This window comes from Hemiscyllium ocellatum, chromosome 5, assembly GCF_020745735.1.
Source record: "Hemiscyllium ocellatum isolate sHemOce1 chromosome 5, sHemOce1.pat.X.cur, whole genome shotgun sequence".
NCBI classification, from domain to species: Eukaryota; Metazoa; Chordata; class Chondrichthyes; order Orectolobiformes; family Hemiscylliidae; genus Hemiscyllium; species Hemiscyllium ocellatum.
In genome coordinates, this window is record NC_083405.1 from 111386844 (window position 1) to 111531022 (window position 144179).

The window sequence follows — 144179 nt, forward strand, 5'->3', positions numbered from 1 at the left end:
AAACCCATGCAGACATGGGGAGAATGTGCAAACTCAGCACAGCCACCCCAGGCTGGAATTGAACGTGGGTTCCCTGGTACTATGAAGGAATATATTAACCACTGAGTCACCATGCTGCTGAAAGGTGTTTAATTCAAGTCTAAGTGTTGATTTTTAATTTTCCATAGTTATACAAAATCTGTAAAAAAGAGTAATTATCAGAATGTTTCCTGAAGAAGGGCTTCTGACCGAAACGTCGATTCTCCTGCTCTTCGGATGCTGCCTGGCCTGCTGTGCTTTTCCAGCACCACATTTTTCCACTCTGGTACTCCAGCATCTGCAGTCCTCACTTTCTCCCTGTTTGTAGAGAGAATATGGGCTTTTAACAAACCAAAGATGTTATAGAACATATAACATAGAAAAATACAGCGCAGTACAGGCCCTTCGGCCCTCGATGTTGCGCCGACCAAAGCCTACCTAACCTACACTAGTAAAAAATGAGGTCTGCAGATGCTGGAGATCACAGCTGCAAATGTGTTGCTGGTCAAAGCACAGCAGGTTAGGCAGCATCTCAGGAATAGAGAATTCGACGTTTCGAGCATAAGCCCTTCATCAGGAATAAGAGAGAGAGAGCCAAGCAGGCTGAGATAAAAGGTAGGGAGGAGGGACTAGGGGGAGGGGCGATGGAGGTGGGATAGGTGGAAGGAGGTCAAGGTGAGGGTGATAGGCCGGAGTGGGGTGGGGGCGGAGAGGTCAGGAAGAGGATTGCAGGTTAGGAGGGCGGTGCTGAGTTGAGGGAACCGACTGAGACAAGGTGGGGGGAGGGGAAATGAGGAAGCTGGAGAAATCTGAATTCATACCTTGTGGTTGGAGGGTTCCCAGGCGGAAGATGAGGCGCTCCTCCTCCAGCCGTCGTGTAGTTGTGTTCTGCCGGTGGAGGAGTCCAAGGACCTGCATGTCCTTGGTGGAGTGGGAGGGGGAGTTAAAGTGTTGAGCCACGGGGTGATTGGGTTGGTTGGTTCGGGCGGCCCAGAGGTGTTCTCTGAAGCGTTCCGCAAGTAAGCGGCCTGTCTCACCAATATAGAGGAGGCCACATCGGGTGCAGCGGATGCAATAGATGATGTGTGTGGAGGTACAGGTGAACTTGTGGCGGATATGGAAGGATCCCTTGGGGCCTTGGAGGGAAGTGAGTGTGGAGGTGTGGGCGCAAGTTTTACATTTCCTGCGGTTGCAGGGGAAGGTGCCGGGGTGGAGGTTGGGTTGGTGGGGGGTGTGGATCTGACAAGGGAGTCACGAAGGGAGTGGTCCTTGCGGAACGCTGATAGGGGAGGGGAGGGAAATATATCCTTGGTGGTGGGGTCCGTTTGGAGGTGGCGGAAATGGCGGCGGATAATACGTTGTATGCGCAGGTTGGTGGGGTGGTAGGTGAGAACCAGTGGGGTTCTGTCTTGGTGGCGGTTGGAGGAGCGGGGCTCAAGGGCGGAGGAGCGGGAAGTGGAGGAGATGCGGTGGAGGGCATCGTCGATCACGTCTGGGGGGAATCTGCGGTCCTTGAAGAAGGAGGCCATCTGGGTTGTGCGGTGTTGGAATTGGTCCTCCTGGGAGCAGATGCGGCGGAGACGAAGGAATTGGGAATATGGGATGGCGTTTTTACAGGGGCAGGGTGGGAGGAGGTGTAGTCCAGGTAGCTGTGGGAGTCAGTCGGTTTATAATAGATGTCTGTGTTGAGTCGGTCGCCCGAGATAGAAATGGAGAGGTCTAGGAAGGGGAGGGAGGAGTCTGAGACAGTCCAGGTGAATTTCAGGTCGGGATGGAAGGTGTTGGTAAAGTTGATGAACTGTTCAACCTCCTCGTGGGAGCACGAGGCGTTCATCAACTTTACCAACCTCGTGCTCCCACGAGGAGGTTGAACAGTTCATCAACTTTACCAATTTCCTCCGCTACATCGATGACTGTATCGGCGCTGCCTCGTGCTCCCACGAGGAGGTTGAACAGTTCATCAACTTTACCAACACCTTCCATCCCGACCTGAAATTCACCTGGACTGTCTCAGACTCCTCCCTCCCCTTCCTAGACCTTTCCATTTCTATCTCGGGCGACCGACTCAACACAGACATCTATTATAAACCGACTGACTCCCACAGCTACCTGGACTACACCTCCTCCCACCCTGCCCCCTGTAAAAACGCCATCCCATATTCCCAATTCCTTCGTCTCCGCCGCATCTGCTCCCAGGAGGACCAATTCCAACACCGCACAACCCAGATGGCCTCCTTCTTCAAGGACCGCAGATTCCCCCCAGACGTGATCGACGATGCCCTCCACCGCATCTCCTCCACTTCCCGCTCCTCCGCCCTTGAGCCCCGCTCCTCCAACCGCCACCAAGACAGAACCCCACTGGTTCTCACCTACCACCCCACCAACCTGCGCATACAACGTATTATCCGCCGCCATTTCCGCCACCTCCAAACGGACCCCACCACCAAGGATATATTTCCCTCCCCTCCCCTATCAGCGTTCCGCAAGGACCACTCCCTTCGTGACTCCCTTGTCAGATCCACACCCCCCCCCCACCCAACCTCCACCCCCGGCACCTTCCCCTGCAACCGCAGGAAATGTAAAACTTGCGCCCACACCTCCACACTCACTTCCCTCCAAGGCCCCAAGGGATCCTTCCATATCCGCCACAAGTTCACCTGTACCTCCACACACATCATCTATTGCATCCGCTGCACCCGATGTGGCCTCCTCTATATTGGTGAGACAGGCCGCTTACTTGCGGAACGCTTCAGAGAACACCTCTGGGCCGCCCGAACCAACCAACCCAATCACCCCGTGGCTCAACACTTTAACTCCCCCTCCCACTCCACCAAGGACATGCAGGTCCTTGGACTCCTCCACCGGCAGAACACAACTACACGACGGCTGGAGGAGGAGCGCCTCATCTTCCGCCTGGGAACCCTCCAACCACAAGGTATGAATTCAGATTTCTCCAGCTTCCTCATTTCCCCTCCCCCCACCTTGTCTCAGTCGGTTCCCTCAACTCAGCACCGCCCTCCTAACCTGCAATCCTCTTCCTGACCTCTCCGCCCCCACCCCACTCCGGCCTATCACCCTCACCTTGACCTCCTTCCACCTATCCCACCTCCATCGCCCCTCCCCCTAGTCCCTCCTCCCTACCTTTTATCTCAGCCTGCTTGGCTCTCTCTCTCTTATTCCTGATGAAGGGCTTATGCTCGAAACGTCGAATTCTCTATTCCTGAGATGCTGCCTAACCTGCTGTGCTTTGACCAGCAACACATTTGCAGCTAACCTACACTAGCCCAATAACCTCTATATGCTTATCCAATGCCCGCTTGAATGACCATAAAGAGGGAGAGTCCACCACTGCTACTGGCAGGGCATTCCATGAACTCACAACACGCTGAGTAAAGAATCTACCCCTAACATCTGTCCAAACCTACCACCCCTTAATTTAAAGCTGTGTCCCCTATTAACAACTGACTCCATTAGCGGAAAAAGGTTCTCACTGTCAACCCTATCTAAACCCCTAATCATCTTATATTGTTATTCTATCCTGAAAGAGTTCAGAACTAAATGTTATGACACTGAAAGTTAACTTACTGTTCAATGTCCTTAAGTGCCAAGCAACAATATATCAATCAAGGAAAAAAAGTTTTAAAAAGTGTTAACTTTGTTGTACCAATCAAATAGCCAAGTGGAGAGCTGTAAGAATTATGCCCAATAAAGCTCCAACATTTTAAATTCAAATATTTGATTGTTTTGAATTCTGAAAACCTGAAGATATGAATAGGACCAAGTCTCCTGATGAAAGATGAGGAGAATTTACCTTAAACAGTCATTTGTATTGACCTGGGATAAAATATCCGAATGGATAATGGAAGGACACGTAATCGTAATTTTTTGATATATGCATGAAACCAAAAGTACACAGGGCAAGAACAGAGAAGTGAAACTATTTGGATAGGTTTCTCAAAGAGCCAGTGCAGGCATATTGATCCAAAAGGCCTTGTTCTGGTTCCACATCTAATAGTGTTAGTGACAGTGTGTCTGCAATTTAATGCTGGTCTTCTCAGTTTTATGTAAAAAATGAGGTCTGCAGATGCTGGAGATCACAGCTGAAAATGTGTTGCTGGTTAAAGCACAGCAGGTTAGGCAGCATCTCAGGAATAGGGAATTCGACGTTTCGAGCATAAGCCCTTCATCAGGAATGAGAGAGAGTAGCCAAGCAGGCTAAGATAAAAGGTAGGGAGGAGGGACTTGGGGGAGGGGCGATGGAGGTGGGATAGGTGGAAGGAGGTCAAGGTGACCTATCACCCTCACCTTGACCTCCTTCCACCTATCCCACCTCCATCGCCCCTCCCCCAAGTCCCTCCTCCCTACCTTTTACCTATCACCCTCACCTTGACCTCCTTCCACCCATCCCACCTCCATCGCCCCTCCCCCAAGTCCCTCCTCCCTACCTTTTATCTTAGCCTGCTTGGCTACTCTCTCTCATTCCTGATGAAGGGCTTATGCTCGAAACGTCGAATTCCCTATTCCTGAGATGCTGCCTAACCTGCTGTGCTTTTACCAGCAACACATTTTCAGCTTCTCAGTTTTATGCATGGAATAGATTTGGACTGGGTGAAATTTAAATTTGGATATCTGAGGGAGCAAGTCAGAAGGTGAATGGGTTAAAGGATGTGTTGTAAATCTTCTGCATCCACTTACATTGTTGATTGTAAACTAATTTTCTGAAGTATTTACATTGGAAAATTGGAGGGTGGAGTTATATCCAATAATCGCTGGATTCCACATTGCAGTTTGCAATATCATATTTTTTACATTTGAAATTTAACATTCATTTGTGTGATTTGATGCAGTTCCAAAATTAGGAAAATTGACAATCCATATTGCATTATGGCTAGGAATTTTTATGGGTAGGATTCAGTTGGCACTTCTACCAAGGGTGCTCCAGATAATGAGACTGATCACTTTGAGGCAGGGCATAGCTGACAGTGGTTTGTACATTGAGGTATTCTCTATATCATTGCTACATCAAGTGAAAGTTGGAAGTAATTTAACATTTACATAAAAATCATTTAGGTTTTGATAGGTTTATATATTCAAATTACATACTTTCTCCTCACAATTAAAGTTACACAAAGTCCTGTTTTCTCACAAACATACCAATTATGAGCAGGAGTAGTCCTTTTAAACACCATTGCTGCTCTGAACCTCGTGATTGTTCAGTTTGTAGCTGAAATTCCACATTTCTATCAACTCTCAACAATGACTCTGTCTCTTGTCAGTGAAGGATGTCTCTATGCACCTATCTATGGCTGCCTTTTTAAAAATTCTCCATCTTGCTGGGGAAGACGTTGCAAAGGCCTAAATCCTATTGGGGCCTGAACATTTTGGGTTGTGGTGAAAAGTCTGGGGGAGTCTTGTGAGAAATCAGATGATGCCTTTCTCAATGTTGCGAGAAATTTGTTGCAAATTAAAAACAGAGTTCCGGGCATTAAGGTGACTTCTCATCAGGGGCAGTGAGGTGCCTATTAACGGAGATTATTGCTTGTCCTCAGCCGAATTAACTGCAAAGCCCACTTAAATAATTGGAAATCCCACCACGACCACCCAATGTATGAGATAGACAGGATTCCCGACTTCAAAGTCTGAGTGGCAGTTCCCTGCCTGTTCCTCAGTTCTTATTCTTGGATATGTGGCCCCAGCATCTCGGGTGGGGGCACTGTCTGCCGCTGCAGAAACTACAGATCTATGGATCTTGGCTACATCATCATGGCCCAAGTCCGATTCACATGAACCTTGCTGCTGGAGGCCATCTTTCGCATTGGCGGACACCAACAATTATCATTGCAATGTGTCTGTAGGGATGTTTCAGGTGCATGTTCAAGCACTTAGCATGTGGATTAGACCAGGTGGTATCTTAGGACAACTGGCTTCCTCTCTTACTGCTCACCCACCTTTAGGCTACTCACAGCAGCCCTGCCTTGCCTTGTCTTCATTTTTTTAAGCGCTTTTTTAAAAATCAGAAGTATCAGGTTCACTGTACTTCTATCTAGCCTTGTTGGTTAGAGTAGGCACAAAGCCAGGAAGGTTGCCATGGTTGTCAGCAGTTGTCAGTCAGACAACCTTCAGTCTGGGGGTCCTTACACAGTAGTTCAAGGACAGCCTTAGATATGTGTTCAGGTACGAGCATGGTCAGTCAGTTGCTTGGGGTGGTCCAGCCCAGGATCTTGCCCTCATAAGAGCTGAGGAGCTGGATATGGGGCTGGGCTCTTTCTGTCTTGGTTCTTTCTGCTATATTGTGGGCTGTTAAGCTACTGGAATAAGATTAAGGGAGATAACAGTGGATGACTCAGGTGATAGCTCCAGTACAGGTTGGAGAAAGGAGGTGAGAAGTCTGCGAGCATGAATAGACAGGGCAGAGACCACACAAAAGTTCACAGTGTGGAGTTTTGGGAGGCGGAATGGAGTGATTGAGGGTGAGTAACGGAATAGAGAGTGCAGAAAAGCATGTGCCTTGATGGGAGTGGGAGCTGTATCAATGAGATTGGATGAGTGTGAGGTAGCAGAGAGATCATAATGGCACCTGTCCTGGTAGAGGTGAGAGGGGCATTGACCTTCATCCTACAGGGTTGGGCACTGACCTAACAGTACCTTCAGACCAGGCTGGCAGGGAGAAAAGACAGCCTTCCTCTGCATTGCTTTCTCCGCCAGGACCTCCATGTTTCTATTCATAAAGCAGGGAATAGAATTCCACTCATCTGCCATGTAAGGGACAATTGTCCCAAACTAGGCACAGCAGTTCCGGACTGTCAAAGCTTGTCCACATGCACAACAGCTTCTTAAAGTTGATGCCAGTGCCAAGGAGCCCATTCCATTCCAGAATATCCGGACAGTGATAAGCTCTTCTGGATGTGGCAAGTGAGAGAATCAGACTGTTATTGGACAAAAGGGAGCCACAGGACTGGGTCAGGTAGTTATTGCGAAAACAGAATGAAGGAACCCATTAAGTTTTTCAAAGAGAAACTTTCCTCTCAACAATGAGACTCAACAAATTTTGACACATAACAAGGTCAGAATGAGGAAAGTAAAAGTAAAAAATTAAGATTCAGTCCAAAGGCTTATGACTCTCTCGCGAGAAAGAAATGCTCCTCATCTCCATTTTAAATAAACAGTGACTCTTGGACTTTTTTTTCTCCATTTTGACGATAAATAATCCTTTCTAGAGAATCAGTATTTTAATTCACCTTTACCTAGCAATGAAATTGAATCACATACAAATAAATGGAATGATATATAAAAGTTCTGGAAGAGAAATTTCAGCAAGGACACTTACAAATATTACAACTTCTTTAATAATGTGTTACTGAATGGGAGAGCGAATGAAGACTGGGACTTCAGAATGAGATTTTGCTGCCTGATTTTTAACAATGCAAAAACTAATCTTGGTGTGCTTTATTCAGCAATAATTAGATTCCTTGCCTTTTTTATATTGCTTTAACAAGAGCAAAATGATTTTCTGTAAAACTAGATGTCCGGTCTGCAGGAACAATACAATCACTGAGTTATCATAGACATTTCTAAGCAGTTTCATATGAAAAGGACGGATTGTAGAAATATGACAAAAATAACAATGAAATTGAGATTTGCTTTTCACAAAAGTATTTTCGTGCTTAGAATCAGCAATCACTTACACTATGTAACTGACACACAACACATTCAGACACTTATAATCGCCTCTAAAAGATTTTTTCAGATAAATGATTGACCACAATGAAACTATATTAATTCATTTGGCGAACCTCAGAAAGGCACAAAACAGATCTTGTGGGCTGAACAAGACAAGATATGTCAGATAATTAGCAAACTATTCAGTGCGATGGTAATATTGTTCAGCAACAACTTGCAATGCCAATAGAATGTTAAAGTGCATAAACAGGTCGAGGAGCCATGGAGGAGAATTGCCTTATGCTCTCTAAACCTTCTGGAGAAGCTTCAGTGAGTGACTAGTTTAACCAATTTCAGCAGGGGTTACATTGATGGGTCAGCCTGCTGGAGTCTAATGATGACCATGAATCCATTATCAATTGTTGGGAAAATCTAGCTGATTCACTCACGTTCTTACAGGTAGGAATTGCTGTCCTTACTTGGTCCACACTACATGTGACTCCACAATCCACAGCAGTATGGTTGACTCTTAAATTGGCCTCTGAACAATTCGGGATGTACAATGAATGCTGGCTTAGATAGCAATGCCCTTATCCTGTGAATGAATAAAAAAAGAATTCTTGTTGTGCAAGTTTACAAGAATTAAACAGACAGTGTTGGCTTAGTGATTAACACAGCTGCCTCACAATGTCAGGGACCTGGGTTCAACTCCAGCCTCAGGCAGCTGTCTATGTGGAGTTTGGTCATTCTCCAGTGTCTGCGTGGGTTTCCTCCCACAGTCCAAAGATGTGCAGTTTAGGTGGATTTGTCTTGGGAAATGCAGGGTTACAGGGATAAGGCAGGAGTTGGGATGCTGTTTAGAGGGTCGGTATGGGTTTGTTGGGCTAAGTTGCATCTTTCTGTATTGTAGGGATTCTATGAAATAGGGTTAAGGAGAATCCAAAGGAATTCTCTAAATATATTGAGGTGCTTTGGCAGGTCAGTGGTTAGCATTGTTGTCTCACAGAGCCAGCGACCTGGGTTCAATTCTAGTCTCGGGCTACTGTCTGTGTAGAGTTTGCATATTCTCCCTGTGTCTGTGTGGGTCACTTAAAGGTGCTCTGGTTTCCTCCCACAGTATAAAGATGTGCAGATTAGTTGGGTTGGCCATGCTAAATTGCCCATAGTGTCCAGGGATATGTAGGTTGGGTGGATTAGCAGGGTTACACAGATTGGGCGGGATGTCTTCGGAGGGTCAATGTGGATCTAATGGGCCGAATGGCCTGCTTCCACACTGTAGGAAATCTGCTTTCATTGTATAAAAACTATAAGACGTTACCATGAAAGATTCTCCATCTCCACCTTCTGCCTTGTCTGATTCCAAGGCTTAACCACCATCAGTCATCTCTCTTTCTCTACTGAGAGAATAGCCGATAATAGCGATTTTATATTTTGTCCGAAAAGAATTGGTAATGCTACACTTAGAACATTAAGTTTACTTTTGCTGCAATTCAATGAATGGTAACACAGATGACATTTAATCATACCAATGTTAGGAAAACAGCATTTCACAACTTGAATATAGAACATAGAACATTACAGCGCAGTACAGGCCCTTTGGCCCTTGATGTTGCACCGACCTGTGAAACCAATCTGAAGCCCATCTAACCTACACTATTCCATGCTCATCAATATGCCTATCCAATGACCATTTAAATGCCCTTAAAGTTGGTGAGTCTACTAATGTTGCAGGCCCTACTACCCTCTGAGTAAAGTAGCTACCTCTGACATCTGTCCGATATCCATCACCCTTCAGTTTGAAGCTATGCCCCCTCGTGCTAGCCATCACTGTCCAAGGAAAAAGGCTCTCACTATCTAACCTATCTAACCCTCTGATTATCTTATATGTCTTAATTAAGTCACCTTTCAACCTCCTTCTTTCTAATGAAAACAGCCTCAAGTCCCTTAATCTTTCCTCATAAGACTTTCCCTCCATACCAGGCAATATGCTAGTAAATCTCCTCTGAACCCTTTCCAAAACTTTTACATCCTTCCTATAATGCGGTGACCAGAACTACACGCAATACTCCAAATGCGGCTGCACCAGAGTTTTGTACAGCTGCAGCATGACCCCGTGGCTCCGAAGCTTGATTCCTCTGTAAATAAAAACTAACACACTGTATGCCTTCTTTACAGCCTTATCAACCTGAGTGGCAACTTTGAGGGATTTATGTACATGGACACCAAGATCTCTCTGTCCCTCTGTACTACCAAGAATCTTACCATTTGTCCAGTACTCTATATTTCTATTATTCCTTCCGAAGTGAATCACCTCACACTTTTCTGCATTAAACTCCATTTGCCACCTCTCAGTCCAGCTCTGCAGCTTATTTATGTCCCTCTGTAACCTACAGCATCCTTTGGCATATCCACAACTGTACGTCGTCCACAAATTTACTATCCCATCCTTCTACGCCCTCATCCAGGTAGTTTATCAAAATGACAAACAACAGCGGACCCAAAACAGATCCTAGCAGTACACCACTAGTAACTGAACTCCAGGATGAACATTTCCCATCAACCACTACCCACTGTCTTCTTTCAGCTAGCCAATTTCTGATCCAAACCACGAAATCACCCTCAAACCCATGCTTCCATATTTTGTGCAGGAGCCTACCATGGGGAACCTTATCACACACTTTACTGAAATCGATATACATCAAATAAATGGCTTACCCTTATCCTCAAAGAACTCAATAAGGTTTGTGAGGCATGACCTACCCTTCACAAAACCATGTTGACTATCCCTAATCAACGTATTCCTTCCGAGATGATTATAAATCCAATCTCTTATCATCCTTTCCAACACTTTACCCACAACCGAAGAAAGACTCACTGGTCTATAATTACCAGGGTTGTCCCTACTCCCCTTCTTGAACAAGGGAACAATGTTTGCTATCGTCCAGTATTTCTGAAGACAATGATGACATAAAAATCACAGCAAAACGCTCTGCAATCTTCTCCTTGGCTTCCCAGAGAATCCTAGGATAAATCCCATCCTGCCCTGGGGATTTGCACACTTTCCAGAATTGCTAACACCTCCTCCTTGTGAACTTCAATCCCATCTAGTCTAGTAGCCTGTTTCTCAGTTTTCTCCTCAACAACATTGTGAATGTATTCCAGTGTGAATACTGACAAACTATATTCACTTAGCGCTTCCCCTATCTCCTCTGACACCACGTACAACTTCACATATGTTTCTTGATTGGCACCAATCTTATTCTAGTCGCTCTTTTATCCCTTATATACCTATAGAAAGCTTTAGGGTTTTCCTTGATCCTATCTGCCAGCAATTTCTCATGTCCCCTCCTTGCTCATCTTAGCTCTCTCTTTAGGTCTTTCCTGGCTATCTTGTAACTCTCAACCTTCCTAACTGAGCCTTCATATTTCATCCTAACATAAGCCTTCTGCTTCCTCTTGACAAGAAAATATTGCAACAATTTAAATGTTAAACTTAGCTGTGCTAAAAAGTGGAACAATGAGCCATTTAGGCATTCACAATTTCTTTATTTTGCCTATTTATTAATTCACAAGATATGGGACAGCATGGAGGTTCAGTGATTAACGCTGCTGCCTCAAAGCACCAGGGACCCTGGGTTTAATTTAGAGTGGTTGGGATCTGCTCCTCCCCTCTGACCTATCACCTCCATTCCCATCCCCATTCACCTATTGTACTCTTTGCTACCTTCTCCCCAGCTACCCCCTCCCCCCCATTTATGTCTCCACCCTGGAGCTCCCTGCCTCTATTCCTGATGAAGTGCTTTTGCCTAAAACGTCAATTTTCCTGCTCCTCAGATGCTGCCTGACCTGCTGTGCTTTTCCAGCACCACTCTAATCTAAACCCTGAGTTTAATCCCAATCTTGGGTGACTGTCTATATGGAGTTTGTATGTCCTCCCCGTGTCTGTCTGCGTTTCGTCTGTGTGCTCCAGTTTCCTCTCACAGACCAATGATGTGTAGGTTAGATGGATTGTTCATGCTAAATTGCCCGTATTTTTCAGCGATGTCCAGGGATGTGCAGGTTAGGTGGATTAGCCATGGCAAAGCCAGGAATAGAGTGGGGGGGGCTGAGTATGGGTTGGGATGCTCTTCAAAGGATTTTTGATGTCAGCAGACTTGATGGGCTGAATGACCTCTTTCTGCATTGTAGGGTGCTGTTGGAAAGATGGACATTTATTGCGCCCCCCCCCCCCCATTGCTCTTGAGCAGGTCATAATGAGAAAGTTCCTTGAAATGTTCACAGTGCTTTAAGAGAGTTTTCCAGGACATTTACCCAACAAGGATTAACAAACAACAGAGGTTGTGTGACTTTGAGGACAACATGTCGGTAACAATGTTCCAAAGTAACTGCAACCAGTGAAAGCCCAAGGAAAATGATTAGAATTCCTTTAGTTTGAGATGTTCATTGTCTGGCACTTGTATGATGTTATTGTTATTGGCCAGACAAGGTAATTGCCCAGATCTTGTTACATCCAGGCACAGACTGCTTCAGTATTTAAGGAACTGAGACTGGAACTAAATATTGTGCAACCATCAACAAACATCTCCATTTCTGGTCTTATGATGGGGGGGATGGCTCAATAAAAAAAGCAGCTGAAGACTAGGGACTGAGGCTATGGACTGCCACTAATGATCCCCTGCAGAGGTATCCTGTGGTTGATATGATCAGCCTCAAACAACCACAACCACCTCCATTTGAGCTAGGTATACTCCAGAGGCAACTTCAAGTATGATTCCTATGGATTTCAATTTCACTAGTTACATGTTTTGGGCTCAGCCTCAATGCTGAACAAACAACCTTTGCTGGACAAATGTGACAATTTTCCATTTCCTGAAAAGTCATGATCTGGCTGATTTAAACGTCCATTAGTTCCAAATGAAGGCAAGTTGTTCCAGTCAATATGGGACTGAAACTGCTCAACAACATTACCCTTAAAGCTATGGACAGTGGCAAACGTCAGTACGCCAGTCTCTGCATTTGACCGAGCTGCCAAGTAGAAGATGCAATGTCATGCTTATGTTTAACTTTCATTAGGCCATTAAAGATGTTGAAGCAAAGAATGGAAAATGTTCTTTTGCCAACCAACTTCTCCTGTTTTCTCAATCTATCTAAGGGACTCAGTCAAGTTTTTCACCCTTTGTTGTCTTAATAACAAGCTGCCATTTTTTGAGCGCTTTGAGTTAAGACTCCATCATAAAAAATCTTAGCTGAGTTACCATTTACTATTGCTGCAAATGTGTTGCTGGTCAAAGCACAGCAGGTTAGGCAGCATCTCAGGAATAGAGAATTCGACGTTTCGAGCATAAGCCCTTCATCCTGATGAAGGGCTTATGCTCGAAACGTCGAATTCTCTATTCCTGAGATGCTGCCTAACCTGCTGTGCTTTGACCAGCAACACATTTGCAGCTGTGATCTCCAGCATCTGCAGACCTCATTTTTTACTCTACCATTTACTATTGATTTACAATGCTTTCGAACAGCACATCTGGATGATGAACAGCCCCAGATCTGAAGCTATTTTGTTTCTGTTATCATGGCTTGCACCAAAAAGTGAGCACTCAAAATAATTTTAAATTTCGAAATTCAAGTTTCTTTAACTTACTCAGTTATATACTCACCAAGTCATCCATTGTCACTTTCCCAAAGGTCAACCAACATTAAAATTACCCTGTTACATGTTAACTTCCTTTTTTTGTGTCATCTAATTAATTATCATGCCAACCACCAAAACATCCAACTTAAGGTCAATGGTAAAATTCTGCTTAATCTTTCTGAAATAATGTTCAAGTCCCAAGTTCACAAACTTACTGCTCTGCAAGTTCTATCCTTTCATAATAAATCAGTGTGCTTGTTATGACACTAAACCACAGAAAATCAGCATAGGCATTGATTTGAAATTGTGCATATACAGCACCACAATTCAAGTATAAAAAAACCGATACCAGAGTTGAGGGATTCTGTACTGTAGGATATGACAGAGTAGAGTCATGAGATAGTATTTTGCAATCATGAACTCCAAGGCACCAAAGGCAGCTGCTGATCTGGGGAAGTAGTGGTGGAATGATAATGTTACTGGACTCGTAATCCAGAACCCCAGCCTAATGTTCTGGGATAGGAGTTTGAATCCCACCAGCACCAATGCTGAACGTTAAATCCAAGAAAGTCTAAAATTAAAAGCTAGCTGCCTGACGTCCATGTAACCATTGTCAAATGCTGTGAGATGAAAAAGATCTGGTTAGCTCATGTCATTTAGAGAAGGAAATCTGACACCCATACCTGGTCTGGTCTACATGTGACTCCAGATCCATAGTGATGTGTTGGACAAATAAGTCTGCTCAGTGTACTTAAGGGTGTAATAAATGCCCATATTCCAGGTATGAACTAAAACAGCTTTGAGGCCATCTTAAATCGTGGAGTTCTCTTGGCTGGCACAGCCTGGTGGACTGCTTTCTGAGGCCCAGTTGCTTTTGCAAGGTAAGTCTGTGCAAAAGTAGACATTGCTTTTTTTCTTTACAGAAATCCTGCCTTTTAATCATCTCCCTGAATGTTCAGAGTCCAGTCCCCTACCTCCTCCCTGTTTTTGGCACACAGCAAACTAACTCTTCCCCTGCCAACTCACCAACCTGCTCAACACCACTCGCATCCCGTTAATTTTCACTCTGGAGCCACAGGAAGTCTGAGCATCTCAGCAGGAAAAAATCTTTGGGAAGTGCAGCTGTCATCTAATACCATGGTAAAAAAACAGCAAGAGGTCTTGAGTGGCATTCTGAATTTTGAGAGGTTTGTTCTGCATAGTTACATTTGGAATTCCTATGCACCCTGGCAGCATTTTCATTTCCTATTACTGTCATCCCATCTTAGTATCCTGCTGCTGTTTCTCAACATTCATTCACAAGAAAGCAGGGCAGCCAATGGGTTGCAACACATGCCTCAATCACAAAGTTATTGATGTTCTGTTATTTTTCATTCTGAAATAGCAGAGAGGGTGTAGGACCCAGTCATTATAAATAAGTCTGTTCCACTACAAAACAGACAGAAAACATGGTGTTCACAGTAGCGTTAAACAGCAGATGCCTCAGATGAGGTGTCCTGGAGAGAGGAAAAAATAAAAAAAGAACTGCTCATGTTGCTGTGTATGACAATCCCATAAACATGCTGAGGGAAGTTTCTCCAGCTTTCATTTCTATTTACAAAATATTAAAAACACTTTAGCAGACACAGAATATCACAAATGGACAAGTTCGTAGAGCATCACAACACTGCACAAATCTTAAAAGTTACTCAGTTCTTATGTGAACATTGTTGCTGTTGGGTCTGGGTCAGGTACACGGCACATCCAAAATGAAGGATTTTTATATAACAGCAGCCATTTACATTACTCAAAACAACCCAAGGGCTGAATTTTCCCATTTGCAGTTAAAGTATGTGGTGCATAAGTTTCATAGTGTCTGGATCCTCTGTGCCCTCCCACTTTCTCAAATTAATCATGCAACCAAGTCATTGGACACATTTCTCAAGAAATCGCATAATGAACGAGATGAGGTGGTGAGACCTTTAATCTTATACTCCTCTGGTGCCATAATTAAAGCTAGGCTGAACATCACTTCATGCACTACAAGTCAGAGTCAGCCCTCATATTGCTGTTTCTGTCTCTCTCTCTCCTCACTTCTCTTCATTACAGTTCTCCTTTTGAATTGCAGCCTTTTACCTGTGTCTCAACATTCTCACCAATTTGTTAGCATGTGTCCTCCATTTTCTATCATTTCACCAATTTCCCGCTTTGCGTTACAAAGGCTGTTGGAAAAGAATGCTTTCTTAGGTTTTCTTTTATTGCTTCTGACATTTGTTCTGGCAGTGTACATTATTGATAAATTTATCTCCCAGAAAAAATGCGATAGCACAGCCTAATATTTTAAATGCTAGCATGGTTTGGGGAATTTCCGAATGAAACTTCTACAGTTTGGCAAACAATCTATTGAATTCCATTGTATACTCTTCCATGGTACAAGCTTCAATCTTTCTCGATGTGTCAAAATCTAACCACAATTCCTAAACAGTTGATAAATCATTGTGTTGATAAATCCTACTAATGAAAGTTAGCAATGATCCCAAATCTTCATCTGTGCTCAAATCACCAAGCATCAGCTCTGAAAAATAGCATTTATTCTTATCTTGCTTCTGTCTGAGTGATGGAGGTATTAAAGCCATACCTTGCTTCCTTGGTGGTAAAATAGCAATTTAGGTCCATTTGCTTATTTCATTCTTCATACTTGTCTGAAGATTCACCTTTAGAAAACAGGACTGGGGAATCCAATCCCAAAACTTTGAATTGATCATTCTCTGCTACCATTGGTACATGCCAAAAGATGAATATTTATAGAGAGAGCTTTATTTTAGCTAACGACACTATATAGAGCTCACACCCAATCAATGACTAGCTTGCTATATTTCTCCAAGCAATTCCGATCAATTTAATCCTTCACTAATATATCCACCATATGTTCCCTCATTCCATTAGACCTCAGGCAGCCCTTCGGATCATTTTAGACACTGATAACCTGCTCTCCTGCTCCTGCATCACCAGTAATTGCTCTGGCATCTACTTTCATCATATTTCAAACCTCTTTTTGTCTCATTGCAGGAAATCTAGCCCATTCTGGGCCTGAGCAGTCCGGCACTGCCAAGGAGTTGCCTGGATGTCATTAGGGTTGTCACTCCCTACAAGGAGAAACTCCTGGATTTGACTGGAAAAGAGCAGGACTGCTCACATAGGGACAGAGGTACACCAGTCAACAGCAACCCAGTCAGCTTCATTGTGCTGTGCTACTCTCAGAGAGTGGTGCTAACTCATTCTTAATCTGCAGAAGCTTCTACCCATCTCTTCAGTAGTGCAGGCATTAGAGGCACACAGCAAACCTCAACAAAGTGGCCAGTGCCCGGGACCCCCTCTGAGGAAGTAACTGAAGCTTCAGAGAATGCGATAGCAAGCTTTTCACCTGCACTCTCCACTTGAGATCAGCATCTGCTGAGCACATCAATGCCAATCCAGATGGAAAGGTCCCAGGACATTGGCACTTAGAGCCCTGTTGGAGACCAGATGCCTCTCATCGTCAAGATGGTAGCAGAGTAGAGCTCCTGAGCCAGGGCTCATCCACTTCACACAATTATTTTTTCTTTATTTTCTTTTTCTCTTTTCTTGTTTTCTTTCTCTGTTCCTTTATGTACCTCTTGTCCTGAGCTCAGACAGCATCGGTGAGGGATTCCAGCCTGGGCTCATGGCAATGGTTTATGAACCCAGTGCAGTTTGGATCCCGTAGAGACAAGGGATCCCAGCATAGGCTCACGGCAATTGTGTATGAACCCAGCACAGTGTGGACCCCGTAGAGATGAGGGATCCTAGCATGGGGTCATGGCAATGGTGTATGAACCCCATGCAGTGTGGACCACATAGAGGTGAGGGACTCCAGCAGAGGCTCATGGCAATGGTATATGAGTCCAGAGCAGTGTGGACCCTGTAGAGGTGATGGATTCCAGACCAGACTTGGGTGGGTCCATCAAGGACCTCATAGCTGCAGCGAGGGGGCTCAGTCAGGACTCAAGTGGGCCTATTGCAGTCAGAGGCCACAGCGGATTCCATTGAGCCCTTATGTACTTTTCCGGGTCGAGCACAGGATCTGGCATTGGAATCGTCAGCTGCTTCATCAGTGGAGGCAATGGCAGCAAGGTAGGCCCAGTGGCAAAAGATGGCGCCTGAGGATCAGCAAGTTCACCATTGGTTACGAGTTGCATTGGTGGCAGTGAAGCGATAGTAGAGGAGAATCAGCCCTGCGGTGAAAGATGGTGCCTGAAGAGTGGAGACTTCACCATTGGTTGGGTGGGATGTAAGTGGTGGCGAAGCAGTAGAGGGGGAATGGTGGTGCTGAGTGCCATTGATGCTGAGCTCAGGACTGATGATCTCTCCTTAAGCTATTTCTTTTTTTATTCCTTCTTTTTCTTAAACTACTCAAAATGGCATCAAATCATGGCGACAGTGGAAAAGCCTTTCACCATATTTGACTGTTTTAATCACTGTAAAATACACTTGACAAAGATCATCAGCCACAAATGATTGGTCATGTTTTTCCCTTGTCTGCGTGGGTTTCCCCAACAGTCCAAAGCTGTTAGGTGGATAGCCATGGGAAATTGCTCTTTCGTGTCCAGAGATGTGCAGGCTAAGTGGATAAGCCATGGGAAGTGCAGGGTTACACTCAGTGTCTCTGGATAGGTACTCAGATCTGCACTCCATCACTTTAGCCCTGAATGTTCAGCATCAATAGTAAAGCAAGAGGGGGACAAGGGACCTTGAGCTCACTCCAGGCCCCTCAACTTTTCAGAAAAACAGGGTTTTGCCAACATTAACCCACAGGGAGGAGGACCTACACAAAGGACATCCTCCTGTGACCCACAAGCAGAGGAGGGTGAGCTTGCTCCTCTGGTGTCATTTTCACTGCCAGCTGGTTAAGTCCCACCTTTGTGAAAGATGAGCAGCCTCTTTAGCCATCCCAAGGCTGCAAGATGTTGCAATGACCATACATTACTCACTTTTCCCAAGCCACAGACTCCGTGATTGAAGATAGCCTCAGATGTCAGGGATTCTTGAACTGTGACATTGAGGACTGCGGTTACAATCATATTGTGAACAACACTGAGGATAAACACAGAGGGCAGAGAATGTGCTAGAGCCTGACCTGCTCGCATCCTTCCTCACGTTACACCTTCCTTGTGAGTGACAGCACAGAATCCATGTGGGAAACTGGGAGGTTTTGCACTTTGGCACAGAGAATAGAGGAGCTGAATTTTGCTAAAATGGAGAAAGACTTCAGAAAGCCACAGTAAAGGGGGGTTTTTAACATCCTCGTCCATAAATCACAAAAACTGATCGCATCCAAGTTCAGCAGGTCATAGGAAAAGCAATGGAATGTTGACCTTTATTTCAAAGGGGATGGAATATAAAAGTCGGGAGGTTTTGCAAAAACTATGCAAAACTATAACACATCTAAATACTGTTAATAGTTTTGGGCTACTTATCTGAGAGAGAAATCTTGGCCTTAGAGACAAAGAAGATTTGTTCAATTTATTCCAGGTGAGGAGGGACTGTCTTAGATTCATGAATCATACAGTACAGAAGAGGTCTTCAACCCATGAGTCTACACTGACTCCATCGACTCTCAATTAACACTACATCTCCTACTCGGAGAGATTGAGTCGGGTGGGCCAATACTCATTGGAGTTTAGAAGAATGAATTGCTACCTTATCACAGAGTGGTAGTTTCATATTGTGAGAGAGTTAAGGGCCAGAGAACATTAATTCAGAATGAAGGATCACCCATTTAAGAATGGGATAAGGAGGAATTTCTTCTCTTAGGACACGGTGGGTCTGTAGAATCCTTTACTGAAGAGGGCTGTTGAGGCTGGGTGGTTAAAGATCATCAATGCTGTGATAGACAGAATTTACATCAGTAAGTCAATTCGGGGGTCATGGGGAAGAGGCAAAAGAAGTGGAGTTCAAGATTTTCAGACTAGCCAGGATCCGATTGGCAGAGCAGGTTTGATGGGCTGAATGGCCTGTTTTGGCTTCTACATATAATGATATTATGGTTGTGAGTCCATATATCGTTGTAGGACCATGGTAAATCTAAGTATCACTTTTTCAAGATAGTTTCCTGCCATTCATGGCTGAGAGATGGACAATGGGCATCTCACACATCCACTGTGGCTCACAGTGCATTGATATGCAGGGAAAATCTCCACAAATTACTGCCTCCTGTCCTAGAGGATACTCAATCAAGGGACATCAATAGTCCACATACACACCGAAACATTGAAAAAAGGGCTAAGTAGAGATTCCTCCAGATTCCCATCAACCTAGTGGCTATCATAAGGAACTTCACTACAAAACAAATGTCATCTGCTGATTGATGCATTAAGAGCTATCTGACTTTAAAGGGCTCTGTTCATTCAGTATGGCTGGACAGCTGGTTTGTGACTGGGGGATACCAATAACATGAGTTCAATTCCTATACTGGAGAAATTACCATGATGGTATCTCCTTTGAAAACTCACCTTTTACCTGAGATGGAACGACCCTCAAATTTGACCACTACCAGCCACCTCCCTCCAACGAAAGCAGCATTATGGTTGACTGGAACTGTGGCAAATTTAGCACCTTGAAATGTTAGTGCACTGTTAGTACACCATTTTGCCCGAAATATCGACTTTTCTGCTCCTCTGGTGCTGCCTGACCTGCTGTGCTTTTCCACCACCACTCTAATCCAGACTTTAATCTCCAGCATCTGCAGTCCTCGCTTTTGCCAATGTTAGTGCACTGTCCCGTTGTCTGCTGCTTTTCCCCCTAAGGGTCACATGGGACATGTTACACATCGATACTTTCAAGAGGGTATCTCAAAACATCTGTTTTGTTTTGTAAGTGCAGACTTGATGTGCCAAAATGACTCAATGACTCTCTAACTCTATGTCTATAATTGCATGGGTGACAAGACATGTACTCAGCAACAGGAAAGGTCAAGGTCTACAAGAATTGTGGGCAGCACGGTGCCACAGTGGTTAGCACTGCTGCCTCACAGCGCCAGAGACCCAGGTTCAATTCCTGCCTCAGGCGATTGACTGTGTGGAGATTGCACATTCTCCCCATGTCTGTGTGGGTTTCCTCGCACAGTCCAAAAATGTGCAGATTAGGTGAATTGGCCATGCTAAATTGCACGTAGTGTTAGGTGAAGGGGTAAATGTAGGGGAATTGATCTGGGTGGGTTGCACTTCGGCAGGTCAGTGTGGACTTATTGGGCTGAAGGGCCTGTTTCCACACTGTAAGTAATGTAATCTAATAACAAGGTGCACTCAAATAACAGACCTACAGGAATGACAAGGTCTAATAGAATATCAAGGTCTACTAGAATAACAGGTCTACAAGAATAATATGGTCCAATGATTCTTATACTAAGCAAGAACTGCTTGCCAAGTTAGCCACAAAAATCACACACAATGAAAAGAATTCATTGCCGAGCTCGTTCAACCTGGAAGGGCAATGTTATTAAATCGTCTCTGGTCTCTCGGGATCTGTGATGCATTGCTCTTTCATACTCAAGCATTGCTCCTGGTCACTGTCCTGACCTCATCATTTTGCTTATCTTCATATTCAGAAGATTTGTACTGAGTCTTAATTTCATCTAACTGGAAAGTGGACCCCTTTTTAAATCCTGTTGGAAAGTGGACAGCAAGCCACAGTGATGCGCAACATCCCTTCTGGGCTATTAACAAGGCTCTACCAGAGCGGTTCAGGTATCGAAATCTCATCTCCATGAGGCCTATGCTTTGTTTCAGTCAGGTCATTGTGGAAGGATGAGTGGCACTGTATCGTCTTTCTGCATCAGTCTGGGAAAATCGGATGTTTTCACTCTCATACACAGAATTTGGTGGAAAAGCTGAGCAGGTCAGATACTTTCTGTGAAGATAAATCAAAATTAGCATTTCAGGTCTAATCACCCTTCTTCAGAACTTATGGTAGCTAGGAAAATGTTAGTTTGTATGCAGAAGGTAGGGTGGGGGAAGGTGGGTAAGGAGTAAACAATAGTTAGGGATAGACGTAAAGAGAGAGAAGGACAGTTGGACAGAGAAAGGAGTAGATAACAATCTGTCTGGGAGGGTGAATAGCTGTTAATGGAGATTGTTAGTGGCAAACAATGGACTAACAACAGCCTCCATTAACAACTATTTACCCTCCCAACCAGATCATAATCGACTCCTTTTTCTGTCCAACTATCATCCAACATAGAACATAGAACAGTGCAGAACAGGCCCTTCGGCCCTCGATGTTGCGCCGACCTGTGAACTATTCTCAGCTTGTCCCCCTACACTATCCCAAAATCAATTGTGTGAAAACAAGGACTGCAGATGCTGGAAACCAGAGTCTAGATTAAAGTGGTGCTGGAAAAGCACAGCAGGTCAGGCAGCATCTGAGGAGCAGGAGAATCGACATTTCAGGCAAAAACCCTTCATCAAAATCATCCATGTGCTTATCTAAGGATTTTTTAAATCTCCCTAATGTGGCTGAGTTGACTACATTGGCAGGTAGAGCATTCATCACCCTTACCACTCTCTGTGTAAAGAGGGCTACCTATCGTTTACTCTTTACCTATCTTCTGCATATAAACCAACATTTTTCTAGCTACCATCAGTTTTGAGGAAGGATCACTGGACCTGAAACATTCACTTTGATTTCTCTGCACAGATACTGCCAGACCTATTAAGCTTTTCCAACAACTTCTGTTTTTGTTTCTGATTTATAGCCTCTGCAGTTCTTTCAGTTTTTGTTCTCAGCTTTTACTTTATCACCATACTCACCTTTGCTCTCACTACATCAGGGAGGAGAACATTCTCTCTGAGTGCTGATATCTGTGAAAGTCCTTCAGTTGGCATGAAGTCTGAAGGAAATAGTGCAATCATTTATGGCAATTGCCTTCCCGGGTAACTGGAGTTTCTGTCGAAGTAACAGGGGAGACCTTATGAAAATTCGAACCCCTGCAAATCATCAGAGGCCATTTTGTCTTTTGCAGATTGAAGCATTTCACTTCTGTGAATAATTAATTGTGAATTGATTGCTATCATAGTCCAGCGGAAATTGAAAATGCTGCATTAAATATTTAGCAGGTTTCTATGAATACGAAAAGTTTTTTTTTCCCTTATAACTTGAAGAAACATGATGGATAACTGAACCAATCACCATCACCCTTATCTTAAAAATGATGTGTTTCCTGAGGCTGCCTTCTTCTGCCTGTCCAAAGCTGGAAAGCAATCCCTCTCAAAACAGTGGAAATATTCTGTACCTTTTTAATGGCACAGGACAGTCAAATAATTATAATGGAACTTGTCCCTTTCATTTATGCACTGACCAGTGAGAGATTGTCTGCCACAGATTCAATTTGACATGCCAAGGTGTTGGAACCATGAACCTGACTTAACCAGCAGCAGCCGTATGGATACTTGAGACACTGTGGTAGTGTCTCTATCTCTAAGCCAGGAGATAGAGACACTACCTGAATCTATTGATTCAGGATCAGTTCCTGCGGATTGGAGGGTGGCTAATGTTGTCCCACTTTTAAGAAAGGAGGGAGAGAGAAAACAGAGAATTATAGGCCAGTTAGTCTGACCTCAGTAGTTGAAAAAATGCTGGACTCAATTATAAAGGATGAAATTACGACACATCTGGATAGCAGTAACAGGATAGGTCAAAGTCAGTATGGATTTATGAAGGGGAAATCATGCTTGACTAATCTTCTTGAATTTTTTGATGATGTAACTCTGAAGATGGACAACGGAGATCCGGTGATTGTAGTATACCTGGACTTTCAGGAAGCCTTTGGTAAAGTCCCACATAGGAGGTTAGTGAGCAAAATTAGGGCACATGGTATTAGGGGCAAAGTACTGACATGGATTGAAAATTGGTTGGCTGACAGGAAACAAAGAGTAGTGATAAACAGCTCCCTTTCGGAATGGCAGGCGGCGACCAGTGGTGTGCCGCAGGGATTAGTGCTGGGACCGCAGCTGTTTACGATGTACATTAATGATATAGATGAAGGCATTAAAAGTAATATTAGCAAATTTGCTGATGACACAAAGCTGGGTGGCAGGGTGAAATGTGAGGAGGATATTAGGAGAATATAGGGTGACCTGGACAGATTAGGTGAGTGGACGGATGCATGGCAGATGCAGTTTAATGTGGATAAATGTGTGGTTATCCACTTTGGTGGCAAGAACAGGAAGGCAGATTACTACCTAAATGGAGTCAAGTTAGGTAAAGGGGCAGTTCAACGAGATCTAGGTGCTCTTGTACATCAGTCAATGAAAGCAAGCTTGCAGGTACAGCAGGCAGTGAAGAAAGCTAATAGCATGCTGGCCTTCATAACAAGAGGAATTGAGTATAGAAGCAAAGAGGTCCTTCTGCTGCTGGACAGGGCCCTGGTGAGACCACACCTGGAATATTGTACGCAGTTTTAGTCTCCAAATTTGAGGAAAGACATTCTGGCTATTGAGGGAGTGCAGCATAGGTTCACGAGGTGAATTCCCAGAATGGCAGAACTATCTTACGCTGAAAAATTGGAGTGACTGGGATTGTATACGTTTGAGTTTAGAAGGCTGAGAGGGGATCTGATTGAGACGTATAAGATTATTGAAGGATTGGACACTCTGGAGGCAGGAAGCATGTTTCCGCTGATAGGTATGTCCTGAACCAGAGGACAGTTTAAAAATAAGGGAAGGCCACTTAGACCAGAGATGAGGAGAAACTTCTTCACCCAGAGAGTGGTGGGTGTATGGAATGCTCTGCCCCAGAAGGCTGTGGAGGCCAAGTGTCTGGATGCTTTCAAGAAAGAGTTGGATAGAGCTCAAAAGGATAGTGGAATCAAGGGCTATGGGGATAAGGCAGGAAAGGATACTGACTGAGGATGATCAGCCATGATCATAATGAATGGTGGTGCTGGCTCGAAGGGCAGAATGGCCTACTCCTGCACCTATTGTCTATTGCCTATTGTCTATTGTCTCGGGTTCAAGTCCCACCTAGAAGTTATAACATCTCTGAGCAGGTTGATAAGAAAATATCTCCAGCAACCTCCGTTACATTGGGGTTGATAGAGAAAGGGTTGTTTTCCCCTTTCTGAGAGTGTCTTGGACCAGAGGGAAACATCTCAGAGTAAAGGGTCACTATTTAAAACGGATCGAAGGAGGAATTTTGTCTCAGAGCACAGTGAACCTGCAGAGTTCTTTACAATGTTTAAGGCTACAATAGACAAACTTTTCATCAGCAACAGAATTAAAGATTATGAGGAGAAAGCAGGAAAGTTGAGTTGAAGGTTATCAGCTCAACGATGGTCTCATTGTATGGCAGAGGACACTAATGGACTGAATGGCCTATTTCTGGTCCTATGTCTTTTTGTCATAAAGTCATGGAGTTTGTTGATGTTGAATGACTGCAGTCCTGTTACGACATGAAATATGTGATGGAACAGTGAAACTCTTGCTTTTCATACCTTCAAGCATGCTCCATAGTGACTAGTATGAATTTGTGGATGGTTTCAAAGACTGATAAATAGTCTGACAGGCTATGTTCCTTACATTGCTGCAACCGCCATTTAAACTAGCCAATGAGGTGGTTCGTCCAGTAGGGAGGAGGATTATATTGACTCCAAGAGTATTCAATAAGGGACAGAGAGATCATCCACATCCACCAGTCACTGACGCAATCCAGAATTCAGAGTCAAGAGTTCTGATGTCCCCTCATGATGACTGTCTGGAGCAGGATTTCGGTCTGAAATCAGTTCAGTGTCACAGCAAGCTGCAGAGACCAGATAAATTGTAGGTTTATACTGCACTTATTAATCTTTGCTTGGGCAGGTTTGTGTTCATTTCTACAAAGAGGAATCGGCCATGGATTGTGCTCGTAGTCACCATTGGTTTAACTTTACAAGAATGTGCAGTACCGTGATTTTCAACCCCTCCTTCCAGCATAGGCTGGGGGTGTGTGCAGTTAAAATGCATTGCATATTTCTCTGCCAAGAAACCATTCTGACACAATGTGTCCTTTTGATTCTGGATAGGCAGCTGAGCTCTATGTCCGAATACAGTGGGGTCCTTCTTTTAACATGCAGATCAGGGTCCAATCCAGAGATGTCACCAGCCCTCAACTTAAGTTTCACTTGGGTCTGAGCAAGGAAGTTGCTTTGTAATTTCTAAGCACCTAAAGAAAATCAGAACTTCTTGGAATGATTAAAAAACACTTAATAGTACTTTCCATCCTTTCTAACTTCCTTTGTGAGTCAGAAGGATCAAGTCTGAGAGAAGGATATGTGTAGTTCATGACGGCACTACAAGAAAAGAGGGGGAGAAGATCAATTGTCACAACAGATTGCTGTCCACAGAGTCCTGTCAGGAATGGAACATATAGACATTTGATGAGGACAGGGTCAAGATTTGTTCTGATGCCCCTGGGATCCTATTGCCAGGGTTTCAAATATGAACATCACCTAGAGCCAGACTTTCACTGCCAGGGTAATGAGCATGAGTCAGGCAACTTCCCATCTCGGTGGAGTGCCTGGTCACACATTATTTTCATTCTGAGGACTAAGCTGTTCAATGGAATCAGACCGGCTACCCCAGAAGCAGATCTCCTCGTGACTGAGTGAGTGTGAAGGTGCAATGCTTGGAAGGTCCAGCTGGGACTTTGTCCTCAGTCCTCAGCCTCACACCCCTCTTCACCTTCCACCGCCTCATGTACATACAGTGGAGAAAGCCTCACTGTTCCTTTCTAATGTTATTATAGCCATGATCAAGATTCATCTTACCTTCTTTTAATGGCTTCTGTGGAAGGCATCTCCCAGCGACAAGGTGGCCTCTGGCATCCTGGCATGGCGGTCTCAGCTTACCATGGTGGTCTCCCAGTGTGGTGATCTTTTCCATGACCTTCCTCTTGTGGAGGTCTTCTTTGGCCTAACTGTCCAGGGATTCCAGCAGACCAGAGTGGCAGTCTTGTCTCAGAATGACAGTCCCACGAGATGTTTACTGAACTGTGATGAACTTTGTCTTATTTTCACTTTTGTTTTATCATTATGTATGACTTCTGTCACTAACGTAGGCCCCATGGTTAGCTGACTAATAAAACTTTTCAATGTATTTTCATGTAAAAGTACAAATGACAATAAACTTCTATAAATTTCTATTCTATTCCAATTCCAACCTGTGGGTGCTGCGAATCTCCTTGTCAACACAATGCCTACTCACGTCCTCCCAGCCATTCTCCATGGGGCCTCAAAACATGCATGCCAACTCAAAAGATGCCAGCACAAATATTCATGTTTCCAGTTGTCTCACATTTGTGTTTTACTGTGTACCCTAACCAATAAAAAAATGAGCTCAGCAAGGAATCTGTTTCGACAACTAAAGTGAATCGTTGCCTTTGCTGACTGACATCTTTTGGTGGCTGTAAGCTGTTTTCTCTCAGTTGTCTATATTAATAACTCTGCTTATTTAGGCACAATTAAGAGATGAAGTGTTTGAAGCCTGTTGTCGATATATTAATTTTCTGTCTGATTGACAAGTGCTGTGGAAATTGCAGCACCTTTTTTCAAAAAAATAGTTGTAAACCAGTGTGTGTTTTTTTTATTTTTGCAGTTCCATATTTGGAATTGTTACACTATCGCTCACTGCCAATGGACACCGTCCATATTGGGGAAAGAACATTGAGCTGCTGTGGAATATGGCAGTGGCTGCAGTCATGAACTAGTATTGAGGTAGCATGAAGGTGTTGAGAACATTGAAACATCCATTTCTAAAACCAAACCTTTGCTCATGAAACCTCAGAGGGGCTATGAATCACAAATCATGAAAAGATGGTCAAAAACCACAAAGATTCTGGGGGACTTGGAGATATTTTCCCTGCAATGAAGGCAGTCAGGCTGGGAGCACAGGCTTGACATAGGCTTAACATTCTCATTCATCCCACACTGGCAAAATTGCTGACATTGGAAATTGCAGCACGAATTCCAGAATTGGAATTTGGGATTCAAATGGCTCCAGACTTGTCTCAAATCCATGAAGGGCAGCATGGTGGCCCAGTGGTTAGGACTGCAGCCTCACAGCACAGGGTCCCAGGTTCGATTCCAGCCTCGGGCAACTGTATGTATGGAGTTTTCACATTCTTTCTGTGCCTGCGTGGGTTTCCTCCCACAGTCCAAAGATGTGCAGGTCAGGTGAATTGGCCATGCTAAATTGCATTAGTCAGAGGGAAAATGGGTCTGGGCAGGTTACTCTTCGGTGGGTCGGTGTGGACTTGTTGGGCCAAAGAGCCTGTTTCCATACTGTAGGGAATCTAATCAAGATCTGGCTCTAGTTTTCAGGAGGGACACCATTACTCAGAGGGTCCTGGTCCAAACTGCAGGAGGCAAAGAGAAGAAATATGTGTGAATTATCAACATGGAATCTTCAAATTTCCCTGCAGAGTTACATTTGATAACAGAATTGAGGGTTTATATCTTTTAGGAAAGACTTTTTTTTTCTCAAGAACAGAAAGTTGAGACGCATTTTGACAGCAGCTTTCTTTTTAATTTTGAAAGTGTAAAATGGGATAAATGCAGACAAAATGTTCTTACTTTCTGAACAATAGAAAATGGGAAGGCATCAGTACAAGATAATCGTTAATTAGCTCCAATAAGAAGATCTTCTTTCGTAAAGCAGAAGTCACTGCAGATGCTAAAAACTTGAAATAAAAGATGACAGGTACTGATGAAAGGACATCAGCATGAAATATTAACTTGGCTTCTCTCTTCACAGAAGCTGCCTTCCTCAGCTGATGGTTTGCAATGTGTTCTGTTCCTGTTTCCTCACCCAGAGTGTTAGAATTTGACATTTTCTATCACAAGTGGTTGAATCGCACAGACCTACTTAAGATAAAGCAAAATTAGAATGTGTGAGAGAAAAGGAAGGGAAGAATAAGCTGATTGAGTTTGTCTATGGGTGTAGGAGTTAAGACACGGACAATTATAAATGCTGGCATCGACCAATTTGGCTGAATGATCTGTTTCTGTGATGTGAGTTCTACGTAGACACCACAATATCTCCTTCTCATATAAGGATGATTTAATTCAATGAGTCCACTTGTCAGGAAATACTTTGCCAAACAATCAAACGTATGCAGTAGTTTCATAGAAGTAGACCAAGTCATTTTAATTGGATCTAAATTCCTGATTCATTTATTACAAGGAGTGCTTTTGAGTTTTTAATTCTTTGTTCTTGTGCCTAGTTCAAAGTAGTGCTATAATTGTCCTTTTCTTTAGCCACTTATCTTGTACTTGCATTCGTATGTGGTTTGCAAAAGTCTTTTCTGATTTCAAGAACAAGGAATGGTTGGGATCTCCATCAAACTTAATATAACTCTGGCAGATCATTGAAGTTTGTTGAAAAGCACAACCAGCAATGTAAAATCATGCGCTGTTGATGCTTTAGCTTGGCACAATTTCATCCTGTATTATGTTTCAGCTTTAAAAAGATTAACTAGGAGTCTCAAAATCGAATATTTTTCATATGTTAGTCATTCTGTTGGCTTAGGCTGATTTCAGCTCACAAAGGCAACCTTACCCTTTTCCAGATGTTGCCACTTCGTAAAGTTGGTTTTCAGAATCTGACAAAGCACCCTTTATCAGCAACAGATAGCTGATTGGATTAGAGATTGATTTCTCTCTAATAGAGACATGGCAGCTTGTTGGTGAATGGGGATTTTTTGCTACTCCTGGCATGCCCTCCTGCACTCTCCATTGAACCTGGGCTGATCTCCTCACTTGATGGTAATGGTTGGGTGGTGGATATGCTGGGATACAATTCTGCAGCTGTTCACGGCTCACAATGTCCCATGGATGCCTAGTCTTGAGTTACTAGATCTGTTTGAAGTCTATCCCATTTAATATAGTGATAGTGTCACACAGCACAATGGAGGTTAGTCTCAATGTGAAAGTGGGATTTCATCTCCACAAGGACTACATGGTGGTCGCTCTTACCAATTTCTATCATGGAAAAATGCATCTACAGCCGGAAGATTGGTAAGGAAAAGATCGAGTATGTTTTTCCATCTTATTTCCTTCACCACCTGCTGCAAACCCAGTCTAGCAACTATGCCCTTTAGGACCCGACCAGCTCAATCAGTAGTACTACTACTGAGCCACTGCTGGTGATGAACATTAAAATCCCCCATCCAGAGTACATTCTGTGCACTTACCATCCTCAGTGCTTCCTCCAAGTGTTGTTCAACATGGAGGAGGACTGACTCATCATCTGAGGAAAAAACAGTGCATGGAAAGCATCAGGAGGATTCCTTGCCCATGTTTAACCTGGAGCCATGAGACTTCATGCGGTCTGGAGAGAATGTTCAGGACTCCCAGAGTAACTCCGTCCTGACTATATACCACTGAGCCGTCACCTCTGTTGGGTCTGTGGTGTATGCGATACTGTCTGTAAGGTATGATTCCATAAGTATGACTATACCAGGCTGTGGCATGACTAGTCTGTGAGACAGTTCTGCCAATTTTGGTTCTAGGCCCCAGATGTTAAAGAGGAGGACTTTTCAGGGTCGACAGGGCTGCTTCTGTCACTGTCTTTTCTGGTGCCTGGGTCGATGCCTAGAAATCTGTCCAATTTCATTTCTTTGAGATTTTGTCGTGATTGGATACAACTGAATGGCTTGTTAGGTTGTTTCAGAGGGCAATTGAGAGTCAACCACATTGCTGTGCATTCTGGAATCACATAGAGGCCAGACCAGGTGAGGATGGCAGATTTCCTTCCCTGATGGACATTAGTGAACCAGATGGGGTTTTTCTGACAATCGACAATTAATTCATGGTCATCAGTAGATTCTTCATTCCAGTTTGTTTTCTTTTATTGAATTCGGATTCCACCATCTGCCATGGCAGGATTCGAACCTTGGTCCCCAGAACATTATTTGGGTCTCTGGATTTATAGTCTAGCAATAATATCACTTATATTAACATTTTCTTCAGTTTTAACTAGAAAATGCAATCCCTCTATAATAGATAGGTTGATTTTTTTTACAGGATATGAGGTAGGCAATTTGGGACTGACTTGAGCAGAAATCTCTTCACCTGGAGAATGGGGACCCTGTCACAGAAAGTAGTTGAGGCCAAGACATTGAATGTTTTCAAGAACATTCTTAGGGCTAAAGGGATCAAAGATGTAGGGGAGAAAGTGGGAACAAAGTATTGAGTTGGATGATCAACCTTGATCATCTTGAATGATTGAACAGACTCAAAGGGCCAAATGGCCCACTCCTGCTACTAATTTCTTGAGGGATTATTGTCAGGATTATAACTTAGGAACATTCATTTGGGATCAGGAGTAGACCATTTGCCTCTTCAAGGCCGCTTTACCATTCAATGAGAACAAGGCTAACATAACTGTGGCTCCAACTCCATATTCCTGCCTGCTTTGGCCTTATAAATGTTCAATAACCCTGCTCCCACCACTGTTCAGAAACCACACGTGCCGCAAACACATGAAAGAAAGTCAATTCCATCATAAACATGTATGTTTACAAATTTCCTACTGACAACATCGCAATGGTTCAGCAGTGAGATAGCATACCAAAAATAAATAAATAGCTTAGTGACATGGTGTAAAGACAACAATGTGTCAGCAAAATGAAGGAGCTGGTCATTGACTTCAGGAAGTGGAGTGGAGGATACATCCCTGTCTGTATCCAATGGTGGAGGTGGTCAAGAGTTCCAAGTTCCGAGGAGGAAATATCACCAACAATCTGTCCACATCGACATTATGGTCAAGAAAGCACAACAAGCCTCTACTTCCTCAGAATGCTAAGGAAATTCAGCATGTCCACAAAGACTCTTACTAAATTTTATAGATGCACCATAGAAAGTATCCTATATGGATGCATCACAGCTTGATATGGCACCTGCTCTGCCCAAGACCACACGAATTACAGAGAGTTGTGAACACAGCCCAGTCCAGTGCGAAAACCAGCCTTCCTTCCATCTACTCTTACAACAGCCTCAGGAAAGCAGTGTCCACAACAAAGACCCCTTCCAACCCGGATATACTGTCTTCATAGCATAACTCATTGATCCAGTAACTGATTACGTGAGCGTTTTATAAACTGCTTTGAAGCAATTATGTCGTTTCTTCCGTAAGGAGGCCAAAGTTGTAAATAGTGCTCTTGTGGTCTCAACAACATCTTGTACAACTGGAACAAAGCATTCCTATTTTCATTTTCCACTTCCCTCACAATAAGCAACAACATTCATTGTCCTTCTGAATTAGTTTCTGTACCTGCTATAAACTTTTTGTGATTCTGATACCTGGACACCCAGGTACTGTTACTGCCAAATTGACATGTTCACATTCATCCATGTTTTACTCCATTTGTCATGTTTTGACCCATTGACTTAACCAATTTATATCCCTTTATCCTCACTGTAGCTTACTTTCCTACCTATCTTTGCTTTTTAATAGAAAGGGAGAACTGAATGTCCTTCTTTCAGTGTCTGGGGGCATGTTCAAACCATAACTTGAGTTTGCATTTGTACCTTTTAACTTAGATTGTCATTTTAATGGTTAGAAGTTTATTAAAGCTGTGTATAGTTTTTATTCTCAGTCAATTCTTGATGGAGTTCGAGTCAGCAAGTGTGAAGTGCAGAAAGCTGTGAGCAATCATTTTGCTCATTCATAGAAAAACCTCATTTGTGAAACTACTAGATGGTAAATATAACACCGACATGATAATCATAACAGAGCAGTTCAGAGTGGGTTAACACGTAGTGAATGTTCTGAAAGAGACACGAGTGAGTCATAGCGATCTTTCATAAGTTTCACAAGCAATATGGCAAGATGTCAATTGACTGGGATTAATGCCTTTTTAACAACACAGCTTGCCTCAGCAATATTCAAAGTCCCACTTAGCAATCGCCAGGTAAACTAGACATTGTGAAAACTGTTCAAGGGACCAGAGCCCCGCTGAGAGGGTTGGGGTGGTGGTGGTTGGCACAGTGGCTAAATCTTTAGCGCTGCTGCCTCACAGCACCAGAGACCTCGGTTCAATTCCAGCCATGGGCGACTGTCTGTGTGGAGTTTGCATGTTCTCCTCGTGTCTGTGTGGGTTTCCTCCGTGTGCTCTGGTTTCCTCCCACAATTCAAAGATGTGCAGGTTAGATTAATTGGCCATGCTAAATTGCCCATCATGTTAAGGGATGTATAGGTTAGGTACATTAGTTAAGGGTAACTGTAGAGTAATCAGGTAGGAGAACGGGTCTGGGTGAGTTACTCTTGAAAGGGTTGGTGTGGACTTGTTAGGCTAAAGGGCCTGTTTCCATACTGTAGGGATTCTTCTGCAGTAGAGCAAGTGCTTGCGGATTTAGCTCGTTGCTTGCACCGAAAGACATTCACATTGGAAACCAGGCACCGACAACTTATGGCATGCCCCATGGGCCCCAGCGACATACACCCCACATCCATAGACATTGGCATCTATCAAATACTGTGTGCAATTCTGGTCTCCCTGCTATCGGAAGGATGTTGTGAAACTTGAAAGGGTTCAGAAAAGATTTACAAGGATGTCACCATGGTCGAAGGATTTGAGCTACAGGGAGAAGCTGAGTAGGCTGGGGCTGTTTTCCCTGGGCTCTGAAGGCTGAAGGATGACCTTATAGAGGTTTATAAAATTACGAGGGGCATGGATAGGATAAATAGATAAGGTCTTTTCCCTGGAGTGGGGGAATCCAGAACTAGAGGGCATAGGTTTAGGGTGAGAGGGGAAAGAAAAGGACCTAAGGGGCAATTTTAATGCAAATGGTGGCATGTAGATGGAATGAGCTGCGAGAGTAAGTGCTAGAGGCTGGTACGATTACAACATTTAAAAGGCATCTGGATGCATATCTGATCAACATGGACTATGATGCTACTAAGTACACTCAGGGCACTTCTCCAATCCACTTACTGAATGCTTCTATACTTCAATGCTGTACCTGAGACTGCATCAGCAACTACACTTGTGATGCAGCTGCAAGTACATTACATGCTCAGGGATCTGTATCCAGCTCCTGCACTGGACCAGGCTGCATCTCTGGGCTCTTCACACAGTGTAATAGTACTCACTTCCTTTGAGCCACTTGGATGCTCTCAACATCACTATCTTTCATTGCTTTGCCTTGTCTGATCCTAGTACAGTAGGGAAAGGGCAGCCCCTGACACCAGACCAGGCCCTGCTCAGGGTGGTCAGAGCCAGGATCTTCTCACCATAAGAAGTTAGGAAACAAATGACCAGCAGCACATTGCCTGTTTTAACTTTTTTGACCCTATAGTGGGCTTTTTACTCCTGGAAAGAGTGAGGTGCTGATATTATAGGGGATAGAAATGGGTGGCAAAGATGTTATTCTTGGTGCAGATGGGGAGATATCCCAAGTGAGTTAGTAGACCACGCAGAGGGCATGCAGGGTGCTGAGGTTTGGTGTGAATGAGAGCAGACAGGTAAGAATAAGAGTAATAGAGCATGATCCTTGGTGAGAGGTGGGGACAGTAGAAGAGGTAGAGTGAGTTTTAGTTAACAGAGAGGACATAATGGCACTTGTGCAGTGGAACTGAACAGCACATTGATCTTCTCACTACAATGCTGTGGAGTCCTCCAGATGGCTGAGACTGTTTAAATCTGGGTGGCGTTGACTGGAGTCATAGAGTCATAAGGATGTATAGTTTGGAAACAGATCCTTCTGTCCAACCCATCCATGCTGACCAGATATCCCAACCCAATCTAGTCCCACCTGCCAGCACCTGGTCTACATCCCTCCAAACCCTTCCTATTCATGTACTCATCATGATGCCTTTTAAATGTTGCAATTGTACCAGCCTCCACCACTTCCTCTGGCAGCTTATTCCATACACATACCACCCTCTGTATGAAAACATTGCCTCTTAGGTCTCTTTTATATCTTTCCCCTCTCATCCTAAACCTATGCCCTCTAGTTCTGGACTCCCTCAGCCCAGGAAAAAGACTTTATCTACTTACCCTCTCCAAGCCCCTCTTGATTTTAAAAACCTCTATAAGGTCACCCCTCAGCCTCCAACGGTCCAGGGAAAACAGCCCCGGCCTATTCAACCTCTCCCTACAGCTCAAATCTTCCAACCCTGGCAACATCTTTTTAAATCTTTTCTGAATTCTTTCAAGTTTCAAGTTCAATAGGAAGGAGACTAAATTGCATGTAATATTCCAAAAGTGGCTTAACCAATGTTCTGTACAGCGGCATCATGAACTCCCAACTGGTGTATTCAATACTCTGACCAATAAAGGAAAGCATACCAAACAACTTCTTCACTATCCTATCTATCTGTGATTCTACTTTCAAGGAGCTATGGACCTGCACTCCAAGGTCTCTTTGTTCAGCAATATTCCCCTGGGACCTTACCATTAAGTGTATAAGTCCTACTAAGGTTTGCTTTCCCAAAATGCAGCACTTCATATTTATCTAAATTAAACTCCATCTGCCACTCCTCAGCCCATTGGCTTATCTGAGTCATGGCTTCCATTGGTGGTCTTGAGGGAAGAGGAAATCTTGCCTGAATACCCGCATCAGTGCAGGGCAACTCTGCACTGCCAATACTTGCCCGAGTACCCAATGAACGTTTGAAGATGGTGTAGGGGTAAGAGAATTTCCAGATGTCCCAGCAGCAGTATGTTGTTGTAGCAGGAACATGTGGTAAGATGGGGCACAAATCAGAGACGTCCTTGGGACATGGTGGGTAATTAATGAGGTGAGTTGGATAAGATAAGGCAAGAGATCTCATTAAGTTTTGACGTGAGAAAACCTCCAAAAAAGTCAGATTTAAGTAAAAAATGTATGATTTAGCCAGTAGATTAGATTACTTACAGTGTGGAAACAGGCCCTTCAGCCCAACAAGTCCACACTGACGCGCAACCCGCCCATACCCCTACATTTACCTAACACTACAGACAATTTAGCATAGCCTATTCACCTGACCCGCACATCTTTGGACTGTGGGAGGAAATTGGAGAGAACGTGCAAACTCCACACAGTCAGAGGCAAGAATTGAACCCGGGTCTCTGGCGCTATGAGGCAGCAGTGCTAACCACTGTGCCACCGTGCCGCCCCAATAGCTTCACCGTGTATAGGTTTTGATACTGGATAATAGAGCAATTCTTATTGCTACCTGTTTCATGGAAGGCAGGATTTCGGTTCCCTGAGGAGATGAAAGAATTTTCAGTGAGTTAAATTGTGTTCATATTTCTTCCTATTTGTCAGGTTCCTTGCCCTGGGGGATTTGGTGAGTAAGGGGATTTGTTGCAGTGAAGAAAGCTGTTCTTGTGTTTTTGCAGAACAAGAAATAAGACTGAGAAAGGGAGTGAGAGCTAACCTGAAGAGTCATGAATACGACTTAAATTCAGGGAGGTGATTGATTTGCAAGTATTTTGCTTTTCTCTAAACTTGGGCAGTAATTTAAACCAGTACTGGGAAAATATAAGTACTATATTGCATTTATGACTTAATTTATTAAACTACTTGATCAAATTGCATATATTATTGTTGAAAGACATTTAGCAACTTAAATAAATAAGATGAAGTGGATCTAAGATATGGCAGAACAGATTGTTTGTCTGGAATGTAGGATGGGGAAGATTGTGAGCAATAAAGCTGTCCCAAATAAACACAGCAGCAGGAAATGTCTTCAGTATGACCCACTTAAAGGGAGTGCAAGGAGTTTCTGGACATTTTATCCCACTGCATGTGTAAATACACAATTTTTGGTTGGGGCAAGGAAACTTTGAACAAGACACTACTAGCCATAGTTTCTTCTCGAACCTGATGTCATTATATAATGATGTAGTTGCATTCCGTAACTAAATTAGCTCTCAGATTACTATAACAATAAGGACATGGACATTTTATAATATTAGCATTGATAGTCTGATTGGAATATCTCAATTCAATACAGGTGAAATGGAACTTAGAAATTAATCATTTTTATCAACTTCAGACTCAAATTCAAAAATGCGAATGAATACTTTCTCCAATTTTGATCGAATCAGCGACAAGCCATTTCATATCCAATCTGCTTAGGGAGCATTTCTGGATCATGATATTATTTTAAAGCTTCCCTTATGGCTTATAATAATGGAATAATGCAAAATTGTCAGGGATCTTCTGTTTTGTTAAAATCATTACTGGACTAGTGCTGTGAAATGAATTTTTGTTGGAAATGTTGCACAATTTTAAACTTAAAGGCTGTTAGATTCCTGGTAGATAATCCACTTTTGATATTACCATTTCCACCTCCGAGCAGACGGTAATATTAGGATGGCAAATCTGATTTCACTTTGACAAATATTAATTTTGCTTTAAAAATTCATTCAAAGCAAGTCATTATACTTGTCCATAAAGCTGTTGTTATTACAATGTAGAAGTACAATTGCTTGCCATGTATTAGACACATTACATGTTTCACAATCATAACCACAATGAGAATTCTTTCTCCAATGGAATTGGAAAGGATAACTGAAAATAAATTTGTCTTAATTTGATTCCAAGCAATGTGCTGATGTACTGTATGAAATCAACTGCCACGATGATCAATATAAAAATATCAATGGCAACAAAGTGGAAACACTCCAGAGATGTACTGAGTATAATTGCACTGTGCAAGCTTGACGGGCTGAATGGCCACCCTTGCTTGAATTTATATGTTTGTGTTCTAATATGATGCTGAAAACTTTGACAGCAAATTTACACAACCTGAAAAACTTGCATAGGGATCATACTACATACTAAGGGTGACATGGTGGCTCAGTGGGTAGCACTGCTGCCTCACAGTGCTGGGAACCTGGGTTCAGTTCCACCATTAGGTAACTGTCTGTATGGAGTTTGCACATTCTCTCCATATCTGCGTGAGTTTCGTCTTATCCAAAGATGTACAGGGAAATGTGGGGTTACAGGAATAGGGTGAGGGGTGTCTGGTCTGGGTGGGATACTCTTTGGACAGTTGGTGTGGATTGGATGGGCCTGGCCTGCTTCCACACTGAAGTGATTCTATGCATTGTCAACCTATGCCTGATGCGTCTGATGTAGACAGAATACAACAATAAAACGAGACTAAATAGTCTGGGATTGTTTTCCTTAGAGCAATGTAGAAAATAAGAGTTGGTATAGACTATTTGAGCCTGCTCTGCCATTCATATGATCATGGCTGACCATCCAACGCAATGTTCCTGCTTTTCCCATATTGATCCATTTAGCCATAAGTGCTATGTCCAATGCTAAGGCCACGGGTGAGGGAGGAACTTGATTATCTGATTGAGGCTTGTAGCTAAAAGGAACACTTTCCCCTTGGAAGATGGGTGAATAATCAGGGCACACAGTTTTAAGGGATGAGTAGGGAACCCAAGTTTGTTTCAGGCTGACACCATTTGAAGATGTCCTACACAATTTAGGCATAATCAAGAGGTATAATTAAGAGCTTGAGTTGGTTGTGGAAGAGCCCCTGAGTCGGTTGAGTGAATCATGACAAAACATCAACAGAGAATACATGTCAAGGTTCCACAACTCTCCAAGTGCAATCATTGTGATGGGGTTATGCTAAAGGCATCCCAATAGCCAGGAGGTGGTAGAGGAACAGATATGTAAGCAGATCATGAAAAGATATTATTGTAGAGAGTGATTTTAACTTTGCCAATATCGATGGGTGACTTAGGCACCGGGGCTTCAACCAGGAACAGAATTTGGTCGGTTTAATCAGGATACAACATTCTTGAAACAATATGTAGATAGTCCAACTAGGGAGAGAGACATATTAGACCTTATATTAGGGAATGCACCTAGCCAGGTGATTAAAGTTTCAGCAGAAGAGCATTTTGGGAAGAGTGATCATAATTCTGTAAGATTTTAAAGTCGTTGCAGATTAGATTGGATGAAAATGCTAAATTTGGGGAAAGCTAATTGCAACAGTATTAAGCAGGGACTGGAGAAATTAGATGGGGGGGCGGGGTTGGGGGGTGGATTTGTTTGAAGGTAAATCCCCATTTGACATGTGGGAATCTTTTAAGGCCGATTGACCAGACTTCAGGACCAGCATGTTTCTGTGAGGATGAAAGATAAGGATAGCAAGATTTGAGGAACTTGAATGACAAGAGATATTGCAAGTTTAGGCAAAAAGCAAAAGGGAACATATGTAAGATTTAGGAAACTGAAATCCAACAAGCTCCTGGAGAAGTATAAATGAAACACAAAAGAAGTTAACCAAGAGATTAGGAAGGCTAGAGGGATCCCTAAAATGTCCTTGTGTGGTAGGTTTAGGGAAAATCCCAAGGCATTTTGTATCTATATTAGGAGCAAGAGGGTCACTGGGGAAAGGGTACATCCACTTAAAGGAAAAGGTGGGAATTTATCACATGGCTCCAGAGAAAATGAAAACTTTGCATTTGTATTCACCAAAGAGAGGGACACAGATGATGGTAAGCTTAGGGAGGAGTATGTTGAAGTGCTAGGACATATCAGTATTCGGAAGGACGAAATCTTGGGTATCTTGAAAAACACTAAAGTAGATAGATTCCCAGGACCTGACAGGGTCTACCTGAGAATGCTGAAGGAGGAAAGGGAGGAGATTGCAGGAATCCTGACAGAGATTTTTGTATTCTCACCAGCCAAAGGCAAGATCCAGCAAACTGAACAATAGCCAATGTTGCCTCTTTGTTAAAGAAGGGGAACAGGGATAATCCAGGAAAGTAAAGGCCAATGAACCTTACATTAGCGATAGGGAAATTATCGGAGAAGAGTATTAGAGACAAGATTTACTCACTTTTGGAAAGATTGAACTTATTATGGATAGTCAACAGGGCTTTGGGTGGGGGAGGTCTTGTCTCACAAACTCGATTGAGTTTTTTGAGGAGGTGACAAAGATGATTGATGAGGATAGGGCAGTGGATATTGTTTCCGTGGACTTTACTAAAGCATTTGGCAAGATCCTTATGGTAGGCTGGTCCAGAAGATTAAGTCCTATGGAATCCATGATGAGTTGGCAAGTTGGATACATAACAGGCTTAGTCATAGAAGACAGGGGATGGTTGTAGAGCATTTTCCTGACTGGAGGTTATAGATTAGATTAGATGCCTTACAGTTTGGAAACAGACCCTTCGGCCCAACCAGTCCACACCAACCCTCTAAAGAGTAACCCACCCAGACCCATTTCCCATTGACTAATGCACCTAGCATTATAGGCAATTTAGCATGGCCAATTCACCTGACCTGCACATCTTTGGACTGTGGGAGGAAACCCACACAGATATGGGGAGAAAGTACAAACTCCACACAGACAGATGCCTGAGGCTGGAATCGAACCTGGGACCCTGGTGCAGGGAGGCACCATGCCATCCATTGGTTTGCAACCAGTAGTGTTCCACAAGGATCAGTGCTGGGACCTCTGTTTTTTGATATATATATATAAAACAACATCAATTATCCAAACGAGACGGCAGGTAGTATTTTGTTCAGATAATTGATTGTTTGGATAGCTGATCTGATCGTAAACAAAGGAAGCATACTGAACATAATTACATAAAAAAGAACATTGACAGAGTTTTTATTTCATTCAGTTGATAAAATGTGTACAAACACTGGATGGTGCTTAAAACATTCATGATATTTTACTTAATAAAATCACTTTTTGGCTAGAGTTTGACTGAAGCCTGTGAAATTTTCCGCTGATATTTTCCTCGGTTTTATCTCGGTCCCCCACAGCAGCTGGCATCTTTCTGTTCAGTGTCGTCCCGCCATCCAGACTAAACAAGGGCTGTCCCTCCCTCCTCAGCGACTGCCGAGCCCTCGGAGAGAGAAAGAGAGGTGCAAAATACAGAGGGAGCAGGAGAGAAAGGTAGGATTTTTTGTCTGACTCCAGTTTCCATACTCTTATCAATTCATTTTTAGGGAGGTAATGTTTTCCTTGTGTTTCCTCCCATCAAGTTTTCCTCCTGTTCATTTTAACTTGTACTCTCTCACTACAATTTGCTCTGTAAATGCATAAGCTCACTTTGCCACAATTGCAACACCAGGGGGTGAAGTGGAAATTGAACCATGGAGAGGGAGGAATTGAAAGTGCATTACCAGAAATACAAGCATTTTTTTTCCTCAACTTTAGGACGGGGAGATAGGGAATGTTGAAAGATTCGAGAGATACTTTTAACAGACGTAAAAATGACAATAGCAAAACTTCACTTTTCATCATTCACCATCTGGTTTAACCAGCGACCAGACCTCTGTAAAACAAGAAGCCAAATATCTTCAGAACTAGTTGAAAATAATAATGTGGGGTGAGGCGATTGAAATAATTCAGGCATCGACAAAAATAAGCTTCATCAGAAACCTGTGTGGGCGGCTGAATATTTTAGTCAGCCCACCATTGAAATGCTGATTCATTGCAACAGGACAGGACCTAGTTTACAGGCACCTAGTTAAGATAATCCGAATTGATGTTCAGATAACCAAGGTTGTTCTGTAAATAGTTTAGATGAAAATGTAGATCATTTAAACAAATGTTCCTGGAATCGTGAATAATGAGGAAGGTTATCAAAGGATGCAGCTGGATATGGACCTGTTGGAGTTGGCAGATGAAGTTAAAATTAGAATTAGAATTTGCAGGTAATGTTTAATTTGGACAAGTCTAAGGTGGTGTATTTCAGGAGATTAAATGCAAAAGTATACAAATATATACAGTAAATGGCAGGACCCTTAGGAGCATTGATATACAGGCTTGTAGTCCAAGTGCATCACTCCCTGAAAGTGGTAACACAAGTGGATAAGGTAGTAAAGATGGTGTATGGCATGTTTGCTTTCATCAGTCAGAACGTCAAGTATAAAAGTTGGCAAGTCATGTTGCAGCTGGATCAGATTTTACTGAGGCAACATTTGGAGTATTGTGTGAAGTTCTGGTCACCACATTAAAGGAAGGATATGGGTGCAAAAGAGGTTTACCAGGAGGATTGGACAGTATTAGCGATAAGGAGAGGTTGGACAAATTTGGATTGCTTTTGCTAGAGTGTCAGAGGCTGAGGGACAACCTGATAGAAATATGTAAAATTATGAGCAGCATGAATAGGGTAGATAGTTGGAACCTTTCTCCTAGGGTAGAAATGTCAAGTACTAGGGGGCATAGGTTTAAAGTGAGAGTGGGAAAGTTTAAAGGGATATGCGGGGCAGGTTTTTTATGCAGAGGGCAATGGATGCCTGGAACATACTGTCAGGGGAGGTAGCAGGTGCAAACATGATATCAACGTTTAAGAGACATGAATAGGCAGGAAGTAGACTAATACAGACCACGGCCAGGGATTAGTTCAGAATGGTATCATAGTTGGCACAGGGCATGGTGGACAGAAGGGCTGGTGGCTGTGCTGTATGTTCTATGTGCTCTGTTCTGTTTCTATGTACATTGCTGCCCTTGATTCAGGAGTTGTAGAGGAAGAGGTAGAGAACCAGAGGAAGTTAGGAGGCAAACCTTATAGTAGTCTAGTACAGGGTACAGTGCCACAAAGCATTCAATATCTCATAGTAATCATAAAAGTGAATGAATTCATCTTCAAATGCCATTGCACCATGAACCCCAGCCAGAACTCAATGAAACATCCTTCCAATTCTCACTCAGCAATATTCTCCATAAATATAGACTCTCCATAAATTAAATGCCAGTTCACTGATGTCTTTTAGGGAAGGAAGCTGCCATCCTTACCTGGTCTGTCTATACATGACTCCAAACCCATAGCAGTGTGATTAACTTCAACCTGCCCTCTGGGAATTTAAGGATGAATAATAAATACTGACCTGGCCAATGGCATCTACATGCAATGAATTAATTTTGAAAAATATTCAACATGCCATAGCTTCTGACTTCAACCTCACACACATGACATTGCTGTAAAGCCATATCTCACAGCTTGTACACATTGCCAACAATCTATCCGCGATAATCAGATCACCCTAAAAGACTACAACCATCCTCATTGAATCATTTCCTTCAGTTTCTTCCAGGATAAATTGGCACATAACCAGGGACAGTGGCAATTAATTGGCAAGGAGTAAGCCTGGCTTGCTCATGTGAAGGTGGAGATGGTAGTAGACATCATTGATGTAGATATATCTAAAACTCTGGACAGTAATGAGCATGAAACAATTGAAATTAGTAACATGCTTGATCTTAAGACTCCTTAACATCCCACCTCTACCAAACATACATGTATTTGGGAAGGCAAGGACTGATTAAGGATAGTCCACATGGCTTGTGCGAGGGAAATCATGTCTAATGAATTTAATTGAGTTTTTTGAAGAAGTAACAAAGAGGATTGATGAGAGCAGAGCAGTGGACGTGATCTATATGGACTTCAGTAAGGCATATGACAAGGTTTCCCATGGGAGACTGGTTAGCAAGGTTAGATCTCATGGAATACAGGGAGAATTAGCCACTTGGATACAGAACTAGCTCGAAGGTAGAAGACATAGGATGATGGTGGAGGGTTGTTTTTATAGACTTGTCGCCTGAGACTAGTGGAGTGCCACAAGGATTGGTACTGGGTCCACTATTTTCCATCATTTATATAAATGATTTAGGTATGAACATAGGAGGTATAGTTAGCAAGTTTGCAGACGACACCAAAATTGGAGGTGTAGTGGACAGCGAAGAAGGTTACCTCAGAGTACAATGGGATCTTGACCAGATGGCCAATGGGCTGAGGAGTGGCAAATGGAGTTTAATTTAAATAAACACGAGGTGCTGCATTTTAGAACATAGAACATAGAACATAGAAGGATACAGCGCAGTACAGGCCCTTCGGCCCTCGATGTTGCGCCGACCGAGTCCTACCTAACCTATACTAGCCCAATAACTTCCAAATGCCTATCCAATGCCCGCTTAAATGAACATAAAGAAGGAGAGTTCACCACTGATACGGGCAGGGCATTCCATGAACTCACAACCCGCTGTGTGAAGAATCTACCCCTAACATCTGTCCTATACCTACCACCCCTTAATTTAAAGCTATGTCCCCTAGTAACACCTGACTCCATTAGCGGTAAAAGGTTCTTAGTATCTACCCTATCTAAACCCCTAATCATCTTATAAATTTATTATATTTTACATTTAAACTTTGAACAAAATGATATTGCTGACATCCACCCTCACAGGAGTAAATGGTATGAACATAAACAGTTTAAAATCTTTGTAACATACAAGCAAACCAGTATAAGTTTCGCAGGAGAGAAAGTGAGGACTGCAGATACAGAAGCGTCAGAGTCGAAAAGATTGGCGCTGGAAAAGCACGGCATGTCAGGCAGCATCTGAGCAGCAGGAGAGTCAACGATTCAGACATAAGTCCCTCGAGAATGAAGGAGGGCATATGCCTGAAACATCAACTCTCCTGCTTCTCAGATGCTGTCCGACCTGCCTGTCACACTCTATTAGTCTGTGGTTAGGGATATGAAGGCTATTCAGTCTACCTTATTTCATCCAAAATTAAATGTCAACCTCTCGCCACTGCAGTAATCATATGATTGCAGAGTTTCAGTTGCTACTTCTGTACTTTCAATTCCCACACAACATTTTGGAAAAGCAAATCAGAGCATGACTAATACATTAATGGTAAGGTCCTGGGAAGTGTTGCTAAACAAAAAGACCTTGGAATGCAGGGTCATAGCTCCTTGAAAGTGAAGTCACAAGTAGATAGGATAGTGAAGAAGGTCTTTGGTATGCTTTCCATTATTGGTCAGAGCATTGAGTGTAGGAGTTGGAGGTCATTTTGCAGCTATACAGGACATTGGTTAGACCGCTTTTACAATATTGCTTGCAGTTCTGGTCTCCCTCTTAACGGAAGGATGTTGTGAAACTTGAAAGGTTTCAGAAAAGATTTACAAGGATGTGCAGTTTTGGAGGATTTCAGCTGTATGGTGAGGCTGAAGAGGTTGGGGCTGTTTTCCCTGGAGCGTCAGAGGCTTATAGAGGTTATGACCTTATAGAGGTTTATAAAATCATCAGGGGCATGGATCGGGTAAATAGACAAAGCCTTTTCCATGGGGTGAGGGATTCAAAAACTAGAGGGCATAGATTTAGGGTCAGAGGGTAAAGATATATAAGGTACCTAACTGGCAACTTTTTTACGCAGAGGGTGGTGTGTGTATGGAATGAGCTGTCAGAGGAAGTGGTGGAGGCTGGTACAACTGCAGCATTTGAAAGGCATCTGGATGGGTATATGAATAGGAAGGGTTGAGTGGGATATGGGCCAGGTGCTGGCAAATGGGACTAGGTTAGGTTAGGATATCTGGTCAGCATGAATGAGTTGGACCAAAGGGTCTGTTTTCTTGCTGTAGATCTCTATGACTCTATAACTCTATGACCACTCCTCTCACCCTTGCCCCTATTTCCACCTCTGGCCCACAATCTCATTTCATTTACAAGCTGCAGATGGTTTTAGTATGTACCTCCTGTCTTTCCCTGCCTGCTCAGCACAGACAGCCCCTTGCGCCTTGCTCGTTTCAGATATTCAAGAGCTGCCTTAACCAGACAATGGTTGGAAGAAGAAGAAGACAGAGATTAAGAGAAACCTCCTCGCACATTTTCACACACAGCAACACCAGCCAGATAGTGACACTGCATTTACTTTAGAATTGGGAACTACATGCAGAGAGTTATCAGGGCACAAGTAGCCTATAGTTAGGCCATGAATAAGAGTGGGCAGGAAATAGGGTTTACACAGGTGTCAGCTCTACAGTGGATAACCTCGCAAGAGAACTTAGATGAACACTTTGTGCAGATTACTCAAGAAGGCGGTGTGTGAGCATAATGGAATATTTGGTGAAAATCAGCTGGCCTGCTCAAAATCCTTGTGAAGCGGTGGGTTCCAGGTACAGAACCCAGTATGTATGACCCATTTCACAGAGCTTGGAACCAATCATTTACAACATAGAAATGGCGGCCAACTACATTAACACATTTGCAGACCCAGCTATCATACTCCAACGATGACTGGTGGATCAGCATCCACTACCATAAAACAGAAGCAACCCAACATCTGGCTGCTACAGTGAAGCTCAGGTTCCTATAACCCAAGTTCAGATTGAAGTCACTATCGCTTCAGAAACCAATGTGTCAAGGGGTTTATGTGGTGTTGTCCTGGGAATGGCTGTGGTAGAGGACAAATGTACGGCCCTCTCTCACAATGACAAAACTTGCCCTCCCACTCCTGCCATACCACTGGTGTGATAGCTGGTGCCAGTCAGACAAGCAGATGTCACCCACGCCAAGTGGCATCAGGCTTTCTCATCCTCGAGTTGCTCAAGGTTATCTTCCAATGATGCCTGAATTCTCCCTCGATGGATGTCAACACTGTTCCACCAGCTATCCTGTAGCCACTGGTGTGAGATCATGGAAGAACGTAGATTCATGCATCACTCATATGGTCCAGGCATGAAGGAAAACACAAGGCTGGCTACGTCTGTTTGTATGTGAGGTGGCATCCTTCATTTGTGGACTTTGTTTTGGAATATTTGTTTTATGTCAGCTATTAGTATTGCACTATGGCCAGGCAGAAGCTGTGATTGTAGCACAGAGGGAATTATGCCTTTACTCCAAGTGCAGCTGCTGAAGATTTGCAGTGAAACAATATCATCGTGATTTTGGATGATATGGAATTGGAGCCTGACTCTGCAGCATTCCAGGTGAGAGGTTCTCACTTACCATTTCTTAAAATTCATTCAATGGTTGTAGCACCATGGGCTGGCCAGCATTTATCACCCATTTCCAGTTTCCCTCAAACCACTGCAGTCCATGTGCTGTAGCTAGAGTCTTAATGCCCTTAGGGAGGGAGTTCCAGGATTTTGAGTCAGCTCCACTAAAAGAGCAGTGATATCTTTCCATGACCAACTGGTGAGTGGCTAAGAGGGGAACTTGTAGGTGATGGTATTCCCATGTGTCAGCTGCCCTTGTTTTTCTAGGTGGTGATGATCATGAGTTTAGAAGGTGCTGTCTAGGAAGCTTTGGTGAATTTCCACATTGTATTTTTAAATAGTGCATGATACTGCCACTGAGCATTAGTGCTGGTGGGATTGAATGTTTGTGGTTATGGAGCCAATCACCGAGGCTGCTTTGTCTTGTTGTTCACCAATAACAGGTGTTGTTCACTCACATGAGTGTAGATATCACTACATGTTAACAGCAGTGAACTGACCTCCAGAACAAGGAGCAATCTGAATCCAGAGATGGGGGAAACATTTTAAGGAGGCTCAGCAGTATAGGCAGAGTGAGTGACAGGTTCAATGCTCAATAAGGCACCGGACCATGGAACAGGGAAGGCTGTGCAGAAGCTGAAAAAGCACAGGAGAAGGCCGATGGCAGAGTGCGTGGTGAGCAGCAGCAAAACAATCACACACTGAGGAAAGTTATTGTTCAGGTATCATCACTCCATTCAAGAAGAAAGAGAGGCAGAAAACAGGAAGTTATCTGTCAATTAATTTGACATCCATTGTAAGACATGTGTTAGAATCAATCTCTATAGACATTGTAGCTAAGCATTTAGAAATTCTCAAGATAATCAGAAAGAGTCAGTATGGTTTTGTCAGAAGGATATCATGTTTAACCAATTTATTAGACTCCATAGTGAGAGGAACTGACCGGGGTTTTTGTGGCAGCACACGGACTTAAGGATGGTGTGTTGCCTGGTGCCAGGGTTAAAGACATCACAGACAGAGTGCAGGAAATCCTCAAGGACGAAGGTGAAGAGCCAAAGGTGGTGGTATATGTCGGCACAAATGATGTCAGGAAGAAGAGGAGGAACATACTACAGCGGGACTTTGGAGAACTCGAAAGAAGGCTGAAAAGCAGGACATACAGAGTGGTTGTCTCCGGTTTGCTTCCAGCTCCTCGGGCTGGTGAGGCCAGAAACAGGGAGATAATGGACTTGAACATGTGGCTGGAGAACTGGTGCAGGAAGCAAGGATTTAAATTCTTGGATCACTAGGGTATGTTTTGTGGTAGGCATAAATTCTACAAGAGAGACGGTTTGCAGCTTAATAGATTAGGGACCAGCATTCTGGCAGGCAGGTTTGCTACTGCAACACAACTACATTTAAACTAAGTAGCACGGGGGACGGGACAACCTGGATGTTTAAGAAGGAAATTGAAGGGAAAGTTAGAACAAGGGAAGTCAAGAAAGACAACTGTATCAATGAGGCAGAAAACTCAGAAAGGGATCATGCTGTAAGGTTGAGTGATGGGAAGGGTGAGGGCAGTAACAAATTAAAAATACTATACATGAATGCAAAAAGCATTAGAAATAAGATGGATGAGCTTGAGGCTCTTTTGCAAATTGGCAGATACGATATCGTGGGGATAACTGAGATGTGGCTTCAAGTGGACAGGGCCTGGGAAATGAATATTCAAGGCTACACGTGCTATTGTAAGGACAGACTGACGGGTAGAGGGGGTGGAGTGGCCATGTTGGTTAGGGATGATATTCAGTCCCTTGTGCGGGGGGACCTAGAATCAGGGGATGGAGAGTCAGTGGATAGAGCTGAGAAATACTAAGGGTAAAAAGACCCTCTTGGGAGTTATCTACAGGCCCCCAAACAGTAGTCTGGATGTCGGATGTAAGTTGACTCAGGAGCTGAAATTGGCCTGTCACATAGATGTCACTACAGTGGTTATGGTGGATTTCAACATGCAGGTAGACTGGGAGAATCAGGATGGGATTAGACCTCAAGAAAGAGACTTTGTGGAGTGCCTCAGAGATGGATTCTTAGAACAGCTGGTGCTGGAGGCGACCAGGGAGAAGGCAATTCTGGATCTGGTATTGTGCAACGAACCAGAATTGGTCAGGGACTTCGAAGTGAAGGAGCTATTGGGAAGTAGTGACCATAATACAATAAGTTTCAATCTGCAATTTGAGAAGGAGAGGGTACAGTCGGAAGTGACAATATTTCTGTTGAACAAACAGAACTATGGAGCTATGAGGGAGGAGCTGGCCAAAGTTCAATGGTGCAATACCTTAGCAGGGATGACCGTGGTGGAACAATGGCGGATATTTCTGTGTATAATACAGAAGATACAGGATCAGTTCATTCCAAAAAGGAAGAAAAATCCTAGGAGGAGGCATGGGTGGCCGTGGCTGATGAGGGAAGTTAAGAAACATATAAAGTTAAAAGAGAAAAAGTATAACACAGCAAAGATAAGTGGGAAAATGGAGGACTGGGAAGATTTTAAAGAACAACAGAGGATAACTAAGAAGGAAATATGCAGAGAAAAGAATGAGGTACGAAGGTAAACTGGCCAATAATATAAAGGCGGATAGTAAAAGCTTTTTTAGATATGTGAAAGGCAAAAAAATTCGGACTAAAATTGGGCCCTTGAAGACAGAAACAGGGGAATATATTACAGGGAACAAGGAAATGGCAGAAGAATTGAATTGGTACTACAGATCTGTGTTCACTGGGGAAGACACAAGCAATTTCCCTGAGGTAACAGTGGCTGAAGGACCTGAACTTAAAGGAATTTATATTTGCCACAAAGTGGTGTTGGAGAGACTGTTAAGTCTGAATGTTGATAAGTCCCCAAGGCCTGATGGTCTACATCCCAGGGTACTGAAGGAGGTGGCTCAAGAAACAATGGATGCGTTAGTGATTATTTTCCAGAGTTCGATGGATTCGTGATCAGTTCCTGCGGATTGGAGGGTGGCTAATGTTGTACCACTTTTTAAGAAAGATGGGAGAGAGAAAACAGGAAATTATAGACCAGTTAGTCTGACCTCAGTGGTGGGAAAGATGCTGGAGTCTATTATAAAGGATGAAATTACAACGCATCTGGATAATAGTAACAGGATAGGTCAGAGTCAGCATGGATTTATGAAGGGGAAATCATGCTTGACTAACCTTCTGGAATTTTTTGAGGATGTAACTCTGAAGATGGACAAGGGAGATCCGGTAGATATAGTGTACCTGGACTTTCAGAAAGCTTTTGATAAAGTCCCAAATAGGAGGTTAGTGAGCAAAATTAGGGCACATGGTATTGGGGGCAAAGTACTAACTTGGATTGAAAGTTGGTTGGCTGATAGGAAACAAAGAGTAGTGTTAAACGGCTCCATTTTGGAATGGCAGGCAGTGACCAGTGGGGTACCGCAGGGATCAGTACTGAGACTGCAGCTTTTTACAATATATGTTAATGATATAGAAGATGGTATTAGCAAAACATTAGCAAATTTGCTAATGATACTAAGCTGGGTGGCAGGGTGGAATGTGATGAGGATATTAGGAGATTACAGGGTGACCTAGACAAGTTAGGTGAGTATCCAGATGCATGGCAGATGCACTTTAATGTGGATAAATGTATGGTTATCCACTTTGGTGGCAAGAACAGGAAAGCAGATTACCTAAATGGAATCAATTTAGGTAAAGGGACAGTACAAAGAGATCCGTGTGTTCTTGCATACCAGTCAATGAAGGTAAGCATGCAGGTACAGCAGGTAGTGAAGAAGGCTAATAGCATGCTGGCCTTCATAACAAGACGGATTGAGTATAGAAGCAAAGAGGTTCTTCTGCAACTGTACAGGGCCCTGGTTAGACCACACCTGGAGTACTGTGTGCAGTTCTGGTCTCCAAATTTGAGGAAAGACATTCTGGCTATTGAGGGAGTGCAGCATAGGTTCACAAGGTCAATTCCTGGAATGGCGGGATTACCTTAGGGTGAAAGACTGGAGCGACTGGGCTTGTATACCCTTGAGTTTAGAAGACTGAGAGGGGATCTGATTGAGACTTATAAGATTATTAAAGGATTGGACACTCTGGAGGCAGGAAACATGTTTCCACTGATGGGTGAGTGCCGAACCAGAGGACACAGCTTAAAAATACGGGATAGGCCATTAAGGACAGAGATGAGGAGAAACTTCTTCACCCAGAGAGTGGTGGCTGTATGGAATGCTCTGCCCCAGATGGCAGTGGAGGCCCAGTCTCTGGATTCATTTAAGAAAGAGTTGGAGAGAGCTCTCAAGGATAGTGGAATCAAGGGTTATGGAGATAAGGAAGGAACACGATACTGATTAAGGATGATCAGCCATGATCATATTGAATGGTGATGCAGGTTTGAAGGGCAGAATGGCCTACTCCTGCCCCTATTGTCTATTGTTCGTCAAAGAAGGAAGTACAGCGCTGTGGATAAGCTGATAGATGCACTGTACTTAGATTTCAAGAAGCATTTGAAAAAATACCATATCAAATACTATAGCAGAAGATAAAAGCTCATGGTGTGGAGTGTAACATTGATATGGAAAAAGATCGGCTAGTTAGCAGAAGACAGAGACTGTGCATAGATTAGTCAGATTGGCAAGAGGTCATAAAGTGAATCCTACAGGGGTCCATACTGAAGCGTCAAATGACTGAGATGAGGAGAGCAAAAACAATGTAACTCATTTCACAGATGGTGCAAATTTAAGTAGGAGAGAAGACATGAGGAGTTTATGAATGGTTATAGATAGGTTGAATTAATGGGCGAAAAAAATCTGTTAGATGGAATATAAAGTGAAAATGTGAAGTTGTTCACTTCGGCAGGAAGCATAAAAAGCACAGTATGACTTACATGGAGAGGGACTGCATGTTTTGAGGTGCTGAGTGATCAAGGGTTTCATTGCAATCAGTTAGAATGCAGGTACAGCAAATGGTTAAGAAGGTGATTGTATGCTGTGCTTTATTAGGAGAGGGTACAAATATATAAAATTGTCCATAAATGTAAGGGTATTATGCTTCGGTCATAAAGGGAATTGGTAAGACCAAATCTTGAATAATTTGGGCAATTTTTCTCTCCTTATTAGTATTTAAATATTTTAGAGATGGTTGAAGGCATGTTTACTAGATTGATACCCGGAATGATTGGCTTATCTTATGAGGACAGATTGGATAGTGTGGGCTTGTTTCAGCTGATGTTTAGAAGAATGATGGGTGAGTTGATTGAAGTGTATAAGATCTTGAATGGCCCTGAAAAGGTGCATACAAAAAGTATGTTTCCAGTTGTGGGTAGTCCAGAACTAAGGGAGGAGAAGTATTTTCTCTGTGAGTTGAGCAACTTTGGATTCTCTGTCTCAGATGCAGTTGGGGCATGATCATTGCATATGTTTTAAGGCAGAAGTAGATAAATTCTTGCTATGGAAGGTGGTCAATGGTAGTCGGGTGGATTGGAATATTAAAACCCAAACAATTCATCCATGATCTTATTGAATAGGGACAACTCAATGGACTGAATGGGCAACTTTTGTTCACATTTCTTATGTGATTAATATAGTGATCAAAAATATTTATAGAGGTAGGAAAACATTGAGCAATCACAGAAGTCACCTTTGGCAAGTACTCACAAAAACAAGGATAAATGGATCTGGACAAGATGGGCCAATGGGCTGAGAAGTGTCAGATGGAGTTGAATTTAGACAAATATGGGATGTTGCATTTTGGGAAAGCAAATCTTAGTAGGACTAATACACTTAATGATAAGGTCCTCTGGAGTGTTACTTAACAAAGAGACCTTGAAGTGCACGTTCATAGCTCCTTGAAAGTGGAGTCGCAGGTAGATAGGGTAGAGAAGAAGGTGCTTGGTATGCTTTCCTTTATTGGTCAGAGTATTGAGTACAGGAGTTGGGAGGTCATATTGCGGCTGTACAGGACATTGGTTAGGCCACTGTTGGAATATTGCGTGCAGTTCTGGTCTCCTTCCTATCAAAAAAATGTTGTGAAACTTGAAAGGGTTCAGAAAAGATTTATAAGGATGTTGCCAGGGTTGGAGGATTTGAGCTATAGGGAGAGGTTGAATAAGCTAGGGCTGTTTTTCCTGGAGCATCGGAGGCAGAGGGGTGACCTTATAGATGTTTATAAAGTTATGAGGGGCATGGATAGGATAAATAGATAAAGTCTTTCCCCTGGGGTGGGGGAGTCCAGAACTAGAGGACATTGGTTTAGGGTGAGAGGGGAAAGATAAAAAAGAGATCTAAGGGGCAATATTTTCTCACAGAGGGTGCTACATGTATGGAATGAGCTGCCAGAGGAAGTGGTGGAGGCTAGTCCAATTGCAACATTTGGAGGGATATGGGCCGTGTGCTGGCAGGTGGGACTAGATTGGGTTGGGATATCTGGTCACCATGGACAAGTTGGACTGAAGGGTCTGTTTCTGTGCTGTACATCTCTCTGACTCCGTGACTCTATGACTCTAAATCCTAGGCCATGAAGGAATTCCACTGAATTGAACCCAACTCATCAAAGAAGATCTCAAGTAAAAGAGACAGATCAGGGTACAATTAGAGTGGCAGCGCAGAGAACTAGACATACAGCACAGAGCCTGAAAGAGTCCCAGCAGTGCAGGAGACAGAGGGACTGCATGAACACTTTCTGGGAGATAAGACAGCAAAGATTTGGCTCCCCCGGTGATATCGACACATGGGGTGAACTCTGGTGTACAGAGACTCAAGTAAATTACAGGCAACCTAGATTTAAATTGAATGCAGTGCTTTATTAGCTGTTCTCTCCATTTATCCTGCCATCTTCAATGATCTGTGCGCATAAACACTTATTTCCTTCTGCTCTTGCATTGTGTTTAGAATTGTACCCTTTAATTTATATTGTCTGTCTATTTCTTCTGACCAGAATGCATCACTTCATACTTAACTGCATTAAACCTCACCTGGCACCTACCTGCCCACAATATCAGCATATTTCTGTCCTTCTGGAGCTCTGGAACTGCCCTACTCACAGTTTGCAATGCTTTCAAGCTTCGTATCATCTGCACGTTTTGAAACTGTCTGCACACCAAGATCTAGATCATTAGTATATTATCAAAACAAGCAAGAATCCCAATACCTGTCCCTGGGGCATTCCACTGCAAACCTTCTGCAGCTTGAAAAATATCCATTGAGCATTACTCTGTTTCCTAACTTGCAAACATCCTGGGCACATAGGATTTCCTGTTGCGAGCCTTTCTCCAAGTTCCCTTCCTGCTCCTGGTGTGTTATGTCTCGTAATGTTATGTGATATACCTTCAGCATCCTCATATTATGGCAAGTGACCCAACAGTATAAAACTCTCAGTCCCCATCTTACTGAGCTCATTTCTTCTGCAGAAGACATATTCGACTGTATATCCAAATTACTTAGCTTGGACTCGGACACACAAGTGAGATTGCGATGTTCATACGTAAATACGAGGAGCTGTGATAAAAGTTCATTGAATTCTTCAGTACCATGTAACCCATGTCTCATATTTATATATTGTGAGAGGTCAATTAAGTATCATAGTTGCAGATCGTCAGATATCACCCCACTACCACCACATCACCTCCCTCTTCCAGTAGCTTGTCCTGTTTTTTGTCACCTCTGATCATTCTCATTGTCATGCTGGGAAATGGCCACTATTGCAGCCATGTCGAGGAGCAATCAGATTGTGGAGAACACTTGAACTCAGGTCACAATATTTGAACATGTGTCACAACACTCTTTGTAGACATTAACAACTTCCAATAACTCTCGAAACCACTAAACACTTCCATAATAGCAGTAACAATTAATAGAAGTTGATCAGCAACCAAAATAGTTCATGGTTTACTTTAAATTACTTTGGTGATGGTGATAAGCTCTTAAACATTTGTTGTTAAGACACAGCATTAAGTTGCAGCATTGTGCTCTAGCATGGCACCACTGGTGTAGAACCAGTGTCTCCATGTTTGTCACAATCTGCCTTCAAAGCTCAGTGCATGCGCATTCATCTCATCACGAGGGTGGCACCTGACACGGCTCACGTTGGAGGTGCGTGGGTATTCAGGAGCTAAAACTGCATGATAGTACCAAAAAAAATCAGACACTTGGAATTTGTGTCAATTTACATCTTTTTGTTCCAGATGTTGCAGCTTGAACCTTCAATTAGAACTGATAGAAACCATCAGGACTGAAGAATGTATGACAGGATGTTAAGCTGGTGTTATTACGTTTCACCCTCTTTTGCTTCAAATATTGACCAGCAATTCTTGAATCTTTTTTTATCTGCTGTCTTTTTTTCAAATTTCAAATCAGTTCTAAACCGAATATCATTCTTCACCAGCCTATTGTTTGTCACTGTTTTAAAGCCACAATACAACTGCTCTATGGAATGAAGGGAATTCTTCTAATCTCGAGTTTAGCAATAGGTTTCATTAACCGGGGTCCCTGGACAATAATGTGTTGATAAGAGGCACCCAGAGAATTCATACAGTCATTAGATATTCTCTACTCAGGGTTGTACCAGCACTTTATCTCTGTGGCTGCTGCTAATTTCAAAATAAATAATTTCTGTACTCTTTCTCTTGAATGTATCTGTTGCCCCTGGAGGAATATCAATCTTATGGCTTTTCTAAACATGACATTTCAAAGTATTGGCTTTGTTTGAGGCCAGGCATTTTGTCCCACAGTTGCCACCAAGGCTAGATTGTGTCTGACTAATTTTTTGTATGTGTGTGAAGACCACTAGCATGGTAGACAGGAGTATAGTCCATGTTAACTTCCAGAAGGTTCTGTACAATAGATAATTTGCAAATAGAAAGCAAATGGAACTTACGAGTTGGCAATTGATTCAAAGTCAGTAGTATCAGAATAGGAGTAATCAGAATGTGTAAAAATTGTCAGTATGGAATGAATAATGTTTACAAGAGATTTGTATTGGAGCTTCAGATTTTCCCACTCTTGATTAAGAACATGGATGTTGCCCAAAGTTGCTGCTTAAAGCAAGTTGAGAGGCACCAGAAATTATGGAGATGGAAGAGAACATAGAACATAGAATGTTACAGCGCAGTACAAGCCCTTTGTCCCTCGATGTTGCGCCAACCTGTGAAATTAATCTGATGCCCATTGAGCCTACACCATTTCATTATCGTCCATATGTATGTCCAATGCCTGTTTAAATGCACTTAATGTCAGTGAGTCTACTACTATTGCAGGCAGGCCGTTCCACGCCCCTACTGCTCTCTGAGTAAAGAAACTACCCCTGATATCTGTCCTCAATCTATCACCCCTCAAATTAAAGCTATGTTCCCTCGTGTTAGCCTTCACTATCCAAGGAAAAAGGCTTTCACTGTCCACCCTATCTAACCCTCTGATTATCCTAAACATCTCAATTAAGTCACCTCTCAACCTTCCTCTCTCCAATGAGAACAGCTTCAGTTCCACCAGCCTTTCCTTGTAAGACCTTATTTCCATACCAGGCAACATCTTGGTAAATCTGCTATGAACTCTTTCCGAAATGTCCACGTTCTTCCTTTAATGTGGTAACCAGAACTGCACACAATACTCCAGGTGTGGCCTTACAAGTATCTTGTACAGCTGAAACATGACCTTGTGGCTCCAAAACTCAACCTCCCTACCAATAAATGCCAACACACCATATGCCTTCTTAACAACCTATCAACCTGGGTGGCAACTTTCAGTGATTTATGCACTTGGATACTGAGATCTCGCTGTTCATCTACACTGCCAAGGACCTTACCAGTAGCCCAGTACACTGAATTCCTGTTACTTCTTCCGAAGTGAACTACCTCACACTTTTCCACATTAAACTCCATTTGCCGCTTCCCCACCAGCTCTGCATCTTATCTATGTCCCTCTGTAACCCGCAACATCCTTCTGCATGATCCACAACTCTGCCTACCTTACCATTAAACGCAAATTTACTAACCCTCCTTCCACACCCACATAAAAATGACAAACAGCAGTGACCACAAAACAGATCCTTGCGGCATACCACTGGTAACTGAGCTCCGCGACGAACATTTCCCATCAACCACTACCCTCTGTCTTCTTTCAGCTAGCCAATTTCTGATCCAAGCTGCTAAATCACCTTCAATCCCAAAACTCCTTATTTTTGCAATAGCCTACTGTGTGGAACCTTATCAATCACGTTACTGAAGTCCACATACACCAAATCAACTACCTTACTTTCATCCACAGTTTTGTCACCTTCTCAAAGAACTCAATAAGCTGTGTAAGGCACAACCTACCCTTCACAAAACCATGTTGACTATCCCTAATCAAATAATCCCTTTCCAAATGATTATAAATCCTATCTCTTATAACCTTTTCCAACACCTTACCCACAACCGAAGTAAGACTCACTGGCCTATAATTACCAGGGTTGTCCCGACTTCCCTTCTTAAACAAGGGAACAACATTTGCTGTATTCCAGTCTTCTGGCACTACTCCTGTTGACAATGATGACATAAAGATCAAAGCCAAAGGTTCTGCAATCTACTCCCTGGCTTCCCAGAGAATCCGAGGATAAATCCCATCCGGCCCCAGGGTGTCTATTTTCAGATATTCTATAATTGCTAAAACCTCCTCTTTGTCAACCGCATTCCCATCTAATCTAGTTGATTGTATCTCCATATTCTCACTAAAATTGCCCTTTTCTAATGTGAATACCAATGAAAAGTATTCATTAAGCGCTTCCCCTATGTCCTCAGATTCCACACACAACTTTCCACCGCTATCTTTGATTGACCCAAATCTTACTCTAGTCATTCTTTTATTCCTGAGATAAACATAGAAGGCCTTATGATTTTCATTGATCCTATCCACCTACTACTTCTCATGTCCCCTCCTTGTTCTTCCTAGCCCTCTCTTTAGATCTTTTATGGCTAACTTATAACTCCCAAGCCCCCTAACTGAGCCTTCACACCTCATCCACACATAAGCCTTCTTCTTTCTCTTGACAAGTGCTTCAACTTCTTTAGTAAACCACTGCTCCCTCTCTTGACAACTACCTCCCTGCTTGATAGGTATATACTTATCAAGGACCCACAGTAGCTGTTCTTTGAATGAGCTCCACATTTCAAGTGTGTCCATCCACTGCAGTTTCCTTCCCCATCCTATGCATCCTAAATCTTGTCTGATCGAATCATGATTTCCTTTCCCCCAGTTATACCTTTTTCCCTGCAGTACATACCTATCCCTGCCCATTGCTATTGTAAACATAACCAAATTATAATCACTATTGCCAAAGTGCAAATCTACCTCCAAATCTAACACCTGGCCGGGTTCATTCCCCAGTACCAAATCCAATATGGCATTGCCCCTTGTTAGCCTGTCGACATACTGTGTCAGAAAACCCTCCTGCACACATTGAACAAAAACTGACCCATCTAAACTACTTGAACTATAGTATTCCCAGTCAATATTGAGGAAATTAAAGTCCCCTACAGCAACTACCCTGTTACTCTCTCTACTATTAAGAATTATCTTTGCTATCCTTTCCTCTACATCCCTGGAACAATTCGAAGGCCTATAGAAAACTTCCAATAGGGTGACCTCTCCTTTCCTGTTTCTCACCTCAGCCCAAACTACCTCAGTTGATGAGCCTTCAAACATTCTCTCAGCTGCTGTATCACTACTCTTTTTTAGATTAGATTAGATTAGATTTACAGTGTGGAAACAGGCCCTTCAGCCCAACAAGTCCACACCGACCCGCCGAAGCGCAACCCACCCATACCCCTACATTTACCTAACACTACGGGCAATTTAGCTTGGCCAATTCACCTGACCCGCACATCTTTGGACTGTGGGAGGAAACCGGAGCACCCGGAGGAAACCCACGCAGACACGGGGAGAACGTGCAAACTCCACACAGTCAGTCGCCTGAGTTGGGAATTGAACCCGGGTCTACAGGCGCTGTGAGGCAGCAGTGCTAACCACTGTGCCACCATGCCGCCACTACTCTTGATTAACAATGCCACGTTCCACCGCCCCCCAACCCCACCCCGCCCCCACCACTTTACCATTTTCTCTGCTCTTACTGAAGCATCTCAACCCTGGAATCTGCAATAACCATACCTGTCCCTCCTCTATCCATTTTTCTGAAATGGCCACATCATCGAAATCCCAGATACCAACCCATGCTGCAAGTTCACCAATCTTATTCCGGATGCTCCTGGCATTGAAGTACACACATTTCAAACCAACATCCTGATTGCCAGTGCCCTCTCGTGACCTTGTAAACCTATCCCTGACCTCGCTACCTTCAGCCTCCTGTACACTGGAACTACAATTCAGGTTCCCATCCCCCTGCTGCATTAGTGTAAACACCCTGAAGAGCATGAGCAAATTTCGCCCCAGGATATTGATATCCCTCTGGTTCAGATGAAGACTATCCTTTTTGGAGAGGTCACATCTTCCTCAGAAAGAGGTCCAACTATTCAAGAATCCAAAACCCTCCCTCTTGCACCATCCCTGCAGCCACGTGTTCAGCTTCACTCTCTCCCTGTTCCTCATTTCACTAGCACATGGCACGGGTAACAAGCCAGAGATAATAACTCTGTTTATTCTAGTTCTAAACTTCCACCCTAGCATCCTGAATTTCTTAAATCCCCATCTCTCGTCTTACCTATGTCATTAGTGCTTATGTGGGCCACAACTTGGGGCTCCTCTCCCTCCCACTCAATAATCCCAAGAACACCATCAAAGACATCATGACCCTGGCACCTGGGAGGCAACACATCAAATATGAGTCTCACTCTCGTTCCCACAGAACCTCCTGTGTGTTCCCCTACCGAGAGAGTTTCTAATGACGAAAGCTCTTGTCCTCTTCCCTTTCCCCTCTGAGAAACAGGGACAGACTCTCAGCATAAGAAATAAGGTGGGGTGAGTTTGAGGCTCTTTTGGAAATTGGCAGGTACGATGTTGTGGGGAGAACTGAGACATGGCTTCAAGTGGACAGGGCCTGGGAAATGAATATTCAAGGCTATATGTGCTATTGAAAGGACAGACTGATGGGCAGAGGGGGTGGGGTGGCCCTGCTGGTGAGGAATGATATTCAGTCCCTTGCGAGGGGGGACATAGAATATGGAGATGTAGAGTCAGTATGGATAGAGCTGAGAAATTCTAAGGATAGAAAGACCCTAATGGGAGTTATCTACAGGCTCCAAACAGTAGTCTGGATGTAGGGTGTAAGTTGAATAACGAGTTGAAATTGGCCAGTCGCAAATATATAACTACAGTTGTCATGGGGAATTTCAACATGCAGGTAGACTGGGAGAATCAGGATGGTGCTGGACCCCAAGAAAGGGAGTTTATGGAGTGCTTCCGAGATGGATTCTTTGAACAGCTTGTACTGAAGCCTACCAGGGAGAAGGCAATTCTGGATCTGGTGTTGTGCAACAAACGGATTTGATCAGGGACCTTGAAGTAAAGGAGCCATCAGGAGGTAGTGACCATAATATGATAAGATTTAATCTGCAATTTGAGAGGGAGAAGGGAGAATCGGAAGTGTCAGTATTGTAGTTGAACAGAGGGAATTATGGAGCTATGAAGGAGGAGCTGGCCAAAGTTCAGTGGTGCAATACCCTAGCAGGGATGGCAGTGGAACAACAATGTCAAGTATTTCTGGGTATAGCGCAGAAGATGCAGGATCAGCTCATTCCAAAGAGGAAGAAAGCTCCTCAGGGGAGGCAAGGGTGGATGTGGCTGATGAAGGAAGTTAAGGACTGTATGAAGGTGAAAGAGAAGTATAACATAGCAAAGATGAATGGGAAATCGGAGGACTGGGAAGCTTTTAAAGAACAACAGAGGATAACTAAAAAAGCAAAATGTGGAGAAAAAATGAGGCATGAAGGCGAACTGACAAAAAATATAAAGGAGGATAGTAAAAGCTTTTTAGGTATGTGAAAAGAAAAAAATAGTTAAAACTAAAATTGGGCCCTTGAAGTCAAAAACGAGTGCATTTATTATGGGGAATAAGGAAATGGCAGCAGAGCTGAATAGGTACTTTGGATCTGTCTTCACTGAGGAAGACACAAGCAATCTCCCAGATGTAATAGTGGCTGAAGGACCTAGGGTAATGGATGAACTAAAGGGAATTTACATTAGGCAGGAAATAGTGTTGGATAGACTGTTAAGTCTGAAGGCTAATCTATCCCCGGGACTCCAGGGTACTTAAGGAGGTGGCCCTAGAAATCGTGGACGCATTAGTGATCATTTTCCAATGTTCTGTACATTCAGGATCAGTTCCTGTGGATTGGAGGTTGACTAATGTTGTCCCACTTTTCAAGAAGGGAGGCAGAGAGAAAACAGGGAATTATAGACTGCTTAGCCTGACGTCAGTGGTGGGAAAGATGCTGAAGTCAATTATAAAAGATGAAATTATGACTCATTTGGCTGGCAGTAACAGGATAGGTCAGAATCAGCATGGATTTACAATGGGGACATAGTGCTTGATGAATCTTCTGGAATCTTTTTGAGGATGTAACTATGAAGATGGACAAGGGAGAGCTAGTGGATGTAGCGTACCTGGACTTACAGAAAGCATTTGATAAAGTCCCATAGGAGATTAGTGAGCAAAGTTAGGGCCCATGGTATTGGGGGCAAAATACTGACTTGGATTGAAAATTGGTTGACTGACATGAAGCAAAGAATAGTGATAAATGGGTCCCTTTCAGAATGGCAGGCTGTGACCAATGGGGTACCACAAGTTTAAGTGCTGGGGCCGCAGCTGTTTACAATATACATTAATGATATAGATGAAGGCTTTAAAAGTAATATTAGCAAATTTGCTAATGACACAAAGCTGGGTGTCAGGGTGAAATGTGAGGAGGATGTTATGCGAATACAGAGTGACTTGGACAGGCTAGGTGAATGGGCGGATGCATGGTAGATGCAGTTTAATGTGGGTAAATGTGTGGTTGTCTACTTTGGTGGCAAGAACAGGAAGGCAGATTACTACCTAATGGAGTCAAGTTCGGTAAAAGGGAGATCTAGTTGTTCTTGCACATTAATCAATGAAGGTAAGCATGCAGGTACAGCAGGCAGTGAAGAAGGCTAATGGCATGCTGGCCTTCATAACAAGACGAACTGAGTATAGATGCAAAGAGGTCCTTCTGCAGCTGTAAAGGGCCCTGATGAGACTGCAACTGGAGTATTATGTGCAGTTTGGTCTCCAAATTTGAGAAAGGACATTCTGGCTATTGAGGGAGTGCGGCGTAGGTTCACGAGGTCAATTCCAGAATGGCGGGACTATCATATGTTGGAAGATTGGAGCGACTGGGCTTGTCTCCACTTGAGTTTAGAAGGATGAGAGGGAATCTGATTGAGACACTTAAGATTATTAAAGATTGGACACTCTGGAGGCAGGAAGCATGTTTCCGCTGATGGGTGAGTACAAAACCAGAGGACCCAGTTTAAAAATAAGGGGCAGTCCATTTAGAACAGAGTTGAGGAGAAACTTCTTCACCCAGAGAGTAGAGTGCTCTGCCCCAGAAGGCTGTGGAGCCAAGTCTCTGGATACTTTCATGAAAGAGATGGATAGAGCTCTTGAAGATAATAGAATCAAGGGTGATGGGGATAAGGCAGGAACAGGACACTGATTGTGGATGATCAACCATGATCATAATGAATGGTGGTGCTGGCTCGAAGGGCCGAATGGTCTACTTCTGCACATGCTGTCTATTGTCTATTGCCAGAGACCTGTGTGCCCCATTCTTACCCTGGTAAGTTGTTCCCCCTCCCACCAGCAGTATCCAAAACAGTATACTTGTTGAGGGGAGCTGCCACATGAGATCCCTGCACTGCCTGCCATTTCCCTTTCCTACCCCTGATGGTTACCCATCCATCTTCTTCACGTGGCTGTGAGGTAATTACCTCCCTGTAACTCCCCTCAATAACCCCCAGCACTTCCCGAACGATCCAAAGTTGATCCAGCTCCAGATCCAGTTGCCTAACACGGTTCTCAAAGAGCTGGAGTTGGGTGCACTTCCCACAGATGCCGTCAGCAGGGACACTAGAGGTGACCCTTACCTCCCACATTCTGCAGGAGGAACATTCAATTGCCCCAACCTCCATTCCCAGTATTCTAAATTCCCAAATAAACTGCTGAAAAAAATGAAACACGAAAGAAAACTCTTGTCACCTTACCAAACCAGGCACAGAACTTTTTTTTGGTTAGAGTAGGAGGATCGGTGGGAGACACTACCTGAGTAGTGCTTCGGGAAAAGCAACCGCCCAAATATGTAACCTCGTGACCTCTCTGACTGCTTCCAGGAACTGAACAACATCTGAGCTAAAGTTAAATAATTTATACTGTAAACTCACATCTGCCGGCAGGCTCCACAGCTCCCTGGTGACTTCGTGACCTCTCCGATTGCCTCCAGGAACTGAACAATAAGCAAACAAAAGTAAGTAATTTATAGTGTATATGAAGGATGTTAATTGACAGAAAAAGATGATGTGAGGGAGCAAAGTTCCAGCTGATGATTCAATTGGGGATGTGTGAGGTCATTAACTTCGAATCGGAGAGAAACAGGTCAAAGCTCTGATATATACCGACCTCAAACAGGATCCAGCAGACAGCTGTAAATGAACAATAGCAGAGTTTAAAAGGTGAAAAATTTAAGGATCGGTTGCATAAATGTGTTTTGTATTCCCTTGAGGTTAGACATTTGAGGTGTGAACTCATCAAAATGTTCAAAATCATGTTGGGAGTCAAGGAGGTAATTAGCTCGAGATCATAAAAAATAGGAAGAGTAGGCTATTCAGACCCTCAGGCCTGCCTCATCGTTCAACAAGATCATGGTTCATCTGCCCCGAGACCTCTATTCCTTTTATACCAGTTCAGCATATATCTCAATCACTAACACTGCAAAAATCTATCTTCTATGAAAATGTTTTTAGTGATCTCGCCTTCTACTTTCAGTCAAGATGGCAGCAGAATAGGATGCTCCACCTCTGGAGCTCCTCTGCTCCTTCTGTTTCTTTCTCTTTTGTTGCCTTGTCCACAGTGGTACTGGGCCTGATCTCTCAGTGGGTTATCGGCCTGGTCTCTCAGTAGGTTCTGGGCCTGGTCTCTTGGTGGGTCCTGGATCTGGTTTCTCGGTGGGTCCTAGGCCTGGTCTCTCAGTGAATCGTGGGCCCAGTCTCTCATTGGGTCCTGGGCCTGGTCTTTCTGTGGGTCCTGGGCCTGGCTTCTCCATGGATCCTGGGCCTGGTCTTCAGTGGATGCGGGGCCTGGTCTCTCAGTGGGTCTTGGGCCCTGTCTCTTGGTGGGTCTGGGCCTGGTCTTCAGTGGGTCCTGGGCCTGGTCTCTCGGTGTGTCCAGGACCTGGTCTCTGAGTGGGTCCTGGGCCTGGTCTCTTGGTGGGTTCTGGTCCTTGTCTCTCAGTGAGTTCTGGGCCTGGTCTTCAGTGTATCCTGGGCTTGGTCTCTCAGTAGGTCCTGGGCCTGGTCTCTCGGTGGATCCTGGGCCTGGTCTCTTGGTGGGTCCTGAGCCTGGTCTTTCAGTGGTCCTGGTCCTGGTCTTGGTCTCTTGGTGGATCCTGGGCCTGGTCTCTTGGTGGGTATGAGATAGACAACGTTGGCTGAGTCACATGAGTACCTGCCACCATGTACATGCAGGCAAGGATGCCCTGAGGCATGGTACGTTGGTGAAATCGAACAAAGGCAACAGCAATGGATGAATGGGCACCGCACAACAATCAACAGACAGTTAACAAACAGACAGCGTCTCCTCCCAGTTGGAGAACACTTCAGTGGTCCAGGACATTCGACCTCGGACCTTCGCGTGACCATCCTCCAAGGCGGACTTTGGGACCTGCAGCAGCGAAAAGTGGCCAAGTAGAGGCTGATAACTAAGTTTGGTACCCATGGGGATGGCCTCAACCAGGACCTTGGGTTCATGTCACACTATAGGTGACCCCATTGCACTATACACACACACACACACACACACAAAACCACACACAGGCATTCCTATATACACACACACAGACACTCATACACACTCCTACAGACACACACACTCCCGCACTCACACACGCACCCTCTCACAGATTTAGACCTCTTTATACTCACACACACACATATACACTACCTCTCACAGATATGGGTGGCACGGTGGCACAGTGGTTAGCACTGCTATCTCACAGCGCCAGAGACCCGGGTTCAATTCCCGACTCAGGCGACTGACTGTGCGGAGTTTGCACGTTCTCCCCGTGTCTGCGTGGGTTTCCTCCGGGTGCTCTGGTTTCCTCCCACAGTCCAAAGATGTGCGGGTCAGGTGAATTGGCCATGCTAAATTGCCCATAGTGTTAGGTAAGGGGTAAATGTAGGGGTATGGGCGGGTTGCGCTTCGGCGGATCAGTGTGGACTTGTTGGGCCGAAGGGCCTGTTTCCACACTGTAAGTAATCTAATCTAATATTCACAACCCCCCCCACCATACGCACACACACATATACACTTATACATTTGTGGGGTGAATTTGTACTTGCAGACTTACACTGTACTTTGCTCAAAAACTGCATGAATCCATGTAAGATTTGGTTCATTCATTTTATTTTAGATTAGAATCAGTCTAAACAGTATGGCACAGACAACAGCACACAGGGGTGCGAACACCTTCAACACATTAGCTGGCTGACACTGATTATTAAAGTTAACCTGAAAAAGTTTTGTGATTTACATATGAAAGAAGTGAAACTAACATGATCATTCTAACAGATGAGAGACTTAACAAACAATCAGGATATTTTTCAATGTATAATTTCAGTTACACCACCCTGTAATTTTTTGTTCTAAATTCTGTGTCTTACAATTGTATACTCCACAACCACCTGATGAAGGCACAGTACTCCAAAAGCCAGTGCTTCCAAATAAATATGTTGGACTCTAACATGGTATTGTGTGACTTTTAACTTTGTACACCCCAGTCCAACACCGGCATCTCCAAATCATAACTGTTTGTGAAGTTAATCTCTTCTTTCTTTCCTAAAATAGGATAAGATTTGTTCACATGATGGATGTCTTGATATTGAGCCTGAAAGCCGAAGGTGAGCACACCTCTGCTTTTGTCATGTTTTTGAAGGTTAAGACAACTGATCGGTTGCCATGGCAGTGGCAGCTCCCAGGAGCAGTGGCATTAGGAAGGTTGGCCACTCATCCAAAATGGTGGCCATTGCTGCCACTGCAGCTGAAAGAAGAGGACACCACAGAAGGTGGATCCAACCAAGTAAGTGAAATCTGGGTTCTCAAGGACCCCTCTGTGCGGGGCGGTGTTGTGAGAGTAGATTGTTACTGCGGATTTGGCCATTTTTTTCTGTTGTCCTTTCTGTGGGACACAGCCTGAATAGGCAGACATCTACCACCGGGTATCCAGGCAGTCTCTCTGAGTCAGGGAAGGTCCACCTTCTGCTGGGCAAGAGCATTTAACTTTTATGGCTCCGTGGACTTCTGGACATAAGGGTGATCATCTAGTCCAATGATGAGCTGGCACCAGGAAAATGATGGTGCCCAACCTGCCTTTGTTGACCCATATGTAACCAACTACCATCTCTGAATCTGTCACTTAATGAGTGGTAGAGGCCAGCCCAAGATTGTTCGTGTTCAAGAAGCGCAGAGCAAGAAGTCATAATCTTTAAATAAACCCAGACCATTTGAGAGAGGAATTAGGAAGAACTTTCTCATGCAAAGGCTTATGGACATTTGGAACTTTCCTTCCCTCAAAAAGCTGTGAATATCTGTTAATGAAAATCCCTGGACTGAGTTTGATAGTTTCTTGTTGGTTAAGAGAATGAAGGGTTTGTAATGATTGAGGCTTGCTACTTTGTTAGATCATTCATGACTGGATTCATATCATCTGAAAACCCAAACATGAAAGAAGAGTAGGTCACTCAGCCTTATCCACCTATTCCACTATTCAATAAGTTCAGGGCTGATCTGACTTAAACTCAACTCCACATTCCTGCATACCCTGACAATCTTTTATCCCCTTGGTCATCAAAAATCTATCAACCTCTGCCTTAAAGATATTTAAAGATTCTGCATCTGCTGCCTTTTGAAGAAGAGAATTCCAAAGACCCTCAATCCTCTGAGAGAATAAAACATTTCCTCATCTCTGAGCACCCTTTATTTTTAAACACTGACCACTAATTCTAGATTCTTCCTCAAGAGGAAATATTTACCCAGTTCCCACAGCATCTTACACGTTTCATTTTGCTCTCTTATCAGCTACAGAGGACACATTCAGAAGGAAATCCATTAATTCCAGGTTAGATTCCCTAGAGTGTGGAAATATGGCTTTCAACCCAACAGTAAAAAATGAGGTCTGCAGATGCTGGAGATCACAGCTGCAAATGTGTTGCTGGTCAAAGCACAGCAGGCCAGGCAGCATCTCAGGAATAGAGAATTCGACGTTTCGAGCATAAGCCCTTCATCAGGAATCTTCGACGTTTCGAGCATAAGCCCTTCATCAGGAATCCTGATGAAGGGCTTATGCTCGAAACGTCGAATTCTCTATTCCTGAGATGCTGCCTGGCCTGCTGTGCTTTGACCAGCAACACATTTGCAGCTTTCAACCCAACAGTCCACACCCACCCTCCGAAGTGTAACCTGACCCGGAACCATTTCCCTCTGACCAATGCACCGAACAGTTTGGGAAATTTAGCATCACCAATTCACCTGACCTGCACATCTTTGGACTGTGGGAGGAAACCGGAGCACCCAGAGGAAACCCACGCAGACATGGGGCGAATATGCAAACTCCACACAGTCACTCAAGCCTGGAATCAAACCTGGGTCCCTGGTGTTGTGAGGCTACAGAGCCATCCACTGAGCCATTGTGGCTCTCTGGTATTAGTCAAGTAAACTTTCTCTGAAATTCTGCCTATATATTAATATCCTTCCATTAGTACAGTTACCAGCACTGTACGCTGTAATCCAGATAGTCTCACCAATGCCCTGTATAACTATACAACTGCATAACTGTAATGATATAAGAATAACCTCCCATACCCTTGCATTCAATTCCCCTCAAAAAAAAGCAATAACATTCTATTAGCTCCCCTGATGACTTGCTGTACCTGCTTACTAAACTTCTGTGGGTCATGCTCTAGGACACCCAGATCTTTCTGCTTTGCAGAGCTTTGTAAGCTCTCAAAATATGTTTATTTTTTATTCTGATTGTCAAATGTACAATTTCACACTTTTTCACATTGTACTCCATTTGCCAGTATTTGTCCACTCACTTAACCTATCTATATCCCTTTTAGGATCCTTATCTCCTCTTAACAACCCATTTTCTCACCTATCTTGGTGTCATCAGCACATTTGGCTACCATACCTTCAGTCCCTTCATCCAAATCATTTGCATCAATTATAAAGAGTTGAGATCCCAGCACTCCCCGCTGCGACTCACCCCTCATGACAGCTTGCCATTCTGAAAATGACACGCTTAATTATTGCTTCCTGTGAGCCAGACAATCTTCTGTCCATACCAAAATGTTACCCACCCCAGTCATGAGCTTTTATTTTCATCAATAGCTTTTGATGTAGCACCTTATCAAATGTTTTTCAGACATCTAAACACAGCACAAGTTACATCTTCAAAGAACTCTAATAAATTAATTACCTATGATTTCCCTTTAATTTTACACAGAATAAAATGTCTCTTGTGTTAGTCTCAAATGGTTTCCCTTAGGCATATTTCCTCACTATTACAACCAAATTAAAGAAATGGTTTATTCACAATAAAATGAGCAATTTTAAAAACTACCGGACTAATAAAGGCATATGGATGGAGTTGAGATGCAGGTCAAACATGATTTCATCTGACCAAATAGCAGAACAATATTAAGGGGCTGAATAGCCACCTTCCTAATTGTAATCTTCTTGTGTGTGCTATCAGGCATTGATGATAGTCACATCCACAGCATCATCATCAACGTGGCCCAATGCATCATCCTTTTCATCTTGATGAATGCTCTGAATAGCAATAGAACAAGCACAAGGTCACATGGGAATCTAAACTTCACAGCTTCTAGACTGTAATTACTCATGATAATTTATTACGCACTCCATTGTAAAAAGGTATAGTGTTGCCATCTAGTTAAGCACTGAAATTATTGATGTGGATATGAAAGTGATGATGATGTAAATAAAGAGAAAGCACATGATGGTCTTATTCCCTTCTTAATTTTTCTAACACTTTGTATCACTATTTCACAATTCGTGCAATCGGCACAGTTAGATTAACTCCAAATGGACTGGATTGTTTCACAGAGGCAGTGGCTGCACTGAAAAATCAGGAATTTGTCTACCTCCACAAAGCAGGGAAATCCACAACACAATAAGGTCATCTGGCTGTAGAGTGACTAAGGTCACAGCTTCTGCCACTATTTAGGAGGATGTCCTGCCTCCAAGAGTGACCTAACTTTTGGCTGGTTGATCTCCAGGCCCAGCAGCACCACTGTGACTGGTGGCCACTGCTGGGACTGCAACCATCTCCCTAACAAGGAGTTGCATGAATGCTGGACTGCTAGGCAAACAAGATCGATCCCAGTGAAGGGAGCAGGGGAACTTCAATGGATGGGACATGATCAAGAAATTTGTAGGCCACATAAAAACTGGCAATGTGGTTGGTAGTGAGGAGAGAAGCTGCAGACTGCAGGCAGACATTAATGGACTGGTCATGTGGGCAGAAAAATGGCAAATGGAATTCAACCCAGAGAAGTGTGCAGGTAATGCATTTGGGACATCAAACAATGTTAACAAATTGACAATCAATGGGAGGTCACTGACAGAAGTGGATGTTCTGAGGGATCTTTGAGTGTGTGTCGACAGGACCCTGAGGGTAGCAGGACAGAATGATAAGCCAGTTAAAAATACATATAGAATATTTTTTCAGCCACAATATGAATATATTGAATGTAACCAACTGGGGTTTTATGCTGAAGATGCATCAATACCAATAAAGCCAAAGATAGTGTACATCTTGCAGTCGAATCACCTCATTCCAGAAAGGATATAATTGCACTAGAGATGGTGCAGAGGAAATTTATGAGGATTTTGCCAGTATTACACATCAGTTCGCCTGAAAAAAATAGTTTAGATCCTTTGGAATAGTTCTTCCCACTGAGAATAATTAACTGTCTCTGGGATGAGTGTTATTTTAGATCTTGTACAATTCAAAAGGGGCTCATTAACACCATCTTATTGCAAAAGAACCTTTAGGGATGAGTGCCCACAATATGATTGAACTTTACATTTTGTTTTGAAGATGAGGTAGTTCAAGGGTATTAAATTTGAATAAGGGAAATTATGAAGGTATGAGGCATAAATTGGCTGAGGCAAATTGGGAAATACATTAAAAGGCAAGAGAAGGACTATTACATGTTTTACAACAACTATACATTTCCATCATGGTACAAAAACTCAAAAACGTTCAGTTGACCAAGGCTGACAAAGCAAGTTTAGGATTGCATGAGATTAAAAATAAATGCTCATGAGTTGACGAGAAATAGAAATAAATCTGTTGATTGGTAAATTTTAGAATACGGTAAAGAAGAACCAAGAAACTGATAAGCAAGGGGAGAATAGAATATAAATGTAAACTAGCAAAACATGTTAAAAACAGATTGTAAAAGCTTCTGTAGGTACATAAAAAGCAAATCCTTGACTAAAACAAATGGGGATCCATTAAAATTCAAATCATGGGGAATTTATAGTGGAGAATAGAGAAATGGCAGAGAAACTAAATTATTACTTTGTGTCTGTTTCATTGAGGAAGATGCAAGAAATATCCCAGAAGTGGAGATCCAATTGTCTGGGGAGAATGAGGGATTGAATGCAATTAGAATCAGTAAGAAGGTTGGCCTGGAGAATTTACTAGGACTGCAAATTGATAAGTGCAGGATTTAATCATCTACATCTCAGAGTGTTGAAGGAGGTGACTATGGAGATAACTGATTACTTGGTGATTATCTGAGAAAATTCTGCAGATCTTGGAATGATTCCTGCAGATTGGAAGGAAGTGATTATCACCTCATTAGTTAAGAAGGGAAGAGAGAGAAAAAATAAACTTGAGACCCATTAACTTAACATCAATAGTAACATAAAATGTTAGCATCTATTCTAAAGGATGATGTAAACTGACACTTCAATGATAATGAAATATATGGGCATAGTCAGCATGCATTTGCAAATGTAAGGTTGTGTTTGAAACAACTGGAGTTTTTTGAAGAAGTCACTAACAAAATTGATGAATGAAAGCTGATAGATATTGTATGCATGGATTTTCAGAATGTTTCTGACAAAGTCCCCCACGGGAGGTTGGTTAAAAATCTATAAGCATCTGAGATAGGAAGATTGGTATTATGGACTTCAGAACTTTAATAACTGTTCATGGATTGAATGAATCAACAAAGACAAACTGTTATACTCTAAAGAATCAGCAATAACTCTGACAGGAATAATGGGTCGGGTGCTGGCAGGTGGGACTATATTGGGTTGGGATATCTGACCGGCATGGACATGTTGGACCGAATGGTCTGTTTCCATGCTGTACATCTCTATGACTCTATGACAAGACAAACGTATACAGGAATTGAAAGCAATTCATCGTGTCTGGCAAAATGGAGGATTGGAGGCAACATGAACAAAACTGTCTTGACACCTGCATGATAAACTGGGTGTTTTATTGCCACGAAGGAAAAGGATTGCCCTGCAGAAGAAGTTAAGGAGTTGATCACAGGAAAGCTCCTAACAGACAGTTAAGGTCAAATGTAACAAGGAACAACAGAAGTTACTTCTGATGTGAAGGCAAGTTGCAGACTTGCAGTAATTCGGATGAAAGAACTTAAAGAATCATCCATAATGACATGAAGGATGAAAACCTGTAAAAGAATTGAACACCAGAACTCCCACTACAGCAAAACTCTGGAGAACAACTTTGTATAAGCATTGTGTCCTGAACAAAGGCTACTATTGGTGGGATTATGGCAAAGTTCCACCTATTAATCAAGTAAGAGCCAGGTTGGGTTGTGAGGCTTAATTTGCTTACTTGACTGGTCTTTTTTGATTGGTACATGCAATAAAGTTGAAATCATTGTTTCAGCATCCGATTGTCTGTGAGATTTCTTAATAAGTAGCTGAATTAAAGGTAACTTGTGGGGATTTACCCACAACAGGAGTAATCTATTGTATGAACTAATGTTTTGCTGACAGCCAGAAGACAGAGAGTAGGAATAAATGTGTAATTCTTACATTGGCAGCTGTGACTAATGGGGTACTGCAAAGATCTGATCTTGGTTTCCAGTTGTTCACAATTTATATCAATGGTTTGGGGGTGAGAACAAAGTATAATACTTTCAAATTTGCAGATGATACAAAAAGGTAAGTGGAAATGTGTATTGCAAAGAAGGTATAACATGGTTCTAGGACAATTTGGTCAGGCTTACTGAATAGGCAGGAACATGGCATATGGAATATAATGTGGAAAATGTGAGGAGAAATAAATGTGCAGAATATTTCTTAAGTGGGAAGAGGATGGAAAGTGTAGACGAACAAAAGGACCTAAATATCCTTGTTGATAGATCACGGAAGGTTAACATGCTGATGCAGCAAGCTATTTTGAAGGTTAATGGAATGTTCGCCTTTATTGTAAAACCTTTTGAGTACAGGAGTAGAGAGAGCTTGCTTCAATTATTTGGAACTTGATTGGACCATGGCTGGTGCACTGTTGCAATTTTGGTCTCCTTACTTCACGAATGATCTTACTGCTATAGAGGGAATGCAATGTACGTTCATCAACCTTGCTCCTTAGAATGAGTGAGTTGGGGACAGGGTTTTTGGCCTGTGAAGAGAGATTGGGAAAAGCAGCTCTGCATTCTCTAGAGTTTCAAAAAATGAAAGGTCATCTCCTTGAAATTTACATTTCCCTAAAGAGATAGGCAGGGTTGATGTGGATAAGATATTTCCCTCAACTGAGAACTTCCTGTATAACCAAGAAACACAATTTAAAAAGAAGGGAGTTGCCACTTAGTTTTGAGATGAGAAGAAATTGTTTAATTCAGAGGATTGTGAAACTTTAGAATGCTTGATCATACAGTCTTTGGGTATATTTAAGATAGAGACTGTCAGATTTCTGATTACAAATGGGATATAGGGTTATGGGAATGGGGTGGATAAAAAGCATTGAATTGTTCGATCAGCCATGCTCATGTTGAATGGTGGGACAGGGTCAAAGGGCAGAATGGCTCCTTCCTACTCTCCTTCCTAGTCATTTCTAGTTTTCTGTTTTTCTGTTCTACAGCCAAAAACAATATAACATACACAAAAACAGAAGAAAGTGAGGGCTGCAGATGCTGGAGATCAGAGCTGAAAATGTGTTGCTGGAAAAGCACAGCAGGTCAGGCAGCATCCAAGGAGCAGGAGAATCGACATTTCGAGCATGAGCCCTTCTTCAGCCCATCTTAGCCTGCTTGGCACACTTTCCCCATTCCTGAAGAAGGGCTCATGCCCGAAATGTCGATTCTCCTGCTCCTTGGATGCTGCCTGACCTGCTGTGCTTTTACAAAAACAGAAGATACTGGAAAAGCTCAGCAGATCCAGCAGTATCTATAAAAAGAAATCAAAGTTAATACTTCAGATCCAGGGACCCTTCCTCATAACTCAGGTTGAATTCTCTTCACAGATGCTACCAGACCTGCTGAGCTTTTCCAGCAACTTCTGTTTTAATTTCTGATTTACAGAATCAACAGTTCTTTCAGTTTTAACAATATAACGTTGAGCTAGTGACTCAGGACAAAGGCTGGTGTCGATGAGTGAACATCACATTTTAACAATATGGGATTAATTTGAAGCCATGATCCAACACGGAAATTACATTTCCTAAGAAAGATTACAGAAAATTGTACATGTACCACACTATTCTGAGCTGGGAATCTGGAAAATAATGTAGAAACTGAAATTACTTAAAGCTGATAAATACTTTGACAAGCTTTGAAGCAATTGAATTGTAGCTAGACTTCAATCTTGGTGAACAAAAGCTGTTGATCCAGCAGAATTTAATTAATTTTTAAAGGCTTTCTGAAGTTTAAATGTGGAATATAATTGAAACAAAGAAGTAGAGAAAGTCATTGTATTTCCAGTTACAGATACCTCAAGCAGGGAATTAATCAAGTTAGCATGGAAGAAACAATTCATGAGATAAGCAGAATTGCTTCAGATCTACACGACAAATCATAAGTAGCACAAGGCAATAAACTGGGTGACCATTGGCAGACCATGTCATAAACAGGCAAAAAGCTAAATAAAATGCTGAAAGATGTGATGATACACAGACATATTATGGAGAGATCAAGATTCAATACAGGAAAACCATTTCCTGGAGAACCTACTGGCAACTTCATCAATGATCTTAATGCATTGTCTGAAACTTGTGGCTGTGAAGAGTGACAAACAGAACTAAATAGGGATTTAATTGTCATCAAATTTTTTGACTCATTTCATTCAGACTTTTAACAATCAAATGAAGATGTCACAATTGGAAAAGGTTATCTTAGTAGCTGAGATCTGGGAAACACTGCAGAAATATCTCAGGAACCAGAGGAAAAGGTTACACCAAATAGAAAATTAGAATCTACCAACTTTGTATGTAGAAAACACGTCAAACAATCATATGAAAAAGCAATGCAAAGAATGTCCAAAATGTTTGATGTTAGAAGTCGTGGATAGAAACGTGAATCAAAATAGCCACATAAATAAAAGCCATACTCAACTCTGTCAGAAGAATTTCACTTTTGCAAGAAAGAAGGACAGTCTCAAAAGCAGGTGCAACGTTAATCACATCTGCACACATACTTTATACCAAACTCCTCTTTGGCATAAATACCACCCTTTCACAGTTATTTTCTGTTCTGACAAAGACTTACTGGACTTGAAAAATTAATTGCTTTTCCCTCAACAAATGCTGCCAGACATGTTGAATTTTTCCAGCACTTCCCGATTTTGTTTCAGATTTCCAGAATCTGCAGTTCTTTATTTTTGTACCATTGGAAATAATTCACTCTAAAGATATACTTCCATTAGAATGTGCATTCTTAAATGAAGAAATATCCAGATGGGCAATAAATGTTGGCCAGCCAGTGACACCCATATCCCACAAATGAGTAAATTTTTTAAAGAGTTAGTCCTAGGAGAAATAGACAACCCATCTGATCCAGGCATGAGAGTTCATCAATGTTAATGGATATCACAATCAATCGATGCTTGATAGAGGAGCAAGGGTCTATACCATCTGGTAAAATTCCTTGATTGAAAAATATAAAGTTTCAGCCTCGTGCATTGATGTTACACTGAACCAGCAGATCAACCCCTGAGATTGAAGGAATATTAAAAATTAATTTAAAATTAAAGATCATCATTTCACACAACATGCATTTGTCATTCAGAACCAGAAGAATTCTCTTTTGGAGAGGAAGTTTGATTTCTCTTCACAGATGTTGCCAGCCCTGCTAAGATTTTCCAGCAACTTCTGTTTTTGATTCTGTGACAATTTATCCAACAATCTTAAAATTTGAGGAAGGATTCTAGCAATCCAAGGAGATATATACCATTAACCAACTTGATGTATGTTAGCAACAAGAAGACTTTTTGAAGAACACTCACTGAACCCAGGAAGAAGTACACAACAACTGAAATTAGCCGATTTTAGGGAAAGTTTAAATGAAATGTGAGGAGCAAGTTTTTTTACACAGAGGCTGGTAAATGCTCGGAATGAGCTGCCAGAGGAGTTGGTAGAAGCAGATACAATAGCAACATTTAAGAAACATCGCGACAAATAGATAAATAGGCCAGGAATAGGCAGGGAACTGAGGGATACGGACCACATAGAAGCAAAAGGTTTTTCCTGTCGAAAGACGTCATGCATTGGCACAGTCTTGGTGGGCTAAAGGGCCTGTTACTGAGCTGTACTGTTCTTTATTCTAGCTACACCAGTATTAAACAACTGCTTCACATTACCACATAGATTTCACTACCAATTTCACAAGTCTGAAAGAACTATTTGCTTATTTCTCACTTAAGAAAAATCCTTCAGCATTTGATCTGCAGAACATTCTGGAAGAACTATCACTTGAAACCATTGATTAATTTAATACAATCAATCCAGAGAATATAACTGTTCAGAGAAGAGAATTCCTGTACAGGCTTTGTACAGTCAATGCCACTGACAAAGGCAAAAACAAACTAAATGATGTCATCCATGGAAGATCTTCACCTGAATGCACCTCATTATAAAGTCAATAGTGGAAGGCTATTTCTTTCTTTAACTCAATTGTTTTCCAAGGCACACTTTGAAGAAATGTGACATCCTCCAGACAGGACAACAATTCACAAACAATGCCAACAAATTTTTTTTTTAGATTAGACTTACAGTGTGGAAACAGGCCCTTCGGCCCAACAAGTCCACACCGACCCGCCGAAGCGAAACCCACCCATACCCCTACATTACCCCTTACCTAACACTACGGGCAATTTTAGCATGGCCAATTCACCTGACCCGCACATCTTTGGACTGTGGGAGGAAACCGGAGCACCCGGAGGAAACCCACGCAGACACGGGGAGAACGTGCAAACTCCACACAGTCGGTCGCCTGAGCCGGGAATTGAACCCGGGTCTTCAGGCGCTGTGAGGCAGCAGTGCTAACCACTGTGCCACCGTGCCGCCCACTAATATATGTCACATTCAAGAAATAAAGGACCCACCAGGGGCAAAAAATGAAAAAGAGTGACATCAGAATAGATAATTTTAAAGCAAGTGATGACATACTCATTCAAGTCAAAAATAATTTTTTAAGGTAGACTTGGGGAGAAAAGGACAGTGCTAAAGTGGAATATGTTTGAGCATTTGTTGAATGGGTTAAACAAGAGAAGAAATTTTGGCGGGCGTGAAGTTGTCCAAGGCTATTGGTCTAAAGAGTTAACTCTGAAGCATAGCTCTGCCCACTGATATGCTAATGCCTGTCTCGAGGAGGAGATGGTATGTTCTAAATAGTTGATTCTAGTTTGCTGTTTGTGGTTAATCCATTCTACACTTGACAGCAATGTAACACAGAAGTACAGTGGAACATTACAGAGGCATGAGAAACATGGGTTATGATTTGTGGTAGTATTGGCAAAATACTTCAATGAGGCCTATCTCAATGGGAGGGACGTCTTTTATGCATTTTCCAGGTGGTAAAGTGAATTTCTCATGAGGCAATGCCAAGTTACCAGCTAAGGGAGGTTATAGCTTATCAAGCACCTTATTAATGCTGCAACTTGCCTCATTAGAGATGCTAGGAACTTCAAAACAAAGTCTCTAAGGTGAGATCCAGGCTTTGCAGACCTGTGTGGAGACAATGCAGTAGGTGTTATCAGGTCTTAAAGTGCAGTTTTATGCAAAGTTCAGAAGCAACATTAATCTTGAAGCTGATGACAACTGAGTTGTTTATTCTCACCAGTCACATGACATTCAATTGAATGATTTAACTTCCCAAGTTGGACAGCTATTACAGATTGTGTCAGGAAATGCAAAAACAGAACAGTCATCATTTTGTTCACGATTTTTGGATGAAATTTGAAGATTTTTGTCCTGCAGCTCCACCTATTTGATGGAAACATGAAAACATTGCCACATCCTATCTTACCAAAGTTGCTGTGTAAAGTAAATGCTGAGAATGCTTGACACGGATGTCAGAGTGGGTACCTGGTGACTTCACCATTGGCTGCAACCTTCTCTGCAATCAGCATGAAATAGCATCTCAGGACACAGTGACCGGGCACCAGCCACATGTGCCAAACGCTCACAATCATTCTGACATCTCTCTGATCCACTTACAGGTTGCCTAGGAAGCACAGAGCTGCATTGCAGGAAGTACTGGCAACTAACATTGAAAGGTTGTTGCAAGGACACATTGTGGACAGGAACAGCAGGAGTCTGAAACTCACTGTTGCAAAAGGTAATCAAAATAAAAACTGTCAACTCATTGAAAAAGTGTCTGGATATACATCTGAGATTCCTACAAGTTCCAGGGATATGGTACACGTACTGGAGAATGGGATTAGGTTTGATGGTTCATTTATTGGTAGGCATGAAAACAATGGGCAGAGTGGTCTCCTTCCTCACTGTGCATTTTCTTGACACTTCCTAAATATCTGAAGGGGAGCTTGCGAGTGGGGATAGACAAGGGGAGTGGCAGTGCATGGATCACTCTTTTGAGGGTCAGCCCAAGTAAGATGGTTCAAGTGGCCTTCTCCTATTCTGTAAGAATTCTACGATTCAATTAACAAAATTGAGAGGCGAGTGGAAGGAGAAGAATTGGTAATGGCCTCAGTAAGAGATCAGGCTGCTCCTCCTTACTTCTCTCCCACCTGAGCCCACATCCAAATTAGGAGGCTTTAACAGGTACATGGCATGGGCATACAACCGGTTAATAAAATACCAGCAGTGACAGAAAGAGATACATCCTTTACAGCGACCAGTACAACATCCATAGAAATTCCAGTTTCAGCATGTGGGTCTGGTCTGTTAAATACTGCGAGCTTGGATTTTTAAAAAAGTACAATTTTTTAAAAATTAAAATAAAGCTATAAGTATGCTATTGTCAGAGATTTAGCACTCAATCTATGTTGTAGTACTTAACTGAGGCTTTTTATTCAATGATGTGACAGTCCTCAACCTTTAGAAGTACATTCAGTTGTCTTGCAATTATTTTTGTTCAGAATAACGAGTGGGTACAATGATGGAATTTCCACTGATGTTTCTGTAATTATACAGGGTATGCTCAAGGCAGTCTTTTCACACAGAAGGCAGACTCTACCTTGTTTAAAATAATGCTTAATTGTTGTGGTTCTGTTCGCTGAGCTGGGAATTTGTGTTGCAGACGTTTCGTCCCTGTCTAGGTGACATCCTCAGTGCTTGGGAGCCTCCTGTGAAGCACTTCTGTGATCTTTCCTCCGGCATTTGTAGTGGTTCGAATCTGCCGCTTCCGGAACTGACAACTATTATAAGAAAGATGTGGATGCTTTGGAGAAGGTTCAGAGGAGGTTTACCAGGATGCTGCCTGGACTGGAGGGTTTATCTATTGAGGAGAGGTTGACTGAGCTCGGACTTTTTCATTGGAGAAAAGGAGGAGAAGAGGGGACCTAATTGAGGTATACAAGATAATGAGAGGCATAGATAGAGTCAATAGCCAGAGACTATTTCCCAGGGCAGAAATGACTAACACAAGGGGTCATAGTTTTAAGCTGGTTGGAGGAAAGTATAGAGGGGATGTCAGAGGCGGGTTCTTTACACAGAGAGTTGTGAGAGCATGGAATGCGTTGCCAGCAGCAGTTGTGGAGGCAGGGTCATTGTAGACATTTAAGAGACTCCTGGACATGCATGTGGTCACAGAAATTTGAGCGTGCATACATGAGGATCAGTGGTCAGCACAACATCGTGGGCTGAAGGGCCTGTTCTGTGCTATACTGTTCTATGTTCTACGTTCTAAGTGCCGGAGGAAAGATCACAGAAGCGCTTCACAGGAGGCTCCCAAGCACTGAGGATGTCACCTAGACAGGGGACGAAACGTCTGCAACACATTCCCAGCTCGGCGAACAGAACCACAACAACGAGCACCTGAGCTACAAATCTTCTCCCAAACTTTGAATAATGCTTAAATATTCACAAGGTGAGATGACCAGAGTCTAAAGTTTGATAATGTGCAGATTGTTCAAGAGCAACATGAAAGCTTACACTTCAAATTAAAAAAGTAAACAAACTGAGCATAGAGCTGCATTAAGCTTTATTCTTTGCTGGCTAAAAGTGCTATTTCCATCACACCTTGTGTTATCTCTGTGTTATTCTGAGTTGATTAATCTACAGTTGTTGTCACATCAGTGTTGAAACGAAACAAAGTGTAAGTTTAATTGATTTGACTATCAAGTAGGATGGGAAGGTTACTGCAATCCTCTTTGTGATTGTTATGTATCCTGGTACGAAAGAGAAAACGTCTCCCATTTGTCAGTTCAGAATCCAAGCAAAATAAATGCATTCTGAACAAATATGTTCTCTAGGTCTGTAATGACACTATAAGTGCAGTCCAAAAGACTCTTCCTGTTAGATCAGCTTGTGAAATTATAACTCCAGTCAAAATGACTTTTTATTGATATTGATCGGAATCTTTGTGAATCTTTTTTTTCCAGAATTACTATATAACAAGTAATCAGGGATTCATACCTTAGATTCAAAGTTCAAACACAAGTTCAAATGTGAGATGTTATGTGAAAATCCATCGATGCTACTCCACTGATGGGATAAGGGTAACAGAGAGCTACTGGTAGTAGTTGCAATCAGGTGGATACAGCCAGAATGGATATGCAGCTGTATGTGGCTGGAAAGAGAAAGGAGGAAAGAAAGGAAGTAGATTTCAGCCTAAATAAGATGTTGATAACTTCAATAAATATTTATGGTTATCTTTAGCATGACAAAATCCTAAAAGTGTTTTTTGAGTGCATCATTAGAGAAAATCATGTCACCCAATCCCAAAAGGACACTTTATACCATATACCAAAAGCTTTGTCACTGAGATAGGCCTTAAAATGCATCTTAAAGATGAAAAGTGAGGGATAGAAGTGGAGAAATAAGGCTTTTACTTTCTTTATTAATTCATTTGCAGGATGCAGGTGGACAATAAATGCTGAGCTGAAAATGTGTTGCTGGTAAAAGCACAGCAGGTTAGGCAGCATCCAAGGAACAGGAAATTCGACGTTTCGGGCCAGAGCCCTTCATCATTCCTGATGAAGGGCTCTGGCCCGAAACGTCAAATTTCCTGTTCCTTGAATGCTGCCTAACCTGCTGTGCTTTTACCAGCAACACATTTTCAGCTTTGATCTCCAGCATCTGCAGACCTCACTTTTTACTCGACAATAAATGCTGAGCCAGCTGCCCAAAGGGCAGTTAGGTGTCAACCGCACTGCTGTGGGTCTGGAGCCATGTGTTGGCCAGACCAGATAAGGATAGTAGTTTCCTTCCTAAAAGGACATTAGTAAACCAGATAAGTGTCTCCTAACAATTGTTTCATGGTCATCATTAGACACTTAATTCCAGACATTCATTGAATTCAAATTCTACCATCTGCTTTGGTGCGACTTGAACCCAATGTCGCCAGAACATTGCCAGGGTCTCAGGATTAGTAGTCTAGCAACAATACCACTAGGTCATCATCTCCCCTCAATAGTTTACAAGTGGCCTTAGACCACAGCAGGCACAGCAATCAGTGATGGAACAATTAAAGTGGCCTTTAAATGATCAAGAGGCCAGAATTAGATCAGCACAGCTATCTCATTGCAGGGCTGGAGATGATTGCAGAGATAAGGATGAACACAGCTATGGAGGAATTTGAGAAAGAGAACGGAATTGTTAGAATCAAGACGTTTCTTACTTGGGAGCCATTGTAGATCACAATACACAAGGGAGATGGGTGAATGGGACTTAGTGTGAATTAAGGCAAAGCAACAGTGCTTTAAAAATTCTCTTTGGAGGGAACAACATTGGAGACCATCCAGGAGAATACTGGAAAGGGAGATCAGACGGGCTAGTTTTCAAGGGTGAGAGGGACAGTACCTAAGAAAGGGAACCATTAACAATATTGACTAACATGAGAGCCAGGAGGGGACAGTGGGAGGTCAGCAGTTTAGTGGGAATTGGGTTAAGGGAACTGATTGTGATTCTCATGGGCTAAATAAGTTCAGAGAATGCATGACGGGAGATGGGAGAAACAATGGAAAAAGATAGAGTTAGGGCAGCAAAGAGCCATGGAGAGTATTTGACTATTGGGTTAATGGAAGAGAGGAACATGGCAGATGTAGATAATATGTGATCTCAAAGATAATATCAATAGAGAATAGACAATAGGTGCAGGAGTAGGCCATTCTGCGCTTCGAGCCAGCACCACCATTCATTATGATCATGGCTAATCATCCTCAATCAGCATGCTGTTCCTGCCTTATCCCCATAACCCTTGATTCCACTATCCTTTAGAGCTCTATCCAACTCTTTCCTGAAAATATCCAGAGACTTGGCCTCCACAGCTTTCTGGGGCAGAGCATTCCATACATCTACCATTCTCTGGGTGAAGAAGTTTCTCCTCAACTCTGTTCTACTCCTTGTTTTTAAACTACGTTCTCTGGTCCAGAACTCACCCATCAGCAGAAATATGCTGCCTGCCTCCAGAGTGTCCAATCCTTTAATAATCTTATACATCTCAATCTGATCCCCTCTCATCCTTCTAAACTCAAGCGTATACAAGCCCAGTCACTCCAATCTTTCAACGTAAGATAGTCCCCCCATTCCAGGAATTGACCTCGTGACCTACGCTGCACTCCCTCAATAGCAAGAATGTCTTTCCTCAAATTTGGAGACCAAAACTGCACACAATATTCCAGATGAGGTCTTACCAGGGCCCTGTACAGCTGCAGAAGGACCTCTTTGCTTCTGTACTAAATTCCTCTTGTTATGAAGGCCAGCATGCTATTAGCTTTCTTCACTGCCTGTTGTACCTGCATGCTTGCTTTCATTGACTGATGTACAAGAACACCTAGATCTCATTGTACTGCCCCTTTACCTAACTTGACTCCATTTAGGTAGCAATCTGCCTTCTTGTTCTTGCCACCAAAGTGGATAACCATACATTTATCCACTTTAAACTGCATCTGCCATGCATCTGTCCACTCACCTAGCCTGTCCAGGTCACCCTGTATGCTCCTAACATCCTCCTCACATTTCACCCTGCCACCCAGCTTTGTGTCATCGGCAAACTTGCTAACATTACTTTTAATGCCTTCATCTATATCATTAATGTACATTGTAAACAACTGCGGTCCCAGCACTGATCCCTGCGGCACACCACTGGTCACCGCCCGCCATTCCGATAGGGAGCTGTTTATCACTACTCTTTGTTTCCTGTCAGCCAAACAATTTTCAATCCACGTCAGTATTTTGCCCCTAACACCATGTGCCCTAATTTTGCTCACTAACCTCCTGTGTGGGACTTTAGATTAGATTAGATTACTTACAGTGTGGAAACAGGCCCTTCGGCCCAACAAGTCCACACCAACCCGCCGAAGCGCAACCCACCCATACCCCTACATTTACCCCTTACCTAACACTACGGGCAATTTAGCATGGCCAATTCACCTGACCCGCACATCTTTGGACTTTGGGAGGAAACCGGAGCACCCGGAGGAAACCCACGCAGACACGGGGAGAACGAAAGGTTTTCTGAAAGTCCAGGTATACTACATCCACTGGATCTCCCTTGTCCACCTTCAGAGTTACATCCTCAAAAAATTCCAGAAGATTAGTCAAGCATGATTTCCCCTTCATAAATCCATGCTGACTCTGACCTATCCTGTTACTGCTATCCAGATGTGTCGTAATTTCGCCCTTTATAATTGAGTCCAGCATTTTTCCCACCACGGAGGTCAGACTAACTGGTCTATAATTCTCTGTTTTCTCTCTTCCTCCTTTCTTAAAAAGTGGGACAACATGATTTCTAGAGCCACCTCCTTCAGTATCCTGGGATGCAGACCATCAGGTCCCAGGGACTTATCAGCCTTCAGACCTAATAGTCCCTCAATGCCATTTCCTGTCTAATAGAAATTCCCTTCAGTTCAGGTCCTTCAGCCACTATTACATCTGGGAGATTGCTTGTGTCTTCCCCAGTGAAGACAGATCTGAAAACCAATTCAACTCTTCTGCCATTTCTTTGTTCCCCGTAATAAATTCACCCGTTTCTGTCTTCAAGGGCCCAATTTTAGTCTTAACTATTTCTATTCTTTTCACATACCTAAAACAGCCTTTACTATCCTTTATATTTTTGGCCCGTTTACCTTTGTACCTTATTTTTTCTTTGCGTATTTCCTTTTTAGTTATTCTCTGTTATTTTTAAAAGCTTCCCAGTCCTCCGATTTCCCACTCATCTTTGCTGTTATACTTTTTCCCTTTTGTCTTTATACAGTCCTTAACTTCCCTCATCAGCCACGGTCACCCATGCCTCCTCCTAGGATCTTTCTTCCTTTTTGGAATGAGCTAATCCTGCATCTTCTGCATTATACCCAGAAATACCTGCCATTGTTGTTCTACTGCTATCCCTGCTAGGGTATTGCACCATTGAACTTTGGCCAGCTCCCTCATAGCTCCATAGTTCCCCTTATTCAACTGAAATATTGTCACTTGCAATTCTACCCTCTCCCTTTCAAACTGCAGATTAAATCTTATTGTATTGTGGTCACTACCTCCTAATGGTTCCTTTGCTTCGAGATCCCTGATCAAATCCAGTTCGTTGCACAACACCAGATCCAGAATTGCTTTCTCCCTGGTAGGCCATGAAGTCCATGAACAACTATTGTAAATTGTTGGAGGTCTGGATCATTGAGACAGTGAAGAGGCATTTAGGAAGATGGCTTGCAGAAGAGAAAGTAAGTCGAGGGCTATCTTTGCATTCCTAGATGATCCTGTCCAGTTTTAGCAGACAAGTAAATGGCCCAGCCAGATCTGTTTGTGAACAGCTAAACAGTTGTCTGCCACGTAATTTCAAGTTTGCATCCCTTGGAATTATGAACCGGACAGAGAGAAAGGTGAGGATAAAGATCACAATAGTTTGATGAGGATTATATGAGGCATTGTCAATGTGGCATTGAAGAAATTAGTAGCTGCCAAAATGTTATTGCTGTTACTGTTGCTAATTTTAGACAAAAGTGAGGTCTGCAGATATCAGAGTCAAGATTAGAGTGGTGCTTGAAAAGCACAGCAGGTCAGGCAGCATCCGAGGAGCAGGAGGGGCTCCTCGGCTGCTGCTAATTTTAGCCTAGTGAAAGTCTGAAGAAGAGTCATTTTGGAGTCAAAGCATTAAGGCTGAAAATGTGTTGCTGGAAAAGTGTAACAGGTCAGGCAGCATCCAAGGACCAGGAGAATCGATGTTTCAGGAATGGTGTGGACACAAGTTTTGCATTTCTTGCCATTGCAGGGGAAGGTGCTGGGAGTGGAGGTTGGTGGGGGTGTGTGTCACGGAGGGAGTGGTCTTTTTGGAACGCTGATAGGGGAGGGGAGGGAAATATATCCCTGGTGGTGCGGTCCGTTTGGAGCTGGCGGAAATGACAACGGATGATACGATGTATATGGAGGTTGGTGGGGTGATAGGTGAGGACCAGTGGGGTTCTGTCCTGGTGGCGATTGGAGGGGTGGGGCTCAAGGGTGGAGGAGCGGGAAGTAGAGATGTGGTGGAGAGCATCGTTGATCACATCTGGGGGGGAAATTGCGGTCTTTGAAGAAGGAGGCCCTCTGGGTTGTTCGGTATTGGAACTGCAACCACAAGAAATGCAAAACCTGTGCCCACATCTCCCCTTTTACTTCCCTCCAAGACCCCAAGAGATCCTTCCATATCCGCCACAAATTCACCTGCACCTCCACACACATCATTTACTGCATCCGCTGCACCCGTTGTGGCCTCCTCTATATTGGGGAGACAGGCCGCCTACTTGCGGAACGTTTCAGAGAATACCTCTGGGACACCCGGACCAACCAACCCAACCACCCCGTGGCTCAACACTTCAACTCCCCCTCCTACTTCACCAAGGACATGCAGGTTCTTGGATTCCTCCATCGCCAGACTCTAGCTACACGATGGTTGGAGGAAGAGTGCCTCATCTTCCACCTAGGAACCCACCAACCACAAGGGATGAACTCAGATTTCTCCAGTTTCCTCATTTCCCGTCCCCCCCACCTTGTCTCAGTCCCAACTCTTGAACTCAGCACCACCTTCCTAATCTGCAATCTTCTTCCTGACCTCTCCGCCCCCACCCCCACTCCGGCCTATCACCCTCACCTTAACCTCCTTCCACCTACCGCATTTCCAACCCCCCCTCCCCCAAATCCCTCCTCCCTACCTTTTATCTTAGACTGCTTGGCACACTCTCCTCATTCCTGAAGAAGGGCTCATGCCCGAAACGCCGACTCTCCTGTTCCTTGGATGCTGCCTGACCTGCTGCACTTTTCCAGCAACACATTTTCAGCTCTGATCTCCAGCATCTGCAGTCCTCACTTTCTCCCAGTCAAAGCATTAACTTTGTTTCACTCAAATGCAAAAAATTGAAATTATTGGATGCTACGAAAACATTTTATGTCATAAAGGAAAAATGCTGACAGTTTGCATTTACCTTCATACCCAATATTTAAGTCCCTCCAATACAGGTTATGCACATGCAGACTATTAACTTCATATCACAAGACCCATATTGATGATAGCTGTTTAGATGTGATATAAATAAAGGCCTGTAACATTTAGCACCTGCACCCTCTGTTATACAAGATTAAACAGACAAGTTGATGTGATAATAAATGTTTGCATTTGTTTCCAGGCTCTCTGGAATATTTTGTCAAAAATGAACGAAGCATTGGAACAGAAGATTTTGGCAGGTTGTTGCTCCAATCTGCTTCTCTCATCAGGGAGCCATCTAGTGTTCAGTTTAATATATGCATGTACCAATACAACTCAATCCTAAGACATGTGAACCCATGCTGCCTATGTTGTGGTTCATGACTACATTAATAGCTGCAAGATTTTCCTGGAGTTCTGACAAGGAGGCATACTGACTTGGGAAAGTGAGACAAATGAATATTGCAACAAGAAGAGCCAAAAATAGTCATCCACCTTGCTGCCCTTGCATGAAAGAAGTCACAAGAAAGAAAATGTTAATTTTGATTTCTCTGCACAGATGCCACCAGACCTGCTAAGTTTTTCCAGCAACTTCCATTTTTGTTTTTGCAAAAGAAAATTGGTTTCAGTAGAGGCAGCAATCACAGCTCACTCACGGTATTTTATTGTCTTTGCAGACAGAGCTGCAAGACGGTGTTTAGATTAGGATGCTTACAGTGTGGAAACAGGCCCTTTGGCTCAACCAGTCCACACCGACCCTCCGAGGAGTAACCCACCCAGACCCATGGTCAATTCACCCTACCTGCATATCTTTGGACTGTGGGAGGAAACCGGAGCACCCAGAGGAAACCCACGCAGACACGGGGAGAACGTGCAAACTCCGCGCAGACAGTTGCCCAAGGTTGGAATCGAACCTAGGATCCTGGTGCTGTGAGGCAGCAATGGTAGCCACTGAACCACCATGCCACCCCCGTGTTGTAATGTGAATGGAAGATGGAATAGTTTGTCGGCATTCTATTGACCCAGACTCAGATCCCAAAAGTTTGAGCATTGCACATTGGTCATACATCGAATAAACATTGTTAGATGAGTGCATGTCAAGTATAGACACAGAACTGTTCAGTGTTCCAGAATGTCACTGAACAGCGTCACAGTGTTCAGTGACATAATGTAAATACTCTTCAAATTACATTTGACATTGTACCTGCTAGACTAAATCTCAAATGAGGCCCAACAGATCGATTGGCCTTTTCCTGCATCTATTTCATAGAATCCCTTTGAGTATGCCCATTGAGTTCACACCGACCATCCCACCCATCTCTGTAACCCTATATTTCCCATGGCTAATCCACGTAGCCTGAAAGCTCCTGGACACTATGGGTGATTTAGCATGGTCAATCCACCTAACCTGCATATCTTGGGACTATGAGAGGAAAGAGCTGAAAATGTGTTGCTGGAAAAGCGCAGCAGGTCAGGCAGCATCCAAGGAACAGGAGATTCGACGTTTCGGGCATGAGCTTCAGAAGGGCTGATGCCCGCAACGTCAAATCTCCTGTTCCTTGGATGCTGCCTGACCTGCTGCGCTTTTCCAGCAACGCATTTTCAGCTCTGATCTCCAGCATCTGCAGACCTCACTTTCTCCACTATGAGAGGAAACCAGAGCATCTGAAGGAAACACAGGCACAGGGAGAATGTACAAACTCCATGCTGACAGTAACTCAAGACTGGAATTGAACTTAGGTCCCTGATAATGTAAGGCACAGTGCTAACTACTGTGCCACTCCATATTTCCTATGGCCTAAGGAAAGGGACACTAAAAACATGAATGAAAAATTATGTAAATATCAGTAAAAAAATGGCTTTTCAGCTGTAGGACAATACAAAGCAATGTTCAGCAGGAGTCATCCCCCAGCTCAGAAGGGAGAAGGGAGTGTCTTAGTAGGTCAAACCCCTTTTCACCCAATACTAGTCTTTGCAGTTAATGCAGTTCAGTCTCTCATCTTAGCTACCAATTGCCAAATTGAAATTTATGGAATAAGGGATAGGAGCAGCGGTGGATCTAATAGTATAGTTCGAGCAACACTTACAAAAATAGTCTCTCTGCATTATATTAGTCTATGGTACTATAACTCATGGATCCTTGCCATGAGCAGAACTGACACTGTTATAAAGAGTAAGTATCTTAGCCAAAATGATACCATACTCCAATTCTGGAAGACCCCAGACCCAGCTCCCATCATTTTTGCCATAGGGAAAGGAAAGGTTTATTTTGAACATCCATTATTCATGGGGGCAATGGTGCATATTAAACTTTAAAGAGATCAAATTTTCCCTCACAGGATTTCCAGACAAAGAGGACTTTACAAATTCAGTAGAAGGTCCAAAGCTGCCGGAGTTACTTGAGATATAGAGTATCCTTTTGGATAGTCCAGGACAATTTGGGGTAGATCAAGTGCCCTCTGGAAGAGGTCAAGTGCTCTTTAAGCTTGTTAAAAGTAGAAGTGAATTGCACGTTAAAAAAAAATGGATAAACTCAATAGAAGTATCAAACTGTCAAGAAACTGTCAAGCTTTCAAGGCAATTAACTCTACCTAAATAATATATTTAAAGATACAAAGAACTGCAATGAAATCTGTCTGTTGACATTAGCCTGTAGGATGGTATTACAGGATTGGTGTTGCAGAACTGATTTTATAACTGAACATTATTACACTGAGGTGTCTCTCAATTCACAGTTTTATGAAGTCTTTAATGTGGAGCTAAGAATACAAATGCTTGTTTATTAGACCATAAGATGCTGGAGCAGAAGTAAGCCTTCAGCCCATTACATCTGCTTTGCCTTTATTAAGACCTTGGCTGATCTGATAATGTTCAAATTCATTTTCTTGCCTTTTCCACAATTCCTTTAATTCTTTTACTGACTAAAAATCTGTCTATCTCAGCCTTAAAAATACTTACTGACCCAGCCTGAACAGCCTTCTACAGCACAGGATTCCATAGATTCATTATCCTCATCTTTGTTTTCAATGCATGACCCCTTACACTGAGATTATGCCCTCTGGTCCCAGACTCTCCTATAAGGAAACAACCTTTCCACATAGAAACTGTCACGTGCACTCAAAATCTTGTATGCTTCAGTAAGGTCACCCCTTGTCTTCGAAATTGCAATGAGTACAGGCCCAAGATACTCAACCTCTGCTCGAAAAACAATCCCTCCATTTCTGAAAGCAACCTAGTCAACTTTCTTTGGTCTTCTTCCAATGCCAATATATCATTCCTTAAATAAGGGACTCAAACTGTTTACGGTATTCCAGATGTAGTCTTCTATGAGAAAGTGAGGACTGCAGATGCTGGAGATTCTAGGAGAAAGTGAGGACTGCAGACCGACCGACTCCCACAGCTACCTAGACTACACCTCCTCCCAACCTGCCCCCTGTAAAAGCACCATCCCATATTCCCAATTCCTTCGTCTCCTCCGCATCTGCTCCCAGGAGGACCAGTTCCAATACCGAACAACCCAGATGGCCTCCTTCTTCAAAGACTGCAATTTCCCCACAGACGTGGTCGATGATGCTCTCCACTGCATCTCCTCTATTTCCCGCACCTCCACCCTTGAGCCCCGCCCCTCCAATCGTCACCAGGACAGAACCCCACTGGTCCTCACCTACCACCCCACCAACCTCCATATACATCATATCATCCGTCGTCATTTCCGCCACCTCCAAATGGACCCCACCACCAGGGATATATTTCCTTCCCCTCCCCTATCAGCATTCCGAAAAGACCACGCCCTCCATGACTCCCTCGTCAGGTCCACACCCTCCACCAACCCAACCTCCACTCCCTTGCAATGGCAAGAAATGCAAAACTTGCGCCCACACCTCCCCCCTTACTTCCCTCCAAGGCCCCAAGGGATCCTTACATATCCACCACAAATTCACCTGCACCTCCACACACATCATTTACTGCATCCGCTGCACCCGATGTGGCCTCCTCTATATTGGGGAGACAGGCCGCCTACTTGCGCAACGTTTCAGAGAACACCTCTGGGACACCCGGACCAACCAACCCAACCACCCCGTGGCTCAACACTTCAACTCCCCCTCCACTCCACCAAGGACATGAAGGTCCTTGGACTCCTCCATCGCCAGACCATAGCAACATGACGGTTGGAGGAAGAGCGCCTTATCTTCCGCCTAGGAACCCACCAACCACAAGGGATGAACTCAGATTTCTCCAGTTGCCTCATTTCCCCTCCCCCCACCTTGTCTCAGTCCCAACCCTCGAACTTAGCACCACCTTCCTAACCTGCAATCTTCTTCCTGACCTCTCCGCCCCCACCCCCACTCCAGCCTATCACCCTCATCTTAACCTCCTTCCACCTATCGCATTTCCAATGCCCTTCCCCTAAGTCCCTCCTCTCTACCTTTTATCTTAGCCTGCTTGGCACACTTTTGTCATTCCTGAAGAAGGGCTCATGCCCGAAACGTCGATTCTCCTTGTCCTTGGATGCTGCCTGACCTGCTGCGCTTTTCCAGCAACACATTTTCAGCTCCAGATGTAGTCTGACAAGTACCTTGTACAGTTTTAGCAAAATGTCCCCCTACATTTTTAATCTATTCCCTTTAAAATAAAGACCAACATTCCATTTGCCTCCTCTGCTAGCCACTAAACATGGGTGTGATCACTCTTTGTCAGTTATGTACAAGGACTCCAAAATCCTTCTCTGCTTTCTGCAGTCTTCCCCAATTTAAATAATGTCAGCTCTTCTATTCTTCCTGTCAAAGCGCTTAACTTCATGCTTTCCCAAATTATATTCCAGTTGCCCAGTATTTTGCCTATTTGTTTAAGCTGCCTGCAGCTCTCTGCGGATTCCTTATGCCATCCTCACCACTGGCCTTTCCATCTACTTTTGTATCATCCACATGCTTAGCTATGGTATGCTCGTTTTCTTTATCCAAGCCATTAATATCCATTGTGGCCGCAGTACAGGTCCCTCTGGAACTTCACCAGCTACAGGTTGCCAGCCTATGAATGCTGCCCTTAGCACAATTGTCTGTCTTCTGAAAGTTAGCCGATTCTCTTTCCTGCTAATATACAACCATCAATACCATGGCCTCTTATATATGAAGTTAAGCTGTTGAAGAAACTTGAATGAAATGGATGAGTTTTCAATCAATGAATTTTTTTTTCTTAAATACAAAATTAATCAAGAAACACTTTGAACTTGGGTCTTTAGGTCAGCTCATGCTGGATATTGGTTGAGTTGTTTTCTTTAATTCACTCATGGGGCATGAACATTGCTAGCTAGCCAGCATTTACTGCCTGTCTCATTTGCCTTTAAGAATGTGGTGCCTTCTAGAACTGTTTTAGTCCATGAGCTGTAGTTGGACACACAATGCCTTTAGGGTGTAAATTTCAGGATTTTGACACAGTGACAGTGAAGGAATGGCGACATATTTCCAGGTCAGCTTGGCGAGTGGCTTGGAGGGGAACTTACAGTTGGTGGTGTTCCCAAAAAGCTGCTGCACTTGTCCTTCTAGATGGCAGGGGCAGTGTTTTTGGAAGGTGCTGTCTGAGGATCCTGGGAGGGTCTCTGCAGTGCATCTTGGAGATATTACATGCTATTGCTACTGAGTATCATTGGTGGAAGGATTAGATGCTTGCAGATGATGTCAATCAAGTGGGCTGCTTTGACTTGGGTTGTTTTAAAATTCTTGAGCATTGTTGGAGCTGCACTCATCCAGGCAAGTGGGAATATTCCATCACACTTCTGACTTGGGCTTTGCAGATGGTGGACAGGTTTTATGGAATCAGGAGGCCAGTTACTCACTGCAGCATTCTTAGCCTCTGACCTGCTCTTATAGCCACTGTATTAATGTAGCGAGTCCAGTTGAGTTCTTGATCTATGGTAACCCCCAGGATATTGGTAATAGGGCATTCAGTGATGGTAACACCATTGAACATGATGGTTAGATTGTCTCTAATTGGAGATGGTCATTCCCTGGCCTTTATATAGTGTGAATGTTACTTGCCACTTATCAGCCCAAGCCTGGATATTGTCCAGATCTTATTGCATTTGACCATGGACTGCTTCAATATCTGAGGATTCACAAATGGTGCTAACCATTGTGAAATCATTGATAAACATTTCCCACTTCTGATCTTATGATAGAGGAAAGATCATTGATGAAGCAGCTAAAGATGGTTGACCCCAGGACGCTATTCTGAGGAAAACTCTGCAGAGATGTCATGGAGCTAAAATGACTGTCCTCTAACAACCACAACCATCTACCTAAGTGTCAGGTATAACTCCAGCTATCGGAGAGTTAACCCCCGATACCCTTTGATTCCAGTTTTGCGAGGACTCCTTGATGCCACACTCTGTCAAATGCAGCCTTGATATCAAGGACTGTCACTCTCACCTCACCTCTGGAATTCAGCTCTTCTGTCCATGTTTGAACCAAGGCTATAATGAGGTCAGGAATTGAGTGGCCCTGGTGGAACCCAAACTGGGTGTCACTGTAAATGCTGCTTGATAGAACTGTTGATGACATCTTCCATCATTTTATTGATGATGGAGAGTAGACTGATTAGGCAGTAATTGGCCGGGTTGGATTCCTCTTGCTTTTTGACAAGATACACCTGGGCAATTTTCCACGTTGTTGTGTAGCTGCTAGTGTTAATTGTACCAGAACAACTTTGCTAGGGAAGTGGCAACTCCTGGAGCATAAGTCTTCAGTCCTCTTGATGAAATGTTGTCAGAATAAACTAAAATAGAATAGCCTTTATAGTCACAAGAATGCAGTGAAAAGTTTGTCATGTCGCTGTTTTGGCGCCATTTTAGGTACTGGATAAATATTTGTTGCAGAATTGAAAGAGTGAAAAAATATAGTTCAGCATAGGAATACAAAGTTTTGAAAAATTACTGAAATTACTCAAGGTACAGAATAAGAATAAAAAGTATCTTCAAAAAGTCCTTTTCACTGAGTGCCTGCTGGGCTTCAGAACATGAGGCCTGGCTGCCTCTCTGTCCATGCTCCGGCCCATGATTTGCATCTGGGACTCGCCTCCCACACTGGCAGGGTCTCAGACTTGTCTCCCCCGCTGACTGGGCTCAGACTCACCTCCATTCTCCATTCCCTCTGGGGAAGTTTAAGAAGTAAAGGTTTTGGGTGGGTGACAAACCGCAGAAAAGAGAAGACTAAAAGGAAAAGGAACTGGTGAAGCAAAGGAGCTCCAACAGACCCTCAATTAGTGAGCCTCCCCAACCTCTGGGGGGCCAAATTCCAAAAATTCACCTTACATTGAGTTTCCTCATCTTCATCCACTGTTTGGCAAGTATTCCTGTTGTGGGAAGTTCACTTTTCCGTGTATCTGGTGTTACCCCTGGCATGTTCTCCAGTACTGTACTTAGTGTCTCCAACTATTTCTTGATGTCACTTGGAAGGAATTGAATTGGCCGAAGACTGGTATCTGTAATGCTGGGGAGCACGGGAGGAGGTCGAGATGGATCATCCATTCGGCACTACCGGGTGAAAATTACTGTGAATGCTTTAACCTTATCCTTGCACTGCTGTGCTGGGCTCTTCCATCCTTGAGGAAGAGAATATTTGTGAAGCCTCCTCCTCCAGGGAGTTGTTTAATGTTCAGTGTATTCACTCTACAGGTCTGCAGAGCTTAGATGTGATCCATTGGTTGTCGGATCACTTAGCTCCACCTATCACTTGCTGCCTATGCTGTTTAGGATGCAAGTACTGCTGTACAGGTATGCCTGATACTGTCATACCCTCCTGCACTCTCCATTGAACCAGGGTTTATCGCTCAGCTTGATGGTAGTGGTAGAGTGGGGAATATGCTGAGCAATGAAGTTACAGATTGTGCTGGGATACAATTCTACTGCTGTTGATGGCCCAAAGCACCTCATGGATGCCCAGTCTTGAGTTGCTAGATTTGTTCGAAGTCTGACCCATTTAGCACAGTGATAGTGCCACGCAACACAATGGAAGATAGTCCCAATGTGAAGGTAGGACTTCACCTCTACAAGGACTGTGCTTTGATTACACTTATTATCATGGATAGATGCATTCACAGCTGGTAAGAATGAGGTCAAGTTAGTTTTTCCCTCTTATTGGTTCATTTAGGATCGGCCAGCTCAATCAGTAGTGCTACAACCAAACCACTCTTAGTGGTGGACGTTGAAATCCCCTGCCCAGGGTGCATTTTGCACTCTTTCTGCCCTCATTGGACATGTTGTTCAACATGGAGCTGTGCTGATTTATCAGCCGAGGGAGGACGGTACATGGTAAAGAGCAGGAGATTTCCTTGCCCATGTTTAACTTTGAGCCATGGTGTCTGGAGTCAATGTTGAGGTCTCCCAGAGGAGCTCCTTCTCGATTTATAACTCTGTGCCGCCCCTCTGCTGGGTCTGTACTGCCAGTGGGATAGGAGATATCCAGGAATGGTGAAAATGTTGTCTGGGACTTTGTCTATAAGGTTTAATTCCATGAATATAACTAAGTCAGACTGTTGCTTGACTAATCTGTGAGAAACTCTCCCAGTTTTGACACTAGCCCCCCAGATGTAGGAATAACGTGATCAGGGATAGCCAGCATGGTTTTGTGAAGGGCAGGTCGTGCCTCACAAACCTTATTGAGTTCTTTGAGAAGGTGACTAAGGAAGTGGATGAGGGTAAAGCAGTAGATGTTGTGTATATGGATTTTAGTAAGGCGTTCGATAAGGTTCCCCATGGTAGGCTAATGCTAAAACTACGGAGGTATGGCATTGAGGATACATTAGAGGTTTGGATTAGGAATTGGCTGGCTGGAAGGAGACAGAGGGTAGTAGTTGATGGATTATGTTCATCTTGGAGCGCAGTTACTAGCGGTGTACCACAAGGATCTGTTTTGGGACCATTGCTTTTTGTTATCTTTATAAATGATCTAGAGGAAGGACTTGAAAGCTGGGTAAGCAAGTTTGCGGATGACACGAAAGTCGGTGGAGTTGTGGATAGTGAGGAAGGAAGTGGTAGGTTACAGCGGGATATAGATAAGTTGCAGAGCTGGGCGGAAATGTGGCAAATGGAATTCAATGTAGCTAAGTGCGAAGTCGTTCACTTTGGTAGGAATAACAAGATGATGGATTACTGGGCTAATGGTAGGCTACTTGGTAGTGTGGATGAGCAGAGGGATCTTGGTGTCTATGTACACAGATCTCTGAAAGTTGCCACCCAGGTAAATAGTGCTGTGAGGAAGGCATATGGTGTACTGGGCTTTATTGGCAGAGGAATTGAGTTCCGGAGTCCTGAGGTCATGTTGCAGTTGTATAAGACTCTGGTGAGGCCTCATCTGGAGTATTGTGTGCAGTTTTGGTCGCCATACTATAGGAAGGATGTGGAAGCTTTAGAACGAGTGCAGAGGAGGTTTACCAGGATGTTGCCTGGAATGGTAGGAAGATCGTATGAGGAAAGGCTGAGGCACTTGGGGCTGTTCTCATTGGAGAAGAGAAGGTTTAGGGGAGATCTGATAGAAGTGTATAAGATGATTAGGGGTTTAGATAGGGTAGATACTAAGAACCTTTTACCGCTAATGGAGTCAGGTGTTACTAGGGGACATAGCTTTAAATTAAGGGGTGGTAGGTATAGGACAGATGTTAGGTGTAGATTCTTCACACAGCGGGTTGTGAGTTCATGGAATGCCCTGCCCGTATCAGTGGTGAACTCTCCTTCTTTATGTTCATTTAAGCGGGCATTGGATAGGCATTTGGAAGTTATTGGGCTAGTATAGGTTAGGTAGGATTCGGTCGGCGCAACATCGAGGGCCGAAGGGCCTGTACTGCGCTGTATCCTTCTATGTTCTATGTTCTATGTTAATTAGCATGACTTTGCCAGGTTCTCAGGGCTATTTCTGCAGTTGTCTTTTTGGTTGCCTAGATTGACAACACGTGGTCAGTCAGGTTTCACCTCTTTGTTGAGATTTTATAGAATTTGATAAAATTGAGTGAATTGCTAGGCCATTCCAGAGGGTAGTTGAGAGTCAACAATATTTCTGTGGGTCTGAGGTTACATGTAAGCCAAACAAGGTGAGGATGGCAGGTTTCCTTCCCAAAAGGATATTAATGAACTAGATGGGTTTTCCAAGCAATTGACTACAGTTTCAGGTTTTAATTCCCTGTTTTTTTTTAAAGTTGAATTCAAATTTCACTATCTGCTGTGGTAGGATTTGAACCCAGGTCCCCAGAACAGTACCTGGGTCTTTGTAGTAATAGTCCAGCAATAATGCCACTAGACCAAGACCTTCCCATTATGTAGGGTGCAAGCACAAAGGGTTGTGGGTGGTTGCATGAGTTGGTATCAGTTGGCACTCGGTTGGCATAGAGACTATGAAGAGACTTGGTGAGTGGGTGAAGGGTCCTCGGATGGTATGGGAGATATGCGGAGCCATAAGACAAGGCAAAAGCCCAAAGGTGGGCTTGGATGGTATGAGGGGCATTGGTTATTTGGTTGAGGCATATGGCTACGGGTTGGTATCAATAGGGCTTAGGGAGTTTGAATGATGAGGGCTGAAGGGATTTTGAACAACAAATTATTGTTCTGTTTTCATCTGCAAAGAAGCCCCGGCCTTCCTACCAGACTCCCTGCATCTGCTGCCATACATTTTCCGGGGGGAGCGAGGAAATGGATAAGCCCAGCTTCAATTATCACCTTCCACCCCCTCACCACCTCCATACAATTGCTCTTAGGGTGCTTTCTCCCAAGTTAGCTGTAGGAAAACAGAAATTCATCAAACAGCACACTGTCAACTCAGGAACAAGAGATCCGGCCCGGGTCTTATTCCAGATTCATCCATGCAGAAATTGAAATTGAAATTATCCAGGTAAACTACAGGTGAAACATGCATTGAATCTGGAACTTAGTTCTCAGAGAATGTTTTTTTTTGCCCCACGACAGCTGTCCAGTGTGAAGTGGTGATAATCTGCAAGTTTTAAAGGTTTCTCCAATTCTGTTTTGCAACAGAATGTTAAATATTTTGGCTGTGGCAGAAAATCCCATTTATCAGCTCCCTCACTTCATTTTTAAGGGTTCTTGTTGATTGTTTACAGTCAGAGTCAAATGTAAATCTGTGGCAGGAAATTCATGTGGCGGACTCAGCTTAAAAAGCAATATGTGCAGATGTTCCAAAAACAGTTCTAAAGGTTTTCATATATTCAGTTTGAGTGCATTTCATTAAGGAAAGATTGTGAGTGGCTTCAGATACATTGAGCAGATGTTACTTGAAGTCAGTCCCAGTACTGAACTGGTCAGCATATTAACATCTCTTCATACACAATGATTTGTAATTCTAATATAGTTTTTAAAGCCTCATTTATCCTTTCTCACATCAGCTAAAACTTGAACTCCAATAAAACGGGAATCATTTAGTCAGTGCTTTGTTATGCTAATACTGTAAATTACTGTATCTGTTTAATTCTGTTGCAGCATATTTAGTTTGCTTGATCATCCTTGATTCAGTGCAAAGTGCCAGAAATCTCAATGTAGGCATACAATAGCCTACAACCATTCCAAGTGCTTCTGCTTCACTCAGGGCATCACTTAATTTAGGAAGATAGCAACGTAGGAACATGGGCCTTAGCAGCAGGAGTAAGCTGTTTGGCCCTTTGTGCCACTTCCACCACTCAATAAGATTGTGGCTGACTTCGTTGTAGTCATTTTCCTGACTGTACTCCATCGCTGTCTATCAAGAATCTAAGTCTATCTGAAGTAAATTTAAAGAGCCAGCTTTTTCCTATCTTCCAGGGAAGAGAGTTCCCAAACGACCCTCTGATAGAAAAAGATATCTCCTTATTTCAGTCTTAAAAGGGAATAAAGAATAATGTTTTAATCTCTCTCCCACCCCCATCGCATAAGTGGAATTGTCCTTCAGATATCTCGGTTCAAGATCTTATATCTTTCAAGGTTTCTAAAATCCAGTGGATACAAGCCAAATCTGTTCATTCTTTCTTAACAAAGAATCAGAATGGAAGTGACCATTCTTTTCTCACCTCTGTTTGGTCTTGCACAATTTACCCCTTTGTCAGCGAATCTCCCTTATCTTTCACCTGATCACACACTTTCCTATTTGTTTGTGTCTTATCCCTCCTCACTTTACATTTTTCCCATCTTGATGAAAGACGTGAAACATTAACTCAGTTTCTCTCTCTGCAAATGCTTCCAGGCCTATTGAGTTATTTCCACCACTTCCTGTTTTCATTTCAGATATCCACCACCTGTAGTACTGCAAACGTTTTATTAACCGGCTCCTAGGGACCAGGAGTGCACTAGTTGGTCAAATATTCTGGATAATCAAGAGGTCCACATGATCAGTGTAAAAACTCACAGTAATAGAAACATAATACAGGGGTGTACACATTACTGTTGGCACAAATCATTTCAATAATAATGCAACTTTGTCTCAAAGAAGACTCATCACCTTCTCATTCGCACCTACAAGTGACCTCATAGACATCGTGGAGATCACAATAACACCATGAACCTCTGGTATTTGAGGTATATGCATTTTGCTGGTTAAGGTGCCAGTTAAAACAAAGCTTGCTATAGTTTGCTTTTGTTTGTTTCTTCTATAACTGTCTGTCAACAGAGGACTTGCAGTGCAATGGGCATAGGGTGAGGGTGTTGGGGGAAGTGGAACCAGTCCTGTTGCTCCTCCAGAGAGCCATCATCATGACAGGCTGATCGTTTTTGTTTGGTGTAACCATTCAATGATTCTGTGAGACAGTGGATTGACATCAGAAATGAAAGTACAGTTGGGTGCGCCAATCCATGCGGCGGTTTTACATTTCTGCCACAGATCGCTGCCTTTAATAACCAGAATTCAAGTGTCTGAAATGCTGGGCTGAAATGTAACACTAGTGTCACTGTGTTTAAGAACCCACAGCAGCCATTTTGGGTCCCATGTAATTGTTAGTTGATGATTGATTCAGAAACGGAAGGGACTGACTAGGTAAATACTGTTGAAAATGTGTTGCTGGTCAAAGCACAGCAGGCCAGGCAGCATCCCAGGAATAGGGAATTCAACGTTTCGAGCATAAGCCCTTCATCAGGCTTATGCTCGAAACGTCGAATTCCCTATTCCTGGGATGCTGCCTGGCCTGCTGTGCTTTGACCAGCAACACATTTTCAGCTGTGATCTCCAGCATCTGCAGACCTCATTTTTTACTCGAAGATAGGTGAATACTGTACCTATAAGAACAGGTCAGATGGTGCATTGAGTAACTCATCCCCTGACTGCCCGAAGCTCATCCACCTTTGTCAAGCCACAAGTCAGGAATGTGATGGAATACTCCCCACTTTCCTGGATGGGTGCAGCTCCAACAACACTCAGAAAACTTGACACCATTGAGGACAAAGTAGCTTGCTTGATTGACACAACAGCTGAATAATACTGTCCACCACCGACATTTAATAGCATCAGTATGTACCAAAGCAGAGCCAGTGGATGTGATCTATTTGGATTTTCAGAAAACCTTAAACAAGATTTCATCCAGAAGGCTGATAAATAAATAAGAGTCTATAAGTGTTAGGAGCAACACACAGGAAAGGATAATAGATTGGCTGACTGGCAGAATCACAGTATGGAAGCAGGCTAGCCAAAGACCATCCCATCCGGACCCATCCCATTTCTGAAACCCTGCATTTCCCACTGCTAATCTGTCTTCCCTGCACATCACTGGGCAACTTAGCATCGCCAATCTACCTAACCTGTACATCTTTAGATTATGGGAGGAAGCCGGAGCACTGAAAGGAAACCAATGTAGACATGGAAAGAATGTGCAAACTCCACACAGACAGTTACCCAAGACTGGAATCAAACCTGGGTCCCTGGTGCTGTGAAGCAGTAGTGCTGACCAGTGGGCCACTGTGCCACCATTATTGATTGCCAGAAAAGCCCATCTAACTCATTCATTTCCTTCGGGGAAGGAGATCTGCCAGCCTTATCAGGTCTGAACTACATGTGACTCCAGACCCATAGCAATGAGGTTGACTCTTAACTGCCTTCTGGGCAAAGAGGGATGGGCAATAAATGTTTTTCCAGCCAGTGATGCCCACATCCCATGAATGAATGAAAAAAAGCTCCTGCGCTGATGTCTTAGACGTGAGACAATTGACCTCCAACAACCACAACCATCTTCCTTTGCACAAATTTGACACCAGCCAACAGAAGGCTATCCCCTGATTCTCATTGTCATTTGCAGTGAAACAGACAAGAACAGGCACAGGTGGGAATTCATTTGTAAATCTGTGGTGTACTGAGAGTTTAAAAGAACACTTTCAACTTTGTTTGAAGTCAATTCGAAAGCTAGGGGAATGATTGCTGGGCCTCTTGCTGAGTCATTTGTATCATTGATAGTCACAGGTGAGGTGCCAGAAGACTGGAGGTTGGCTAACATGGTGCCACTGTTTAAGAAGGGTGGTAAGGACAAGCCAGGGAACCATAGACCAGTGAGCCTGTCTTCAGTGGTGGGCAAGTTGTTGGAGGGAATCCTGAGGGACAGGATGTACATGTATTTGGAAAGGCAAGGACTGATTAGGCATAATCAACATGGCTTTGTGTGTGGGAAATCATGTCTCACAAACTTGATTGAGTTTTTTGAGGAAGTAACAAAAAGGATTGATGAGGGTAGAGCAGTAGATGCAATCAATATCAGTAAGGCATTCGACAAGGTTTCCCATGGGAGACTGATTAGCAAGGTTAGGTCTCATGGAATACAGAGAGAACTTGCCATTTGGATATAGAACTGGCTCAAAGGTAGAAGACAGAGGGTGGTGGTGGAAGGTTGTTTTTCTGACTGGAGGTCTGTGACCAGTGGAGTGCCATAAGGATTGGGGATGGATCCTCTAGTTTTTGTCATTTATATAAATGGTTTTGATGCGAGCTTAAGAGGTACAGTTAGTAAGTTTGCAGATGACACCAAAATTGGAGGTGTAGTGGACAGTGAAGAGGGTTACCTCGGATTACAACAGGATCTGGATCAGATGGGCCAATGGGCTGAGAAGTGGCAGATGGAGTTTAATTCAGATAAATGCGAGGTGCTGCATTTTGGGAAAGCAAATCTTAGCAGGACTTATACACTTAATGGTAAGGTCCTAGGGAATGTTGCTAAGCAAAGAGACATTGGAGTGCAGGTTCATAGCTCCTTGAAAGTGGAGTCGCAGGTAGATAGGATAGTGAAGAAGGCATTTGGTTTGCTTTCTTTTATTGGTCAGAGTATTGAGTACAGGACTTTGATTCGGCCATTTTGGAATATTGCGTGCAGTTCTGGTCTCCTTCCTATTGGAAAGATGTTGTGAAGTTTGAAAGGGTTCAGGATCGATTTACAAGGTTGTTGCCAGGGTTGGAGGATTTGAGCTCCAGGGAGAGGCTGAACAAGCTGGGGCTGTTTTCCCTGGAGTGTCGGAGGCTGAGGGGTGACCTCATAGAGGTTTACAAAATTATGAGGGGCATGGATAGGGTAAATAGGCAAAGTCTTTTCCTGTGGGTGGGGGAGTCTAGAACTAGAGGGCATAGGTTTAGGTGAGAGGGAAAAGATATGAAAGAGACCTACGGGGCAACATTTTCACTCAGAGGGTGGTATATGTATGGAATGAGCTGCTGGGGGAAGTGATGGGGGCTGGTACAATTGCAACATTTAAGAGGCATTTAGATGCGTATATGAATAGGAAGGGTTTGGAGGGATATGGGCCGGGTGCTGGCACGTGGGACTAGTTTGGGTTGGAATATCTGGTCAGCATGAACAGGTTGGACTGAAGGGTCTGTTTCCATGCTGTACATCTCTATGACTTTATGACTCTATAATTAAAAATAAAATTAGAGAGTTAAATAAAGACAGTCACCCAAGGTCCAAATTACCCCAAACAGCCTCTGTGCAATTTGTTTTTATGCAGTTACACTCAATGAACATAGAACAGTACAGCACAGTACAGGCCCTTCAGCCCTTGATGTTGTGCTGACCTTTTATCCTACTCTAAGATCAAACTAACCTGTACATCCTCCATTTTACTATCATCAATGTGCCTATCCAAGAGCTGCTTAAATGTCTCTGATGTATCTAACTCTACAACCACATGTATCTTTATTCACAATAATGTGTCCAATCCTTCTCATTCTGTTTCAAAGGGTTTATTGTGTAAAATATCAGTAATTACATCCTTGAATACACATGTGTGAAGAGAATAGCATGTTCTATGTATGAATGCCAAAGAAAAGATATTTAAATACGTATGTTAGAACACACATTTCCACTGAAAAGAAAAGGAAATCCTGTTGAATTCTTAATTACATTCCAAAATTTGCAAACTCAAAGCTGCTGAAGACATTGCACCTCATCACAGTTCACCACTCACAGTATGTACCTGCTTAATTTAAAGTCCAATATGATTGGAGGTCAATCAGTTCACTGGTAGCTTTCAAATCAAGATCTGGAATGATTGTGACTAAGAAATTTTCATGAAATATTAGAAGAACCCTTCTCATCAACTAATGTCATTTTGGAAGGGAATCTACCGGCCTTACTTTGTCTGGTCACACAAGATTCCAGATCTACAGCAGGTTGACTCTTAGTAAAAACTGAACGAACTGTGGGTGCTGTAAATCAGAAACAAAGACAGAAATTGTTGGACAAGCTCAGCATCTATGGAGAGAAGCCAGAGTTAACTTTTTGTGTCGAGTGGGTTCTGGTTCTGGGAGAGGTTAACTCTGGTTTCTCTCCACAGATGCCACCATTGGGTTTTTCCAGTTTTGTCTTTGTTTATGGTTGACTCTTAAACAACCCTCTGATCTAATCTGATAAGCCATTCAGTTTAAGGAAGCTGGTGACATAGTTGTAATGTCACTGGATTAGATCACTTCAAGTCTTACCTTGGCAGACGGTGAAATTTGAATTCAATAACGTCTGGAATAAAAAGCTCGCATCATGATGACCATATAGCTTCTGCCAACTGTTATCAAAACCCATCTGGTTCACTAATGGCCTCTAAGGAACCTATGGATAACTGGTGGCCTACACGTGAATACAGACTCACAGCAATGTGGCTGACTCTTAACAGTTCTGAGGAAGGATTACACCTGAAATGTTGACATCTCCACCTCCTGATGCTGCTTGGCTTGCCGTGTTCTTCCAGCCCCCTGCCTGTTTGCCTTGGATTCCAGCATCTGCAATTTTTTAAAATCTCTTAACAGCCTGAGGCAGTTTAGGATGGATACCAGTTTACTCTACATACTACCAAAGAATCAGAAAGAAACTTTATTTTCTGTGCACAAACTTTGTGATTAACACAGCAATAGTCATGATGGCGTTAATCAGCTTTATCTGCTGCTTTATCAATGGTAAAATCTGTTTAAATATCATTAATGAAGCAAAGAACATATTTACACTTCATAGCTGTTTGCTCAGCGGGGGCTAATTTCAAAAATATATGAGTAGTGAGTTGAAAGAATTTTATATTCCTTTATCCACTTAGAGAAGTGAAAAAATTAAGTTGCGTCTAGCTCCAGGGCTGAAATCTCAACTGCTGCATTAATTCCTTGCTTCATTGTGAATTCTAAGGAATGATGTTTACCTTAGAAATTCATTTGAAAATGTTTAATGTTAAGGTGAGGTCTTTAATCTGCCAGTACTATGGAGTGTTGTCATTTGTCAGAAGGGGTTGCTATCTTTCTTGCCTTTTCTGGTCCAGTTTTCTCCTCAACATTAAATAAACTTTATCAAAAAAAATCAAAGAATTGTGGATGCTGGCAATCAGAAACAAACACTGAAATTGGTGGAAAAGCTCAGCAAAACTGGCAACACCTGTGAAGAGAAATTGGAGTTAATATTCTGGGTCCAGTGACCCTTCCTCAGATCTAAATAAACCTTGTTTTGTTACATGTAGGTTACATTGATAACTCCATAATGATCCAGGACATGGTTGCAAGATGAGTTGGAAGATTGTCCATTGTTCCAGAAGTCAAGCCCTGGAAGTCAGGCTGTTTTGGCTCTTGGGCCTCAGTTAAATTCTATTGATGCTAGATGGCAAAGTAAGAGGAAGAGACAGGAAATCAAACATTCTGGAGGGCATCTCCCAGGTACATGCCAAGATTGGGCTTCAGGAGATTTTGTGCAGATCACAAGTTCAGAAATAAATGAAATAAAACAAGTGCAAAATTAGCATCAGCCTAACAATATTGAATATTGTTCAGTTATATCTTGTCTGAAAAAAGCAGGACTAATTCAAACTGGTAAATTATCATCCCTCCAAGATATTCTCAATCACAGCAAAGTGATGGAAGATATTCTCAACAGTGTTATAAAAAGGTGCCAACACATCAATGTTCAGATCGGGTTCCACTAAGACCATTTATCCAAAATATCATTACAGCCTTGGTCCAATTATAGAAATCAGAGATGATTTATGGAGGCTTTCTGTTTATTCTTGCATGGGATATGGACATCACTGATAAGGTCAACATTTATTGCCCTTTCATTCCTTCCTTTGAATGGATTGGTTTGTAGACTGTTTCAAAGGGCAGTTATAAGTCAACCACAGAGCAGGATTTGTCCAATATCTCCCCAGAAAAGAGTAACTGCATTTGACCTCAATGTGTATTTGACCAAGGGTAGCATTGAGAAGCCCTCATAAAATTGAAGTCAATGTAAATCAGGTTTCATGAGGTGGAATCATTTTCAGCCACAAAGGAAAATATCTGTGGTTTATAGAAACCACATAACACTGACTTCTGCCAGAGTATGGTGATAATGTCACTGGACAAGTAAACCAGAACATCTCCAGGCTAATGCCCTGAGGACATGCGTTCAAATTCCACCATGGCAGCTGGAGAAATTTTAATCACTAATCTTGGTAATGTAGATGAGCAGAGAGATCTCGGTGTCCAGGTACACAGATCCTTGAAAGTTGACACCCAGGTTGACAGGATTGTTAATAAGGCATACAGTTTTAGTTATTATTAATAGAGGGATCGAGTTCCAGAACCATGAGGTTTTGCTGCAGCTGTACAAAACTCTGGTGCAGCCACATTTGGAATATTATGTACAGTTCTGGTCACCTCATTATAAGAAGGATGTGGAAGCTTTAGAAAGGATGCAGAGGAGATTTACGAGAATGTTGCCTGGTATGGAGGGAAGGTCTTTTGAGGAAAGGCTGAGGGACTTGAGGGTGTTTTTGTTGGAGAGAAGAAGGTTGAGAGGTGACTGAATAGAGACATATAAGATAATCAGAGGGTTAGATAGGGTGGACAGTGAAAGCCTTTTTCCAATTATGGTGCACGAGGGGGCATAGATTTAAATTGAGGGATGATAGATATAGGACAGATGTCAGAGGTAGTTTCTTTACTCAGAGAGTAGTAAGGGCATGGAATGCTTTGCCTGCAATGGTCATAGATTCGCCAACCTTAAGTACATTTAAGTTGTTATTGGACAAGCATATGGACATACATGGAATAGTGTAGGTTAGATGGGCTTCAGATTGGTATGACAGGTCGGCGCAACATTGAGGGCTGAAAGGCCTGTACTGTGCTGTAATGTTCTATGTTCTATGTACTAAAAGAAATCCTGGAATCAAAAAGCTAGCCTAATGGCAATCATGTAACAATTATCGGTGTTTGTTTTCAATAACTCGTCTGATTCATCAATATCCTTTCTGGAAGAAAATTCGCCATTCTGCATGTGACTCCAGACCACAAGCAATGTGGTTGCCATTGGGCAATTAGGGTTACTCACGACACCTACATTCAATGAATAAATCAAATAATTTCAGCCCTGGAACATGCTCACCATAAATATTTTCTGACCAACCTAAGCAAAGATACCTCCAGAGGTATTGGGACTTGAAACTAGACCTCTCGCCCAGAGATAGAGACACTACCGCTGTGCCAAAAGAGCCCTCCCTTCCTCAGCATAGATATTTTGTAAGCAACCTGTTCAGAGATTGTATTACATACCTCTGGAGCAGGTGGGACTTGAACCCTGATCTCAAGAACTCCCCATCCCCCAATTTCTTCAGCATAAGGTTTTTGGCTCAACTATCTTCAGCAGATTAATCATTGCTAGTTTTTTCCAGCAATGCCTACATCTTAGTGTGATGATACTGTGGCTTTAAGAGGTGTGTTTGTACTGATTTCCTTCCAAAAGAAATTGGGGAACAGGTGCCGAACAGTCTATGAGAAGATAAACAACTTGTGGACCCCTAGGTTTTTTTTAAGTTGGAACAATAGAAGCAGCCTGACTGGGTGTGTCATGCTCTCACGGATCAAGTATTTTTAATTAGCTTTCAGCTAACTGTTGGAGTCTCAGCCAGGTTGGAAGCTGCAGTAAACGCCTGTTACTCTATCTGAGTGATCCCTTGATTTTTTTTTCTCTCTCTCTGATGCTGGGTTGCATGTGAGACAATCTGATTCTGACTTTGCCTTTTTTGTCAAGAGGTGTGTTTATGGGATGTTATTATATTGAAACAGTTAATTGGTAATAGTAACACTATCTTTTTTACTGTTAAGTTTTCCAACAGAACTAGATTATTCTACGTTCTTCTTTCTTTTGTTGTATTTCAACAATGACAGAAGTCACACAGCAGCAGATTATTCTCCAACAGATTATTTGAAATCACAAACTTTTAGAGCGCTGCTCCTTCATCACTTCAACCAATGAAGAAGGGGTGCTCCAAAACCTTATGATTGCAAATAAACCTGTTGGACTATACCTTGGTGTTGTGTGACTGCTGAGGTTGTCAACCTTAGTCCAAATCCTGCACCTCCACATCATGTAGTTTAAATATAGTATTGGAATAGATTGTGTTTTGCTCAACATCAAGTCATTTAACCAGTCGAATTGTATATGGAACAGGGCATTTTACATCTACCTTTAAAATAAGAAAACGTTTGGATCTAGGCTACTTCCTTAAAATATTTTGAGGGAATCTGGTCTGGTCCATAACATGAGTAAGAAATGAAGCAAAGAAAAACATTGAAGGAAAGATTTATCAAACACTTAGGGGAGCTAGGAACACCAAGTTACTGAGAGGGCAAGATGGGGTATGAAGGGAGGATGCTGATGTGGAACATAAACACCAGTATCTACCAGTTAAGCCAAATGTCCCTTTTTTTTTGCTACTTAAACCATGTATTTCCATAAATGTGAATGGTTTCAGAAATGTAGCCATATGGGGTTGAAGATGGTAAGTGGTAGAAAGCAGGAAGATATAGAAGTTTGGCAAGTTAGTTGAAGTTTGAAATTGGAATTGGCCAGATGAATGTGAGCAGTTCAGGTAATTTACAGAGTACAAGTTGTTGTGTGCTTCTAATTTCCTTTTTTCGGTAAACAAAGATTGTCTGGAGAATTGTATTTCCCTGAGAAGCTTTGACCAATGGTGAAAGAATCAAAGAAGAAAACTTTTTGAAGGCTGCTTCAAGTTGCTTCCATTCATGACAATTGGTGATACTAAATTTGTGGCTCAGTGCCGATAATATTTTCAGTATGAGAACGGATCTATTGAGTGGATAAAATCATACAGACAGGATTTTCAAATTGGTTCATGAACTACTTTGGAGAGAACTCAGGATTCACACATGCAGAAACTTTTGTTACAGATACTTCAAAATAAAAAAAGTACTCCTACAATAATTATCCCATTAAAAACTATTGAATGCTTATGATTGGAATGGCATGTTCAATAGGAAACCACAGAAAACAAAGCATATTCCACCACCAATAAGGACCTTGACAATTCACTGATGACTTTGTCACTTAAGTCAACCTTACTGATGGAACAGATTCTGTATTCCTCACACTTCTTTTGAATATGCATTGTTTATGTCAGTGACTATTATGTTAAAGGGGTAATGGCAATAACCTTTGGGAAATGGCTGCAGTGTATCAAACTTGAATTTTCTGAACCCATATACTTGCAGAAATGTTTTCTCTCCTTCCCAGTCCAGTTAATAATAGAGTCTTTGTTCCATTCCCTCTGTTCTCTGCCCGCTGAGACACGTAATTCTCTGTCCCTGAGTTTTCTTGATAAGCCACTGTGCTGAAGGAAGTACAATGGGACTATTGTTCCAAATTACTGAGCTGATAATGTTATATGACATCAAGGTCAATGATGTTGTTTGTGAGTGGAGGATTCTGATTCAAATTGGATGGATTTCTTGCTAAGGAAAGAATCCATATTAAAAGTGTGAATTTGTACTCGGTTGCTGGTTTATCTTCTATTTCCTTAATGATGGCATGTTTTTGTTGAGGTGATTCCCATGATTCTTCTTCTGAGTCAAAATCAATTGAAAATTGCAAAACAGATTAATAGATTTTGTTAGGCAAGGACTTAACGTGTGACAAAAGCACAGAAGTTACTTATAGTTAAGTTACAGATAAGCCATAATCCAATTGAATGATGGAATAAACTCAAGTGTCTGATGGCCTGTGCCAATTCCTAAAAACCTGTTTTTATGGTCCCTACTTGAAACCTCCAACCAGATAAATTGCGTTACCAGGGAAAGCAACCTGCTTTAAATCAACCTTCATTTAGACCAGTGAGTCTGACATCAGTCGGAGGTAGGTTGTTGGAGAGGATCTTAAGAAAGGATTTACGCACATTTTGAGAGGCGAGTAATGATTAGGGATAGTCAGCATGGCTTTGTACATGGGAAATTGTGTTTCCCAAAATTGATTTGAGCTTTTTGAGGACATAACCAAAAAGATTGATGAAGTCAGAGCGGTAGTTGTTCTCTTCATGGACTTATGTAAAGCCTTTGACAAGATTCTGCATGGTAGACTGCTCAATAAAGCCAGATCACATGGGATTCAGCATGAACATGCCGACTGGATACAAAATTAGCTTAATAACAGGAGACAGCTGGGGATGGTGGTAGAGAGTTCTTTGGTGGACTGGAGGCCTGTGACCAGCGGTATTCCAAAAGGGTCCACTGTTGATTGTCATTTATATCATTTGCACCATTTATACAAACGATTTGCATGGTTAGTAAGTTTGCAAATGATTTTTATTAAAATTAGTGACATAGTCAACAGTGAAGAAGGTTATTCAAGATTAGAACAGGATCGTGATCAACTGGGTAATGGGCTGAGGAGTGCTAGGGTCCTGGTAGGGTCCTGAGTAGGAGAAGAACTAAGGGGTCAGGTAGATAGTTATTTTAAAATTGAGGCAGGGTAGAGCCATAGAGTCATAGAGACATACAACTCAGAAACAGACCCTTCGGTCCAACTCATCCATGCCAACCAGATATCATAAATTGTTCCAGTCTCATTTGCCAGCACTTGGCCTATATCCCTCTAAACCCTTCCTATTCACATACCTATCCAGATATGTTTTAAATATTGTAATTGAACCAACCTCCACACTTCCTCTGACATCACATTCCATACTCGACCACCCTTTGCGTGAAAATGTTGCCCCTTAGGCCCCTTTTAAACCTTTCCCCTCTCATTCTAAACCTATGGCCTCTAGTTCTGGGTAGATAGAGCGACTAAAAAGACACCTCCCTCCCCTTGCTGGGCCTCTCCATCTCCATCAATGATGACCGACTCAACACTGACATTTTCTACAAAGCCACCGACTCCCACATCTATCTGGACTACATGTCCTCCCACCCCGCCTCCTGTAATAATACTATCCCTTTTTCCCATTTCCTCCTCCTCTGCCACCTCTGCTCCCAGGAGGACCAGTTCTACCACAGAACACACCAGATGGCCTCCTTCTTTAAAGACTGCAATTTCCCTTCCCACATGGTTGCTAATGCATTCCAGCACATCTCATTCACTTCCCACACCTCTGCTCTTGCAACAAGGACAAAAACCTGTCCGGTCCTCACCTTCCACCCCACCAACCTCCATATACAAAGCATCATCCTCCGCCATTTCTGCCACCTACAAACAGACCCCACCACCAGAGATATATTTCCCTCCCCACCCCTATCCGCCTTCCATAAAGACCATTGCTTCTGCGACTCCCTCATCAGGTCCAAGCCCCCCATCAACTCTCCCTCCTCTCCTAGCACCTTACCCTGCCACTACAGGAATTGCAAAACCTGCGCCAATACCTCCCCCCTCACCTCCGTCCAAGGCCCTAAAGGAGCCTTCCACGTCCATCAAAGTTTCACCTGCACTTCCATACATGTCATTTACTGTATCCGCTGCTCCTGATGCGGTCTCCTCTACTTTGCAGAAACAGGATGCCTACTTACAGAGCACGTCCAGAGAACATCTCCAGGACAAATGCACCAACCAACCCCACCGCCCTGTGGGCAAACACTTCAATTCCCCCTCCCACTCCACCAAGGACATGCACGTCCTGGGCCTCCTCCATTGCCACTCCCTTACCACTTGATGCCTGGAGAAAGAATGCATTGTGTTCCACCTTGGGACCCTCCAACTCCGTGTCATCAATGTAGATTTCACCAGTTTCCTCATTTCCCCTCCATGCCCACCTTATCCCAGTTCCAACCCTCCAACTTGGCACCACCCTCATGACCTGTCCTATCTGTCCATCTTCCTTCTCACCTATCCACTTCATCCTACCCTCTGGCCTATCACCTTTACCCCCCACCAGCATCTACCCATCATACTCTCAGCTCCCTTCCCCTCAGCCCCAACCCCTCCCATTTATCTCTCCCAGCCTCATTCCCGATGAAGGGCTTTTGCCTGAAACATCGACTCTCCTGCTCCTTGGATGCTGCCTGACCTGCTGTGCTTTTCCAGCACCACACTCTAACTAAAAAGGTGTTTAGCATGGTTGCCTTTATACCTCAGACCATTAAGTGTAGGAGTTGGGTCATCATGTTGAGGTTTACAGGACATTGGTGAGGTTACGTGTGGAGTGTTGTGTACAGTTTTGGTTGTCCTGTTATAGGAAGGATATTAGTAAACTGGAGTGAGTTCGGAAAAGATTTACCAAGATGTTGACAGAGGTGGAGGATTTGGGTTATAAGGCGATGTTGGGTAGGCTGGGATTTTTTTTTCACTGGATCATAGGAGGTTTAATGGTGACCTTATAAAGGTTTATAAATTCATGAGGAGTATAAATAAGACGAATAGTAAAGGTCTTTTTCCCAAAGATGGGAGATCAAAATTAATGGGCATATGTTTAAGGTGAGAGGAGAAAGATTGAAAAGGGATCAGAGGGGCAACTTTTTTCTCAGAGAGGGTGGTTCACATGTCGAATGACCAGCCAGAAGAAGTGACAGATACAGTAATAGTTACAACATTTAAAAGATATTTGGATCAGTCCATGATTAGGAAAGGTTTGGAGGGACATGGACAAAATGCAGACAAGTAAGACTAGTTTAGTTTGGGAATCATGGTTGGCATGGACAAGTTGGATCGAAGGGTCTGTTTCCATGATTCTATGACTGTACTTTTCCTGTCTCAATATTTGCTTTTGCTTGTATTACCACTTCTGTTTGTGGCCATATGATCTTCAAAAAGGGTGAAAAATTATATATTATGGGTGTACCTTTGGCTTCAGGCAACCACTTGTGTCTGCCTCCAGGTCAGTCCAAGTCCACCTGTGGATGTCACGAAGATGTATGTCAAAATCTTGGAGCAGTTGGCATCAGGTGTTGGTGGGAGAGTGTCAGCTTGGTAGGGCAAGATGCTTCAGTTCAGGGAAATAGTGTGGAAAGCTTAATGCCTTTCATAACAACTAGCTAAACAGAAGTTGGATCCCTTATAAATCCAGTGCCTGTATGTTTTTTTTCTCACTTCACCCAACAAAGGGGCTGTGCTCTGAAGGCTTGTGATTTCAAATAAACCTATTGGACAATAAATTGGTGTCATGTGACTTCTGACCTTCTCCACTGCAGTCCAACACCAGTACCTTGTTTGAAGCGAGTTGATAGTTTAACAACAACTTTCAATACACAAGCGAAGTCCATAACTTTATTTTCTGATGCTTGCAGTTCATTGGTAACTGATAAAAGGGGGGGGACATCAGGATAGTTTCTGCAAAATGCAACAAAGCCTGCATTTGCAAATACATCAGTTGGAAACCAGTTTCTTGACTGAAATGCCTTTCTCAAGCACATTTCCCACACTGGCAAGGCATCAACATTATTGCACAATAAAGGTCTGGAAAATTTATGGAAATCAATTGTGAGCACCATCAAAGGATTGGAATTAGATTAGGTCCCCTACAGTATAGAAACAGGCCCTTTGGCCTAACAAGTACACACCAACCCTCTGAAGAGATGCCCTTTCAGATCCATCCCCCTACCTTATATTCACCCCTGACTAATGCACCTAAGGGCAATTCAGCATGGCCATTTCATCTGGCCTGCACATCTTTGGGTTGTGGGAGGAAACTGGAAAAAACCCATGCAATATGGGGAGAATATGCGAACTGGTCCCTGATGCTGTGAGGTAGCAGTGCTAACCACTGAGCCACCGTGATGCCAAATTCAGTGAGATGACTTGTTTTGATTCCTGTCTGACTCTCTCCATTCTGTTTTTTTTTTAAAACCAGCGCTACAGCATAAAAATGATCTCAATTAAAGTCACAAATTATAACTATTGTGACCATTGTGCACTCCTCATTCTCCTTGCCCTCTCTTCAACCTTTGATATCGTCAATCAAACCATTCCCCTCCAGGCCTCCACTTAGTTACTCAGCTGAGACTGCCATTGTCTATTTCCCTCTCCAGCTTCCAGTTGAAGATCCTTATTCCAATATATTTCCATGTTCAACCTGACTACATTGACAAATTGCATTCTCCACCATTTGTCTCCTCTAGCACATAACCAGCAACTCTGATGCATCCCACTGCCCTGAGCCAACCCTTAGAAAAGCACCACTCCTCCTTCTCTGCACCTTTATCCACAGCCTGCCTCTTTTGCAACATTGCGCAAAGGAATGGAGTACAAATGTCAGACCAGTCACACTGCTGAAGAGTTGAGTGGGGTTCCAGTCACTTCTGCGTTACCCCCTCAATTCCTCTTGCTGGGAAGGGGGCTCCTCACGTATTCCTTGCAAACTACTTGCCTGCCATTCACCAAAGAACATTCGCTCAGGTGCAAGAAAGGTGAACAGTAGGGTTCTTGAAAAGGACAGAGACCCACTTCACAGCTGAGATAGAGTCATAGTGATATACAGCATAGAAACTCCATCAACAGACACATTGACCTGGACACCATATACAAACCACTACAGCTGAAACTGACACCCGGAAGCGGCAAGAACATCCATCAACAGACACATCGACCTGGACCCCACATACAAATCACTGCAGCTGAAACTGACACCCGGAAGCGGCAAGAACAAACCAATATAAATACCGGAAGAAACATCAAAGCAGCGCTTCACACGAGGCTCCAACAGCACTGATGATGTTCCCTAGCCAGGGAACGAAACGTTGGCAGCGAACAGAAACCACAACAACGGATACCCGAGCTACAAATCTTCAATCAGATTTTAAGCATAGAAACAGACCCTTCAGTCCAATGTGCCCATTTGCCAGGTCTAAACCCTTCTTATTCATATACCCATCCTGGTGCCTTTTGAATGTTGTAATTGTACCAGACTCCACCACTTCCTCTGGCAGTTCATTCCAAATATGCACCACCCTCTGTATGAAAAGGTGACCCCTTAAGTCCCTTTTAAATCTTTCCCCACTCACTGAAATCTATGTCCTCTTGTTTTGGACTCCCCTACTCTGGAGAAAAGATCTTTGTTATTCACCCTATCCATACCCTTCATGATTTTATAAACCTCTACAAGGTTCCCCTCAGCCTTTGATGCTCCAGGGGAAAAAAAAAGCCCCAGCCTATTCAGCGTCTCCCTATAGCTCTGGCAACATCTAAGCTCTTTCAAGTTTCACAATTGGAATATCTTTGACACCTCCAATGGCTCTGGGAGAGCCTGAGAGGGTTTTAGGAGGTGAGTTGCTGGATTTGGCAGGGTGTTTCTCTGTAACACACAGGCTGGATAGATGATTTGGTGTTGATGTGGCAGCTCTGCATGATGCCATCGGTCAAGTGGAGCCAGATCCCTCTCTATGCCCCTTGGCACTGACAGGAAGTTGTATGGCAATGCAACCAGAACAGCCAGAAGATCAGTGTGCACTATCTTTAACGTTCTCTAGCTGCTGCCTGTGGCCACCTTGCCCACTGGATGTTGGCACATAACTATCAGTCCCTTTCTTGTGGCTCATGCCCCATTAGCACACCACATGCAGATCTCAATTCTGTACCAGCTTCTAAAATGTGTGCAGTCCCAGCTTCTGACGTGGTGCCTGCAAATTAAATTGGTTATTCTTTTTGTGGAGTTGCACATTCTTTTCCTTCTGTCCTGCTCCAGCATGACAGCCAGTAGATTGTCGGTGTTTGAAATTAGAAAACCAGAAGGGGAAGGCAGAATAGAATCATAGTAGAATCACAGTGTGGAAACAGGCCACATGGCCCAACAAATCCTCACTGACCCTCTGAAGAGTATACCACCCAGACCCCTTACCCCACCTCTATTGCTCTACATTTACCCCTGTCTAATGCACCTAACCTGCACATCCCTGAACACTATGGGCAATTTTAGCATGGCGAATTCACCTAACCTGCACATCTTCGGACTGAGGGAGGAAACCGGAGCACCTGCAGGAAACCCACACAGACAAAGGGCGAATGTCAAATTTCACACAATCAGTCGCCCGAGGCTGGAATCAAACCTGGATCCCTGGCGCTGTGAGGCACGAATACTAACCACTGAGCTACCATACAGGGGTAAGAGAAGCAGTATTCCTGATGAATGGCTCTGGCCCGAAACGTCGAATTTCCTGTTCCTTGGATGCTGCCTAACCTGCTGTGCTTTAACCAGCAACACATTTTCAGCTCTGATCTCCAGCATCTGCAGACCTCACTCTTTACACTAAGAGAAGCAGTAGGAGGGGGTGCAGAAGAGGGATGGTGTTTGGGTGAATGGACCTAACATCATCTGCAGCTTGAACATCATGCTGGGTAGCCAGCTGAGAGTGAACTGAGATAAAAAGGGGGCACAGGGCAGAGATGTATCATCCCCAGTATTCCCAGAAATGACGGATAATACAGATACTGTCACTGTTAGCTCCATGTTGCAAAAAGAAATCCCCTCCACACGGCTCAGCATATAGAAGCATCCTTACGTTTCACTAGGTCCACTTTCCTGTCTCCACTTATCAACCACCAAGAAAAAGGTCAGTGTTGGTTTTACACGTGGATGACCACATAGCTGACTAGCTGGAGGTATATGGAAACAGCAAGAGCTAGGTGTGAGGCTGATAACATTTGAACACGTGTGACAGTGACGTGAAGAATCCAGATCTTAGACCTGAGTGATGAGTGCAGGATTTGCTAAGTGATGTAGGTATGGTGTATTGAACAATTTGAGAGGTTGTTGGTATGAAATGCTTTCCAATGGTGCATTCACTAACATTGATCACATTTGTGAAGATCATTGCTCTTCTTGTGGTACTGTTGGACCAAGATTCCAATGATTTTAGTCCCCTGCCTGACTGCTGTCAACCCTTCTGAGAGTGTCCCTTGAGGATCTCCTGGACCTTCCAGTTGAACAGATTACTTTTCAATGGAGGAGGGTGGATCCTCTGTACTCTCTGCTGAATACTGCTCCAACTGTTGAGGGAGCCAGTACCATGGGCCCCACTTGGATCAATGTGATAAAGAGGTAAAACCATGCATGCATGCTGTCTGGATTATGAATGCAGGCTAGTCATGACTAGAGATCCACATACCCTCGTCTTTGATCTTACCCTATCTTCTCAACCACAGGTTCATGTTGAACTGGGCAATGCACAACCTTAACAACTTACTCAATGCCAGGCTAATCTTCCAACCATGTGTCACAAAATCTTCTACATTTATTTCCGTAAAACCTCCAACCTCTGCCCTTCTGTCAGTTCAAAGCCTCATCCAAAGTTTTGTTACCGCCAACTGACTATTATTCCTTTGGCAGTCTGGCCTTCTAGCCTTCGCCCTCTGCAAACTTTAGCTCATCTAAAATTCTCAAGCCAAAATCTTATCCCACACCAAATCTCATTTACCAATCCTTCCCATTTTTACGTTACTTTAGGACCCCAAATCCTTGTGACATAAGATTCTCATCCTTGATTTTACACCAGTTTCTGGCCTTGTATTCCCTAATTCCAAAGCTTGCAGCAGCCATACAATTCCATCCTCTTCCTTTTCGTCAGCTCTAACTCCTTGTACACATCGCCTCCTCTTTACTTTCCTCCAGTATTGACCTTCAGCTATCTGAGCTCCACAGTCTGCAATTCTCTCCTTCTACTACTCTATCTTTTCACCCTAAAACCAGAGAAAACATATGGCACAAATGTAAGTTATACAACACTTTGTGCCTCTTCTGGTCCAAAAAGACAAAAACAACACAACTGGCTACTCCAATTCCACCTTCCACCCCTTGGGCTACACCTTGCAAATTACAGGTTTTTAGCTGCATAAATTGACTGGGTTGAGGGTTTCTGCCTCCACCATCACCAAACTGGGCTATGAAATCCAGACACTTGGCACACTCTCAATGAAAAATCATTTCCTCATGTCCTCTTCAATCCTGCAACAGTCACCTTAAATCCGTGCTCCCTAACAAGTGACTTCTCCACTTGAGAAAACAGAAGTTTCCTGCCTGCTCTTTCTCACCCATTCATAACTTTGTACACTTTAATTAAGTCAATGCTCAGCCTCCTCTGTTTTGAGTAAAACAACCCTTGCCAATCCAATTTTGCCTCATCGCCGCAGTTTTAAAGGCCTGATGACAGTCTTGGAAATCACCTTTGTAACTGTCTCCAGAGCATTTATGTATTGCTTGTAAACTGGTGACCAGAACTGTGCACAGAATTCTAGCTGAGGCCTTACTAAAATTCTATACGGTGTCAGTATTATGTCTCTGTTCTGTCCTCTATACCTCGTACAACAAAGGAAAGCATTGCATATGATTTATCTACCTATCCTGGCATTTTCAATGACCTACGGACATATACTCACCTTCTTTTAATCCCTCCTTCTGTTTATTGTGCACTCCCCTGCTTTGCTTGCCGCCCCCCCCCCAGATGTGGTACCTTGCATTTCTCCAGACTGAATTCCATTGCCATCCACTCAACCAATCCACTGACATCAACCTGCACTAAGTAACCATTGTATTCACTATCAACAATGTGGCAAATTTTTGTCATCTGCAAATTTCCCAATCATACCTTTCTCAGTTAAGTTTAAATCATCAAAATACACAGGAACCTAACACTGAATCCCACAGAATGTCACTTAAAACCAGTTTCCCTTCATAAAAACATCCAACAAATATTATTGCTGAGCCACTTTTAGATCCAACATGCCATATTAACTTTTGCTTTTCTGACCTTACTGTCAAATACCATACGAAAATACATATTGGCAATTCTTGCGGCACTAAACCCATCCAATCTCCTTGTTACTTCATTAGAAAAAAATTAAATTACTCAGACATGACATTCCCTGAACAAAACTGTGTTAACTATCGAGATGTGTCAGCAAATTGCCAATACATTATAGAGAATCAAAGGCTCACTTGCTGTTGTAAAGAATTACAATTCATTTTGGAAAGGAAGAGGTGTTTTATGTGTACCATTGCCTTTAAGCGAGTTTATCTTTGAGGACTTCATGTGCTACGTGTTTACAGTGTTGTGGCCATGCATGGTAATTAGTCTATTGCACCCTAGGATTAGGATCATGGCTAGATTTAGGGCTAGCATTATGTTGAGAGCTAGAAGTAGGGTTGGGGCTACAGACACATACAGAAATTAGCTAGTTCATTGTAATACCTACTTCATAACTTGAAATGTGCCTTGCTAGATTAAAAAAAACATGCAAGGAGTCAATAATAGACTCGTGGACATTTTACAGTATAGAAGTAGGTGCTTCAGCCCATTGTGTTTGAAGAGGCCAACAAAATCTGATACACCAGCCCCATTTACAGATCTTGACCCATAGACCTGGATGCTATGGCAATGCCACTTTAATGTTTTGAAAGTTTCTGACTCAACCACCATTTGAAACAGTGGACTCCAGACTTTGGGTCCTGTTCAGACGTAACCCAGCCAACTTGTACATATCGCCTAGACACAATACCAGTACTTCAGGAATCTAAAGCACTTCTTCCTGAACCAAATCTCCAACCATATAATCATTACTGCATAGCAGCCATTCTAATCTGGGGATATTTCCTTCGATGCCCCATTTTTTCAAATTCCCATCTAACTCCCTCAAGTCTGCTTGCAGGACCTTATTTCTCTTTCTTCCCAAATCATTGGTTCCAACAGAGACCATAACCTTTAGCTGTCCACCCACTGACCTCAGAATGTCCAGGCATTGTTCCATGGCATCTTGCTTCTGACACCCAAGAAGCAAAACCATCTTACGGCCACAGAAGTTCCTGCCTCCTCCATTCACTAATGAACCTGCTACCACTTTTGCCTTTCCTCACTTCTCCCATTCCAAACCCCAGCCTCCCCGAAGAACAAAAGCACCCAGCATTGGCTGTGACTGGCCTCTTAATTTCCAAGGAAGAGAAACAGTTTGTGAGTGAAATGCATTCAGGGGATTCTCTCACTGCCTGTTTAGTCTCCTCCTTCGGTCTGGCAGTCATCCATTCCCTCGCTACCTACAATTTGTTGAGCTGCAGGGTCACCATGTCCTGAAACATGCTAAGCATGAACCACTCAGCTTGATGAATACTCTAAAGCGCCCCCATCTGCTGCTCAAGCTCCAATACCCAGAGCCTGAGTTGCTCTTGCTGACCTACAGATGGATAAGGTGAAGTCTTGCTAGGTCAGGTTCCTGACTGTAAAGACTATACATGGCCATCCAGACCACCAGAAGCATCAAGGATTTCCCACAATCATATGCCTGAGCTCGGCAAACGTATTTTAACAAAATAGAATAAGGACTCTTGTTTCCCCTTAGTCTAGGTTAGAGTGGTGCTGGAAAAACTCAGCAGGTCAGGTAGCATCCAAGGAATGGGAAAATCAACGTTTCGGGTCAAAACACTTCATCAGGATGGAGGGCTTTGCTGATGAAGGACTCTTGCCCAAAACATCGATTTTCCTGCTCCTCAGATGCTGCCTGACCTGCTATGTTTTTCCAGCACCACTCTAATCTAGATTCTGATCTCTAGCATCTGCAGTCCTCACTTTTGTCTTGTTTCCCCTTATTCCTACATAAAAATAGACAAGAAAAATCATAGTCATATTTGTTTCAGATAAACTACCCAGAACCTGTTAACTCAAGTAAAAAAAAATGTAGTTTTGAAGTTTGACAATATTAATTATCTCTTTAAAGTTTTTAAGCTGCACTGATTTTGACTTGTTCAATGTCCAGACACAAGTGAGAAATATCTGTGAGTTACTGACTTGCTTTCTTGTGATGTCAGACTTTTTGATTTTGCTGTCACACAAGTCTCTCTCCTTCTGGGATCTCTTCAAGCTCCCTCTCCTTTTAACCTCTCCCAGGTCCAACATAAGTCCACCAGCTCTCCACCCTCACTGCTCCTTCTAACCTGACTATCACCTCTCTCAAGTCCCATCCCATACCAGCCTGCTGCCAGTTTATCTGTTCCTGAGATGTCTCTGCTTTTACTATTCCTTTTAATGTCACGGCCCCCACTCACAAGTCCCACACAGTTTTGCCATCTGTCCATCTGCTTCTGTCTCACCTCTCACCGCTCCTGCCCCCTTGATGTTGTTAACTGGATGTCTTGATTTTCTCATCTATCCCACTATCAATCAATCCCCGATGTGCAATCGATTATTTTGGATCATTATTGTCAATATGATGTTGCTGTCCACGAAGACTTGGTGAGTTGTTGCATCAGAACTTACCTGGAGAGCAGCCCAAACACTTCTGCAAAAAACGTGGCTGGACCTGGAGCAGCAAATTGGCAGCAACTGAAACCGGGAACTTCTCCACTGGATCCGAAGCAAACTCTCTCCGGAAAATAATCCACGCTGAAAATTACCTGTTACATTGGGTCTTAAGCAGACCCTCTGCAAAAATACACCAAACTGCAACCTACGTGCTCCCCAGAGTCCGAGGAAGGATCATTTAACTGGAAGCAGTCAGAATCCACTCCACCAGACCACCGGACTACTCGAATGTAAGAAACCTGCAAGGAAGCTGCGTCAGCATGCTGGCCTGCTAGTAAGATTGAGACTACGTGGTTTCAAGACCCTCCTTCCTAGCTTACACCTAGTAAATGTACAATCTCTGGAGAACAAGATGGACGAACTCAGATCACGACTCAGCTTCCAGTATGAACTGCGGGACTGCTGCGCACTCTGCTTCATAGAAACCTGGCTCAATCCATCCATTCCTGACTGATGGTTTTTCTATCCATCATATGGACCGTACAGCGTCCTCAGGTAAGACAAAGGGTGGAGGGGTTTGCTTTTAAATCAGCAAGCTGTGGTGCACGGACATTGCAACCCTGGGCAACCATTGCTCCCCAAACCTTGAACTCCTCACCATCAAATGCCACCCCTTCCATCTACCTCAGGAATTTACCACTGCTATACTAACCGTGGCCGGCACGGTGACACAATGGATAGCACTGCTGCTTCACAGAATCAGAGACCCAGGTTCAATTCCCGCCTCAGGCAACTCTCTGTGTGGAATTTGCACATTCTCCTCGTGTCTGCGTGGGTTTCCTCCGGGTGCTCCGGTTTCCTCCCACAATCCAGAAATGTGCAGGTTAGGTGGATTGGCCACACTAAATTGCCCGTAATGTTAGAGGAATGGGTCTGGGTGGGTTGTTCTTCGGCGGGTCGGTGTGGACTTGTTGGGCCGAAGGGCCTGTTTCCACACTGTAAGTAATCTAATCTAATCTAACTGCCGTGTACATACCGCCACAGGCAAAAGTTGAGGAAGCTCTTTACTCCACCGCGAACACCCGGCGGTCCTGTTTATTGTGACTGGCAACTTCAATCAAGCCAATCTAAGGAAGGTGTTGCCCAAGTACCACCAGAACATTACCTGTCCCACCAGAGGCCCGAATATTTTAGACAACTGCTACACTGCTGTGAAGGATGCCTATCTCTCCATTCACCGCCCTCATGTCGGGATCTCCAACCACAATGCCGTGTTTCTTCTCCCGGCTTACAGGCAAAAGGTCAAGCATGGGACCCACTCGCAGATACAGGTCCAGTGCTGGTTGGAGGGGGCAGAGGATCAACTCCGGCAGTGTCTGGAATCGGCTGATTGGGCCATGTTTAAACAGCCCACAGGTACCTTGGTGGGTACGCCACCAACATCACAGACTGTATCAACAAGTGTGTGGAGGGCTGCATACTGAGGAAGTCAATCCGGATGTTCCCCAACAGGAAACCGTGGATGAATCAGAACATACAGAACCTGATAAAAGCCAGGCGTGAGGTCTTCAGATCAGGAGGCCCACTTAAACATAAGGAATCTAAGTATGGTCTTCACGGAGCCGTTAAGACAGCCAAGGACCAATACCGATCCAAACTAGAGACCCAGACAGACACCCGGTGACAGTGGCAAGGACTGAATGACATCTCAGGTTCTAAAATGAGACAGTGCAAGATAGCAAACCATGACACATCCCTCCCAGATCATCTCAATGCTTTCTATGCTCACTTTGAGCAGAATTTCGACAAAGACGTAACATCTATTCTGACAAGTCCTGATGAATTTATCCCAACAGTCACTACATCAGAGGTCAGATCAGTTTTCCTGTGTGTGAATCCAAGGCAAACAATGGGACCAGACGGAGTACCAGGCTGTGCACTCAGAACATGTGCAGATCAACTGGCAGAAGTCTTCTTGGACATCTTCAACCTCTCCCTGAGGCAGGCCACCATCCCTGCCTGATTCAAGAGGGCCAACATCATCCCTGTTCCTAAGAAGGCTCATACAGCATGTATCAATGACTACCGCCCAGTGACCCTAACCTTGGTGGTCATAAAGTGCTTTGAAAGGCTGGTCATGGCATTAATCATCTCCGGCCTCGCCACTACTCTTGACCTACTTCAATTTGCCTATCGGACCAACAGATCCACGTCAGATGCCATATGACTTGCCCTTCACTCCTCCCTAAAACATCTTGACACCAAGAACAGCTACGTAAGAATTCTACTCATTGACTACAGTTCTTCAACATTGACTTCAACACTATTATCCCCTCGAGACTGATTACTAAACTTAGTGATCTCAGACTAAGCCTCACTCTCTGCAATTGGATCCTCAGTTTCCTGATCAACAGTGAAGATTAGGGACAATATTTCATTCTTGCTAACATTCAACACTAGAGCCCTGTACTCAGCCCCCTATTGTACTCACTGCATGCCCATGACTGTGTCACCAAATACCAGACTAATGCCATTTACAAGTTCACTGATGACACCACCATAGTCAGTCAAATCTCAGATGGTGACAAAATAGACTCCAGATGGGATGTGGAAGACCTGGAAAAATGGTGCACTGAGAACAACCCAGCTCTCTATGCCGGCAAAACCAAGAAACTCATTATTGACTTTCGGCGGGATGTTACTCATGCCCCCTACACATTAACAGCACAGAGGTGGAATGAGTGGAGAGTTTCAAGCTCCTGGTAGTTGTCATCCACAACAAGCTTTCTTGGACTCTTCTTGTGGATGCACTGGTTACAAAGGCCCAACAACATGTCCTCTTTCTCAGGCAGCTGAGGAAATTTGGCATGACGGCGAATACCCTTGCCAACCGTTGTAGGTGCACCATCGAGAGCATTCTGTCTGGATATATCACCACCTGGTATGGCAACTGTACCATTCAAGATCAGAGACGGTTACAGAGAGTGGTGAACTCAGTCCAGATAATCACAAAAGTCAACATCCCATCTGTAGAATCCATCTCTCAGGCCCGCTGTCAAGGAAAGGCCGCCAGCATTCTCAAAGATCCTTCCCACGCTGGCAATGTTTTTCTACAACCTCTACCATCGGGGAGAAGGTACAGAAACCTGAACACACGCACCAGCTGGTTTCGTAACAGTTCCTACCCTCCTGTTGTTAGAATACTGAATGGACTCACAAACTCTTAACATTTGCCTGTACCTGTGGTTTTGTTTTTGCCGCTGTTTATCTACTATTTACTGTCTATGCTACTTAACTCTGTGATCAGCCTGTATAGCTCGCAAGACAAAGCTTTTCACTGTACGTATGACAATAGATTCAAGTCAATTCAATCCTGTCGTAGATACACAATGTTGCCATTGGACATCAGTGATGAATGTGGCAATGAGTAAAAGTTTTAGAGCAATTGCCAAACAAGCAGGCTGCTTTTTTATTAAATGCATCCACATTTTCTCATCAAGGTGCTCAGAGATATTATTACACACATCTGGAGAAAGTAGGACTTGAACCCTGGCCTCCATTCTAGCAGTAGGGACACTACTGCTATGCCACAAGCAGGCTGCATTATCCTGGCTGGTGTTGAGCTTCCTGAGTGTTGTTTGAGCTAAGCTCCTCCAATCAGCTGTCTTGTGTCTTTTGTTATGCAGGATTTGCAGAGTTAGGAGATGAATTATTTACCACAGAGTTCCTAGCCTCTGACCAGTTCTTGTGACCACAGTATGTACGTGGGTGGTCCAGTTCAATCTCTAGGGAAAGGTAATGTACAGCTGAAGATCATTGAGTATTCAGTGATAGTAACACCGTTGAATATCAGGAGACAATGTTAGATTCTCTATTATGTGGCATTTGTGTGGAGCAAAGATTTTTCTTATCAGAATTTGTAGCAGCTGGATACAACTGAATACTTGAACATTGTACCTAGCAGTGTGCCATGGGGTTCAGTCCTGGGGCTACAATATATTTTACTGACTTGAATGAGGAAAGTGGACAGTAGCCAAGTTTGCAAAGGATACAAATGTAGATGGAAGGAAGTGGTGAAGATGACACAAAGAGGGATATAGACAGGTTACACAAGTGGACAAAACATTGATAGCCTTTGATTAGATTCCCTACAGTGTGGAAACAGGCCCTTCAGCCCAACAAGTCCACACCAACCCTCCGAAGAGTAACCCACCCAGACCCATTTCCCTCTAACTAATGCACCTAACGCTATGAGAAATTTATCACGGCCAATTCAGCTGACCTGCACATCTTTGGACTGTGGGAGGAAATCGGAGCAAACCCACACTGACACGTAGAGGACGTGTAAACTCCACACAGACAGTCACCCTAGGCTGGGATTGAACTTGGGTCCCTGGCGCTGTGAGGCTGCAGTGCTAACCACTAAGCCACTAAGCCACCATGCCACCCCATGGTAGATGGAATATAATGTGGGGAAATGTGAAATAATGCACTTTGGCAGGAAGATTAGAGGAGCTGAATGTCACTTAAACATAGAAAAGCTGGAAAATTTTCTATCTAAGGAGCTCACTGCCATATTTTCAAGAGTATCTAAGGATGTGCAATAAATGTGAACCAAGCCAGCATCCCATGGACAAAGTTAAAAAATGACTATGAGACATCTTTCCTGTAAAATTGTTTCTCCAAACCTCTGCAGTTCATTCTCCTCTTTATGCAAGAATGCTTAAAATTATTTCTTCAATTAAGTGAGCAGGAGCAGACCCGGGACTGCTGGGTAAGTGAGGCTTTATATTTGGGTGGCTGCTTTACCCGAAACACTACTTGGGTATTGTCTCCCACCCATCCTCCTCTTCTAACCAAAAAAAAAGATTCTGTGCGCTGATTGGTAAGGTAACTGTTTTTAAATTTGTTTTAGTTTTTCAGTAGGCTCTTTGCAAATTTAGAATAATGGGAATGGAGATTAGGGCAGTTGAATGTTCCTTCCTGCAGAATGTGGGAGGTAAGCGTCATCAGTAATGTCCCTGCTGACTGCATCTGTGGGAAGTGCTCCCAACTCCAACTCCTTGGAAACCATGTTAGGGAGCTGGAGCTGGAGCTGGATGAACTTCGGATCATTCAGGAGGAGGAGGAGGAGGTTATTGAGAAGAGTTACAGGGAAGTAGTCACACCTCAGGTAAAAGAAGAAGATAGATGGGTTATTGTCAGGGGACAGAAAGGGAACCGGCAGGCAGAGCAGGGATCCCCTGTGGCCATTCCCCTCAACAACAAGGATACTGTCTTGGATACTGTTGGGGGAGGAACATACCAAGGCTAAGCAGTGGGGCACAGGTCTCTAGCACAGAGTCTGTCCCTGTTGCTCAGAATGGAAAGGGGAAGAGGAGCAGAGCATTAGTCATTGGGGACTCCATAGTTAGGGGGACAGGTAGGAGGTTCTGTAGGAATGAGAAAGACTGACAGTTGGTGTGTTGCCTCCCAAGTGCCAGTGTTCGTGATGTCTCTGATCATGTTTTTGGGATCCTCGAGGGGGAGGGGAAGCAGCCCTAAGGCATGGTCCACATGGGCACCATCGACATAGATAGAAGAGAGATGGGGATTTAAGACAGAAATTCAGGGCGCTAGAGTGGAAGCTCATGAGGGGAGGAGTAGGGAAAGAGAGGAGTTGAACACATGGCTACAGGGACGGTGCAGGAGGGATGGCTTTGGATTCCTCAATAATTGGGGTTCTTCCTGGGGGACATCTACAACCAGGATGGTATTTACCAGAAACAAACAGGTATCAATATCCTGGAGAAGACATTTGCTCATGCTCTTCGGGTGGGTTTAAACTAATTCAGCAGTGGGCTGGGAACCGAAACTGTAGTTCGAGTATATGGGCAGTTGCGAGTAGTGAAGTCAAAATGCAGATTTTGAGATCACAAGAAGGCATCGGCAAGCAAGTAGTTGGTTTGAAGTATGTCTACTTCAACACCAGGAGCATCCAAAATAAGGTGGGTGAACTTGCAGCATAGGTTGGTACCTGGGATTTCAATGTTGTGGCCATTTCAGAGACATGGGTAGAGTAGGGATAGGAATGGTTATTGCAGGTTCCATGATTTAGAAATTTCAGTAAAAACAGAGAAAATGGTGTGAGACTGTTAGTCAAGTAATACAGTTGCAGAAAGGATGTTTGAGAACTCATCTACTGAGGTAGTGGGGGCTGAGATTAGAACCAGGTAAGGAAAGGTTACCCTGTTGGAGATTTTCAATAGGCTTCCAAATAGTTCCAGCGATGAAGAGGATAGGATAGCAAAGCTGAACCACAATAGGAGCGAGACTGACAGGGTAGTTGCTATGAAGGACTTTAACTTTCCAAATATTGACTGGGAATACTATAGGCCAAGTACTTTAGATGGGTCAGTTTTTGTCCAATGTGTGCAGAAAGGTTCCCTGACACGGTATGTAGACAAGCCAACAAGAGGCGAGGCCACATTAAATTTGATACTGGGTAATGAACCCGGCCAGGTGTTAGATTGTGAGGTAGGTGTGCACTTCGGTGATAGTGACCACAATTCAGTTATGTTTACTTTAGTGATGGAAAGGGATAAGTATATTCCGCAAGGCAAGTGTTATAGCTGGGGAAATGGCAATTACGATACAGTTAGGCAAGATTTACGATGCATAGGATGGGGAAGGAAATTGCAGGGGATGAGCACAAAAGAAATGTGGAGCTTATTCAATGAACAGATACTGCGGGTCCTTGATAAGTAGGTACCTATCAGGCAGGGAAGAGATCGTCAAACGTGGGAGCTGTTGAAGGAAGTTGAATCTCTTGTCAAGAGGAAGAAGAAGGCTTATGTTAGGATGAGATGTGAAGGCTCAGTTAAGGCGCTTGAGAGTTGCAAGTTAGCCAGGAAAGACCTAAAGAAAGAGCGAAGAAAAGCCAGGAGAGCACATGAGAAGTTGTTGGCGGATAGGATCATGGAAAACCTTAAAACTTTTTCTCAGTACATCAGGAATAAAAAAATGACTAGTGTAAGATGAGGGCCAATCAAGCATAGTAGTTGGAAGTTGTGCATGGAGTCAGAGGAGACAGGGCAAGCGCTAAATGAATATTTTTTATCAGTATTCTCACTCAAAAAAGACAATGTGATCGAGGAGCATATTGAGATACAGGCTAGTAGACTAGATGGGATTGAGGTGCATAAGGAGGTGGTGTTAGCAATTCTGGAAAGTGTATAAATAGATAAGTCCCCTGGGCAGGATGGGATTTAGGGGAGAAAGTGAGGTCTGCAGATGCTGGAGATCAGAGCTGAAAATGTATTGCTGGAAAAGCGCAGCAGGTCAGGCAGCATCCAAGGAACAGGAGATTCGATGTTTCGGGTATAAGCCCTTCTTCAGGGATTTATCCTAGGATTCTCTGGGAAGCCAGGGAGGAGATTGCCGAGCCTTTAGTTTTGATCTTTATGTTGTCATTGTCTACAGGAATAGTGCCAGAAGACTACAGGATAGCAAATGTTGTTCCCTTATTCAAGAAAAGTAGTAGAGACAACCCTGGAATTTAAACACCTGTGAGCCTTACTTCAGTTGTGGGTAAAGTGTTGGAAAAGATTATAAGATATAGGATTTATAATCATCTAGAGAAGAATAAGTCAGTTAGGGATAATCAACATGGTTTTGTGAAAGGTAGGATGTGCCTCTCAAATCTTATTGAGTTCTTTGAGAAGGTGTCCAATCAGGTGGATGAGGGTATGACAGTTGATGTGGTGTATATGGATTTCAGTAAGGCGTTTGATAAGGTTCCCCAAGGTAGGCTATTGCAGAAAGTACAGAGACATGGTTTAATGGTGATTTATTGGATTGGATCAGACATTGGCTAGCTGAAAGAAGACAGAGGGCGATGGTTGATTGGAAATATTCATCCTTCAGTTCAGTTACTAGTGGTACACCGAAAAGATCTGTTTTGGGACCACTTCTATTTGTCATTTTTATAATGACCTGGATGAGGGGGCAGAAGGATGGGTTAGTAAATTTGTGGATAACACGAAGGTTGGTACAATCGTGGATAGTGACAATGGATGTTGTAGGTTACAGAGAGACATAGTTAAGCTGCAAAGCTGGGCTGAGAGGTGGAAAATGGAGTTTAATGTGGAAAAGTGTGAGGTGATACACTTTGGATGGAGTAACAGGAATGCAGATTACTGAGCTAATGGTAAGACTTTTGATCGTGTAGATGAACAGAGAGATCTCGGTGCCTAGGTACATAGATCCATGAAAGATGCCACCCAAATTGATAGGGTTGTTGAGAAGGCATACGGTTTGTTAGCTTTTATTGGTAGAGGGCATGGGTTTCGGAACCATGAGATCATGCTGCAGCTGTACAGAACTCTGGTGCAGCCACATTTGGAGTATTGTGTAAAGTTCTGGTCACCGCATTATTGGAAGGATGTGGTAGCTTTGGAAAGGGTTCAAAGAAGATTTACTAAGATGTTGCCTGGTATGTAGGGAATATCTTACGAGGGAAGGTTGTGGGACTTGAGACAGTTTTTGTTAGAGAGAAGAAGGTTGAGAGGTGACTTAATCAAGACATTTAAGATAACCAGAGGGTTAGATAGGGTTGACAGTGAGAGCCTTTTTCCTCAGATGGCAATGACTAGCATGAGGGGACATAGCTTTAAATTGAGGGATGATAGATATATGACAGATGTCAGAGATAGTTTCTTTACTCAGAGTAGCAGGGGCATGGAATGCCCTACCTGCTACAGTAGTAGACTCGCCAACTTTAAGGGCATTTAGATGGTCATTGGATAGTCATATGGACAAGAATGGTATCGTGTAGGTTAGATGGGCTTCACAGGTTGGAGCAACATCGAGAGCTGAAGGGCCTGTACCGTACTGTGATGTTCTTTGTTCTATGTTCTATGTTCAAAATGTTTGGCCAACTGCCTTAACATTTCTTCTTAGCTCGGTGTCAGTTAATTTCTGATTGAAGTAACTTTGAATGCTTTCCTACATTAAAGACACTACAGAAATGCAGATTCCTATGTTGAAGGTGCTACAGAAATGCTGGTTTTATAGCAGCATTGGACTTGCTGTGTTTCACTCTTAAGGCTCAAAGTTTTCTAAATCTATGGCCCCCTGAGGTGTAGAAACAAAGTGAACGCATAAGTCCCAGTCTGCATTCTGCAAGCTGAACTGAACTTATTCTAGTCCCAATGCAATCATTCAACTGCTTCTGTATATTACTACCGCCCCGTTACACAACTGAATTCACAGTCAGTTTATCAGCAACACTCTGCTAGGTACTGAGAGACATTTGTGAGAGAGACGATTTAGAGTTAACACCAAGTAACAAGTAAGGCACTCTTTTTTTATGGATTCGGCTACAATTAGTTCAAGCTCATGAACAAGGAATCAATCTTTTTGAGGATGGTTTGATTCCTAGCTGGAGCCCGCGATGTTTGTATTGTATCCTGAGGGCAATCAGGCAATTCTTCCCATTTATAGCCTGTTTGCATCATTTGCATTCATTATACATGCATTTTCAGCTCAATAACATGATGGAGTAGCAGTGCTATGCGCACTGACACAAGGCATAAAATAGCAAATATGGAACATAAAACTAAAAGGATACACCATATGTGCCACATTTACATCAATACACATTGAAATACTAGTGCAGGAAAATGAAGGTTTTAATCTGGGCGAGAGCTTAATACACACAGCTGTTTGGTTCTCTAAGTATATGTTAGAAGTGCAACATGCAAAGCATAAGGTTGGCAAGTGACATATTTCACAAATTTGCTTCCCTAATATTATTGCTTCCATTGTTTTTATCTCTTGTGAAAGCCAGGCTGGATTGTATGATCCCAGCAGAGAATGCAATTTTTTTTAACTTGCTTACTGGATGTGAATATTACTGATTAAGCCAAAATTTATTATCCCTGCTTAATTGCCCTTGATAAGGTGGTGTTGAAACACCTTCTTGAATCACTTCAGTGTATGGGGTGTGGGAATACTCACAATAATGCTCAGGAGGGAGTTCCAAGATTTTGGCCAGGTATCAGTGAAGGAGCTGCATTATAAGTTAGGGTGGTCTTGAGTGTTGTTGGGGCTGCAGGTATCCAGGCAAATGGAGAGTATACCATCACACTTCTGGTTTGTTCGTTATGGCAGTCAGGCTTTGGGAAGTTGAGTTTTAGATCAGATTACTTACAGTGTGGAAACAGGCCCTTCATCCCAACAAGTCCACACCAACCCTCCGAAAAGCAACTCACCCAGACCCATTCCCCTACATTTACCCCTTCAGCTAACACTACAAGCAATTTAGCATGGCCAATTCACCCAACCTGCACATTTTTTGACAGTGGGAGGAAACCAGAGCACCTGGAGGAAACCCACGTAGACACAGGGAGAATGTACAAACTCCACACAGACAGTTGCCTGAGGAGGGAATTGAACCTGGGTCTCTGGCATTGTGAGGCAGCAGTGCTAACCACTGTGCCACCCAAAAATTGGACCTCAGAATTCCTAGCCCCTGCTGTCTTCCTATATCCACATTGTTTATATCATCATCATCAACATATCATAAAGTCATACAGCATGGAAACAAACCCTTCGGTCCAACTGGTCCACACCTATCAGGTTCCCAAACTAAACTAGTCCCACTTGCCTGCATTTAGTCCATATCCGTCCAAACCTTTCCCATTCATGCACTTATCCAATTGTCATTCAAATGTTGTAACTGGCAGTTTATTCTGTACACGAACCACTCTCAGTGTAAAAAGAGTTACCCATGTACTTTTTAAAATCTCTTGTCTCTCCTTAAAAGATATAGCCCCTAGGTTTGAACTCCTCCACCCTAGGGAAAAGACTCTCACTGTTCACCTTATCTATACTTCTTAGGATTTTATAAACTTCTATAAGGTTTCTATTCAACCGCCTACGCTCCATTCAAAAAAGTCCCAACCTATCCAGCCTCTCCTTATAACTCAATCTCTCCATTCCCATCAACAACCTGGTAAATCTCTTCTGAACTCCCTCCAATTTAATAATATCTTTCCTACTGCAGGGCAATCAGAACTGCACAAGTACTCCAGAAGAGGCGTCACCAATGTCCTGTACAACCTCACTATGACATCTCAACTCCTACAGTCAACGGTCTGAACAATGAAGTAAAAACAATGACTGCAGATGCTGGAAACCAGATTCTGGATTAGTGGTGCTGGAAGAGCACAACAGTTCAGGCAGCATCCGAGGAGCAGTAAAATCGATGATTCGGGCAAAAGCCCTTCATAAGGATTAAAGGCAGAGAGCCTGAAGGGTGGAGAGATAAGATAGAGGAGGGTGGGGGTGGGGAGAAAGTAGCATAGAGTACAATAGGTGAGTGGGGAGGGGATAAAGGTGATAGGTCAGGGAGGAGAGGGTGGAGTGGGTAGGTGGAAAAGGAGATAGGCAGGTCAGACAAGTCTGGCACGACATGGTTGAAGAGCTTCAGGGCAGAGGAAATGACCTGGAAGTTGCAGTGGGAGAGGGACTCCCTGAGATTCTTGGAGAGAGAGGAGGAAAACTTCTTCAAGGCAGGCATCCTTGCAAGAGGATTCGCACTAGGGTTAAAATCAACTAAGTAAAAACAATGCCTACAGATGCTAGAAACCAGATTCTGGATTAGTGGTGCTGGAAGAGCACAGCAGTTCAGGCAGCATCCGAGGAGCAGCGAAATCGACGTTTTGGGCAAAAGCCCTTCATCAGGAATAAAGGCAGGCAAGCATGCTAAAATGCCTTCTTAACCACCCTGTCTACCTGTGATGCATAATTCAAAGAATATCTACCTGAATCCCTAGGTTTCTCTGTTCTATAACACTACCTATATGGCTGGTCCTGATCAGTTTATAGGTAAAAACAATGACTGCAGATGCTGGAAACCAGATTCTGGATTAGTGGTGCTGGAAGAGCACAGCAGTTCAGGCAGCATCCGAGGAGCAGTAAAATCTACGTTTCGGGCAAAAGCCCTTCATCAGGAATAAAGGCAGAGAGCCTGAAGGGTGGAGAGATAAGCTAGAGGAGGGTGGGGGTGGGGAGAAAGTAGCATAGAGTACAATAGGTGAGTGGGGAGGGGATGCAAGTGATAGGTCAAGGAGGAGGGTGGAGTGATAGGTGGAAAAGAAGATAGGCAGGTAGGACAAGTCATGGGGACAGTGCTGAGCTGGAAGTTTGGAACTAGGGTGAGGTGGGGGAAGGGGAAATGAGGAAACTGTTGAAGTCCACATTGATGCCCTGGGGTTGAAGTGTTCCGAGGTGGAAGATGATGCATTCTTCCTCCAGGCATCTGGTGGTGAGGGAGCGGTGGTGAAGGAGGCCAAGGACCTCCATATCCTCAGCAGAGTGGGAGGGGGAGTTGAAATGTTGGGCTATAGGGTGGTGTGGTTGATTGGTGCGGGTGGCCCGGAAATGTTCCCTAAAGCACTCTGCTAGGAGGCGTCCAGTCTCCCCAATGTAGAGGGGACTGCATCGGGAGCAACGGATACAATAAATGATATTGGTGGGTGTGCAGGTAAAACCTTGATGGATGTGGAGGGCTCCTTTAGGGCCTTGGATGGAGGTGAGGGAGGAGGTGTGGGCTCAGGTTTTACAGTTCCTGCTTTGGCAGTTTATAGTCAATGCTAATGCCCAGGATGTTGACAGTGCAGAATTCAGTGATAGAACGCAATTGAATATCAAGGGAGATGTTTGGATTTTCACTTGTTGGAGATGGTCCTTGCCTTCCACTTTATGGTGTAAATATTACTTGTCATTTATTACACCAAGTCTGAATTATTTACATATCCAGCTGAATAGGGACAGACTGGTGCTGACCATTGGGCAATCGTCAGAGATCATCCCCACGTCTGACCTTATAATGGAGGGAAGGTCATTGATGAAGCAACTGAGGAAGGTTGGGCTTAAGTGTTGGAACTCCGACACAGATGTCCTAGAATGGAGATGACTGACCTCCAACAACCACAGCCATTTTCCTTTGGGCTAGGTGTAGCTCCACCTGGTGGAGATTTTCCTCCTGACTCCCATTGTTTCCAGTTTTACAAGGCCTCCTTGTAGCTGCCCTCAGCCAAATATAATGGCAAAGACACTCTCACATCACCTCTGGTATTTAGCTCATTCTTCCATGTTTGAACCAAGATTATAATGAGCTCCAGAACAGCAGAACCCAAACTGAGCATCAATGAGAAGCTCATTCCTTTCTAAGTGCTGCTTCATTACACTGTAAGCAGCTCACCACCACTTTCTCAAAGGCAACTAAGGATGGGCAGTAAATGCTGACTAAACCAGCAATGCCAACAACCCATGAATTTTAAAAATCCTGTTGATGACCCCTTTCTTCTCTTCACTGGTGATTGAGAGTACAATGACGAACCCACAATGAGCCAAGTTATACTGTCCTCATTTCTGTGGATAGAATATCCTTGAGCAATTTCCACATTGCCAGGTACAGTACAGTGGTAACAGCTTAGCTAACGTTGGAGCTAATTCTGGGCACAAGCCTTCGATATCTATGCTAGAATGCGATCAGGGCCCATAACCTTTGTAATATCCAGTCCCTTCAGTCATTTAGAGTCATAGAATCACAGAGATGTACAGCACGAAAATAGACTATTCAGTCCAACGTGTCCATGCCGACCAGATATCCTAAATTAATCTAGTCCCATTTGCCGGCACTTGAACCACTTGTAGCTGTTCCGTATTAGACGTGGTCACAGCATGTGCACCAACTTGGTAAAGGAGCCACACTGACTGGGTGACTGACACATTGTATGCAAAAGGAGCTGCCAACCACACTCTGAATCCTTTCTCTTCCCTGACCCTCACCAACCATTCAACCTGTGCAAAGAAATCCTTCTAAAACTATTATTTGTGTTAATTTTTGTACTTTTCAAAATCTTACCCCAACTCCCAGCCCATTTGTCCTGGGCTGAACGACAAGTGGAAGCATCTTCTCTAAGTCGACATCTCAAGGCATTTTTTAATCATCAGTGGTATTGTGAATTATAGGATTCAATAGTGAAAGATTTTGTTATAAAGTAATATGCAAATCTCTCAGACCCCCTTTAAATATGACAAACTTAATTACTGCATCATGGGAAAATTATTCCATTTTAAAGCCTATATTAACCTTATAGGTCTCCTGGGACATAAATATGCCATAGACGTCAATGACTTTTTCCTCCTCTGATGAGAGTTAAAGTATAATATCACGAGGATGTAAAAAAAGCCCTGTTACAAACTGTGAAATGCACGAAACTAAATGTCTAAAAGCAAGATTTTCTGGAGGAGGAGAAGACATGTTACAGTCACCTAGGAAACGTTATGAACCTTCAACCTTTCTATCCCACTTCAGAATTTCATGTACTTGTGATTTATTTTCACAATGCAATCTGAGTGCATAACGTTAGCTTTGCTTATATCCCATTTTTCACAGCACTTTCAGTGTAATTATTTGTTGTCATATGACACACGCTTATCTTCAGAGTCATGGTTGAATTGTTGGCTTCTTTGGACAGCGCCGATCTCTTTGAAACCAATGTCCAGCTTTCACTAATTTTCTGTAAAAACAGTAGCAGGGCTCACCTGAAGCTGAAATTAAGATACACTCAGCAGATAAAGCAATTATAGGTTGCATCTTCTTGAATTTTGTGTAACCAGGAAATGTTTAATACTGAAAGCCCAAGAAGCTTCCTAAAATAACTCCACAGAATCCAGTGTCCTGTCACTAAATTACCATTTATTTACCATTTTTGGCAGTGATTCAGCTCCCTCAGAGCTCTCAGAGTAAACAGAATGTCTGACCCTGCTTATCTGTCAGCCAGGACTCCTTATGATTGGACCATGTTAATTGCCCCAGTCAGGGAACTCATTCTATGAGCTCCACCTGACTGACATTGTTTCAATTACTACATTTCCCATAGTCCTGCACCAGCATCTCTCACTTTGGAGAGGGATTAATATCTAATATTAAAATTAAATACAATTCTACAGGAAACTGATAATTTGGTATATCCTACTCTGTTTTGGAATCCTCACATGAGGGCGAATTTACAATCCTTGGATAAAGGGCAAGTATGTTTCCTCAGGATGATGTATGGAGTAAAGTGACTAAATTATGAAGAGAGGTTGGACAAGATAAAAGAAAGTTCAGAATTTATAAAACTCCTTGGTTAGCATTGCTGCCTCACAGCGCCTGAGACCCGGGTTCAATTCCCGACTCAGGCGACTGACTATGTGGAGTTTGCACGTTCTCCCCGTGTCTGCGTGGTTTCCTCTGGGTGCTCCGGTTTCCTCCCACAGTCCAAAGATGTGCAGGTCAGGTGAATTGGCCATGCTAAATTTCCAGTAGTGTTAGGTAAGGGGTAAATGTAGGGGTATGGGTAGGTTGCGCTTCGGCGGGTTGGTGTGGACTTGTTGGGCCGAAGGGCCTGTTTCCACACTGTAAGTAATCTAATCCAATAATTTTCAGATACCCAAAACTGCATTACAGTCAATGACATCTTTGAAACGCAGTCACTGCCGTGATGTAGAAAACATTGCAGGGAAGTTACATACAACAGGTTTCTACTAAAAACAATATGATAAAGATTTGATACTCTCTACTTAATCATAATATTGATTCGGGAATAGGTTTTGGCCAAGACTTCAGCAAGAACACACATTTTGTTCTTCCAAATAGTGCTGTAGCATCTAATGCACCCATCTGACAAGAGAGAAGGAGCCTTGGTTTAGTGCCTGATCCAAATGATGGTACTCTACTGGGAGCCTCCTCAAAACTTTTAACTCGACCAGTGAGACATAATTTATCTTTCATGAATCCATAGTCACACTCTATGATCAACTGATCCATGTGCAAGTTCTCAGTCACTCTGTTCCTGAAAGACTCCTGTGGTTTATACATAAAGATGTTAAAGTGAAAGTTATACAGTTAGCTGATTTCTCCCTCCAGCTCCTTACTAAATAGTGGAGTGATATTTGCAATTTTCCAATCTAAAGACACAATTGTTAAACCTAGAGAGCTTCAGAGAATTATGACTAATGCAACTGCAATTTCCTCTCCAGATCTTTTAATATGCTGAAGTAGCAACCATCAGGCCCTGGAGATTTGTCTACCACCATTATCATTTTTTTTACTTATATCAAATCCTTTAAATTCTTCCTATTTTTAGGTTCTCTTACAGTACTGACATTTTGTCATCTTCCACTATGAAAAAGATATTGATTTAACAAGTCTTTATTATCCATTATAATCTCACCTACCTTCATCTTTAATGGGCACACAGACCTCTTTAACACTGTCTTGCTCTCAATATATTTATTAAAACTTTTGCAGTTCCCTTCATATTCCTTACAGGTTTTTGATGCAATTTTACTTGTAGCTCTAGTTGCTTCCTTTGTATGCTAACGAATATGTCCTTTGTTGTTTTCTATAGCTTTCACAGACTTTCACAGGATCACTTACCACTTCTCCATTAACTTTTGTTATCACTTTCTTTTAGCTGCATATTGTTTCATGATTGACCACAGTTGCTTAAATGCATATCTGGAATTGTTCTTATTTAGAAGTATGCACTGAGTTTTCATGGTACAAAGTACATTTTTGGTTACTTCCCAAAAGAGTTGTGTGCTAATATTTCAGCACGTTTTATTGTTCTCATTTTATTTCTCATCCCTTCAACATTGCCTTACTTCAGGTGCATATTTGGCTTGCAATTTCCCCTTTTTTTTTCTCAAATGTAACACCAAACTCAATCGTATTATAGCTAAAGTTTGCATTTGTTGTCAAATTGTTAAATAATTGCAGTTCATTGCTCATCACTAAGTCTGTCAGTTCGAAAGAATGTTGCTCTAGAAATGTATCCCAAAGGCATTCTAGAAATTCATTGCCTTCACAGTGAGACCCATTCTGTTTCTTTCTGTCTATGTGAGTTTGAATCTCCCATTAGAACCATAGTGAATTTGCCATATGCATCCCTGATCATCATTTTTATATATTTCCCTCATAACATTTGAATGTTTTGGAGGCAACACATAACAGAGATCTGTTGCCTCCTAGCTCTATCCCTATATTTCTTCTCCTCAACCAACCTAATGGAGATCCCTGTTTTCTCCTTTGTTGACAGATCCAGTATCAATATTTCCATTGCCCCATCTTTCTCATTTTTTTCCATCTTCACTGATGTTTCTACAGCCTGGAATTTGCATCTCCAAATCATGCTCAGGTTGTAGTCAATTTCTGTGATGCCTATTATTGCATGACTTGTCTTACTTCTTAACATATGTACATTTGAGTCTTTGTTCAATAACTGTCCTCACCCTGTTCTTGTGTTTTCCCATACTTTCTGTTTTATAATGTGCTGATGACTGCTTTAGGGTGTTTTGTCATATTAAAAGGTCAATGCAAGTAGTGATTTCTTCAACTTCTAACATTATTAACAGTTTGGATTTTCCCCATCCACCTCTTTAATTAGCTTAAAACTTGCCTCACTGGTCTATTTCCACAAAACAGGTGTTTTTCTGTCTTGACTGAAGGCTAACTCAACTATACAGTCTTCTGTGGTTCCAAAACTAGTCCCACAGCAATCAGAACCCCAGGTTCTACAAAAATTCTCATTCTAGGTGTGAGCAATGCTATTGTGTGCCTGTTCCAGCACATTGCAATGGAAGCACTCCAGACATTTGTTTCTTAATTTAGAATTCAGCTCCTTGAAGTTCATTTTCAGACTTTCAAACCTATTTCTATTATATTATTGGTTCCCACATGAACTATGACCTCTTGCTGCCCCGCCCTGCTGATTTGAAACCTTTTGTACGCAGTCTGATGCCCAGCACCCCACAAAGCCACACATCGTTTGGTTCTCTGCATCATACCTGTAAGAAGTACTCCCCAGAGCATCAAGTGCCTCAAAATCGCACATTGCTACCTGCTTTATTTATCCCACGATAACAATATGCTGACTTGTGCCATGTGATGACTCATGGTTACCCTCCATAGTGTTAGCTTCTTTGCCCTCATCACCACACCTGAATGACTATAAGATAAACTCCAGCTAAAAGGAAGGTAGAGATCAGGTTTGAGAACTGGAGAATGAATTTATTTCACACAAAAACAATCCATTTATATTAAGCTCCAAAAATGTTAGATACTATCATTAAAAGCTGGAAACTAAAAGCCTGCAAATGTAGTTGACAATGCATGTCTGTGTAGAGGTCAGAAGCAGCCTGCTTTCTAGGTCAAACTATATTTGCTTACATTTAGGTCAAACTTCAGCAGTGCTTTTGTATGCCTGGACATGCAATTATCTGTATTATAGCAGTATAGCCGTTTATGCTTTGCTAATCTTTTGTACCAGCTTTTGTAACCAGAAACAGCAACATTTTCAAGATCAAGATCAGGGAACATCAGATAAAGATAAATATCAAGATAGTCTGGATCACCTTGACAAGGACAGGTGCATGGATTAATGCAGCCAGCAATAGTATAAGAGCAGTAAAAGCATAGACATAAGGCAGAAAAAGTTGGAAGAAGAAAACAGGGAGAGAGAGGTTAAACCCAACTTACTGCAGCATGTGCTCTTCAACAGAGAAGCAGCTCTTGTATTCTGGGCATTGATGCTGAGTACATGTTCATTTAGCTCTTAATAAAGGTACAAGAACATGGCTTCTGAGCTCAAATTCATTTTTAATGCATAGCAAGGCTCTGTGACCTCTGTCGACATTATTGCCGAAATCACAATAAAAGTCTATACATCATGAAGTGACTTCTGAATATTCGGAGATTACATTAACTGGCTTTTCCTCATCTAATTGTTAAGCTACCTCTTCAGTGCACTCCAGCAGATTTTATGGCACATAATCAGTTCAAATCTCTCCTGACTATTTCTTATAGACTATGCATATCTTGGATGAGCATTTATTGCTTCCCATACCATGATTTTGAGCGTTAATCCATTATTGATATTTAGCAAATATGGTCGACAATTTCAGATTCAGGTGTCAACATATTTTCTGAAATCCAAGATGCTGAATGATTGTTATCAGTTTGCAATCATTGCAAAATTCTGTAATCAAACTGTAAATATTATTTTTTAAAGATGTAGTTGTGTACTTCACTAAGGAAGAGCTGTTTTTCACTATTTGCAGTAGCCACACAATCAGATAATTTTGTTTTCAAAGGTTAAATGGTTTCGTTTCAGATACAAAGATTTTAATACATATAATTTCAAACCACATTGAATACTTTAACTCACCATCAATGAGTTCAGCTCCTTGAAGTTCATTTTCATGAGTTTATGCAGAAATTGATACCTTTCTGGCTCTGCGCTATTGGTTTGCCGATGTCTTTTAATTGCAGTAAAAATGTTTCATTACTCACATATCAAAAAGCAAGCAGGTACCCCACTTGGCAAAGTAATTTTTCATTCATCATGTCCTAGTCAGGTGAATATCACTGGGGATGTAAAACATTGCTGTTTCATATTCAAGTCTCTCCAATCAGATTTCAGTGCCTGCCATAGTGAAAGAATGGCTCTTGCTGATGATATCCCGCATGACTAAATTGCCTCTCCTCATCCTTCTCAACAGGATTTGCTTTTTGACTCAATTGACTATGAAATTCTGCAGCAAACCCTCCCGATCATTATCTAGCTCAATGGGAGGGCTGTCATCTGGATTCATTCTTAGCTATCCAGTCACAGCCAGAAAATCATCCACAATCCATTCTCTTCCCACTCCTACACTATTCCAGGAGCTGTCATTGGCCCCTCCAATAATAAATCTATGTTCTGCCTCTTGGCGATGTCATTCAAAATAAATGCCAGTTTTTTGCTTGGATGTTGTCTACCTCAGCATGATCTCTCCCCACTCCTCCAGTCTTTCTGGACCACTAGATTGCTTGTCTAACATCCAGTGGTAGATAAGCAGAAATTTCATCCAATTCAATTTTGGGAAGATATAAGGCATTGTTTTTGGCCCCTTTCCAAAACCTTTCTCCTTGCTACAACTCTGTTGCTCTCCCTGGCTACTATCTGATGTTAAAACAGGCTATTCAATATATTTATGCTATAAATGATTCACAAGAAGAGCTTCTCCCTATATTTTACCACTCTTACAATCTTGCTAGTTTACTACCTCCATCACATAACCTGAGTCTTAGCACATCTGCTGTTATGACTCTCATCCATGTTTTGATATCTCTATGCCTTCCTGCATTCATGGTAGGTCTTCCTTGTTCTACCCTCACAAGTTACGAGGTCATTTAAAATTCTGCTGCCTTTGTCCCAATCACAGAAATCCTTCTTAATCAACTCTCTCCAGACTCACTGATCTGCTCTGACCTCGGATAGGTAACACCTCAATTTTTAAAATTCCAAGCGTTATTTTCAAATCCCTGCATGGGTTCATTCCTCCCTGTCTCTGTAATATCCTCCGCCCTTATTCATATCTCCTAGGTCATGACATTCTTTCAATTTGCCAGCATTCAGAATTAATATCCGTGATTGTGCCTTCAACCACCTGGATTCAGCCTCTTGAATTCCTTTCTTAAGTCCCTCTGTCATTTTCTACATTCCATTCTGACTTTAAGATGCTCCTTTACACCTACCTCTTTGGCCATTTTTGATCATTTAACCTGGCTCAACGTCAAATTTTGTTCTAAAGCAGAGTGGTGAGCTTTGGGGGATATTTTATTGTATTTGAGGTGCTAAATGCAGCTCATTGTTGTTCTTTGTAGGGACTAATGTAAACACTGGATGGAGCAATGATTAAGACCACACGAGAAAGCAGAGTAGGAGAGATCTCATGGAGGTGAAATGCTTGGCCAACATGTTAGCAAGTGGCCTACAAGTATGACTTGTCAATGAGCTGTTACTTTTGAATGATAATACTTCTAAAAATGTCAGAATTTGCCACAATGATAACATTCAACTCCACCTGCTAAACAATCTTGATGTAGCATTGATGACAGGTCGACATGGCAGTAGGTGCACGCTTTCTACCTTTAGTGGGCTTTCTGTTACACATCATGTCTGTCTTCATGCAGAGATACTGCACAATCAGACACTGCTTTTCATGAAATCTCAGAATTATCTTGCACTACCATCTAATTCTGCTTTAGGATCTCAGATGGTAACTGCCAAAGGGAGTTCAGAATCATAAGATTAAAAGATGTATAGAGAGGTAAGAAATAGAAATTAATCTGAGGATGGGGAAGGGTTTAGCTTAAAACAAAACAGTAAGAAAAGAAACTGATGAGGAAATGAAGAATGGAATATGAATGCAATCTAGGAAGAAACATAAAAATGGACTACAAAAGCTTCTAAAGGTACGTAAAAAAGAAACATTTGCTAAGATAAGCATGTATTCATCAAAAGCAAAGTCAGGAGAATCTATAATGCGAAAACCAGAAATGGCAGAGAAGCTAACTGACTTCATTCATTGAAGAAAATATCAGCAATCTTCTTGAATTAGTGATCCGAGTGTAATGTGGTGAAGGAGCAGTTAATAGAAATTAGTACTAATAAGAAGATTATACTGTAGAAATTAATGTGATTGAAAGTCGATAAGATTCCCAAAGCCTGACATCCCAGAGTATTGAAGGACGGGTCTATAGAGGTAATCAATACAGACTTTGCAAGTGGGTAAGACTATGGCAGATGGAATATAATGTGTAAAAATGTGAAGTCATCCACCTTTATAGAAAGAACAGATATACAGATTATTTCTTAAATGGAGGGAAGTTGACAAGAATATAACATAGAACATAGAATATAGAACATTACAGCGTAGTATAGGCCTTTCGGCCCTCGATGTTGCACCGACTTGTCAAACCAATCTAAAGCCCATCTAACCAACACTATTCCATGTTCATCCATATCTCTATCCAATGACTATTTAAATGCCCTTAAAGTTGATGAGTCTACTACTGTTGCTGGCAGGCCATTCCACACTTCTAGTACTCTCTGAGTAAAGAAACTACCTCTGACATCGTCCTACATCGACCACCCCTCAATTTAAAGCTCATGCTAGCCATCACCTTCTGAAGAAAAAGGCTCTCACTGTCCATCCTATCTAACTCTCTGATTATCTTAGCTCGAAGGACAAAGAAACTTGGGAATCACTGAAAACTCATATGCAGGTGCAGCAAACTATTATGAAGGTTAATTGAATATTATCTTTTATTCTGAGTGCAACTGAGTACAAGAGCAGTGAAGTCTTGTTTCAATTGTATATGAACTTGGTTGGATACATCTGGAGCACCATGTGTAGTTTTGGTCTCTATTTCTCAGGAAAACTATGATTGCCATAGAGAGACTGCAATGAAGACTCACTAGACTTGTTTCCAGGATGCTAGGAATCTTTTATGAAGAGAACTTAAGCAAACTAGGCTTGTATTCTCCATAGTTTTGAACAATGAGAGGTAATCTCATTGAAGTGTACAAAATATTTAAAGGGATGGACAGGTGATGTGCAGGTAGGATATTTCCCTTGTTTGGGGAGTCTGGAGCCCAGGGGTAATATTTAAAGTAAGGGAGATGTCATTTAGCACAAAGATGAGGATTTTTGTTATCAAATTATGACAAAGTTTCATACCAGACTCGAAATATACTATCTATCCCTGACAAGAAATTTTATTTCTAGTGGAAATAAAATAAAACTATGGACACTAGATATCAAAAACAAAGAATTCTAATGGTGACTTCTGAGTTTAAAGAGCAATTCATGTGAAAGCTGTGAAGACATAATTAAAAATAAAGGTCGGGCACTATAAATTGATGGGCATCTTCCAAAGATTTGCAACCTACAGTATAGTCTTTCATTTTTTAAATTTCTGCCTACTTTGTGAATTAATAAAACTGTGCATCATTAATTCACAATTATTTGTCCATCAAGTTCCAGCTTAATATAATCCACACAAAATCCAAATGTACTTCCATATTTCAAACTATTTTCATGAAATGCCAAAGACACATAGGAAACAGAGGTATTCCACTGGTTGAAATCATACCTGGCACGTAGGAAAATGATTGTCTTTGTTGAAGGTCAGTCATCTCAATTCTAGGACATCTCTGCAGGAGTTCCTCAGGATAATGTCCTAGGGACAACCATTTTCATCTGATTTGTTGATGACATTCGCTCCTCAGAAGGTCAGAAGTGGGGATGTTCATTGATTACACAATGTTCAACACCATTTGCGACTCCTCAGATACTGAAACACTTCATGTCCAAATAACCGTTCCCTCAGCCACTCCCTCATCAGGTCCACACCCCCCACCAACCCACCCTCCCTTCCCACCACCTTCCTCTGTCATCGCAGGAATTACAAAACCTGCATCCACACCTCCCCCCTCACTCTGTCCAAGGTCCCAAAAGCACCTATCAAAGTTTCACCTGCACTTACACCCATGTCATTTACAGAATCTGTTGCTCTCGATACATTGTGGAGACAGGATGTCTACTTGCAGAGCACTTCAGAAAACATCTCTGGGACACCTGCACCACCAACCCCACTGCCCCATGGCCAAACACTTCAACTTCCCCTCCCACTCCGCCATGGATATGCAGGTCTTGGGCCTCCTCCATCATCACTCCCTAACTACCCGACGCCTGGAGGAAGAACGCCTCATCTTCTGCCACGGAACCTTCCAGCCCCACAGCATGAGTTTCCTCATTTCCCCTCCCCCCACCTTATCCCAGATCCAACCTTCCAACTCAGGACCGCCCTCATGACCTGTCGTACCTGTCCATCTTCCTTCCCACCTATCCACTCCACCCTCCCCTCTGACCTATCACTAATATCCCCATCTCCATCCATCCATCACATTCTCAGCTACCTTACCCCCAGCCACACATACCCTCCTATTTATCTCTCCACCCCCTAGGCTCCTAGCCTCATTGCTGATGAAGGGCTTTTGCCCGAAACATCGATTCTGCTACTCCTCAGATGATGCTTGCTTTTCCAGCAACACACTCTCAACCAAAATTCTTGATGTCCCTTCCTAACAGCACCTCTGCAACAACGAGGACAGGAACAGTTCAGCAAAACACCTCACCACCACCTTCTCAAGGACAATTAGGGATGGCCAATAAATGAAGACCCATCCAGTTGCATAAAGCAACATAAAAATAAACAAAATTATTTTTCCCTTTTTCCTTTGTAATTGTAGGTTGATCAGTTATAAGTTTCCAGCTGCTCCAGCATTTATTATTGTTTTCCAGTTTGTAGTTTGTTTATTTCTCCTTACATGATATTCAATGGATATTGCAGGTTTAGATTTCCTCATGCCTTGATAAGAATGATGCCTCTCGAATAATCTTTGGCTTCAAAACTTAAAATTGAAAGTCAGGATCTTTTAATTTAGACACAATCATTCCTTCATGTATCTTTGTGACATCCCAGTAGGATTTTCCTATTATTGAGACACCATTATACAGTCCTGTCACCACCTACATACACTATCTTTAAAAGAACCATCGTAAGCTCAGAGGCTGACTCCCTATGCATCAATATCTGTTTTACCATTGAGACAAATCGCAGTTGCTGTTATGTTCCAATTGGAAATATTCATCCAGAAGCAAAGTTTTATTCTCAATGGTAAGAACTGCAAGACACGGTTGGGAAGCTAGTTTGTCACTGTCGATGAGTCATTCAGTCTAATTGAGGCTGAGTTCTTTCAGACATCTATAGATATTTTGTGCCCTTTCTCCTTTCATTTGAGCTTTTATGTAAACTGTGTTCCAAAGTGAAATATTAATAATTCTTATTGTGATGCAAGCAAGAAGGATCCTAAAAAGGAGATGAAGCTGGGTTTCAGACTCCCTGAAGCCCTTAGATTTTAGTTCCTATAGATTGGAAGGAAATAAATGTAATTGAGTCATTCAAGACAGAAGGAAAATAGAAACCAGGTCCATTCTTCAGATGGCCTAGCATCAATACCAAA